General features: G+C 38.3%; 1 protein-coding gene, 1 long non-coding RNA gene and 1 other non-coding gene across 5 annotated transcripts; 1 reads left to right on the forward strand and 2 right to left on the reverse strand.

Annotated features, from left to right (window-relative positions):
• Nucleotides 1-12681: 12681 nt before the first annotated feature.
• On the reverse strand, nucleotides 12682-12788 carry LOC111752234 (U6 spliceosomal RNA). The gene has a single exon (XR_002787214.1). It is a non-coding gene; the product is annotated as a U6 spliceosomal RNA (small nuclear RNA).
• An 18340-nt stretch (nucleotides 12789-31128) lies between these two features.
• Nucleotides 31129-37552, reverse strand: LOC135228885 (uncharacterized). Its single transcript, XR_010319745.1, has 2 exons — nucleotides 37392-37552; nucleotides 31129-35765 (listed from the first exon to the last, which is right to left on the reverse strand). It is a non-coding gene; the product is annotated as an uncharacterized LOC135228885 (long non-coding RNA).
• ZFX (zinc finger protein X-linked) lies at nucleotides 37506-106405 on the forward strand. 3 transcript variants are annotated; one of them, XM_010595734.3, is made up of 8 exons: nucleotides 37506-37631; nucleotides 69746-69834; nucleotides 72731-73300; nucleotides 101082-101231; nucleotides 101439-101582; nucleotides 101964-102116; nucleotides 102653-102793; nucleotides 103616-106405. In XM_010595734.3, exons 2-8 carry the CDS (start codon nucleotides 69774-69776, stop codon nucleotides 104797-104799), a joined length of 2403 nt encoding a protein of 800 aa, XP_010594036.1. In that variant the 5' UTR covers nucleotides 37506-37631; nucleotides 69746-69773; the 3' UTR covers nucleotides 104800-106405. The 3 variants fall into 3 exon arrangements, with proteins under 3 accessions (XP_010594036.1, XP_023410913.1, XP_010594039.1); XM_010595737.3 differs by lacking the exon at nucleotides 37506-37631 and adding an exon at nucleotides 71068-71122 and having other exon boundaries at nucleotides 69776-69834; XM_023555145.2 differs by lacking the exon at nucleotides 102653-102793.
• Nucleotides 106406-121409: the final 15004 nt, after the last annotated feature.

The raw sequence follows: 121409 nt of genomic DNA on the forward strand, positions 1-121409 counted from the left end.
CTTTGTATGAACTTAAGTTTTCACTTCTCTAGAAAAAATGCCCAGGAGTGCAATTGTTGGGTCATATGGTGGTTGCATGTTTAGTTTTAAACTGCCAAACTCCTTTGCAGCTTCTCTGTACTATTTTACATTCCCACCAGCAATGTATCCAGTTTCTCCACATCCTCACCAGCATTTGGTGTTTTCACTATTTTTTAGCAATTCTGACAGGTGTGTAGTGATATTTCATTGTAGTTTTAGTTTACATTTCTCTAATGGCTAATGGATGTTGAACATCTCTTCAGGTATTTGCCATCTGTCTATCCTCTTGAGTGAAATATCGATTCATGTCTTTTCCTCATTTTCTCATTGAATTGTTTTTGTTTTTACTGTTGAGTTTTGAGATACTAGTCATTTATTGGTTATGTGGTTTGCAAATATTTTCTCCCAGTCTTTAGCTTGTCTTTTCGTCGTCTTAATATGGTCTTCACAGAGCAAAGATTTTTAATTTAGGTGAAGCTCAACTTATCGATTTTTCCTTATACGGTGCTTTTGGTGTCAAATCTAAGAACTCTTTGCCCAGCCCTAGGTCTCGAAGATTTTGCCCTTTTTTTTCTTCTAATAGTTTTATGTTTTACAGTTAAGTCCACAACCCATTTTGAGTTAATTTTTGTGTAAGGTCTGAGTTGTAAGTTGAGGTTCTTTTTTTTTTTTTTTTTTTTAAAGCCTATGTATGGCTAATTTCTCTGGCACCATTTGTGAAAAAGGCTATCTTTTCTCCATTGCATTACTTTTGCTCCTTTGTCAAAAATTACTTGGGCATATTTGTGTGAGTCTATTGTGGGGTTCTCTATTTTGTTCCATTGATATGTTTGTCTGTCCCTCTGCCAGTATCGCACAATCGGGATTACTGTAGCTATATAATAATAAATTGTGAAATTAGATAAATAATTCTTCCTACTTTATTCTTCTTTTACAAAACTATTTTATTGTTTCATTGTCTCTCCATATCAATTTTAGAATAAGTTTGTCTATATCAACAAAAAATCTTGCTAGCATTTCAATAGGAAATGCATTAAACCTTTATATCAACCTTGGGAGAATTGACATTTTTACAATGTTGAGTTTTCAATCCATGAACATGGGGTGTCTCTCCATTTGTTTAGATTTCCTTTTGTTTCTTTCATCAGCATTTATATTTTTAGCATGTAAGTCCTATATGTGTCTTTTTAGATTTACATCTAAGTATTTCACTTTTTTAGCAATTGTAAATTGTATTATGTGTTTTTAATTTTGGTGTCCGTGTGTTCATTGGTGATATATAGAAATACGATTGATTTTTATATGTTTATCTTGTATCCTGTGGCCCTGCTGAACTCATTAGTTATAAAAGATTTTTGTAGATTCTTTGGGATTTTCTACGTAGGCAGACAATCATGTCATCTTCAAGTAGTGACAGTTTTCTTTCTTTCCAATAAATGTGCCTTTTCTTGCCATGTTGCACTTGCTAGAACTTTTTTCTGATCTCGGGGGAAAGCATTTAGTTTTTCAACATTAAGTATAACATTAGCTGTAAGTTTTTTGTAGATTTTCTATCAAGTTCAAGAAGTTCCCCTCTTTCCTAGTTTTCTGAAAAATGTAATTGTGAATGTGTGTTGAATTTTGTCAAATGCTTTTTCTGCATCAGTTTATGTGATCATGTGGTTTTTCTTCTTTAGCCTGTTGATATGGTAGATTACATTGATGGATTTTATAACATTGAACTAGCTTCATATCCATGGAATAAACCTCAATTGGTCGTGATCTATTAGTCTTTAAAAAAAATTTTACTGTCCTAAACTATGCATAATGTAATTTACAATTTAAACATTTTAAAGTGCATAATTTATTGGCATTATATATATTCATGATGTTGTGCAACCATCACTACTATCTAGTTCCAGAACTTTTTCTGTACCCATTAAACCGTCACTCTCTATTCCTCTCCCCTCCCCCAGCCCCTGGTAACCACTCACCTGTTTTCTGTCTCTATGAATTTGCCTATTCTGGATATTCCATATGAATAAAATCATACAATATGTGACCATTTGTGTCTAGTTTATTTCACTTATCATAATTTTTCCCCAAAGTTCATCCATGTTATAGCATGTGTCATTATTTCATTTGTTTTATACAGCTTAATAAAATCCCATTGTATGGGTACCTCACATTTTGTTTATCCATTCATCAATTGATGGACATTTGGGTTCTTTCCACTTTTTGACTATTATGAGTAGTGTTGATAATGAATAGTTGTGCTTGAATGCTATGAATGTTCAAGTTTTTGTTCAAACACCTGTTTTCAATTCTTTTGTGTATATAACTAGGAATGGGATTGCTGGGTCAGATGGTAATTCTATGTTTAGCATATGAGCAACTGCCAAACTTTTCCACAGTGCTTGCACTATTTTACGTTTCTACCAACACTGTATGAAGGTTCCAGTCTCTCCACATCCTCACTAACACTTGTGTATGTGTATATGCTTATGGCCATCCTAGTGGATATGAATTGGCATCTCATGGTGTTGATTTACGTTTCCGTATTGACTCATGACGTTGAGCATCTTTGCATGTGCATGTTGGCCATTTATATATCTTCTTTGGAGAAATGTCTATTCAAGTTTTTTGTCCATTGTTTGATTGGGCTGTTTGTCTTTTGTTGTTGAGTTGTAGGAGTTCTTTATGTATTCAGGATACTGTTGATGTTGTTTTTGTTAGGTGCCATCAAGTCACTTCTGACTCAAAGCGACCCTATAGGACAGAGTAGAACTGCCCCCCATAGGGTTTCCAAGGAGTGGCTGGTGGATTTGAAATGTCAACCTTTTGGTTAGCAGCTGAGATCTTAACCTCTACACCACCAGGACTCCTTCAGGATACTAGACCCATATAATCCTTTTTCGTATAGCTAATTCTGTTTTTATATCTTTTTAAAAGAATTTTATGTTTAGTTTCTAGTTTTGGTCAGGGAAATACTAGCTTCAAAAAATGAATAGGTAGTGTTCCCTCTTTTATTTTCTGGGAGAGATTTATAGAATTGGTGTTAATCTTTCTTTAAATCTTTGGTAGAATTTTCCAGTGAAGCCATCTGGGTCTGGAGATATCTTTTTCTGAATTTTTAAAAGTCTGAATTCAATTTCTTTAATAATAATTATAGGGGTATTCAAACGATCCATTTCATATTGGTTACATTGTGGTAGTTTGTGTTTTCAAGGAATTGATTCATTCCATCTAAGTTGTCAAATTTTTGTGCATAGAGTTGATCCCTTATTACCCTTTTGATGTCTGCAGAGTCTGTAGTGCTATCCTGTGTTTCATTCCTGATATTGGTAGTTTCTGTCTTTTTTGTCTGTCTTGCTTGGTGTTTGTCAATTTTATTGATTTTGTTCAAAGAACCAGCTTTTTGTTTTATTGATTTTTCTCTATTGTTTTTCTGTTTTCAAATTCATTTATTTCTGCTCTTTATAATTTTTTTCCTTCTTTTTGCTTTGGGTTTATTGTGCTTCTCTTTGCCTAGGTGTTGGAAGTTTAGATTGTTGAGTTGATATTTTTCCTCTCAGCATTACTTTAGCTGTCTCTTGCAAATTTTCATACATTGTATTTTCATTTTTGTTCAGTTCAATGGATTTTTAAAATTTTCCTTGAAAACTTCCTTTTTGACTCATAGATTATTTAGAAGTGTGTGGTTTAGTTTCCATGTGTTCGGGGATTTTGATTTCTAGTTTGATTCATTGTGGTCAGAGAACACACTCTGTATGATTTTAATTCTTTTAAGTTTATTGGATCTTGTTTTATGGCCTAGCATATGGCCTGTCTTGGAGAATGTTCTGTGTGTGCTTGAAAAGAATGTGTATTCTGCAGATGTTGGATGAAATGTTCTAAAAATGTTGGTTTGGTTGGGTTAATTGATAGTTGTATTGGTTTCCTATTGCTGCTGCAACAAACTACCACAAATTTGCTCCACTGGTCTCACCCCATCGGGAGCAACGGAGAATGAAGAAAACCAAAGACACAAGGGAAAGATTAGTTCAAAGGACAAATGAACCACAACTACTATAGCCTCCACCAGACTGAGTCTAGTGCAACTAGGTGGCGCCCAGCTACCACCACTGACTGCTCTGACAGGGATCACAATAGAGGGTCCCGGACAGAGCTGGAGAAAAATGTCGAACAAAATTCAAACTCACAAAAAAGGACCTGACTTACTGACAGACTTCTCACAGACACTGGAGAAACCCCAAGAGTATGGCCCCCGGATGCCCTTTTAACTCAGTAGTGAAGTCACTCCTGAGGTTCACCCTTCAGCCAAAGGTTAGACAGGCCCATAAAACAAAATGAGACTAAAGGGGCACACCAGTCCAGAGGCAAAGATGAGAAGGCAGGAGGGGACAGGAAAGCTGGTAATAGGAAACACAAGGTTGAGAAGGGAGAGCATTGACATGTCATGAGGTTGGTAACCAATGTCACAAAACAATATGTGCACTAATTGTTTAATGAGAAGCTAGTTTGTTCTGTAAACCTTCATCTAACATACAATAATTTAAAAAATTACCACAAATTTAGTGGCTTAAAACAACACAGATTTATTATCTTACAGTTCTGGAGGCCAGAAGTCTAAAATGTGTCTCACTGGTCTAAAATCAAAGTGCTGGCAGGGCCATGTTCCTTTCTGGAGACTCTAGGAAACAATCCATTTTCTTGCCTTTTCCAACTTCTAGATTCTGCTCCTGCATTCCTTGGCTCTGGTTCCCTTCCATTTTCAGAGTCAGCAGTGGCTGGTTGCATCTTTCTCACATTCTTCACCCTGACACGCACTCTCCTGCCTTCTGCTTTCACTTATTAAAAACAAAAAACCCGTTGCCATTGAGTAAATTCTGACTCATAGTGACCCCATAGGACAGAGTAGAACTGCCCCACAGGGTTTCCAAGGAGCGCCTGGTGGATTCCAACTGCCGACCTTTTGGTTAGTAGCTGTAGCTCTTAACCGCTATGCCACCAGGGTTTCCTTCACTTATAAGGACCTTTGTAATTACATGGGCCCATCTGAATAATCCAAAATAATCTTCCTAGTTCAAGACCCTTAACTTAATCACATCTGCAAAGTCCTTTTTGTCAGGTAAAGTAACATAGTCACAGATTCTGGGGATTAAGATGTGGACACCTTTGAGGAGGCCAAAGATTATGCCTACCACAATAGCGTTCAGATTTTCTCTCTAGTTGTCCTATCAATTACTGATAGTGGGTTATTGAAATCTTTGACTATTACTGCTGAATTGTCTATTTCTCTTTTAATTCTTTGAGTTTTTGCCTCATGTATTTTGAGGCTCTCTTTTGATTTTGTTAGGTATGTATACATTTATAATTGTTATATCTTCCTGATGTATTGACCCTTTTGTTATGAAATGTACCTCTTTGTCTCTGGTGATATTTCTTGTCTAAATGTCTATTTTGTCTAATATTTATAGCCATTCCAGATCTCTCATGGCTTCTATTTAATGGTATTTCTTTTTCCATTCTTTGACTCTCAGCCTGTTTGAACATATCTTTGCATCTAAGGTGTGACTTTTACAGACAACACGTAATTGGATCTTGCTTTTTTTTTTTAACCCAGTTCTACAGTTGCTGCCTTTTGATTGGGCTGTTTAGACCATTCATATTTAATGTATTGACATGGTTGGATTTTCATTTGTAATTTTACTATGTTTTCCATAAATTTTCTGTCTTCTTTCTTCTGCTGCTCCCTGTTTACTGCCTTCCTTTGGATAAGTTGGATTTTTTTTTTTTTTTTTTTACTGTACCATTTTAAGGAGCCCTGGTATCACAACGGTTAATAGCTTGGCTGCTAACCAAAAGATCGGTAGTTTGATCCACCAGCCACTCCGTGGAAACACTATGGCACAGTTCTACTCTCTCCTATAGGGCCGCTATGAGTCAGAATCGACTTGATGGCAATGGGTTTGGGTTTTTTTTGGGGGGGGGTACCATTTTAATTCTTTAAAACTATATATATATGTTATTTTCTTAATGGTTGCTCTAACCATTACAGTATACATCTTAACACTATCTACTTCAGAATCAAATACTAACTTAATGACTTGTTTTTCTCTTTCCCTTTGACTTTGGCTTTCAAGTTTGACTATGTGATCTCTTTGTGTTTATCCTGGTCAGGGCTCATTGAGCTTCTTGGATGTGTGGATTAACATTTTTAACCACATTTTGGAAGTTTTCAGCCATTATTTCTTTTCTTTTTTTTTTAATTGGGGTAAGTAACAGAACATTTGCCGTTTCTACAGTCTTCACATGTATAGTTCAGTGACATTAATTGCGTTCACCATGTTATTCAACCATCGCCATTGACCGTTCCTGAATTTTTCCATCACCCTTAACAGAAGCTCAGTGTCCTCTAAGCATTGTGTCTCCCTTTCCCCCTCCATCCACCCACCCCTGGTAGCCACTAATAAACTTTGGTCTCTATACACTTGCCTATTCTAGATATTTCATATAATTGTCATCACACGATATTTAGCCTTTTGTGACTGACTTATTTAATCAGCATAATGTTTTCAAGGTTCACCCATGTTGTAGCATGTATCAGGACTTTATTTTTCTTTATGGCTGAGTAATATTCCATTGTACGGATATACCACGTTTTGTTTATTATTCATGTGTTGATGGACATTTAGGCTATTTCCACTTTTGTGGCTATTGTGGGTAATGCTACAGTGAACGCTGGTGTACTAGTGTCTGTTTGCATTCATGCTTTTAATTCTTTCGAGTATATACCTAGCAGTGGAATTGCTGGACCATATGGTAATACTGTGTTTAGCTTTTTGAGGAACTGCCAAACCATAATTTCTTTAAATATTTTTTCTGCCCCTTTTTATCTCTCTTCTCCTGGGACTCCCATTTCACATATGTTGGTATGCTTGATGTTGTCCCACAGGTCTCTGAGGCTTGTTCATTTTTCTTTAATCTTTTCAATCTCTGTTCTTCAAAACGGATACTTTCTGTTCAAGGTCCCTGATCTTTGTTCAACTTCACTGATTCTTTCTTCTGCCACCTTAAACCTGTTGTTGCTCTAGTGAATTTTTCATTCATTTAACTTTTTTGTACCCTAGAATTTCCATTTGATTCTTCTTTTCTAAATTCTGCCTTCTTATTTAGAGTCTCTATTTGTTGATCGATTTGTAGAACACTGAAATGGTTGATTTCGTCAATTTTGTCCAACTTTATAGTTACTCTTCTAGGAGAGGATTTGCCTTCTACTTTACTTGGCAGTCCCACCTCTACTGTAGTTGTTTTTTTAATAGGTTTCTTTTAACAAGTTAACGAAGTTTCCTTTTAATTTAAATTCTTTCAGAGGTTTTGTTTTGCTTTAAATAATGAATAAATATTGTCTTATGTATCTCTTGAGATGATTTTATATTTTTCTTTTAAATATTTACAATAATATATTAATAAATTTTCTAATGTTGAGCTGTTCTTGATAAATTACTTGGTCATACCACATTACTTTTTTTTATAACTGCTTAAATTTGGTTTGTTATTATTTTATTTAGAATTTTTACGTGCGTATTAATAAATGAGATTGTCCTATAATGTTATTTTTTTATACTGTCTTTTGCAAGTTTGATACCAAGTTCATATTAATGCCGTTAAATGAGCTTGGTAACTTTTCTACTTTTTCTGTTTTTGGAATACATAGTTTAATGGAGAAAGATTATCTTTCCTTTGAAGACTTGGTAAAACTTGTTAATAAACCTGCCTGCACTTGGTATTTCTTATCCTGAGAGATATTTGATTGCCAGTTCAGTTCCTATTTTGGTAATTTTTCCATTTCTTCTTAGTTTTCAAATATATTTCCATAAAGATGTTGATAGCATTCTCATATGTTATTAAAAATCTCTATTGTTCAAATCAGTATGTGTACTAACTGTTTAATGAGAAGCTAATTTGTTCCGTAAACCTTCACCTAAAGTACGATAAAAAAAGTCTCTACTGTTGTTGTTTGTTATATATCCTTTTCTGTTCCTAAGATTATTTTGATTTTCTCTCTCTCACTTTGATAATCAAATTTGCTGGAGTTTTTTTCTATTTTAGTAGTTTTGTCACAGAACAAGTTTTTTGTTTTATTAATCATCTTTTTGTGTTCTATATCTTTAATTTCTGCTCCTATATTTTTTATACCTGTCTTCCTACTTCTTTTAGGTTTACTTTTTTCACCCTAAGGTCCTGAACTTAACTCTTAACTCACTTATTTTCAGGCTATTCTATTTTTCAACTTTTTTTTTTTAACAAGTCTCCTCACCCAGGAGCCAGCAGCTTAAATTCTTGACCACAATGGGAGTGACCGCTGGGCCCTACGCTTTTCTGTGAGGCTTGGGGTATCATTTATTTTATTTTTTATTGAGATATAATTCACTACCATAAAACTCACTCTGTTAGAATGTACAGTTCAGCAGTTCTTAGTATAATTACAAATGGTTGTGCAGCCATCACCACTGTTTATTCCAAAACATTTCCATCATCCCCAAAAGAAACCCCACACCATTAGCAGTCATCCCTTACCCCCATCTCCAGCCCCTGGCAACCACTATTCTAGTTTTTCTCCCTATAGATTTGCCTAGTCTAGATATTTAACGGATATGGAATCATAGAATATATGGGTTTTTTTTTTATTAACTTTTATTGAACTTCAAGTGAACGTCTACAAATCAAGTCAGTCTGTCACATTTAAGTTTATATACATCTTACTCCATACTCCCACTTGCTCTCCCCCTAATGAGTCAGCCCTTCTGGTCTCTCCTTTCGTGACAATTTTGCCAGCTTCCAACTCTCTCTATCCTCCCGTCTCCCCTCCAGACAGGAGATGCCAACACAGTCTCAAGTGTCCGCCTGATATAATTAGCTCACTCTTCATCAGCATCTCTCTCCTACCCACTATCCAGTCCCTTTCATGTCTGATGAGTTGTCTTCGGGGATGGTTCCTGTCCTGGGCCAACAGAAGGTTTGGGGACCATGACCACCGGGATTCCTCTAGTCTCAGTCAGACCATTAAGTATGGTCTTTTTATGAGAATTTGGGGTCTGCATCCCACTGTTCTCCTGCTCCCTCAGGGATTCTCTGTTGTGCTCCCTGTCAGGGCAGTCATCGATTGTGGCCGGGCACCAACTAGTTCTTCTGATCTCAGGATGATGTAGGTCTCTGGTTCATGTGGCCCTTTCTGTCTCTTGGGCTCTTAGTTGTCGTGTGACCTTGGTGTTCTTCATTCTCCTTTGCTCCAGGTGGGTTGAGACCAATTGATGCATCTTAGATGGCTGCTTGTTAGCATTTAAGACCTCAGACGCCACATTTCAAAGTGGGATGCAGAATGTTTTCATAATAGAATTATTTTGCCAATTGACTTAGAAGTCCCCTTAAATCATGGTTCCCAAACCCCCCGCCCTTGCTCCGCTGACCTTTGAAGCCTTCAGTTTATCCCGGAAACTTCTTTGCTTTTCATCCAGTCCAATTGAGCTGACCTTCCATGTATTGCGTGTTGTCCTTCCCTTCACCTAAAGCAGTTCTTATCTACTAATTAATCAGTAAAAAACCCTCTCCCTCCCTCCCTCCCTCCCCCGCTCGTAACCACAAAATTATGTGTTCTTCTCAGTTTATACTATTTCTCAAGATCTTATAATAGTGGTCTTATACAATATTTGTCCTTTTGCCTCTGACTGATTTCGCTCAGCATAATGCCTTCCAGGTTCCTCCATGTTGTGAAATGTTTGACAGATTCGTCACTGTTCTTTATCGATGCGTAGTATTCCATTGTGTGAATATACCACAATTTATTTAACCATTCATCCGTTGATGGACACCTTGGTTGCTTCCCGCTTTTTGCTATTGTGAACAGAGCTGCAATAAACATGGGTGTGCATATATCTGTTTGTGTGAAGGCTCTTATTTCTCTAGGGTATATTCCGAGGAGTGGGATTTCTGGGTTGTATGGTAGTTCTATTTCTAACTGTTTAAGATAACGCCAGATAGATTTCCAAAGTGGTTGTACCATTTTACATTCCCACCAGCAGCGTATAAGAGTTCCAATCTCTCCGCAGCCTCTCCAACATTTATTATTTTGTGTCTTTTGGATTAATGCCAGCCTTGTTGGAGTGAGATGGAATCTCATCGTAGTTTTAATTTGCATTTCTCTAATGGCTAATGATCGAGAGCATTTTCTCATGTATCTGTTAGCTGCCTGAATATCTTCTTTAGTGAAGTGTGTGTTCATATCCTTTGCCCACTTCTTGATTGGGTTGTTTGTCTTTTTGTGTTTGAGTTTTGACAGAATCATATAGATTTTAGAGATCAAGCACTGGTCAGAGATGTCATAGCTGAAAATTCTTTCCCAGTCTGTAGGTGGTCTTTTTACTCTTTTGGTGAAGTCTTTAGATGAGCATAGGTGTTTGATTTTTAGGAGCTCCCAGTTATCTGGTTTCTCTTTGTCATTTTTGGTAATGTTTTGTATTCTGTTTATGCCTTGTATTAGGGCTCCTAAGGTTGTCCCTATTTTTTCTTCCATGATCTTTATCGTATTAGTTTTTATGTTTAGGTTTTTGATCCACTTGGAGTTAGTTTTTGTGCTTGGTGTGAGGTATGGGTCCTGTTTCATTTTTTTGCAAATGGATATCCAGTTATGCCAGCACCATTTGTTAAAAAGACTATCTTTTCCCCAATTAACTGACACTGGGCCTTTGTCAAATATCAGCTGCTCATACGTGGATGGATTTATCTCTGGGTTCTCAATTCTGTTCCATTGGTCTATGTGTCTGTTGTTGTACCAGTACCAGGCTGTTTTGACTACTGTGGCTGTATAATAGGATCTGAAATCAGGTAGAGTGAGGCCTCCTACTTTCTTCTTTTTCAGTAATGCTTTGCTTACCCGAGGCTTCTTTCCCTTCCATATGAAATTGGTGATTTGTTTCTCTATCCCCTTAAAATATGACATTGGAATTTGGATCGGAAGTGCATTGTATGTATAGATGGCTTTTGGTAGAATAGACATTTTTACTATGTTAAGTCTTCCTATCCATGAGCAAGGTATGTTTTTCCACTTAAGTATGTCCTTTTGAATTTCTTGTAGTAGAGCTTTGTAGTTTTCTTTGTATAGGTCTTTTACATCCTTGGTAAGATTTATTCCTAAGTATTTTATCTTCTTGGGGGCTACTGTGAATGGTATTGATTTGGTTATTTCCTCTTCGATGTTCTTTTTGTTGATGTAGAGGAATCCAAGTGATTTTTGTATGTTTATCTTATAACCTGAGACTCTGCCAAACTCTTCTATTAGTTTCAGTAGTTTTCTGGAGGATTCCTTGGGGTTTTCTGCGTATAAGATCATGTCCAAATTTATCTTACAGGGCTAAAATTAAGGTGTCAGCAGGACTGGTTCCTTTGGAGGCTGCAGAGGAGAATTCATTCGTTGCTTCTTCCAGCTTCTAGGAGCTACTGGTATTCCTTGGCTTGTGGCCACATCATTACAATCTCTGTTTCCATTGTCACATCACCTTCTCTGCCTTTTGACTCTCTTGCTTCCTTTGCTAAGGAATCTTGGCATTACACTGGCCCTACTCAGATAATCCAAAATAATTTTCCCCATCTCAAAATCCTTAATCATATTTGCAATGTCTGTTTTGCCACGTAAAATGTTCCAGGGCCATGGCATCTTTGGTGAGCCATCATTCTTTCTCCCATAGAATGTTATCCTTTATTTTTTTTGTGTGTGTCTGCATGTCCTAAATTTATTTAATGTGTATTTATTAGAGCCCTGGTGGCGCAGTGGTTAAGAGTTCAGCTGCTAACCAAAAAGTTGGCAGTTCAAATCCACCAAGCCACTCCTCGGAAACCCTACGGGGCAGTTCTTCTTTGTCCTGTAGGGTCTCTGTGAGTCAGAATTGACTCACTGGCAACGGGTTTGGGGTTTTTTTTTTTTTTTTTGGTGCATGTGATAATTAAAATGTATAAATTAAATGTAGAAAAACATTACAGCTTAATATCAAGTGACATTGAATGTGGTTGTTTGTAAACTTTTATCTGTCTCAATGACAGGTAGCTTGAACTTCACATCCAGTCAGTTATTTTCTTACTTTTTATTTATACTAAATCAGAAAATTAAAAGTTACAATTATAAGTTGTCATAAATGGCAGCAAGCATTTGGTAAGCAGGGCAGAGAGTTCCATATATCGGATTGAACAGAGAGGCATGAATTCAGACGTCGTTTCTTACACTCAGTGTTGTATCAGGCACAAGCAGATGATGTATTCTACTCAAAATCTGCAAGGCTGAATGTGGGTCTGCAAGATTGAGTGGGTCTCAATGTAGGCAGTACCACCCAAAGGGGTGTTTTGAAAAATTATGGGGCTATTTTGGTTGTTAGAGTGATTGGCAGGAACCTCCTGGCAGAGGTCTCCTGGCATTTAGTGGGCAGGAGCCAGGAATGTCATACGTCCTTCAAAGCATGTGACATTCCTGCACAAGGAAGAATTTTCCTACATCTTACGTAATTTTTAGATGTCCCCCTAGACATTCATGTATATGAAAAACCTATTTGTAATTATGTGAGCCTAAACCTAACTCCATTCTCCATGTAAACTCAAAGCATGTTTTTCTTTTTAAAAAATTGATTTTTTAAGATATGGAATACTTTCACAAATTTGCATGTCGTCCTGGCACAGGGGCCCCATGCTTATCTCCTCTGTGTAATTCCAATTTTGGTCTATTGCTGCTGAAGCAGGCATAACTCAAAAGACTTTTTTGCATAGTGTTAATACACACAGTATTTCCCAGGAATGCAACAACTTTGTAAATTGAGAGGAGTGTGTTTTGTTTCTTTGGAACTTTACCAAGAATCATTTCATGTTTTAGAAAATCACACCAATGACATCAATGCCATTTATAGGCTGGACTGGGTATCTTCCATTTGCCCTTCCAGATGCACTCTCCACTCTCCTCTGCCTGCTCTGTCCCCTGGGAGCGAACTGTATCAACAGGTTTCCTTGCTCTCCAGTCTCTGGGTGGGTTCATTCAATGGGAAGCATGGGCAGCAGATCTGGAAGGTGGAAGGAGAGTGAGGTATGCCCCTTGAAATGACCAGATAGTTGGGTGTTACCTGATCCGCAGAAACATGAATGTGGATGTGTACAGCAGCATTCCATTAGAAAATGATAATGCTATATATGAAATTGGGTCCAAGCTGGTCAGAAAAAAAAATTTTTTTTTTTTTGAGGCCCAGGTATGTAGAGGTGCTTTAGACGCCCAGGGTGCTGGCTCTTACTACTTTACTTTTCCCTTAACCCACCCTTGAAGGAGCCCTGGTGGTGCAGTAGTTAAGAGTTTAGCTGCTAACTGAAAGGTTGGTGGTTCGAACTCACCAGCTACTCTGTGACAGAAAGATGTGGCAATCTGCCCCCAGAAAAATTACAGCCTTGGAAAGCCTATAGGGCAGTTCTACTTTGCCATATAGGGTCACTATGAGTTGGAATCGATTCAGTGGCAATGTGTTTGGTGTTTTTTTTTTTTTTTTTGGTTAACCCACACTTAAGGCTTCCTGAAGCCTTCCCTCTGACCGGTTAACAGAGAATATGTGCAGGCCTGGTTTGTGCAGTTTGCTGACACTTGCTAAGAGTGGGGAAACCCTGGCGGCTTAGTGATAAGTGCTACGGCTGCTAACCTAACGGTTGGCAGTTCAAATCTGCCAGACGCTTCTTGGAAACTCTATGGGGCAGTTCTACTCTGTCCTATAGGGTCGCTATGAGTCGGAATCGACTTGACGGCAACAGATTTTGCTAAGAGTGGATGGTAGCTGCATTCTAGCCCCCCGAAAGACAGTGGTGAAGGGCAACAGTCCTGGGGGCAAAACTTTGAGCAGTACATCTTGTCCACTTCATGGGGAAGGAGAGATGGAGAGTATTTATTCTCTGGACATAACATTGTTGGAATATATAATTCACCAAAGGCCCTGAGAGTCCCGCATGTTTTTTCTGGTATGCCAAGAATGCAAGGCCCTGATTGCTGTTTACCTGAGCCCTTCTTTTTTTTTCCTTCTCGGGGCTATGTTTGCACCAGGGCCTCGAAGGTGCATTTCTACCCCAGATACACTGAATCACAACCTACGTTTTAACAAGATCCCTAGGTGATTCTTATATATAACTTCCTGGAAACTTGTTAGAAATACAAATTTTCAGCAGGGAACTTGTTAACTGAACCTGCACCCCATTGCCATCAAGTCGATTCCGACTCATAGTGACCCTATAGGACAGGGTAGAACTGCCCCATAGGGGCTTCCAAGGAGCAGCTGATGGATTTGAACTGCCAACCTTTTGGTTAGCTCTTAACCACCAAACCACCAGGGCTTGTTAGAAATGCAAATTCTCAGCAGAGGTTCAAACCAGAAGAAATCGGTTTGAGCAACCTTGAGGGATGAGGCAATCTCTCTGGGACAAAAAACAGCCTTGCTATAAATGATGTGAATGCCCCAAGGCCAGGGTTCCTCATCTGTGATGCATAGCAGCCACCTGGGTCCTTCACATGACCCCTGTGGAGCTTGGGGATCTGGGGGACTGACGCAAATATGCTGATACTTATTTATGCATGAAATGCATACAGGCTAACTTGTTAGCTTTGAAGTAGGGGAAAATTCCAGATCCTAGCAAATATTTGTTATACATTTTGCAGTTGGTTTTACAGGCCTCTTGGAAATTATGTGACTTCAGGGGTGCAACTCTGAATTATTCCTCTGTAGTTTTGGTCCCTTTCCTCCTTGTAGGGATAAAAGGGACACTTTTATACTTGAATAACTTATTTTTTTCTTCTCATAGGCAAAACTCCACTGGTGCATTAGAGGTGTCACTGCACATTTGTTGGAACAAACAGGTATTTTTTTTTTAATTGTACTTTAGGTGAAAGTTTACAGCTCAAGTTAATCTCTCATACAAAATTTTATACACATATTGTCATGTGACACTAGCTGCAATCCCTACAATATGACAGCACACTCCCCCTTTCCACCCTGAGGTTTCTCCGTGTCCATCCAACCACCTCCTGCCCCTTTCTGCCTTCTCATCTCACCTCTGGACCACCCATTTGGCCTCGTGTATCTGCTTGAACTAAGAAGCTCACTCTTTATGAGTATTATTTCATGTTTTATAGTCCAGTCTAATCTTGGTCTAAAGAGTGGTCTTTGGGAATGGTTTTAGTTCTGGGTTAACATAGTGTCCAGGGGCCATGGCTTCGGGGGTTCCTCCAGTCTCAATCAGACCATTAAATCTGGTCTTTTTATGTGAGTTTGAGTTCTAGGTAAATTTTTTTTTAATTTTAAATTATTATTTTTTAATTGCTAACAAGCGGCCATCTAAGATGCATCAATTGGTCTCAACCCACCTGGATCAAAGGAGAATGAAGAACACCAAGGTCACGCGATAACTATGAGCCCAAGAGACAGAAAGGGCCACATGAACCAGAGACTTACATCATCCTGAGACCAGAAGAACTAGATGGTGCCCGGCCATAACCGATGACTGCCCTGACAGGGAGCACAACAGAGAACCCCTGAGGGAGCAGGAGAGCAGTGGGATGAAGACCCCAAATTCTCATAAAAAGATCAGACTTAATGATCTGACTGAGACTAGAGGAATCCCGGCGGTCATGGTCCCCAAACCTTCTGTTGGCCCAGGACAGGAACCATTCCCAAAGACAACCCATCAGACATGGAAGGGACTGGACAAGGGGTAGGAGAGAGATGATGATGAAGAGTGAGCTACTTGTATCAGGTGGACACTTGAGACTGTGTTTGCATCTCCTGTCTGGAGGGGAGATGGGAGGGTAGAGAGGGTTAGAAACTGGCAAAATTGTCACGACAGGAGAGACTGGAAGGGCTGACTCATTAGGGGGAGAGTAAGTGGGAGTAAGGAGTAAGGTGTATATAAGCTTATATGTGACAGACTGACTTGATTCGTAAACGTTCACTTAAAGCTCAATAAAAATTATTATAAAAAATTATTTTTTAAATAATATTTTATTGAGTTTTCGGTGAAAGTTTAAACAGCAAGTTAGGTTCCTGTTTGATAGTTCTGCACAAGTTGTTCCTGGACATTAGTTACATTTATCACAATCTGTCAACATTCAACAGTTTCTGCATGTACAATTTGGTGACAATGATTATGTTCTTCTAGTTGTGCAACCATTCTTACCTTCCTTTTCTGAGTCGTTCCTCCTCCATAAATGTAAACTCACTGCCCCCTAAGATTCCTACCTAATCTTTTGAGTTGCTGTTGTCAGTTTTTTTGTTGTCAGTTTGGTCCCATATAAAAAAAAATTTTTTTTTTGAGTTGCTGTTGTCAGTTTGGTCCCATATAGACAGTTCTTAAAAGAGCATATGCTCAAGGCAGACATTCTTTACTGGTTAAGCCAAACTATTGTTTGGTTTTAAGAAGACTTCAGGGGGTACTTTTGTTTTAAGGTTTAAAGATTATCTCAGGGCAGTAGTTTCAGGAGTTGATCCAGCCTCCATGGCTCCAGGAAGTCTGGAGTCCATGAGAATTTGAAATTCTGCTCTGCATTTTTTCCCTTTTGATCAGGATTTTCCTATGGAAACTTTGATCAAAAAGTTCAGTATTGTATGAGACCGCCCTTATAAAAACTCAAGAAAAGGTTTACACACAGAAAAAAAACAATGTTTGATGGTTACAAGGGAGTGGAGGACTGGGGAGGGCCGGGGAAGGGAAAGCAATAACTAGATAGTAGACAACTGTTAACTTTGGTGAAGGGAAAGACAACATACGACATAGAAGTAGTCAGCACAACTTGACCAAGGCAAAGTCATAGAAGCTTCCTAGACACATCCGAATACTTTGAGGAACCGACTTACTGGGGCTGAGGGCGGGAGACCATGGTCTCGGGGGACATCTAGGTCAATTGGCATAACACAGTTCTTAAAGAAAGTGTTTTACTTCCTACTTTGGTGAATAGTGTCTGGTGTCTTAAAAGCTTACAAGCAGCCATCTAAGATACATCTATTGGTCTCATCCCATCCAGAGCGTAGAAGAATGAAGAAAACCAAAGACACAAGGAAAACATTAGTCCAAAGGACTAATGGACCACATGAACAACAGCCTCCACCAGCCTGAGCCCAGAAGAACTAGATGGTGCTCAGCTACAACCACTCTGACAGGGATCACAACAGAGGGTCTCGGACAGAGTGGGAGAAAAACGTAGAACAAAATTCAAATTCATCAAAAAAAAAAACAAAAAACCAAGAATTACTGGTCTGACAGAGACCGGAGGATCCCCTGAGACTATGGTCCCCAGACATCCTGCTAACTCAGAGCTGCAGCCACTCTTGAAGTCTACCTTTCAGCCAAAGATTAAAAAAAAAAAATAGATAGGCCTATAAAACAAAAAATGGCACACTTGAGAAACTTGCTTCTTGGTTCAATCAAGTATATGAGACCAGTTGGGCAACACTTGCCCAGAAGCAAAGATGAGAAGGCAGAAGGGACAGGAAAACTGGATGAATGGACATGGGGAACCTGAGATGGAAAGGGAAGAGTGCTGACACATTGTGGGTCTTGCAACCAATGTCACAAAAAATTTTGTGCATAAATTTTTGAATGAGAAATTAATTTACACTGTAAACTTTCACCAAAAACAATATAAAATTAGAAAAAAAAGTTCAGTAATGGTAGCTGGGCACCATCTAGTTCTTCTGGTCTCATGGCAAAGGATGCAGCTGTTCGTAGAGGCCATTAGCCACACATTGCATATACTCCTCCTATTCCTGACTGTCCTTCTTCTTCTGTTGCTCCAGGTGAATAGAGACCAATTGTTTTGCCTTAAATGGCTGCTTGCAGGCTTTTAAGACCCCAGGCACTACATAACGAACTACGGGGTATAACAGAAGCATTAAACACCTTATTAGGCCAGTTAACTGGGATGTCCCACGGAACTATGACCCTAAACCTCTAAACCAAGGAACCAGATCCCCTAAGGTGTTTGGTTGTACTTAAGCAGCCTCAACAGCTACTCTTTTTTTTTGTTGTAAATATATCTATCACACAACTTTTGCCAATGTAACTTTTTACAGGTGTACAACTTGACAGCAATTGGAATAACCAGCTGTACAACGCTACCCTTCATCAATGCAAATTTTCCACCACCGTTAACCCCCATTTTCCCCCTCCTTTCCACTGCTGTTAACCACTAATAAATTTTGGTCTCTATACATTTGCCTTTTCTTGTCTTTTTATATAAGTAATGTCATATAATATTTGTCCTTTTGTGATTGGCTTATTTTGCTCAGCATAACGTTTGCATGCTCCATCCATACTGTAGCATGTATTAAGACTTCATTTCTCCTATTGGCTGAGTAGTATTCCATTGTATGTATGCACCACATTTTGTTTATCCATTCATCTATTGATGGACATTTAGGTTGTTTTCACCTTGTGGCTATTGTGAATAGTGCTGCAACAAACATTCTTTGAATCTCTGCTTTCAAGTCTTTTGGGAATTGCTGGGTCATATGGTAGTTCTAAGAAGCCCTGGTAATGGCTTCATGAAACTATTTGACAAAGTTTCAGAGCAAACAGCACTAAGGACTGGGGGGTGAAATCCAAATATTCATCATCCTTTTATCTATTCATATTAATACTAAATGCATCATATTCCAATTGTTTATAATCATATTTTGCCTCTTTTCTTTCCATAGTAAGTTTTAAGCTTCTCAAATCTGTCTTTATTTCTCTCAGTTCTAAATAATGAAATTTCAGCATTTGGTCTTGAAACCTGCAGGCCCTCCTAACTGCTGGTGTAAGAAATCTCAGCAACAAAATAATAAGATTTTTCTGTTTTCTTAAAACATCATTGAAAATATTAGTGCTAACAACGGGGTCTTATTAGACATCTGGAACTCAGAAATTGTGGCTTGTTCTGTGAAAGTAACCTTGGTCTTAAAAAGCCTGTAATTTTTTCTGGTCGTATTACTCAATAATCTGTTTCCCTGGTAATGATACTTAAATTGGCATCTCCATTTCCTAAAAGCTATGAATACTTATAAATTTTCTTTAATAGCCCAGTGCATTGAATTTCTTTTAATTGTGTGTTTAAGTGAAAGTGTACAAATCAAGTCAGTCTCTCATACAGAAACTTATACACACCTTGCTATGTTATCCTTGCTGCTCTCCCTCTAATAAGACAGCACACTCCTCCTCTCTGCTTGTATTCCCCTTGTCGCCTACAGACAGGAGCTAGTGCTTTGAAATTTTATGTGCACACAAAAACCTGTATGCAAATGTTAGTCATTTTTGTTAGTTGCCTTGGAGTCCCTTCTGATCCATGGCGACCCCATGTGTGCAGAGTAGAACTGCTCTATAGGGTTTTCAAGGCTGTGACCTTTCAGGAGCAGATCACCAGGCCTTTCATTCGAGGTACCTCTGGGTGGGTTCGAACCACAAACCTTTTGGCTAGTAGTTGTATGCTTAGCCATTTGTCCTATCCGGGGACTCCACAGGAGTGGCAGGTCGAGAATACTGGGCCCCAGTCACTCCCGCCGCACCATACTCACAGGGCAGAGGTTCTACACCAGGAGGCACAAGACATAAAGACCAGGGGCTACTATCCCCACCCCAGTGCCCTTCTTTTAGAGGAGAGTATCACTTTGGCAGAAACGGGCCACTATCCCCACCCCCCAGCTCAGGTGCAGTAGTGCAGAGGTTCTGCCAAGAGGGAGAACCAAACCAAAAACCAAACCCATTGCCATTGAGTCAATTCTGACTCAGAGCAACCCTATAGCGCAGAGTAGAACTGCCCCACAGGGTTTCTAAGAAGCAGCTGGTGGATTTGAACTGCTGACCTTTCGGTTAGCAGCCGACCTCTTAACCACTGCACCACCAGAGTTCTGCCCAGAGGGAGAGGGCAGGCGACAAAAACAGAGGGCTCTGAATCTGTCCCTAAGGAAAAAAAAAAGAGACTATCTTAATTTGGAATAAATTTGGGGAAGTTCATGCTAAGTGCATTGTTGAAAATAATGAAGATCTTTGTGGTGAGCAATTAAGAGGAGGCCAGTAGTTCTTTTTTTTTTAGTAGTTCCATGATACTAGTAGCAACAAGTAAAACAGTAGACCAGCTAAAAGTTTAACAGAAAAAAACAGGGAGAGGCAGCTAAGAACAAGCCTCAAAAATTGGCACCACCCTGCCCCTGAAAAGGAGCCCGACTTTAATTGGATCAGACTGTGGAGCAATTTATGCCTCATAGCAATGTTGAAGATAATAGAGCAATCAGCTAGCTATTAGTGGAGATTTATAGCTGGTTGTGATACCAATAGAGGTGGACCAGCCAGAAGCTTAATGCCATCAGTTGGGAAATAGATATTCAAAGACAGCCTGACTAAAACCACAGTCATCCCTGTTCAGATGAGAGGATTGGAACTCCCTTCGCCCACCTAGTCTCCACTTTCGGGGAAGAAGTTTTACTACAGAAGTGGCAGGCTGAGAATTGCTCCTCCTGGTGTGGAACCAAGGAGTCTTGGTGGTGCAGTGGTTAAAGCACTTGGCTGCTAACTGAAAGGTCAGTGGTTCAAACCCACCAGCCACTCCAAGGGAAAAAGCTATGGCAGTCTGCTTCTGTAAAGATTTACAGCCTTGGAGCAGCCATCTAAGATACAACTATTGGTCTCTTCCTATCTGGAGCAAAGAAGAATGAATAAAACCAAAGACTCAAGGGAGCAATTAGTCCAAAGTACTAATGGACCACATGAACCGTAGCCTACACGACCCTGAGACCAAAAGAACTGGATGGTTCCTGGCTACCACTACTAATGCTCTGACTGGGATCACAACAGAGGGTTCTAGACAGAGAGAAAAATATAGAACAAAAAATCAAATTCACAAAAAAAGACCAGACTTACTGGTCTGACAGAGACTGGAAGAACCCCAGAGATTATGGCCCTAAGACACCCTTCTGGCCTGGAACTGAAGCCATTCCCAGAGACCACCTCCCAGCTAAACAACAGACAGGCCCACAAAATAAACAATAACACCTGACAGGAACGTACTCCTGAGAGCCATTAATTATATGAGATCAAAAGGGCAATATCTGCCCAAAAGCAAAGATGAGAAGATTGGAAAGGGTAGAAAATCAGGACTAAAGGAAACTGGAAACCCAGGGTGGAAATATAGAGAGCGCTGACACATTGTGGGGAATGAAACCAAGGTCACAAAACACTTTATATACAAACTATTGAATGGGAAGCAAATTTGCTCTGTAAACTTTCACCTAATGCACGATTAAAAAAAATAGCGACCCTATAAGACAGGGTTCAGTTTTTTCACCCATCAAATGAGGATAAGAGTTCCTATCTTAAAAGAGGTTGTTCTGAGGACATCAAAAAAACCAGTTGCCATCAAGTCGATTCCAACTCATATAGGACAGAGAAGAACTGCCCCATAGAGTTTCCAAGGAGCGCCTGGTGGACTCGAACTGCCAACCTTTTGGTTAGTAGCCGTGGCACTTAAACCACTATGCCACAAGGGTTTACAGCCTTGGCAACCCTATGGGGCAGTTCTATTCTGTCCTATAGAGTTGCTATGAGTTGGAATCAACTCGACAGCAGTGGGTTTGGTTTTTGGTTTGGTGTGGAACTCTTTAGATCCATAGGTCAGGAAGGCTGTGTGCATGCCAGAGCTGTGCCCTCTGAGGAACATCAGAAGCTGCATACTGCATGGGAAATAGACTTCACTGAACTAGTCCAGTCAAGTTACTAAACAAACAAGTAACAACAAGAAGCCCTGGAGATAGGAGGGATCAGCATCCAGAGTTGCTACATTTTCTAAAATGTCTAGTTTTGACAAAAAATTATGAGATATGCAAAGAAAAAAGTGTGACTCATACCTAGGAGAAAAAAAAAAAACAACAAGCAACAGAAACTGCCACTGATGATCCAAGGGGTTGGACTTTGCAGACAAAGACTTCAAAGCAGCTATCCTAAATATGTTCAAAGATCTAAAAGAAACCACGTTTAAAGAATCAAAGGATGGTATAATGACAGTGTTTCATCAAATAGAGAATATCAGTAAAGAGATAGAAATGTACCAGATGGAAATCCCGGAACTGAAAAGTACAATAACTGAAATGAAAAATTCACTAGAGAGGAACAACAATACATTTGGTCTGGCAGAAGAAAGAATCAGCAAACTTGAAGATAGGTCAACAGAGATTATGCAATCTGAGGAACAGAGAGAAAAAAGAATAAAGAAAATGAACAGAGCCTCAGAAATGGGGGACACTACTAAGTGCACCAACATACACATAATGGAAGTACCAGAAGGAGAGGAAAGAGAAAGGAGCAGAAAAAAATATTTGAAGAAATAATGACTGAAAACCACAAAACATTGTTAAAAAAAAAAAAATGAAAGAAGACCTAAATAAATGGAAAGACCTCCCATGTTCTCTGATCAAAGCAAAGCTATCCAACCTCCCTGGGCTTCAGTTTTTTCATCCATCGAATGAGGATAAGAGTTCCTATCTTATGGATTGTTTGAGGAGTAAATGAATCAATATACACAAGGCAGTTAAAACAGTGCTTAACACTGTGTGTGTTTAATATTCGTTGGCTATTATTATGGAGGAGCCCCAGTGGTGCAGTGGTTAAGAGCTGGGCTGCTAACTCAAAGGTCAGCAGTTTAAATCCACCACTTGCATTTTGGTAATCCAATGGGGCAGTTCTACTCTGTCCAATAGAGTCGTTATAAGTCGGAGTCAACTCGGCAGCAACGGTTTGGTTTTTTGTTTATTGTTGTGAAAGACAGTGTGGCAGAGTGTCTAACGTTGCAGAGAAGTGTGAAACCAAACTGACTTTGTTTCCTTATAGCATAGGGGTTAAGAGCTCTGCAGTTAGACTGCTTTGGTTTGAGTCCTAGCCCTTCACTTGCTAGACCTGTCACCTTGGGCAGGTTACTTGACCTCGCTAATCCTTAGTGTCATCATCTGTAAATGTGGGGCAGTTAATAGAACCTCCTGCTGAAAGCAGAATTGAGGCTCTTTCTTGCTTGCTTCTGGGGGTTGCTGAGCTGAGCTGAGCTGAGCTGGGCTGATGTGAGCCCAGAGGTGCCTGTGCCACGTTTGGAGGAAGCCTGTCTGCAGTAGGAGAGACTCAGGCTTCCACACAGAACGACACAGAGCTGAGGCAGCTGGAGAGCAGAATAATTTGAGTTCCTGAATGCAGTCATCTTGAAGGCCAGCACCACCACTTTACTGGAATGTTGTGAGGTTTAAATGAGAGAATTCATGTAAAGCAGCAAGTAGGTTTGGCACCCTACTAAAATGATGATTTGTTTTCTCCTGTCTCCATGATTGCAGGATTTTTTTTTCTTGTAGTTAAAAATTGTTGCCAAGTGCATCTATGTTAGTTAATTTTCCCTGAAATGCGCTAAGCTCTTTTAGTCTGCAAATATAGATCGTTCCTAAGCTTAGGAAGGGGAGAAAGATGTGGCAATCAGCTTCCATAAAGATTTACAATTACAGCCTTGGAAACTCTAATGGGCCATTCTACTTTGTCCCATAGGGTCGCTATTCGTCGGAATTGACTCAGTGGCAGTGGTTTATAAGGTTAGGAAAATCTTTTTCTATAATCTTTCTTTTTTTTTTATCTCTCTTATTTTATTCTCAGCTAGGAGCACCAAATATCTGTACGTAGGCGCTTCATCCTCTGTTCTCCGTATCTGTCATCTTTCTTTTTAATCTCTCTTCCACCTCTGGGTGTTGGATTCCTCAGAGCTTGGACTTATTATTACTCATAATAGCTGTTGACTCCTTGCTCTACCCTCAACCCTCCTGGTCATATAAGGCATCCGGGAGGAATCTAAGCCTCTGGCTGCCACAAGCCCAGATCCTGAAGGAATGAGTTTCTGCCATTCCCAGTCCCAGGGGTCTTTCTGGTAGCAGTGCTGGCAGTACATGCAATACATGACTTCTCATGACCCCAGCTTCACACAAAGGCGACAGCTCTGCAGGCTCCCAGAAACCCTGCTGCTCAGACCAGCAGGATTGACATCACCTCAGAGCTTGTTGGAGATGCAGAATCTGGGGCCCCATCCTGGACTGGCTGACTCACAGTGAGCATTTTCACAACATCCCTGAGGGATTTGTTTGCACTTTAAAGTCTGAGAAACTCTGCTCTGAAACACAGGCTCAGTTGAATTTATATTCATAATCCAGTTTTTTCTACTCATGAGGTCATCCTTTATAGCAAAAGCCTTCCCAAACTCCTCACCAGACTTTCTTTTGAATTTGAACCAGATCTTATCACTTAGTGTTCATGTGATTTTCCCCCTCAATATAATGTTGTTATCATAAAGTGAGGGCTACATTGCCAGGGCATTAAGAGTCCTGTATACACAATTTAGACTTTATTGAAACCTTAGGTCTACTCGGTCAGACCCCTGCTGTGTCCTTGGCTTGTCTTCCCTTTGGGAGAATTACAAAACTTTCCACAGTTCTGCCAGCTGCTTCTTCCTGTTTTGTTCTCAATTTGGGGTGTTTGTTTCTGTTTGCTTGATGTCTGTGTGCAAGATACAAGAAACGCTAGGTTTTATTTTAAACAGAAGGCACAATTCAAATTTGTTCCATATGATATTCTCTGGGTAGGAATTCCTATATCTTGTAATTGGTGAGTATATTTTTGCCTTAAGCTGTAAGGTAAAATTGCCACTTTTTTAGCATATTTATTTAATGTATTTTGGGATGAAAAGTCATTATTTTATATTAAAAAAAGGGTCATCATTCAAAATGTGTTATAATTTCAAGAGCTGCTTTGGCAAATGTTGTTAATAGAAAGGTCATTATGTAAGCTAGATAATGTATCATACGTACTATATATGAGTTGGAATTGACTGGACGGCAATGGGTTTATATATCATATAAACCAGTGCTACTCAAAGTATGGTTTGTAGAGAGGTGACAGACACCACTCATCTGTCAGTCTGTCATACTGTGGTAGCTTGCATGTTGCTGTGATGCAGGAAGCTATGCCATGGGTATTTCAAACACCAGCAGGGTCACCCATGGTAGACAGGTTTCAGCAGAGCTTCCAGGCTAAGACAGACCAGGAAGAAGGACCTGGTGATCTACTTCTAAAAAAAACCTGGCCTGTGAAAACCTTGCGTACAGCAGCAGAACACTGTCTGACGTAGTGCCAGAAGAGGCGCCCCTCAGGTTGGAAGACTCTCAAAATACGACTGGGGAAGAGCTGCCTCCTCAAAGTAGTTGCTTGTTATTGTGTGCCATCGAGTCAATTCCAACTCATAGCAACCCTATACGACAGAGTAGAACTGCCCCATAGGGTTTCCAAGGAGCGGCTGGTGGATTTGAACTGCCAACTTTTGGTTAGCAGCCTGAGATCTTAACCACTGTGACATCAAGGCCACCCTCAAAGTAGAGTTGACCTTAATGACATGGATTGAATAAAGCTTTTGGGACCCTCATTTACTGATGTGGTATGACTCAAAATGAGAAGTAACAGCTGCAGACATCCGTTTATAATTGGAATGTGGAATGTATGAAATTAAGAATCTAGGAAAATTGGAAATCATCAAAAATGAAGTGAAATGCTTGAAGATCGATGTCCTAGCCATTAGTGAGCTGAAATGGACTGGTATTGGCCATTTTGAATCAGACAATCATATAGTCCACTATGCCAGGACGAATTGAACAGGAATGACATCACATTCGTAGTCAAAAAGAACATTTCGAGATCTATCCTTAAGTACAATGCTGTCAGTGATAGGATAATATCCATATGCGCTCAAGGAAGACCAGTTAATATGACTATTATTCAAATTTACATACTAACCACTAATACCAAAGATGAAGAAACTGAAGACTTTTACCAACTTCTGCAGTCTGAAATCGATCAAACATGCAATCAAGATGCATTGATAATTACTGGTGATTGGAATGTGAAAGCTGGAAACAAAAAAGAAGGATCGGTAGTTGGAAAATATGGTCTTGATGATAGAAACGACACCAGAGATTGCATGATAGAATTTTCCAAGACCAATGACTTATTCGTTGCAAATACCTTTTTCAACAACATAAATGGTGACTATACATATGAACCTCACTGGATGGAATACACAGGAATCAGATCGACTACATCTGTGGAAAGAGATGATGAAGAAGCTCAATATCATCAGTCAGAACAAGGCCAGGGGCCAACTGCAGAAGAGACCATCAATTGCTCTTATGCAAGTTCAAGTTGAAGCTGAAGAAAATTAGAACATGTCCATGAGAGCCAATGTACAACTTGAGTGTATGCTACCTGAATTTAAAGGCCATCTCAAGAATCGATTTTATGCATTGAACACTAATGACTAAAGACCAGATGAATTGTGGGATGACATCAAGAACATCATATATGAAGAAAGCGTAAGATCATTAAAAAGACAGGAAAGAAAGAAAAGACCAAAATGGATGTCAGAAGAGACTCTGAAACTTACTCTTGAATGTAGAGTAGCAGCTAAAGGAAAAGGAAGAAATAAAGCAAAAGAGCTGAACAGAAGATTTCAAAGGGCAACTCAAAAGACAAAGTATTATAATGAAATGTGCAAAGATCTGGCATTAGAAAACCAAAAGGGAAGAATATGCTTGACATTTGTCAAGCTGAAAGAACTAAAGAAAATATTCAAGCCTTGAGTTGCAATATTGAAGGATTCTATGGGCAAAATACTGAATGACGCAGGAAGCATCAAACGAAGATGAAAGGAATACACAGTCACTGTACCAAAAACAAGTGGTAGACAACCATTTCAAAGGGTAGCATATGATCAAGAACCAATGGTACTGAAGGAAGAAGTTCAAGCTGCATTGTAGGCACTGGCAAAAAACAAGGCTCCAGGAGTTAATGGAATACCAACTGAGTTGTTTCAACAAATGGAGGCACCGCTGGAAGTGCTCACTTATCTATGCCAAGAAATTTGGAAGACAGCTACCGGGCTAACCGACTGGAAGAGATCCATATTTGTGCCCATTCCAAAGAAAGGTGATCCAACAGGATGTGGATATTATCAAATATTATCATTAATATCACATGCCAGTAAAATTATGCTGAAGGTAATTCAAAAACGGTTGCAGCAGTACATTGGCAGGGAACTGCCAGAAATTCAAGCCAGATTCAGAAGAGGATGAGGAATGAGGGATATCATTGCTGAGGTCAGATGGATTTTGGCTGAAAGCAGAGAATACCAGAAAGATGTTTACCTGTGTTTATTGACTATGCAAATGCATTCAACTGTGTGGATCATAACAAATTATGGATACTATTGAGAAGAATGAGAATTCCAGACACTTAATTGTGCTCATGAGGAAACTGTACACGGACTAAGAGGCAGTCTTTTGAACAGAGCAAGGGGATACCGTGTAGTTTAAAATCAGGAAAGTTGTTTATCAGGGTTGGATCCTTTCACCATACTTATTCAATCTGTATGGTCAGCAAATAATCCGAGGAGCTGGACTATAAGAAGAAGAATGCGGCATTAGGATTGGAGGAAGACTCATTAACAACCCTCGATATGCAGACGACACTGCCTTCTTTGCTGAAAGCTAAGAGGACTTGAAGCACTTATTGATGAAGATTAAAGACTATAGCCTTCAGTATGGATTACAACTCAACATAAAGAAAACAAAAATCCTTACAACTGGACCAATAAGCAGCATCACGATAAGTGGAGAAAAGATTGAAGTTGTCAAGGATTTCGTTTTTTACTTGGATCCACAATCAATGCCCATGGAAGCAGCAGTCAAGAAATCAAACAATGTATCACATTGGGAAAATCTGCTGCAAAAGACCTCTTTAAGGTGTTAAAAAGCAAAGATGTCATTTTGAGGACTAAGGTGCGCCTGACTCAAGCCATGGTATTTTCAATTGCCTCATATGCATGTGAAAGCTGGACTATGAATAAGGAAGATGGAAGAAGAATTGATGCCTTTGGATTATGGCATTAGGAAGAATATGGAATATACTATGAACTGCCAGAAGAAGGAACAAATCTGTCTTGGAAAAAGTACAGCCAGAATGCTCCTTAGAAGCAAGGATGGCGAGACTTTGTCTCAGGCACTTTGGACATGTTATCAGGAGGGACCAGTCCCTGGAGAAGGACATCATGCTTGGTAAAATAGAAAAAAAAAAAAAAAGAGGAAGACCCTCTACGAGATGAATTGACACAGTGGCTACAACAATGGGCTAAACCACTTCGCCACAAGGGTTTCCAAAACTTTAGAAGTATCCCATTAAAGTCAGAAACAAATCAAGGATGCCCACATCATCACTTTCATTCAACATTGTCCTGGCCAGCGCAATCAAACCTACCAACCAAAAAATCAACATACAAACAAAAACAAAAAAGATTTAAAAGAAAGAGTTGAACTTGTCATTATTTGCAGGGTATATGTCTTCATAAAAATGAAGGGAATGTACAAAGTTTTCAACTAATAAGAGAAATCAGTAAGGCTGCAGGATACAGCAGCAACTAATACACGCTTATGATGCCTTAATTATAATTCTAAAATAAAAAAAACTGAAAACCAAAGTTTTTTTTTTCTTTCCATGTTTGGTGTCAATACTTCTTTGGCATCAAAACCCTATCTGGGTCTATTTACTGTGTTAATATTGTAGAAATATTAATGTATTTGATTCCAGGGTGCTGCCTCAGACTTTGACAGTATTACATAATATATAATAAATACACTGTATTTCTCTCCAAAATTAAAAACATACTGAATTTGGAAACATCTTGCCCTAAGGGTTTTGGATAAGGGATTATAGACCTGTATTGTTCCTATACGTCAGTACTATTAGAAAATACTATAGAAATAAGACCCTCACTCATAATAAAAATTATAAGGCACCTAGTAAAAAAATCTAACAAAGCATGTTGGTGACTTTTCTGAAGAAAACCACAAAGCATAATTGAAAGATATATTAGGAAAAAAAAAGAATTAATGAAGAGGTATATCATATTCGGAGTTCCTGGGTTGTGCAAACGGTTAACGTGCTTGGCTGCTAACCAAAAGGACTAATGGACCACAACTACCACAGCCTCCACCAGACTGAGTCCAGGATTAGATGGTGCCGGCTACCACCACCAAGTGCTCTGACAGGCATCACAATAGAGGGTCCTGGACAGAGCTGGAGAAAAATGTTGAATAAAATTTAACTGATAAAAAAAAAGACCAGACTTACTGGTCTGACAGAGACTGGAGAAACACCAAGAGTATGGCCCCTGGACACCCTTTGAACTCAGTACTGAAGTCACTCCTGAGGTTCACCTTTTAGCCAAAGATTAGACAGGCCCATAAAATAAAATGAGACTAAATGGGCACACCAGGTCAGGGGTAAGGACGAGAAGGCAGGATGGGACAGGAAAGCTGGTAACGAGGAACCCAAAGTAGAGAAAGGGAGAGTGTTGACATGTCATGGGGTTGGCAACCAATGTCACAAAACCGTATGTGTATTGTTTAATGAGAAACTAGTTTGCTCTGTAAACCTTCACCTGAAGTACAATTAAAAAAAGACAAAGAAAAAAAAAAGGTTGGATTTTTGAGCCCACCCAGAAGCACCTTGGAAGAAAAGCCTGGCAATCTACTTCTGAAAAATCAGCCATTGAAAACCATATGGAGCACTGTTCTACTTTGACACACATGAGGTCATCATGGGTCAGAATCAACTCGACAGCAACTGTTACTGTTTCAGGTATATCATATTTATGGCAGAAAGACTCAATAAAGACACCAGTTCTATCCTAGTAAACTATAAATTCAATGTAGCTTAAAAAATACTATCAGGATGTTTTGTAAAATTTGATGAACTTTTTTTATTTACATGGAAATTTCCAAGAGGAGCCAAGACAATTCTAAAAAAGGAGAATGTAAGTTGGGGGTGGGGAGGAACTTGACCTAACAAAATAAAGACTTATAAAGAACCAAAAAAAACCAAACTCATTGCCATCAAGTCGATTCCAACTCATGCCAACCCCATGCGTTACAGAGTAGAACTGCTCCATAGTGTTTTCTTTGTTATAATCTTTATGGAAGCAGATTGCCAGGATTTTCTTCCTTGGTGTTGCTGGGTGGTTTCACACCACCAACCTTTAGCCTAGTAAAAAACCATTGCTGTCAGTTGACTCTGACTCATGGTGACCCCAAGTGTACTCAAGAACTTGCAGCAGATTTGTCTAATACGTCATTTGATTTCTTGACTGCTGCTTCCATGGATGTTGATTGTTGATCCAAGTAGAATGAAATTCTTGATAACTTCAATTTTTTCTCCATTTATCATGATGTTGTTTATTGGTCCAGTTTGAGAATTTTTGTTTGCTATTTGTTTATGTTCAGGTTAGGAGTCAACTCGACAGTGCTGGGTGGGTTTTTTTATGTTCAGGTGTAATCCATACTGAAGGCTGTGGTCTCTGACCTTCATCGTAAGCAAGATGATTCATCAAGTCATCTTCATTTTCAGCAATCAAGATTGTGTCATCTGCATATCGAGGGCTGTTATGAGTCTTCCTCCAACACTGATGCCGTGTTCTTTATATAGCGTGGCTTCTCAGATTATTTGTTCAGCATACAGATTGAATAAGTAAGGTGAAAAGATACAACCCTGCTGCACACCTTTTCTGATCCTGAACTATGCAGTATCCCTTTGCTCTATTCAAACAACTACCTCTTAATCTATGTACAGATTCTGCATGAGCACAATTACGTGTTCTGCAACTCCCATTCTTCATAATGTTATTCATAATTTATTATGATCTACACAGTCGAATGCCTTTGCGTAGTTGATAAAACACGGGTAAACATCTTTCTGGTATTCTCTGCTTTACTCAAGATCCATCATCTGACATCAGCAATGATATCCCTCATTCCATGTCCTCTTCTGAATCTGGCTTGAACTTTTGACAGTTCCCTGTTGATGTTGGCTACAGTAGTTTTTGAACTATCTTCAGCAAAATTTTGCTAGCAGGTGATATTAAATGATATTGTTCAATAATTTTCACATTCTGTTGGATTACCTTTCTTTGGAATGGGCACAAATATGGATCTCTTCCAGTTGGTTGGCCAGGTAGCTGTCTTCCAAGTTTCTTGACATAGATGGTGAGTGCTTTCAGTATTGCATCCATTTACTGAAGCATCTCAATTGGTATTCTGTCAATTCCTGGAGGCTTGTTTTTCACCAATGCCTTCAGTGCAGTTTGAACTTCTTCCTTTCGTACCAGCAGTTCTTGATCATATGTGACCTCCTGAAATGGCTGAATGTCTACCATTTCTTTTCGGTACAGCGGCTTTGTGTATTTCTTTCATCATCTTTGATAATTCCTGTAACGTTCAATTTTTTTGCCCATAGCATTCTTCAGTAATGCAATTCGAGGCTTGAATTTTTTCTTCAGTTCTTTCAGCTTGACGAATGTTAAGCATGTTCTTCCCTTTTGATTTTCTAATGCCAGGTCTTTGCACATTTCATTATAATATTTACTTTGTCTTTTGAGCTGCCCTTTGAAATCTTCTGTTCAGCTCTTTTACTTCATTTCTTCCTTTTGCTTTAGCTACTTCTTTACATTCAAGAGCAAGTTTCAGAGTCTCTTCTGACATCCATTTTGGTCTTTTCTTTCTTTCCCGTCTTTTTAATGACCTTTTGCTTTCTTCATGTATGATGTCCTTGATATCATTCCACAACTCGTCTGGTCTTCAGTCATTAGTGTTCATTGCATCAAATGTATTCTTGAGATGGCCTCTAAATTGAGGTGGGATACACTCAAGGTTGTACTTTGGCTCTCATGGACTCCTTCTAATTTTCTTCAGTTTCAACTTGAACTTGCATATGAGCAATTGATGGTCTCTCCCGTAGTTGGCCCCTGGGCTTGTTCTGACTGATGATATTGAGCTTTTCCATCGTCTCTTTTGATTTGATTCCTGTGTAATCCATTCAGCAAGGTTCACATGTATAGTCACCATTTATGTTGTTGAAAAAAGGTATTTGCAACCAATAAGTCAGTGGTCTTGCAAAGTTCTATTGTTCGATCTCTGGTGTGTTTTCTATTACCAAGGCCACATTTTCCAACTACTGATCCTTCTTTTTTATTTCCAACTTTTGCATTCTAATCACCAGTAATTATCAATGCATCTTGATTGCATGTTTGATCAATTTCAGACTGCAGAAGTTTGTAAAAATCTTCAATTTCTTCATCTTTGACGTTAGTGGTTGGTGTGTAAATTTGAATAATAGTTGTATTAACTGGTCTTCCTTGAGGGCATATGGATATTATCCTGTCACTGACAGCATTCTACTTGAGGATAGATCTTGAAATGTTCTTCTTGATGATGAATGTGACACTGTTCCTCTTCAATTCGTCATTCCTGGCATAGTAGACCATATGACTGTCGTATTCAAAATGGCCAATACCAGTCCATTTCAACTCACTAACCCCTAAAACCCCTAGGATACTGATATTCAAGCATTTCATTTTTGACAACTTCCAGTTTTCCTTGATTCATACTTTGTATGTTCCCTGTTCCAATTACTAAAGGATGTTTGCAGCTGTTACTTCTCACTCTGAGTTATGCCACATCACTAAATGAAGGTCCCTATGGTTTTACTCCATTTGCTTCATTAATGTCGACTCTACTTTGAGGGAGCAGTTCTTCCCCAGGACAGTGTTCTGTTGTTATCCTAAGGTTTTCATTGACTAATTTTCAAAAGTAGATCACTAGGCCTTTCTTTTTAGTCCATCTTACATCTCCATATATATGAAATAAACAACTTTATAAAATTTACTACTTGCAATGTACTCTATTTTCTATTCCGCTTTTAGACAATTCTAGTTGTAACACACCAAATTCATGGTTGTCAACTTTGATATACATTAATATCCCCAGAGGAGTTTTTTTTAAAAATATACCAATGCCGGAGTCCCACCCAAACAAATAAAATCAGAATCTCTGAAAGTGGGGCCTGCCCGTGCAGTGCCATGTTGTAAAAGTTCCCCAGGTGATTCTAATTAACTTCTTAACTTCATGACTTGCAATTTGAAAAACTGCCTTAGACTAAGTGAATTAAAAGACAAGCAGCGGACTACATATTTGTAACACATATAACAAGCAAAGGATTAATATTCAGAATGTATTAAATATTTCCACAAGTGAATAAGAAAAAAGACAACTCCGCAGAAAAACAGGAGTAATTTAATCCAAGATAATTCCCAGATGAGAAAAATTGTGTAGCTAATAATGTTTTTTTTTTTTTTTTTTTTAGATATTCAGGACTGTACTTGTTATCAAGGAAAAGTAAATGAATTTGAACCTATTTGGTGTGTTTCAGTCCATAGTAAATTATTATTCTTTCCACATTCAAATTTTTTCATTTTCAGCCAGCTGGAACCTCTTCAAACTGACTCCTGAGACCTTTTGCCACATTCCTAGTAAGCTTTGATATTTTCTGTTCTTTATGGTATGAAGAGATTTTTGTGGCTCATTTTTGACGTTCCAGATACAGCCCAGAAATCAGCCATCTCTCCAGTGAACCCTGGTTCCTTTCAGTGGAAAATTGTATATAGTGGACCCAATCTGGGCACCAGCGTGCTCATTGCTACTGGTCATCGTTTTGAGGCCTTATATATTGATTTTTCACTTGTTTAGTGGTGTGAGTTTATTTACAGGTATACAATCTATGAGCAACTGGTGATTTTCGGGAATTAAATAATGTCTTATTCAATTAATGACTCGTGTGAAAAACTGCTTGAAAATCACTTGTCAGTCATTATTTTCCTTGGGGAGGGTGTGTGACTTAAAGACTCAGATTAAAAACTCTTCTTTGACATTAATTATAACCAACTGAATTCCCGACAGATTACACAGCTTGTTCATGTTAAGATCATTTAAGTATCAAGTGTCAAGTATAAGATAAAAGGTTTATTTTTATAGAACATCCTTAGTTCATTAAAACTTCTAGGGCCTTTCTAGGGGAAGGTAAATATTTTCCAACCTTTCAGATATAAAATAATGAATTATCACAATTTTATCCAAGAAGGTCTATATTTTCTCATAAGCTAATAAGTTATTGCCTCCAATTTGGATTCCCATCAGTCTATGATAGGAAGTGAAAATCAACAGCTTCTTTTCTGAGTAATCTTTCTCTGGAAAAAAGATTGAAAGGCTTTGTATTGTTTCTGGCTCAAGGGCCTATAAACATGTCAGGGATTTTTAGTTATTAAAACACTGTCAAGACCTTGAGTCGATGCTTTTAACTCTCTGATATACATTAACAGCTCTGAAGGAACAAATAAATCTTAGCACATAATCAAAATTCCTTTGACTGCTTAGGAATCAGCTATTTTCTGTTCACAGCATATGCTTTTGAAATGTTCTGCTCTCAATCTCCCTAAATAAATTTTCCCTTTATTATGTGTTTATTTAAGTGAGAAAATGAAAGCACTTTAGAATGTTTTTACTCTGCCATACACAGCCTCCTCATTTGGAGTTCCCCAAGGGCAAGCACCACATCTTTGTTAGGCTCTGTGCCCAGAATTCTATAGGCCCCTAATACCAATACAATGGTCAAAAGTATCAAGACAAGATTGGGTGGAGGAAGCACTTTGTGTTCGAGATGTCAGGTGCATAATCATCCAGTGCTTGATTACCAAATGCTTTTAGTGATCTTAGGTGTACTCAAGGTCTTATTGTGGCTATTTTCATAAATTGTATCTTGTATTTTATTATATCAAACCATTTTTGGTCTGTGCTATTCGTATTTTGTGTCTTCACTTTATTATGGCTATTTTATAACAGTAAGTGTACCTCCAGTAAAATGATTATTATATACTGTTCTTTACAGCCTTTCATAAATGGATTTGAAGTACAAATTACTTTCTCTTTTTTGTAAACTCATAAAAATATTGTTGACTTCATCTGTATAATCATCTATAATTTTTCTTGGACATTAATAAAGAGTCATCTAATATAACTACTAGGCCATCTTTTCCTTGTTTCCTGCCAAAGTTAACACTCTTTTCATGCATAAAAAGTAATGACAAAGGGCTACTTCAAAGTGTCAATACCTAAACTACTTCTGACCTTTTAAATTGAAGAAACATCTTTTTCCTTTATGCTCCTTCAACACTCTTTTCTTAAGTGATCTCTACTGGTGGACTTACAAGTATTTGATGGTAATTATGGAATAACTAACAAGAATGCTGACATTAGGTTTTTGTGTTCTGAACATGCTGCTTAAGTTGGATGGGTGATGTTTCAGACCTCATTCTTGACATACCACAGCATTAAACGAAGGCCTTTGGAAAGTACTTTTAAACACAGGTTATCAATTTTTGAAAGTATATTAATGTGGGTACACAAGCTATTTCTTATATTTTTTACTTAAAAAAATATTGCTTAGTTTTATTTACCTTTCTGTGAATACAGTCTGTATCAGCCTGACAGAATTTTCTAGAAACCATAAAGACATGTTGTCATTTACCATTTTTGAAATGAAATATAATCACTTGAAAAACAATCAAAGCTGAAGCCTTGAGGGTGTGGTGAAGAAGATGGGGGGCTTCCTTTCCACCTATCCTCCAATTTATGGCTATGTTTTCTCCCCAGGAATGACAGACCACAAGCGTTTCTCATCCTTACCCCACCTGCAAGTCATCCATACTGCAGCTCTAGAAGAAACCACACCTAAAGAATTAAAGGAAGACACAATGAAAATATTTAATCAAATAGAAAATATCCAGGAAGACACAGAAATAATAATAATAATAATAAAAACTAAATGGGAATTCTGGAGTTTAAAAGCACAATAACCAAAATGTAAAATTCTAGAAGGTCCCAAATGTTCTAAAATTCATTGTGGTGATTGTTTTAAAGCTTTATAAATATGCTAAAAACCAGTGAATTATATACTGTAAATGGGTACGCTGTATGGTATGTGGGTCATATCTTAATAAGGTGTTTTAAAAAAACAAAACAAAAAAGCTATCGCCTTAAAGAAAATTACTATCTAGTACATTCTCAGAGATTTCTTAACTGAACCTTTACTTTTCCTTTTTGAAAGCCTTTCATGATTGCAAAATGCCTGAGAAAAGCGACAACTTGCATTCTGGGAGTTAAGAGTTATGAGAGGAAACTATAATACATGGCCTCTATATTTAAAGAGATTTTACACCGGTATGCTAGTTACTTTATAGTTTTCGTGTCCTTTACTGTTTAAAAGGTCTTTAACATTTAGTGCTGTATTGAAGTATAGCATCTCAAATTCTGGATTGATGTAGAGTTAAGACCACACTAATTAACTTTTTACCAGTAACTTTCAAACAGAGTTTGGGTCCCAAGTTCAGTATGGAAAGAGCATAAAAATTTAAACCAATGAAAATGCAAAATACACATTTTTTGAGTTGATAAATGCTGTTTGTTTAATCAAAAATTTCCCTTCTTTCCCAAGTCTTTTTCAACTTTAAAAGGCTTGTTTAAGCAGTTTGTAAAAAACATATACCCAATTCTGCTACCCTATATATGTATTAAAGAATGTGGAAAACTATTTACGAAACAATTACACAAGACTTACATTTCATACGTTCCCAAAGTCTGAAATGCATTGATGCATACACAGAAAATACACATTAAAAATTTCTGGTCATTGCAATGTGCGCAACCATTTTCAAAATGTAACACTTCCCTCATTTCATTCGCAAACTAATAAAATCAATTAGCTTCTCTGAATGCTTAATTTAAAAAATTAAACGGTTTGGCAGTTGCTCTCGGAAAAAACCCTTCTCCCCCTCTTGCCCACACACCCATTTGGACTGGCAAGCCCATTTTTATTTTATTTCAAAGATTTTTTTTTTTTTTTTTTTTTAAAGCAAAGGCAGGGGACAGAGGGGTTGCTAAATTTGTCTTTCTTCCCAGTCACCGGGATGAAGAAAAACATTTATTGCGGGTGGGGGTCTGAGGGCCTGCAAACAACTCGAGCTGGCGCCTCTGCCGGGACCGGCGCGGAGAGGCGGTAGGTCTCCCGGGAGGCCCCCGGGGGCGGCCGCGGCCCTCGGGAGATGGTGGGGGGCGGCCGGCCGGGTGCGGGCCGCTTGCCTCTCCGCGGGTCGGCCCCGCGTGGGGTTTACGGCCGAGGCGGCGGCGGCGGCGGCAGCGGCGCGTGTGTGGCGGCGGGCGGGAGCGCGGAGGAGGTGGAAAGAAGGGGGGCGCTGTCACGGAGACTCCGGCCGCCGGAGACCCCGCCGCAGCGAGACCACTGGACACCCCGGCCGCGGGGCGTGAGCGGCGCCGACCCGGGGCGCCAGGGGGACCCACCGGGCGGAGGAGGGGGCCCTTCTACCCTTCCGCATTTTCCTGGGTCTCTCTCCCGGGCAGTGACGTGACGTGCTGACGGCGGGCCCGTGCCGGGGAGCTGGGCCGCTTTTTGTCAGCTCCGAGCTCGGCCCCTCCTCCCTCCCTCCGCCCGCCCCACCAGCCGGAGCCCGGCCCAGTGCTCCAGAGAAAGGCCGGCCTGCAGCACCCGCCACCGTCGCCGACCGCCCGCACGCCCGTCCGGTGAGTCCCGGGCGCTGGCGGGGCCTAGCACGCGCGCAGCGGCCTGGTCCCGGCCTGGTCGGCGGCCCGCAAGGCGCCTTCCCGCGCTAGGCCGGGCGGCGTGGCGCGCGGCGCCGAGCAGGCCCCGAGGAGGCCGCAGTTAGGCCCGGGGAGGAGCCCGGCTGCCCCGATCGGTGGCGGAGGCGCGTTCCGTAAGCGGGCGGGGGTTGGGGGAGGGTCGCCCGGTAGCCCGTGAGGCGGCTGAGGGGCTCCGGGTCGACGCCACGGCCGGCCCTGGGCACTGCGCGGGGTCGAGGCCTGGTGAGGAGGCGAAGGCTGCAGGCGTGAGGTGAAGGCCGCAGGCCGGCCGGGCCGATTTTCGCTATGTAAATATCGGTGAGGGGGGGAGGGACGGGGGACAAGATGGCGGCGGCTCGGCGCCTGCTGCAGGGGACGGTTGAGGGGGTTGCCGGGAGGGGGAGCCGCCATCTTGAAGGCGGTGTCGGGAGAGAAAATTCCGCTACAGCCCGTGAGGGGGGGTCGGAGAGCGGGCGGTAGCGGCGCCGGTGAAGGGCCCGGGAAGCCCGGCGCGATGGCGTGTGCGCGCGGAGGGGCGTGCTCGTTCCCCACAGCGGCCATTGCCCTCGCCGCCATGATGAGAGTTTGGGCTCCAGGTCCTCGGCGGCAGCGCCACCTTCCTGTCCTGCCTGCCGCAACCCCGTGACTGACTGCTGTTTCCGCTGCATTTTAACTGAGCTGCCGCAGGCGGCCGTCGCTGCCGCTGCCCAGGCGCCGAGCCCGGGGGTGTTGGGCCACTGCGTTTGTAGCTCACTCCGTATCGGCATCTCGCCTCACCAAGGCAGATGGGACATCAAGAAATTTTAAAGTTATGAGTGCCTCTTAGGGTGCTCTCTGTGTGCTTGTTTTCCAACAATCATTGTCTTCTCCAGTATCTGAATAAAGAAATAAAAATGAAATTTGATGGCAAAGAAGTTCTAATCACTCTTTTGTCCAATAGAAGAAAAGTGCAGATTGCACAACACCAAAGCGGAGGAATAAAATTGTGGAGTCTTTTTATTGTCGTTTATTTGGAAACAGCTGTGTTGACGAGCTTCTTTTAAACTATTAATTAATCCCCTTATACTGTTTGCTCTTTAATGAGTTTCATACTATTTACTGTTTTTCAGGGTTAAGAAAAAGACAAAGGTTTTTTTATTTTTAATTGAAGGACAGCATAATCTAATGAAGTATTTATTGTTCCTGTACCTGTCATGGTATTTAAATTATTTGAAAAGTTTTAAGATTGAGTACCATCCCATAACGTACTGTTGATTGCGCAGTATACCACTTTCCTGGTACAGTCGGAGCCCACTGTTTGCGATGCACTCTGCTAGGTGTTAGAAAGATTAAAACGGTTGTGGTAATGCAGACGGTGGCTGCAAGAAGCTCGTTGTCCAGAAGTAGATGAGACCAGGTGAAATGCACTAAGTGCTGCGGAAAAGGTACACCCAGTTACTGGGGGTCCAGACGAAGGCGGGGTTTTTATTTGGAGCATCAGGACAGGGTTCCTGGTGTAGGGTAGGCGAGAAGGTTTCTGAAGGATGGGTAGGACTTTGTGAGGTAGAGGTGGGGTGGGGGAAGGGCATTTCAAGGGTGAGGCTTCTTCAGAAAACAGCAAGTGTTTACCGTTTGGCTGGAATCGATGGTATAGACATGCTAGAAATGGTAGTTGCCAAAGAGCTGGCCTGCTATGTGGGAGGGGCTTCTACTCTGCGTGGGAGAGAGCAGCGAAGGGCCTTCTACCAGCGGAGTGAAGATACACCTGAGCTGTGCTCTGTATTCGTTTAGCAGCTCTGGCTCCAACCATTGGACTAGGAAAAGTTGCAAAGGTGAGAAATAACGAGAGTGGGTAGTAAGTTGATCAGTGTTTTCACTACCAGAAAGATGATCAAGAATGTTCGGAAGTAAGATGTGCCATTTTTTGAATGACACATCTCTATTAGACAGCTGCTCCTTTTTTCTATCTTAACTTCTCACCCCAAATAACCTTTTGCTCAGGGGTGTTATAATTTTTATAGTGAACAAGTAGGGAGGGGTTTCTAATGTTTCGTTGAAAATTACAGGACTGGTGCTGTGGGTTACACAAAAATGAATGAATTCAATAAGTATTCTTATGATAATTTTTTAATAAGTCAGTTTTGGAAAGTAAGAAGAGCAATGGCCTTCAGATGGCCTTTTGCCATCGGTGGTGTGCTTTCCCCTGGTCAAAGTAACTGCCTATTTTTTTGAGAGGGTAATTAAGGCTTTCAGCTAAGCCAAGCCTCTCAGCTCATGTTTTTATAAATACTTGACAATCTTGGATACACAAATTCTGTGAAACATGTGGGGAACTTGTTCTCCAGAATTTATGATATACATTCATAAGGAGCATGGGCATTCACTAAAAACTGGCTTCAGGTTTTCTACTTTCCTAAACTGCAACAGGTTCGAACGATACTCCATGAGAGGACCGAGGGAACTGGAGATTCCCATGTTTATCATAAAGGGCCGTTGTTCAGAAAAGTTTGAGAAATAGTAGATTGCAGGAAACAGACTAGAAGCAGGTTGCTAAGGCGGGCTGTGGTTGTGGAGGTGTTAAAGGTAAACATAAGCTGTAGAAGAAGCAGTTGCTTATATCTTGACAGCTGGGAAATACATAGAAGAGCTATGAAGAAGATAGAATTATATTACTGTACAGTACTTTGGCAGTAAATGTCCCAGTACAGCAACCATGGATGTTTATGATGAAATTAGACTCAATTTGTATTATTAAGAAAACAGGTAAGTGTATAGTTTAGGAGGATTTCGACCAGAAATGGCTAAATGTGTTTTTTGCTTGAAGGGGTAGAACTTGATGAGCTGAAAACTGACCTCGTTACCCAGTCAGGCACCTTCGATAAATCAAGTGTTAGTGTATTTTTCCAGGAGCCCTGGTGGCACAATGGTTAAGTGCTTGGCTGCTAACCAAAAAGTCAGCAGTTCGGACCCGCCAGTGGCTCCATGGGAGAAAAGACCTGGCAATCTGCTCCCATAAAGATTAAGAAAGCCAAAACTCCTTGCCATTGAGTCGATGCCGACTCATAGCGACCCTATACGACAGAATAGAACTGCCTCTTAGCCTTTCCAAGGCTGTAAATCTTTGGGGAAATAGACTGCCGCAGCTTTCTCCAGTGGAGCAGTTGGTGGTTTTGAACCACCATCTTTTCTGCTGCTAAGCGAGTTCTTAACCATTGTACCACCAGGGCTCCATCCCATAAAGGTTATAGCCTAGAAAACCCTATGGGGCAGTTCTTCTCTGTCCTGTATCACTGAGTCGGAACTGACTCAAGGCTACCCAATGACAGTGTATTTTTCAGATAGATGCAAATTTCCTTTTTCAAAGAAACATTCACAATGCTTTTTTGTAAATGCTTACTCTCTAACCTTGTAGTGTTACTGATTAATCTTTTTTGTATTTTTTGTGTTTCTGCACACTGGCAATTCCAAGCCTGTTTTGCTCTCAAAACTCCTCAACTCATCCTGGAAATCCTCACTCCCAGCAAAGATTACCTAATCTTTTACTTAACTGAAAAGGAAAGGGGGCCATCTGATAGAAACAGTTGTTTTCCTCCCTTCTGCATCATGCTTTTCCTCTATTTCCACCTAGAATTTCTTCCTTTCCTTTTGGTGCAAGAAGAATTGTTCTCCTTCCAGTCCAGCTGCTCTGCCTGTCCTCTTCACCCTGACCTGCTTCCTTTGGGACGGAGCTGTCAGTGATGCCGTCTCTTGCATCATTACCCTCTGACTCTGCTGTCTCCTCTCCATCTCCTTACAAGTCTGCCTACATTTGCTCATCCTATAGCATCCTCACCTGTCTTCTCTTTCCTTTTACCAGTAGTTTATTTCTTTTCATCCCACTTAATTCCTTTACCCAGTAGTTCCCAAACTGGGCTGCAGTGTCCTTACCATGCCCACCTTCTCTTCTGGTTTCTCATTTAGCATTTCCTGTTGCCTGGTGACCATCTCCAACAGGTGGCTTATTGACACCCCACACTCACCATGGCTGCAGCCAAATTTATCCTGCACACAGTAGGTGACCACTAATATTATGAAAATCTTTTTTGACCCAAAGCCCCTGTTGCCTGCTTTCTTTCTGTTAATAGCACTGTGATTTTTCCAGGATTTTATTCTTTCTTCTCTGTCCCATAGAGCAATATAGATATCTTTAATTTAGCATTTAATCTTATAGATAATTTTTTAAAAATTGGAGTAAAATTCACATAAGATTAACGATTTTAAGGTGAACAATATAGTGACTTTTAGTGCATTCACAGTGTTGTGCAACCACCACCTACCTCTATCTGCTTTCAAAACATTTCCATCACCCCAGAAGGAAATCTCATACTCTTGAAGCAATTACTCTCCGTTCCCCACCTTAATCTATTATATTTTAGCTGTGTTTATCTTTTTATCTTCTTGCCTGCACTGTGAATGTAGAGACAGGTTCTCATTTTGCTTTGTCCTCAAGCAGTACACGGTCCATGGTTATTATCTGCAAAAACAATCTCAATTATTGGGTGCAGAGAATGTTATGTAATTGAATAGTTTTCCAGTTGAAATCAAGCAATCAGTATGTTCTTTGGCCAAAGCATATGAATATTAAGGGTACCAGATCAAGCCAGAGGAGTTCGGTAACCATCACCACCCCCCGCAACACACACACTTTAACTGATTGAAATATGGCCAGCCCATTCTTGTTCCTGCCAAACTATTTTTCCAAACAACATTTTATAAAATCCAGGTATCTTGTAACTGTATTCTACTCAAAGGGAGGTAAACTGTAAGGAAACTATGTGGTCTTGAAGGGTACAGCTAATTAGCTCTTAAAATATAGATGGAAAAAATTTTAAATTATCAAGTATTTAAAAATCACGAAAAGCATAAATCACCCCAAATTAACAAATTTTAATATTTTGTTACATATTTGCTTCATATCTTTTTCTATTTAAAGAAACAAAATCTCACAGGTTCAGTTAAAGGGTGCCTCCCAACCTATCCCATCTGGTTTTTTCTTCACCAGAAGTAACTGATGCCCTTGTATGTGTGTACCCAAAACAATATCAAGTATTGCTTTGTATGTTTTATCTTTACATAAATGGCGTCATACTGTGTGTCATTTAATTTTTTTTTTCCTCCCTCCAGTTAGTGTGAATCCAGTTCAGGAGTTCTCAAAGTGTGGTCCAGGGATTCCCGTGGATCCTTAAGATTCTTAAATGGGGTCTATTAGAGCAAAGCTATTTTTATAATCATATTATTTGCTTTTTTTTAATTCTCATTCTTCTGTACTCTGTATGAGTATAGTGTACAGTGGTGTTTTCAGGAGGCTACGTGACGTGGTGTCCTGATGGATTGGATGCGGAAGCGGTTAGGGGAATCCAGCTGTCCTCTATTAAGCCACATGTTAAGAGAGATTTGCAGAAATATAAAACAGTACCACTCTACTCACTAAGCTTTTTTTGTCTTGGGGGGGAAAAAATATTGTGTTTTTGGTAAAAGTTTACCCAGCAAATTAGGTTCTCATTTAACAATTTCTATACATATTGTTCTGTGACGCTGGCTACATTTTCACAGTATACCAGCATTCTCGTGATTTCCATTCTGGTTGCTCTGTTTCCCTTAATCTAGCTTTCCTGTCCCCCTTACCTTCTCATTTTTGGTCTAGAGAAAATGTTTACCATTCGGTTGCATCCAGATGATTATTTACAGGAGCACAGTTCTCTTGAGTGACATTATTTATTTTATGGGCCGACCCGTCACCTGGCTGAAAGGTGACCTCTGGGAGTGGTTTAAGTTCCAAGTTTAAAGAGTATTTCAGAGTAATAATCTCAGGGGTTTATCCAGTCTCTATTAGTCCTGTAAGTCTGGCCTTGAAAAATAGTTATTTTTAATAAATGTCATTTATGTTTACATATACTGGGTTTATTGTTTTTTATGAATTAATGTTTTTAAATGTCTCAGTTTTCATTTTTAATGTGGTGAATATCTTTAGATGTAACCCACATAAACAAAAGCTTTTTGGAGTCTTCAATTTTTAAGAGTCCTGACGCTAAGAAGTTTCAAAATCTAGTTCATTCATTTTGCTTGTATTTTGTATAAATATACTGTGGTTTGTTTATCCATTCTAAGGATATGGTTGTTTGGAGTATTCTGCCATTTCAAACAATGCTGCAACATCCTTGTCCATGGTTATTTTCTCTTGGGATTATAATAGAAGTAGAATTGCTATGTTGAAGGGCCTGCGCATTGTCAGCTTTTCTGGGAATTGCCAAATTGTCATTGTGTTTCAGTTTTTCTGTATCATTGTCAAAAAATTAGACTTTGCAGTTTTTTTCTGGCCTGTTGCATATACATGTTATCTCATTGCTCTTTTGATTTTGCATTCCTTAGATTACTAGTGAGGTTGACCTTTTTTTCCCTCTCATTTATTTACCAGCCATTTGAGTTTTCTGTGAATTGCTTGTGCCTATCCTTGGTCCGGAGCTCTGGTGGTACAGTGGTTAAAGAGCTTGACTGCTAACCAACCCACCAGCCACTCCTTGAAAACCCCATGTGGCAGTTCTGCTCTATCCTATAGGGTCGCTGTGAGTTGGAATCAACTCAGTGGCAACAGGTTTTTTTTTTTTTTAATCCTTGGCCCATTTTGCTGTTGGATTGTTCTTTCCTTACTGATTTGTAGATATTCTTTTTATATACCGGATACTAATGATTTGCTGGTTATGTGCAGTGGAAGTATCTTTCTTAATCTATGGCTTGTCTTTTAGCTTTGTTTATGGAATTTTTTTGTATGGGACTTCTTAATTTGAAGATATGTACTCTGTTTTCTCATTTATGACTTCTGTTTTATGGTGTCTCCAAGAAGTTCCTCCCTTATCCTATGGTAATGCAGATAGTCTTTTTGTATTTTTATATAGGTTTTGAAGTTTACTTTTTCGTACATAGGTCATTAATCCATCTGGAATTTTTTTCTCCTCTATTGTGTGATGTAGCGATATAGTCTTATGTTTTTCACATGGATTTATCAAATAGTTCAGCCTTTCTCCCCACTGATTTATAGTGCAACTCCTGCGGTATTTCATAGTCCCACGTATAGATACCTGTTTCTAGTTTCTCTCTTCTGATTTCATTGGTCTGTTTGCTTATCTCTATACCTATACTAACCAAAAACCAAATCAAACCCGTTGCCGCTGAGTTGATTCAGACTCATAGCGACCCTATGGGACAGAGTAGAACTGCTCCATAGCAGCTGGTGGGTTCGAACTGCCGACCTTTTGGTTAGCTGCCAAGCACTTAACCACTGCGCCACCAGGGCTCTGTACCTATACTACCCAGTTTTAGTAACGATAGCTTTATAATAAAGTCTTTTAAAAAAATTTATTCTGTTTTTGTTGAGAATATACACAGCAGAACATACACCGATACAACAATTCCTACGTGTACAATTCAGTGACATTGATTCTTCAAGTTTTGCAGCCATTCTCACCCTCCTTCTCTGAAATGTTCTTCCTTCATTAACATAAACCCGCTGCCTCCTAAGGTTCTTACCTAATCTTTCGAGTTTGGTGTTGTCATTTTGATCCCATATAGATAGATCTGAAAAGAGCGTAATGCTCAAGGCAGACATTTTTTACTAGTTAAGCTAGACTATTGTTTGGTTTTAAGATGACTTCAGAGGATATTTTTTGGTTTAAGATTTAAAGATTCTCTCAGGGCAGTAGTTTCAGGGGTTCATTCAGCCTTCATGGCTCCAGAAAGTGAAGTCCATGAAAATCTGAAATTCTGTTCTGCCTTTTCCCCCTTTTGATCAGGATTCTTCTGTGGACTCTTAGATCAAAATGTTCAGTAATGGTAGCCAGGCATCACCCATGGCAAAAGAGGCAGTTAGCCACACATTCTTTACTAAAACCTGTTGCCGTGAAGCTGTTTCTGACTCATAGTGACCCTATAGGTCAGAGTAGAACTGTCCCGTAGAGCTTCCAAGGAGCGCCTGGTGGATTTGAACTGCTGACCGTTTGGTTAGCAGCCGTAGCACTTAACCACTACGCCACCAGGGTTTACACATTCCGTATCCTCCTCGTATTCCTGACTCTCTTTCTTCCTCTGTCACTCCAGGCAGATAGAGACCAATTGTCAAGCCTTGTTTGGCTTCCTGCAAGGTTTTAAGACCTCAGCTGCTACTCAATGAACTAGGCTGAGGCAGAACCGAAGCACTAAACAGGTTATTAGGCCATTTAACTGGAATGTCCCATGAAATCATGACCCTAAACCTGCAAACGTAGGAACCGATTCCTTTAGGTTTTTGGCTGTACATAAGCAGTCTCAGCAGCTCCTGTGTGTGTGTGTGTGTGTGTGTGTGTGTGTGTTCCTGTTGTAAATATATCACACAACTTTTGCCAGTTCAGCTCTTTACAGGTATAGTACTTACTGACAGCAATTACAACTATCGGCTGTTCTACCCCAGTCTTAATCAGTGTGATATTTCCATCACCTGTAACCCCCTCCTTTCCTCCGTCTCACCTCTGGTAACCACTAATAAACTTGGGTCCCTATACATTTGCCATTTCTTGTCTTTTTATATGAGTGAGGTCATACAATATTTGTCCTTTTGTGATTGACTTATTTCACTCAGCATAATGTCTTCAAGCTCCATCCATCTTGTAGCATGTGTCAAGACTTCGTTTCTTCTACTGGCTGAGTAGTATTCCATTGTATGTATGTTCCACATTTTGTTTATCCAGTCATCTGCTGATGGGCATTTGTTTCCACCTTTTGGCTATTGTGAATAGCACTACAAAGAACATTGATGTACAAGTACCTGTTTGAATTTGCTTTCAAATCCTTCGAATTTATACCTAGAAGTGTAATTGCTGGGTCATATGGTAGGTCTATTTTTAGTTTTTCGAGGAACCACCACACTGTTTCCCACAATGGCTGTTGCATTTTGTAGTCCCATCAGCAGTGGATAAGCATTCCAGTTTCACCACATCTTTGCCAACATTTGTTATTTTCTGTTTTTTTAATCTTAGCCACCCTAAACCAAACCCAAGTCCATTGCTGTGGAGTTGACTCTGAATATAAAATAGTGACCCTATAAGACAGAGTAGAACTGCTCCATAGGGTTTCCAAGGAGCAGCTGGTGGATTCGAGCTGCCAGCCTTTTGGTTAGCAGCCAGGCTCTTAACCACTGCGCCACCAGGGCACCTTTGCCACTCTAGTGGAAGTAAAGTAGTATCTCATTGTGGTTTTGATTTGCATCTCTCTGATGGCTAATGACATTGAGCATCTTTTCGTATGTTTAGTGGCCATTTGGTAAAATGACTATTCAAGTCCTTTGCCCATTTTATGATTGGGTTGTTGTCTTTTAGTTGTTGTCAAAGTTTTATGTATATTTTGGTTATTAGATTCTTATTGAATATTTGGCTTCCAAAGAAATTCTCCCAGGTGTTTGGTTATGTCTAAGAAATTTCCATGACTGTGCCCCTGTGTGCTCTATTGTCTATAGTAATATACCTGCAGCACCTACAATTATGTATGTAGAAATATCCACAACCAAACCTGTATCTGCAAGTAGTGTGCTCCCTTACACCCTCCCACACCTCTTTAGCATACCTATCTACCTATGTATCGATTCATAGATTGTTAATACTGTTGTTGCAGGATTATGTATATTACAGTAATTACTGCAGTTGCCGCTTATTCTTGCATTCCTTTTAGTGACTTCCTTTGTCTTGGTCATGTTGTGCTGACTTCCACATATTGTATATTACTTTTCCCTTAACCAGTATTAATACGTGTCTTCTATCTAGTTAGTAATTTCCCCTCCCTCCCCCTCCCATCCCTGGTAACCATCAAATAATTTTTTTTTCCTGTGTGCAAACCTTTTCTTGTTTTTTTTAATAAGTGGTCTTATACAATATTTGTCCTTTTGTGATTGATTCATTTCACTCAGCATAATGTCCTCCAAATTTGTCCATGTTGTGAGACATTTCGTGGATTTGTCGTTATTGATTGTTGCATAGTATTCCATTGTGTTTATGTATCACAGTTTGTTTATCCATTCATCTGTTGATGAACACTTAGGTTGTTCCCCTCTTTTTGCTGTCATGCATAATACTGCAATGAACATGGGTGTGCATATGTTTCTTCATGTTACTGCTCTTCTTTAGGGTATATACCTAGGAGTGGGATTGGTGGATAATACGGTATTTCTAGCTTTTTGAGAACTCATGCTATGCCTTTTTCCATAGTGGTTGTACCATTTTACCTTCCCAGCAGCAGTTGTATGAATTCCAATTTCCCCACAACCCCGCCAGCGTTTGTTATTTTTTGTTTTTTTGATTCGTGCCGTTATTGTCAGGTATCTTATTGTAGTTTTGATTTGCATCTCTCTAATGGTTAATGATTAATGATTGCGAACATTTCTTCATGGGTTTGTTAGCCACCTAAATGTTGTCTTTGGTGAAATGTCTGTTCATATCTTTTGCCCATTTTTTAATTGGATTGTTTGTCTTTTGGTTGTTGAGGTGTTGAAGTTTTCTATGAATTTTAGAGATGAGACCCTTTTTTTTCCCAGGCTGTAGGTTCTCTTTTTTACTCTTCTGGAGAAGTCATTTGATGAGCATAAGTGTTTAATCTTTAGGAGGTCCCATTTATCTAGTTCATCTTTTGTTCTTTGTGTATTTTTATGTTTGGTATTCTATTTATGCCATATATCAGGGCCCCTAATGTTTTTTCTTCCATGATCTTTATAGTTTTAGATTTTATATTTAGATTTTTGATCCCTGGTGGCATGGTGGTGAAGTGTTCTGCTGCTAACCAAAAGGTTGGCAGTTCAAATCCAGCAGCTGCTCCTTGGAAACCCTACGGAGCAGTTCTGTTCTGTCCTGTAGGGTCGCTATGAGCCAGAATTGACTCCACAGCAATGAGTTTTTTTGGTTTTGATCTGGTTTGAGTTAGTTTTTGTATATGGTGTGATGTATGGGTCCTGTTTGATTTTTCTACAGATAGACAGTCAGCCAGTTTTGCCAGCACCACTTGTTAAAGAGACCGTCTCTTCCCCATTTAATGGACTTTGGCTCTTTGTTGAAGATCAACTGTCAGTAGGTGGATGGATTTACATCTGGGTTCTCAATTCTGCTCTATTGGTCTATTTGTCTGTCTGTCGTTGTACCAGTACCAGGCTGTTCTGACTACCATGGCTGTAAAGCAGGTTCTGAGATTAGGTAGTGTGAAGCCTCCTACTTTGTTCTTCTTCAGTAATGCTTTACTTATCCAGGGCCTCTTCCTTTCCATATAAATTTGGTGATTAGTTTGTCCATTTCGTTAAAGAGTGCTGTTGAAATTTGGATTGGGATTGGGTTATATCTGTAGATTTCTTTGGGTAGTATTGACGTTTTCACAGTATTAAGCCTGCCTGTCCATAATCGTGGTATGTTCTTCCATTTATGTAGGTCTCTTTTGGTTTTTATTAGATTTATTGCTAGATACTGTGTAATTTATGTTATCGTTGTAAGTAGGATTTTCTTTTAATTTCTATTTAATTATTGTTGATGAATAGGGAACATTTTTGACTTATGTATTGTTATTATTTTGACTTATTATGTATTATTTACTATGTCCAATAGGGTCGCTATGAGTCGGAACTGACTCGACAGCAGTGGGTGGGTTATGTATTGATCACATAACCTTGCTGAACTCTCATATCACCATATTTCATGGATTCTGAGATGCACTCTCCCCCGCTACGTTTTAACATCTCTTAAACAAAAATGTGTTCTTAATTGATGATGTCTTCTAACCACTGTTGTCCAGGCAGCTGTCATGATGTAGTTGTCATAGCCTACACATGTACAAATTTGGTCAAGGCTATTCATTTTGTCATTACTTTAAATGACTTATGTGTATTGATGGTATGACATGTGTTGTTATTACATGCCAAACAATAGAACTGAAGGCAGAAGAAATTGCCAAATGGGTGTCTGTGACTTCAAGGAAAATCCATAGATAATAATGGAGTGTTTTAAGACATGCTGCATCACCAACACTCTTGTTGGCAGAGGGCAGTCTTGTTAGGAGAGAGGTGAACACTGAACAGCTTTGAGTAGAAAAGTGATCAAGAGTAGGACACTGTATGTAAAGTTTTAGGAATACCCTACTAATTTCTTTCACTTTTGTTTTTCTTTCTGCGATGCATATGATAAATATCTGTCTAAATTAAAAATAATTGCTTGAATAAGTGTAAAATGAAAATTTCTGAGTAATAAAGTATGATATCAGTTTAATTGGCAGTAGTTTCCAGGGCTTCGAACTGGTTCAGTCATGGCTGACAAAGTTTTTCAGTTTGGATGATTCACCATGGTACCTGGAATGGAAAAAATTACTGGTTGAAGCCCTGGAGTGGGAGACTTGGAAGAGGTGTAGTGAGCCCTTTCAAGAGTCTGATGCATGGCAGAAATGTAGAGAGGAATACACATTCAAAGCTGTGCAGTTGGCCACCATTTTTGAGTGGGGCTCTGCCATCTTTGAGTGGGACAGCGCTGTTTCTGAATGTACTCAGAATCCCAGGTCGAGAAATTTGGTGGCTGTGTAACGCATATGCTGCCCTTGTTTTCTAAGAGGGAGATTAAGTTTCTAGCTCGGCTTTGACCCATAATTTTTCCCGTTCTGGGTACCGTGGCGAATCGCCCAAGTTTTATGAAGTTGAATGTGTTCCAGTGATGCTTCCTTGGCCATGATTGAACTGGGCGAACTGGTTCGACCCAAGGTTCGAAGCCCTGGTTTTTTCTTAAAAACCCACTGCTCTCGAGTCAATTCTGACTCATAGCGACCCTATAGGTTTTTTCTTAGTGGTATGTAAAATAATGGAGCATCTTAAACATGGTGACATCTTTAGATTGGATGAAATGTGGAAGTAATATTAGCTTTTAATTCTCTTGTATTCTTTAGGTAGTTATCTTGTCTGTGAATAATGAAGTTTTATTTCTTATTTTTTCATTCCCTTTTGCCTCCTCTTTCTTTTTCTGGTCTTACTGCACTAACTGGGAAGCTCTGGTGGTACAATGGTTAAGCGCTTGGCAGCTAACCAAAAGGTTGGTAGTTGGAATCCGCCAGCTGCTCCTTGGAAACACTATAGGGCAGCTCTGCTCTGTCGTACAGGGTTACCATGAGTTGGAATTGATTCTGCAGCAACGGTTTTTGGGTTTTTTTTTGCACTGACTAGCGCCTCCAGCGCGGTGCTAAATAGAAGATAATAGGCATTCTTGTTTAGGTACTTCAGTGGAGTGTTTCTAATGTTTTATCATTAAGTATGATATTGTAGTGGGTTTTTTGGGGGTGGATATTACTTATTAGTTTAAGTTCTATTTATAATTTTAGAGATTTTATCATGAAACTCAAACCAAAACAAAGCTGTTACCATTGAGTTGATTCCCGTAGGGTTTCCAAGGTGCAGCTGGTGGATTCGAACTGCCGACCTTTTGGTTAGCAGCTGAACGTTTAACCGCTGTGCCTCCAGAGCTCCTTATCATGAATAGGAGTTGAATTTTTCTAATGCTTTTACTGCATTTGTTGATATGATGAATTACATTAATAGATTTTCTAATTTAAGCTGTCTTTGGATTCTCTGAATATTTGCATCTTTTCGTTATTGCCATGTAATTTTCCTGTTTTCATGTAGTTCTTGTTTAGATAACAAGGTTGTGTTAACTTCATAAGATGAGTTGGGGAATTTTCCCTCTTTTTTGAAGGAGGTTGTGTTAAATAGAGATGACTTGTTTCTTAAAAGTTAGCTAGAATTCATCAGTGAAACTATACCTGGTGTCTTTTTTTGTGAGTAGATTTTTAATTTTTTCTTTCATGGCGATAAGTCTTTCTGACTTTTCTTGAGGTTTTTTTTTTTGTTTGTTTTTTAAAAAATGAACAATTTTCTGGAAAAATAATTTTCAAATGTATTGGTATAAAATATAGGCTTCTCTTATGACTTTTAAAAACTCTGATTTCATTAATTTGTTCCTTTTTTCTGATCAGTATTGCCAGTTTGCCTAATTTATTAGTCTTTTTCAAATAGTTCTTTTTATTGATCCTTTCTGTGCACATGGTTAATATTTCTTTTCGTCTTTATTTGCATTTATTCCATCATTTAAGAAAGTTCTGAACTTGGAGGCCTCACTCATTAGTAACTTAATCTATTTTTACAATATGTGCGTTTAAAACTGTAAATTTTCCTGTAAACTATAGCTGGGTGCTATCATTTCACATGAATTGATTTTTGTTAACTTTTTTAGTTTTAAATGTATCGTGACTTTCGTAGTTACTTTTGCTGTTGTCCATTGAATTATTTAGAACTTTGTTTTCAAATTTATGGGATTTTTTTTTTTGTTTGTTATTCTGTGACATTTATTTCTAATTTTATTATAGTTGAACATCATACAATGTTAATTCTTTGGTATTTGTTTTTGTAATCATAAGTGGTCGTTTTCTATAAATGTTTCATGTGTTGTATGCTGCATTCAAGTCCATTAGATTATTATTGTTAATTTTTGGTTTGATTCTTTTATATTATTACTAATTTTTTTGTCAACTTTGTCTATGTCACTGTGTTGTAATTTTATCAGTGTTTTCCTTTATATACCCTCACACAGATGCACATGTATAAATCATGTTGTTAGGTGTGTAATAGGTTCAGGACTATTACTGGCGATTTTTCCCTTTTATCGTTAAGAAATGATACAGTTTATCCCTAATAGTGCTTGTCGTAAAATCTATTTTATCTGATATTGATGTAGCTACGCAGCTTTCTTTTGGTTCACCTTTGCCTGGTTCATCATCTTTTTCCATCCTTTTCTTTTTAACTTCTCTGTGTTAAGTTGTAGGTCTATCTCTTGTAAAGAACATACCATCCTTTTAAAAATACTGCATCAAGAGATTATCACTTAACAACTCAATATAATCTCTTATCAGTTATAGAAAACCTATTTGGATTTATTGCCACTATGAGTCCGAACCAACTCGACGGCACCTAAACAACAAACGACATTATATTTTGTGTTTTCTGTTTGCCATAAATTTTGTTTGCTTCCCTTTTCCTGCTTTCTGTTGTACTGAGTTGCCATTATCTCCCTACCTTTAAAAAAAAAAATGGTTTCTCATTCTGCGTCCCACTTTGAAGTGTGGCGTCTGGGGTCTTAAATGCTAGCAAGCGGCCATCTAAGATGCATCAATTCGTCTCAACCCACCTGGATCAAAGGAGAATGAAGAACACCAAGGTCACACGATAACTATGAGCCCAAGAGACAGAAAGGGCCACATGAACCAGAGACCTACATCATCCTGAGACCAGAAGAACTAGATGGTGCCCGGCCACAATCGATGACTGCCCTGACAGGGAGCACAACAGAGAACCCCTGAGGGAGCAGAACAGTGGGATGCAGACCCCAAATTCTCATAAAAAGACCAGACTTATTGGTCTGACTGAGACTAGAAGAATGCCGGCGGTGATGGTCCCCAAACCTGTTGACCCAGGACAGGAACCATTCCAGAAGATAATTCATCAGACATGGAAGGGACTGGACAATGGGTTGGAGAGAGATGCTGATGAAGAGTGAGCTACTTTTATCAGGTGGACACTTGAGACTGCGTTTGCATCTCCTGTCTGGAGGGGAGATGGCAGGGTGGAGGGGGTTAGAAACTGGCAAAACGGTCACGAAAGGAGAGACTAGAGGGAGGGAGTGGGCCGACTCATTAGGGGGAGAGTAAACGGGAGTATGTAGTAAGGTGTATATAGGCTTATATGTGACAGACTGACTTGATTTGTAAACTTTCACTTAAAACGCAAAAATTATTTAAAAAAATGGTTTCTAAGTTAATTGTTCTGTTTCTTTTAGTGATTATACTTAAATTTAAACATGCTTTCTTGATTTGATATAGTGAAAGGTAATCAGTATTTCTTCTTTATTTTTAAGCTCTTATTGTGGCCAGGAAAAAAAAAATTGACATTCTCAATACCAGATAATAAACAGATGGGCAGGAAGGGGACAATGAGAAAAACATGGTGGCTAAAGTGTTACTTAGGATGAAGAGAATGAAAATAAAATGTTGATAAATAGAAGTTAAAAATATAACATTGAGATGAGAGGACAGTGTAGAACACAGGAGATTTCTGTTTTCTGAGGAAATTGAATATGAAAAAAGGCTATTTAAAGGTAAAGTACTAAAAATTGGGATGAGAATTTCATAGTATATTGACCTATACCTTGAATAAAGGATACAGAAAAATCGAAAGTAAAAGGATGGAAGAAAAGATAATGCCATGCAAACATTAACCGAAAAAATGACCTGGTGTAACTATACTGGTATCAGGCAGAGTGGACTTTGTAGTAATTCATAATGAACATTTCATAATGAAAAAGGAGTCAATTCAAGGATACATAGAAATTCTAAATTTGTGTGCATCTGGTGACATAGCCTCAAAATATATATAGAAAAAGGAAAAAAAATCCATACATAAAGAAAAACCGACAGACCTAACAGGAGAAATATATAAATCCAAAATGATAGTTGGAGATTTTAAGACACCTTTCCCAGTAACTGATACAGTAAGCAGACAAAAAATTAGTAAGGATAGTGAAGATTTTAATAAGTTTAGGTAACGACCTAATTGACATTATAGAACATTACATTGAACAGCTATGTAACTTTTTTCAAGTGAACTTGGAACCTTTATAAAAATAGACCATAAAGCAAGTCTTAACAAATTTCAAAGGGTAGCATATTCAAGGAATAGCTGCTGAATTTAGCTGTAAGGAACCAAAAAAACAGTTGTTGTTAGGTGTTGATGAGTTGGTTCCAACTCATAGCAACCCTGTGCACAACAGAAAGAGACAATGTTCGGCCCTGTGCCATTCTCACAATTGTTGCTATGTTTGAGCCCATTGTTGCAGCCACTGTCAGCCCATCTCATTGAGGGTCTTCCTTTTTTCTTCACTTTCAGCAAGCAAGGTTTTGTTATCTGCATATTGCAGGTCGTTAATGAGTCTTCTTCCAATCCAGATACCACATTCTTCTTCATACAGTCCAGCTTCTCAGATTATTTGCTCAGCATACAGATTGAACAAGTATGGTGAAGGGATACAACCCTGATGCACACCTTCCCTGGTTTTGAACCATGCAGTATCCGCTTGTTCTATTTGAATGACTGACTCTTGGCCTATGTACCGCTTCGTCATGAGAACAATTAAGTGTTCTGGAACTTCCATTGTTCACGATGTTATCCATAATTCGTTATGATCCACACAGTTGAATGCCTTTGCATAGTCAATAAAACACAGGCAAACATCTTTCTGGTATTCTCTACTTTCAGCTATGACCCATCTGACATCAGCAATGATATGTCTAAGTCCATGTCCTATTCTGACTCCAGCTTGAATTTCTGGTAGTTCCCTGTCAATGTAGTGCTGCAACCATTTTAGAATTATCTTCAGCACGATTCTATTTGCGTGTGATATTAGTGATATTGTTCTATAATTTCCGCATTCTGTTGAATCACCTTTCTTTGGAATGGGCACAAATATGGATCTCTTCCAGTCGATTGGCCAGGTAGCTGTTTTTCAAATTTCTTGGCCTGGATGGGTGAGTGCTTCCAGCATTGCATCCGTTTCTTCCAAAAGAACTAGAAACTCCCAAATTTCTAGATATTAAAATATATCCTTCTAAATAACCTATGGGTCAATGATGAAATTAGAAATAGGAATTAGAAAATTTTTCCCAAAGTGGTAATGATAATATGATGTATTAAAATGTCTGGGATGTAACTGAAGCAATGCTTAGGAAAGAAATTTATAGCTTTTAGTACACAAATTAGGAAAGACTGAATGAAAATCAGTAATTTAAGGATCCATCTTAATATATTAGAAAAAGGATTCAAAACTAAACCCAAAGAAAGTAGAAGGAAGGCCATAAAAAGGTACAGAAATCAATAAAATATAAAACAAACATTCAATACGTAAAATCAGTGAGGCCCAAAGTTGATTTCTTTGAAAAGACTTTAATACAAAAATAGCAAGACTGATGAAGAAAAAAGAGATGGTACAAATTACCAATTTCAGGAGGTAATTCTTTCAGACATTGAAAGCATAATAAGATATTATGAACAATGTTATGCCAATATGCTTGACAATTTAGATGAAATGGAGAAGTTCTTAAATGACAGCTTACCAAAACAGAACAAGAAGAAATAAAAAAAATTGATTAGTTCCATATGTTTTAAGAACTTGAATCCATAATTACAAACTTTCCCAGAAAGAAGATTCCGGGCCCAAATTCAGAGTTGAATTCTTTCGAGCATTTAAGGAAGAATTAACAGCAATCTTACACTGACTGTACCAGAGAATGGGAGAAGAAGGATCATTTCCAAACTTGTTTTATAAAGCTGGCATAAGTAATACCCAAAATCTAAGAACTTTACAAGAAAGGACTTTTGTGACTATAGTTGGAAGAATTCTGAACAAAATGTACTAAATCAAATTACGTATGAAAAAGTAATACAACCAAGTTAAGTTTATTCCAGGCATAAACTCAGATTGGCTTAACATTTGAAAAGCAACATAATTCACCATGTTAGCAGAATAAAGATAAAAACTGTATGATCATTCAGTAAATGCAGAAAAATCATTTGATAAAATTTAATACCCATTCTTGATTTAAAAAGAAACCTCTCAGGAGCCTAGGAATAAAATGAAATTTCTTTAACCTGATAAGGAGAACTGATAACAAATCATACTTAATGGCGATATCCGAAGAGCTTTTCTTCTGCTGTCAGACATAAGACATAGCTCTGTACTGTCATCACTTGTATTCAGCATTATAGAGGTCCTAGCCAGTGCGATAGGTAAAAAGTTGTTGTTGCGTGCCATTGAGTCGACTCCAACTCATAGCGACCGTAGAGGATAGGGTGTAACTGCCTCATAGGGTTTCCTAGGCTGCAGACTTTGCAGTAGCAGATTGCCAGGCCTTTTCTCCCACAGGGGAGCTGGTGGGTTCTAACTGCCAACCTTTTGGTTGGCAGCCGAGTGCTTTAATCATTGCGCCACCAGGGCTCCTTAGGTAAGAAGAAAGGAATGAGACGGTAAGGATTGAAAAACCAAAAAAAAAAAACCTATTATCTAGTCGATTCTAACTTCTAAAAGGAAGATAAAGCATGCAGACGTGATTATATATGTAGAAAATCCAAAACAAGCTCTAGGATATTCTGTCAGAGTTAATAAATGAATTTAGCATGGCTGCTAGATAATAAGGTCAATATGCAAAATCAATTTTATTTTTCTATACTAGCAACAGGGTCGCTACGAGGTGGAATCGACTGTACGGCAACAGGCTTGATGGGGCTCTGTTAGCAACGAACAGTTTGAAAATCAGATTTAAAAGCTAGTACAAGTTATAGTACCTTGAAATATATCCAAAAAAGCATGCGTAAGACCTTAAGTAAAACATCATTAAGAGAAATGAAGGAAGACTTAAATTAATGCAGAGATAAACAGTCATCATGGATTGGAAGTGTCAGTATTGTAAAGATGTCACTTCTCCCTAAATTGATATATGTATTCAATTCTATCCCAATCAAAGCCTCCACCAGGGCTTTTTTTTTTTTTTTTAATGTGGAAATGCAAAGGGCCAGGAATAGGAAAGACAATCTTGAAAAAAGTTGGAAGATTACACTGCCATATATCAAAGCTTATTATAAAGCTATGCTGATTAAAACAGATACAAAGCTGTATTGACCAATGGAACAGAATAGAGTCGTAGGATTGATTTACAGCAAAGGTATATTGGAATTTTGATTGAATGTAGAGGTTAAGGGAGAATTGACACTACGGAGCCGCCATATTCAAGATCAAGATTGTTTTCTGCACTTATTTGTAATTTTTTTTTTCTTTGAACCTGCTCAGTAGAGTTTTCAATTACTCTTATCAATGGGACTTTCCATTTTTATGTGTGACATAAAGTTTTTATTTTCATGCATATTAATTTTGCACTGGCAGGCTTTATAAACTCGTACTGATAATTAGTTTTTCAGTTGATTTTCTTCGGTTTCCTAGATATATGTAAATGAAAAGTTTAATTTCTTTCAAATAATAGTTGGGTCTTGTATTATCTTACCTAATTATGTTGGTTAGCAGTTCCCATACAATGTTTTTTTTTCTTTTTTAAATTATTTTTGTTGTTGTTGAGAATATACACAGCAGAACATATACCAGTTCAACAGTTTTCACATGTACCGTTCAGTTACATTGATTACATTTTTTAAATTGTAGCCGCCCTCCTCCTCCTTTTCCAAGTTGTTCCTACCCCACTGACATAAACTCACTGCCCTCTAAATGTCCTATCTACTCTTTTGAGTTGCTGTTGTCAGTTTGATCCTATCTAGATACATCTTAAAAGAACATAATGCTCTAAGGCAGATATTCTGTACTAGTTAAGCTAAACTGTTGTTTGGTTTTAAGAAGACTTCAGGGGATATTATTGGTTTAAGGTTTAAAGACTATCTCAGGGCAGTAGTTTTGGGTGTTTATCCAGTCTCTGTGGCTCCAGAAAGTCTGGATTCTATGAGAATTTGAAATTCAGTTCTGCATTTTCCCCACTGGCTTTTTCTTTTTAATGAAAACATACCCAGCAAAACCCGCTCCCATTCCAGTTTTGGGACATAATGATCAGTGACGTTGGTTACATTTTTCATATTTTGTCAACATTGTTGTTATTTCTGTTCTGGTTGTTTCACTTCCATTTACTTAACCTTCTTTCTCTCTAAGCCCCTAACCTTCTCATCTATGCTTCAAAATAGCTGTTGACCTTTTGGTCATAGATAATTTTTTAAAATGGATACTCAAGCGTGACAATCTTTGCTCTTTGAGCTAAACGGTTACTTAGTTTAAAGGTGACTTCAGGGGGTAGCTTCAGTTCTTGCAAGGCTTGAAGAGCAACTCAGGGCAATCATCTCAGGGACTCTTCCAGACTCAACAGAACCAGTAAGTCCAGATTCTTTAAGAATTTGAAGTTCTGTTCCATGTTTTTTCTCCCTTCTTATCAGGATTCATATAGTGTGTCTCTGGTCAGAATGTTCAGTAAGGGTAGCCGGCTACCATCTAGTTCTTCTGGTCCCGAGGTGGAGGACGCAGTGGCTCCAGTACACAGTCAGTCCTGTACTCCAGTTCCTGCTCTGTTTCTTGGGTTTCCTTCTTTCTCTCTTATTCCAGACGAATTTCCATACAATGTTAAATAATAACAACGTTGATGGGAATCCTTTTCTTAATTCTGACTTCAGAGAGAATACTTCCGGTGTTTTACATTAGATTTAATACATGCCTTTTTTCTATAAAAACGAAAAAAAAAAAAACACCAAAGCTAATGCTGTCGAGTCGATTCCGACTCATAGTAACACTATAGGACAGAGTAGAACTGCCCCATAGGGTTTCCAAGGAGTGGCTGGTGGATTCAAACTGCTGACCTTTTGGTTAGTAGCCAGACTACCACTGCACCACCAGATACTGAAATCATCCCCCTGTCCAAATCACTTGTTGTACCAGCATGGACTGTTCTGAGATTTGCATATATTTATGTATTTTTTTAATAACAGCTTTACTGAGAAAAGGCTGTTAAAAATTTGCTCTTTAAAAATGTAGAATTCAGTGGTTTTTAGTAGATTCATAGTTGTGCAACTTTTACCACTATCTAATTTTAGAACATTTTCATCATCCCCAAAAGAAACTCTACCCATTAGAAGTCATTTCCCATTCTCTCTTCCCCTCAGCCCTTGGTTTCCACTAATCTACTTTCTGTTTCTGTGGATTTGCCTATTCTGGATGTTTTGTATAAATGGAATCATACAGTATTTGGCCTGTGTCTGATTTCTGTCATTTAGCCATCAGGTTTTCAGGGTTCTTACATGTTGTAGCATGTGTCAGTATTTCATTCCTTTTTATTGTTTTGTTTTTTTTTTTTAACTGTTAAGAAAGTGTCTAATTTGAATATTTTGCTTTAAATAGAGAACAGATGTGGAATTTCAACTTTCCAGTATCTGTTGAGACTATCATAGGGTTTTCCTTTTTTGACCTATTAATTTGGGCCATTATTTTGCTCCATCCTTGAATTCTAGAATAACCCTACCTTGTCATGCTCAGTGAGTGTGTATTTTTTTTTTTTTTTTTAGCATGATGGGTCACATTTACCAATACTTGAGTTGGGATTCATAATTAAATGAGTTTGTAGTTTGGTTAAATTATTTTTGTTAGATTTTGTTTTAAATGGTAAATTAGTTTAAAAGGAATTGAGAAAGCTTTTCTCTTCTGCTCTGGCATAGTTCAGATAGCTTTCGGAAAAGCTTAGAGCTTTTTGAAAGGATAACATTAGATAACTTTCTCCATTTTTTCCCCCTGTGGTGGTTGTTTGGGCTTTCTGTTTCTTCTTGGCTTATACTGGTAGTTTACATTTTCTCTCAGTGTGCTAGCATAGAATTAGAGACTATTTTCTTACAAGTGTTTTTCATCTTTTCAGTATCTGTATTTTTTTATTGTTCTTTTCAAATTATATAGGTTTGTGCTTCCCTCAGTTTTCCCCCTTCTTTTAGACTATTATTTAGTGATATTTTATTGTCCTCCACAACCCCCTGAAAAAAGAGCCTGGTTTGGATTTTTTTTTTTTTTTTTAATTAAATAAACTAGCTCCCTAGCTTGGTCCAGAGAATGATCATGAAATAAATGTTTGCTGATACTCAACCTAGAGTGCGCCCACTGTTGGTCTTGTGAGAAGTAGGTGCATTGCAAACCAGTCCCCACATTACCCAACTTGTGCATTCTTTCTTTCTTTCTTTTTAACGATTCAAGAATTTATTAAGTTATACACGTAAAAATGTAGTGCTAAATGTATTAGCAAAGGATTAATATAAAAACATGCCACAATTCTGTAACTGTCAGTTTAAAAAATTTTGTTCCAGTTGTTGAAAGGTCCAACATTATATTCTTGCCAGTGTTTAAGATATACAGAGAACATTGTTAACTCTAGCACTGAGTTTTATAGAACCTCACAGACCCACAGTAAGGTATTTAGGAAAAGTAGATGTTCACGTAGGTAAAGTAAAAAGTAGGGTCAGTATTAGTCAGGTTACAGGGTTGGTAATTTTGGCAAGATCTTAAGAAGGTTCGTAGAATATCTAAACTATTTTTTAAGACTGTAAAGCTGCCACACACAATTTTTACAACTAATTACTAGGAAACTCAGGGAAGCACCTATTATTTGAATAAAAACATGAAAACGGCAATGCGCTTTTCCTGATCAGCATACCGGAATTCTTATGTATTATGTGGAAAATTTTCTAATACAAGGAGACATTGCTCCTTAAGAAGTACTCTATAAGAAAAACATTATTAGCGACTATGGGAATGACCAATTCAGAGGTGAATTAAATGCCCAATTATGGGAAAGATAGTAGGTATAAGAAAAAGGAAAAGCTTAAGAAAACAGTTTCTGATAATACTGACTGCTCATCTAATGTAGTTGATAGAAATTAACCATTTAAAACTTTTACCTATGACAGTTTTATTAAGTTTAACTATTCCATTGTACAGTATAGTCCAAATTAATATCAAAATATTGTCTTCATCTTTTGACCATTTCAGGTATTTTATACACTGCACCCTGGTACATCTGCAACTAAGGGTAGAAAACTTCGTTAGGGGAAACGTGAATAGGATTTCTGTTCAAAATCTCAGCCAAAGCCAATACTTTTTTTTTAAATTTCACTGTGAAATTAAAAAGATTTATTCGTTGTTATACTAATTCCATTATGATATACAGTAGAATGTTATGTAATGTACGTGGACTGATAAATTATTGAATATGTTAAATGGCACTATTTCATTAAGGAGGTTGTATTGCTTTATATAGCTGAAAAGAAGTTAGAAAGTCTATGCATTTCCTAACATCAAGCTACAGCCTTAAAGACAAAAACATTTAGAACAATTTAGTGCTTAGTGTTGGTAGCACAGCAGTGCACTGTAGTTCAGAGTGTGTTTTGGCAGCTCTTAATCTGAGCATGAATGGGGCTTTTGAAAAATAAGGCTTTAAGAAAGACTTGTCATTTTCGGGCTAACTTGTAATAGATTATAAAAGTTTGAACTCTTAGATGTTAAACAAAACCTTGAAATGTACTGACTGGTTCAAAATGGTTTTATGGGAAAACTAACCTGTAACAAAAACTTGGCATTGAAATTTTGAGCAAAGTGTACAAAAGTTTCAAATTGTACAAGGCAAGGAAGGACAGGGCTTGGACATTTACAACAGCGGGCATTCTTCTTCCTCCTTTGACACAGGGCATGGGCAAGGTTATTTGAAAACGGAACATTCTGTTCTTACGGAATGACATTTGAATTAAAGCTGTTAGATTAATGTTAATATTATTCACATTTTCTCTTTTGTTATTTTTTGACTATATGATCTGTCATGTTGATAGAGTTGTAACCTTCCACTATGTTAATTTTTTTTTCAATCTGTCATTTCATAGTTTTTTTTTTTTTGCTTTGTTTTTATGTATTTCTATGCTTTTTTATTTGGCACATAAAAATTCACAATAACTTTAAGTTCAGCATAGTGTATAGAACACACACATTTGCTTCCTTTCAAAATTACATTGAGCAAGAAATACAAAAATAAATCCAGAGAAGCAAGAAAACTTGGGTGGTGTGCCCCTTGCAAATCAGAATGTGATGAATTTCTGCTTGAAGAAAGCATATGGAGATCAGTTAATGGCAAAACCCAAGAGAGTTTATTGAACTTGTGGCCCCATTCAGAAAGCTGGAAAGGCCATCTAAAAATTGTCATTCTGCAGTATCCCCAGTGAGAGAAGCAGGGAAGTCCTGGGAGAACAAGCAAAAGGCGTGGGCACAGCCAGATTATTACAGCTATGAAAAGCTAAGCCGTTTACCTAGGAGTATAGGGTTGCTATGAGTCAGAATTGCCTTGATGGCAACAGGTTTGGATTTTTTTTTTTAATAGGTGTTTCTGATGGCGCAGTGGTTAAGTGATTATTACAGCTATGAAAAGCTAAGCCGTTTACCTAGGAGTATAGGGTTGCTATGAGTCAGATTTGCCTTGATGGCAACGGGTTGGGTTTTTTTTTTTAAATAGGTGTCTCTGGTGGCTCAGTGGTTAAGTGTTTGATTGATAACCAAAAAGTAAATAGTTCAAACCTACCAGCTGCTCCTTGGAAGCCCTATATAGTAGTTCTACTCTGTCCTATAGGGCCACTAGGAATCCAGTCAACCGGACAGCAGTGACTTTGGTTTTTTCCTGGTTAGGGAGCCCTTGTGGTGCAGTGATTAAAGTGCTCGGCTGCTAACCCAAATGTGAGCAGTTTGAGCCCACCAGCTGCTCAGTGGGAGAAAGATGTGGTAATCTGCTTCTGTAAAGATTACAGTCTTGGAAACCCTGTAGGACAGTTCTACTCTGTCCTCTAGGGTCACTATGAGCCAGAATCGACTCCATGGCAGTGGGTTTGGTTTTTTGAGTATAGGTGTGTCTAGGAGTCCCTGGGTAGTGCAGATGGTTAAGTGTTCGGCTACTAATCGAAAGGTTGGTGGTTTGAATCCACCCAGAGGTGCCTCACAACAAAGGCCTGGTGATCTACTTCTGAAAGATCATAGCCAGTGAAAATTCCTGTAGAGTGTATTCCTACTCTGAAATGCACGGGGTCTCCATGAGTTGGAATCGACTCGATGGCAACTGGTTTATAGGTGTCTCTAAAATGGTTTTTGTGCTGGGATGCCAAATATTCAGCTCTGTGAATTGCAAATTTGGACATAGGAAACTGCAAAGCAAGGGTAGCTTGCAGCTATCCTGAAGGATATTGAAGCTCCGTACCTGGAAGGCAGGGTACTAGTCCACCAAACCCAAACCCAGTGCCGTTGAGTCCACCATTAAAGGAAAAACCTGTTTGATTACGTGATCACTTTCTCTGTCGCCCACGAGCTCATTCTAGACAGGGCTCCTGTGGTCAGAACTCATTTTCATTGCTAGCCAAACAAATTCTTACTTAGGCTGAGGAAATACACCCCAGCTATCGGACTGTAACTCTAGTCCAGACCCTCATCTACAGATATGAACAGACACCCAAGAAGACTCATGCTTTTGAGGAAAACCAGCAGTTTTTGAAGATAAGGTACAGAATAAACTTTAAATCCTCAGAGATAGTTGAGAAGATGCAGCCCCCTCTCCCTGCCCCCAAAAAAGATTGTTGTGAAAGAGAAACCAATTTCATTTTGAAATTAAATATGATTTTTTAAATGTAAATTCAGTAGATGGGGTGAAGATCAAATCAGTGCGCTTTTATAAGAAAGAGTTCAGGGATTCTCTGAGGCCATAGTAGAAAGGCAAAGATGGAAAATATGGGCAAAAAATTAAAGTGATATGAAGGCTAGGTCTAGGAGTCCTTGTTGTCATCGTTAGGTGCTGCCAAGCCAGTTCCGACTCATAGCAACCATGTGTACAACAGAACGAAACACTGCCAAGTTCTGCGCCATCCTCACAATCGTTGTTATGCTTGAGCTCATCGTTGCAGCCACTGTGTCAGTCCATCTCATTGAGGGTCATCCTCTTTTTCGCTGACCCTCTGCTTTACCAAGCATGATGTCCTTCTCCAGGGACTGATGCCTCCTGATAACATGTTCAAAGTACGTGAGATGAAGCCTCTCCATCCTTGCTTCTAGGGAGTGTTCTGGCTATACTTCTTCCAAGACAGATTTGTTCTTTTGGCAATCCATGGTACAGTCAATATTCTTTGCCAACACCACAATTCAAAGGTGTCAGTTCTTCGGTTTTCCTTTTTCATCATCCAGCTTTCGCATGCATATGAGGCGATTGAAAGCACCATGGCTTGGGTCAAGTGCACCTTACTCTTCAAGGTGACACCTTTGCTTTTTAACAATTTAAAGAGGTCTTTTGCAGTAGATTTGTCCAGTGCTTCCATGGGTGTTGATTGTGGGTCCCAGTCAAATGAGATCCTGGACAACTTCAGTATTTTCTTTGTTTTTCATGATGTTGCTTATTGGTCCAGTTGTGAGGATTTGTGTTTTCTTTATGTTGAAGTGTAATCCATACCAAAGGCTGTGGTCTTTGATCTTCATCAGTAAGTGCTTCAAGTCCTCTTCGCTTTCGCAAGCAAGGTTGTGTCATCTGCATAACGCAAGTTGTTAATGAGTCTTCCTCCAATCCTGATGCCCCGTTCTTCTTCATATAGTCCAGTTTCTTGGATTATTTGCTCAACATACAGATTGAATAGGTATGGTGAAAGAATACAACCCTGACGCACACCTTTCCTGACTTTAAACCAATCAGTATCCCCTTGTTCTGTCCGAACAACTGCCTCTTGATCTATATAAAGGTTCCTCATGAGCACAATTAAGTGTTCTGGAACTTCCCATTATATCCTATAATAAACCCATTGCTGTCAAGTCCATTCACCAGTTACAATGTCTCCGTAGAAAAAATTCTGTTATAGACAGATTTACTTCTGTTTGCTTTTCCTGCTGCTTGAACAATGAGAAAATGGGGGAAAATAACAAGTAAACAGAATTATTTGTTGAACACTTACTGCTCGCCTAAGTCAAAATAAGGTGAGTGGGCAGCTTAGTCCATGTAGTCCAGAATATCTGTTAGGAAAAAGTGTATGATGTAAAATGGTAGAAGTTACAGAAAAGGAGTCTGTCCATATGGTAGAGCATCCTGAATGAGGACCCGTTGAAGTTTCTGAGCAGGGGAGAGCTGTGCTAAAAGCTATGCGTTAGGAGAATTAATCTGCCTGTGACTGCAGCAAGACCTGAGCACTTGGCACCGGTGTTTACTTTCGATAGGGTTCCTAGCAGTTTGTTGTGAGAGTGGTAGTTGAAACCCTGGGAATAGAAGAGGGCTTAGTATACAAGCTTGGGCAAGACTATAGTAAGGGGCCAGGGAGGCAGAGTAGCCAGCAGCTAGGAAGGTGGGAAGAGAACTGGGGTGTCACTTAAAGAAACCAGTGAAGGAGAGAATTTCAAAATTGAGAGGAATTGATTATTTGTCAGACTGTTAATAGAAAACCTGAAGAGGATGAATGCCAAGGAAAGGAAGGTTATTCTGCAGGTTAAACCTTTATTAGAGCTGCTGGAATTGGGTTTATGTAGGGAAATTGGAGGGGCCCATAAATACCTTAATGAAACACATTTATTGCCTTCTCAATTGACTTAATTTCATGTAATAGTATTTCATTATGTTTAGAAGATTAATTTACATTTGTCATTTTATAATTACATTTTTAAAGGGAGAAAAAGAATTCTATAGCTAGAGGTGATTGTGGTGGGGAGAGGACAGTGGCAACTTCTTCCGAGCATGGGCACTTTCCATTTTTCAAGGTTGACAAAATTTTGTTGTTTATTAGTCTGCCTATCATACTCTTTAATTTGAAGCAGTGTAAATACATGGCATGAAACATACATTATTTTTTGAAAGTGAATAGAACGTGTCTCAGAGTTGACATATGTTGAAAATCCATTCATTTAGTATATAAATGTTAATTGAGTTTTTCATGACTTTCTTCAAGGGCCATATATATATAGTTTAGTATCTGAAAAGAAGACATACGTAAATATATGGCAAACAAACAGTAAGAGAAGGATAAAGTGCTGTGGAAATTCAGAGGAAGGAGAGGTTATTTCCAGCATTTTCATTTTGTGGGGGAAAATTTGGGGGATAGATCAAAGCAGAGATTATAGGGGAAAAGTATTCCAGGTTGAAGGAACCCTGAGCCAAAAGTAGAGTTGGGGTCTTATGGGTATTTGGGTATTTTTGTTTGGTTGAAGTGTGTGTGTTCATGTTTGTGTGGTAATGGAGTAGGTGCTTAAAGGAAAGTTATGAAAAATAATGACGGCAAGGTAGTTTGCAGCCAGATATTAGAAGATTGCAAACCACTTGGAGGCAGCAGGGAGCCATTAAACATTTTTGAACAGAGGAATGAATGGCATTGCTTAAATTATGCTTTAGAAAAATGACTTATTTCTGTTACTTGAAATTTTAGTAAGAAGCATGCAATACTTATATCATCTGCAAAAAATGATAAAGATGAAAGATTCATCTAATAGCACTGTTGATAGTAGATTAGAAAGTGAGAAAGTAGTGATAGGGAAACCAATTAGGAGGTTTATGCAATACTTGCAACACAGTAAACCACAATCCCTGATGTCTGCTCTTTTGAATCGGTAATTAGTATACCTATTATTTTATTAAAGTTGTTTTAGTTTTAAGTTTTCTGCTTAAGTAGAAGAGAGAAGATTAAGGTCATTGGGATGTTTTACAAAAACCCAAAGCAAGCATGTAGGTGGGCCTCAAAGCAAGAATGTAGCTGGACCTCAGAAAGGTCTAGAACCAGGAGCTAACAGGCTATTGATAAGCCTGTCCTTCCTGCTCCCTCTGTTTCTCGGGGGATTCTGGATTCTTTTTATTTGTAAACTTTCTTCCAGCAGTCTAAGTGAAAGTTGGAAAATGGCCTTCCTTGGCTCCCATGTTCAGATATTATTGTTTCGGCCACCAGGGGAGGAGAGGTGCAGATAGAGAGAGAGAGAGATTGACCCTTTTTTTAAAAAAAAATATTGTGATTTTGGAGAAAATTTACATAGCAAATTAGGTTCTCATTTTAACAATTTCTATACATACTGTTCTGTGATATTGGTTACAGTTTTCATAACGCGTTAGCATTCTCATTATTTCCATTCTGGTTGTTCTGTTTCCATTAATCTAGCTTCCTTGTCTCTCCCCCTCCCCCCACCGTCTCATCTTTGGTCTATGGTAAATGTTGATTGTTAGATCTCGTTTAGATGATTGTTTAGAGAAGCACGGTACTCACAAGTGATGTTATTTATTTTATGAGCCATTCTGTCTTTTGGCTGAAAGGTGACCACTGGGAGTGTTTCAAGTTCCAAGTTTAAAGGGTACTCCAGGGTATTAGTCTCAGAGGTTCCTCTAGTCTCTACTAGTCTAGTAAATCTGGCCTTTTTTAGGAATTGAGTTTGTTCTGCATTTTTCTCTCTCTATCCAAGACCATCTATTGTGTCCCTGGTCAGAACAGTCGGTAGTGGTAGCCAGGCACCATGTAGTTCTTTTGGTCTCAAGGTAAATGAGGCTGTGGCTTGTATAGACTATTAGTCCTGTAACCTAGTTTCTTCTTTAAGTCTTTGGTTTCCTTCTTTCCTTTTTGCTCCAGACGTGTAGAGACCAATAGTTGTATCTTAGATGGCTGCTCACAAGCTTTTAAGACCCCAGATGCTACTCACCAAACTAGAATGTAGAACAGTGTCTTTATGAGCTATGTTATGCCAGTTGACCGAGTTGCCCTCCGAGAGACTGATTGACTCTTGCTCACGGTTTCAGATTCTCAGGGATGGGACTTTGATTTTATTGTGCTCACAGTTGAACTTTTACTATTTTATAGCCAGGGCCAATCACCTATGGCCAGGACAGTATAAATACACTGCGGGAGCTTATTCCTCTAGATGAGATAGTCTGCTAAGAGAGATCATTATAAATTAGGCAGAAATCCTAAGAGTGTTTACTACAATTATACACTTTGAATTTGTGTCATTGTTTACTTTATTGGCTAGAACATAGCAGACTACATTAAATTTAGAGAAGTAATATAAAAATCTTGCAGAAATTTTCCCTGATAAGCTACAGAGTGTGTTTAAGTTGAAACTTAACAAACCTGGTTACCCTTCCGGGATATGCAGAGTATGGACTGAGAGGGGACTGGAGTACTCCGGTACTGGAAGTGTTCTATATCTTGGTCTGAGTAGTGATTACACAGGTTGATGCATATGTGAAAATTCATCAAGATGTGTGCACTTTATGTAGCAATACCTCAATTAAAAAAAAAAGCCTAGGCAAAGTTGACTTGTTTGATTTATCTTCCTTGCCTTGTTATATGTTGTTGTTGTTAGCTGCCATAGAACCAGCCCCTGACTCGCGGTAAACCCATGCACAATGGAACGGCACCATCTTCATGATGGTTTGCAGATGAGTCCATAGTGATCCATAGGGTTTCCATCAACTGATTCTCAGAAGTAGATTGCCAGACCTTTCCTCCTAACCTGTCTTAGTCTGGGTGATTCACTGAAACCTGTTCAGCATCATAGCAATATGCAAGCCTCCACTGTCAGATGGGTGGTGGCTACTATTGGCCAGGAATCAAACCCGGATCTCATGTGTGTTGGTGCTGTTGAGTCGATTCTGACTCGTAGCAACCATATAAGACAATCTTTACGGGCTGAGGAGCTCTGGTGGCGCAATGGTTAAGTGTTCAGCTGCAAATTGAAAGGTTGGGGATCGTAACCCAAGAGCCGCTCTGCGGGAGAAAGATATGGCAGTCTGCTTCCGTAAAGATTTACAGCCTTGGAAACCCTATGGGGCAGTTCTACTCTGTCCTTTAGGGTCGCTATGAGTCGGAATTTGACTCGACGGCAATAGGTTTGGCTTTTTTTGGTTAATCTTTATGGGGGTGGATTGCCAGATCTTTCCTCCCATGGAGCTTCTGGTGGGTTCAAACTGCTGACTTTCTGGTTAGCAGCTGAGTGCTTAACCACTGTGTCACCAGGGCTTCTGCATGAAAGGTGCAAATTCCGCCAGTGAACTACCAGTGCCCCTCCTTGTTAATAACCCAAATCCAAACCCCTTTGCTATTCAGTCGATTCCAACTCATAGTGACCCTATAGGACAGAGTAGAACTAGCCCATAGAGTTTCCAAGGAGCACCTGGTAGATTCAAACTGCCGACCTTTACGTTAGCAATCGTAGCTCTTAACCAGTATGCCATCAGGGTTTCAAACCCTTGTTGTATAGATGCCCATATTTCATTGGAAATCCATTAATTTCCCTTTTATTTTAGATAAGTTTAAATGTACATCTGTCTCATAATTTGAGTATTTCAGAAATAAAAAATCATGACGTTTTTAATGCATGATATAAAAAATTAACGTTTCGTTTATTTGTTCTCTGACTTAGGAGCTGTGACTGATGAGAATTAAAGGCCATGGATGAAGATGGACTTGAATTACAACCACAAGGGCCAAACTCATTTTTTGATGCAACAGGTATAACTACTTGGGTTGTTCTACTTCCCAGCTACCTGATTTGGGGTTGGTTATCAAGAGGATGAATTGCTAGACTCTCACATTTATATTCACACTTAGGTACCTTGTTACCCTGTCAAAGTCTCTACAAATGTTAAAGTACATATTATAATTCCCCTCCTCAATAATTTGGCTCCCTCACAAGCAGCTCTCATGTTCTGTCAGTAAAAGCAACGATATCAAAACCTTACTGTTAGCTTCAGTTGTTCTCTTCTTCTGCAGATATACTACTAAGTCCTATTAGTTCTGTCTTTGAAAATGTTCCTTGTTTACATCCACGCCTCTTCATTCTACTTCCTGCCACGTAGACAGGCTTTATCATCTCATTCTTAGTCTGTGATAACCTTTAAACTATTTACCTTGCCCTTAGTCTCTTTATCCAGCCTACCAGTCAGAGTGCTCATCATAAAATAACATGAATCAGGTCATTTTTCTGTTCTCCGTTGCCTAGTAGATAAAGTGTAAACCCTAGGTCCTCCACATTCTGATCCTGTCCTGCTTTTACAACCCTGTCTCTCACAAGTTCCCAAAAGGAGCCTTCTGCTTCAAGCAGATGCAGTGTTACCTTACTTCCCACATAACACAAAGAAAATCATGTTCTTAAAGTTCTAATAATAGGAAAAATCGTATTCACAATTTCAAATTACCCATGCCTCTAATTACGTTACATTGTAAGGTGATTGCACTAGGTTTTGAAGTGTAAAGTGGTTTTTTATATTATACTGTCTAGCTACCCTAGATAAATAAAATGTTAATGATTTTTCCATTGAACTTTAAATGATCATATTGCAGTATATTACAGAAATAGCAATCAACCTTATCAATAAATTAAAAATGCAATTTTTAATTTTTAAATTTTCTTTAATCTCTAAATCCAGAGGGGGTGTGTGTGTTTTTCTCAACAACTTGGGATAGTCTTTTGACTCATGTTTGATGATAGGAAATGCACAGTTATAATTCTTTCTTATCAGAACATGAAGTGTAATCATGCTCGAAAGAGAGACTTTAAGGTCTTTGGAGAAAAACACACAGTATTTACGAACTTAATCTTGGACTAAGGTAGATTGAAGGGCTGTTGCATTGTAGCCCTGATTGTTAACACTTATGGTGTTTGTTTATCTTTGAGCAAGTCACTTAATCTGCCAGTGCCTCCGTTTTCATATGTCATAATAATAATGAAACCTCTCATTACAGTTTTTCAGAATACTTGCCATACATTCCCATTTGATCATCACAACAGTCCTGTGAGGTATGCGTGGCAGATACTACTGTCCTCATTTTACTGATGAGGAAACCGAAACTCAGAGGTTAAATGACTTGCCCAAGGTCACAAAACTAATAAGTGTCCAAACCCTGTTCTCTGATTTGGACCTTTTAACCAATGCTCTTGCCACTAAATGCTTTCATATTCATGTCTGCAAAGTGGAGTTTATATTGGTCTATGATGTGATGTTAGCATTTTGCAAATATTGAAAACAAATGAGTAATAAAGCATTTTGTAGAAGTTTTACGGAAATGAAAGTAAACATTGTTTTATTATTATTTCTAGATGTAATTAAAGTAGGTTATTAACTGACATTAAAAGCTTCTTCCAATTTTTAATATTCTTTGGCTTTTATTGACCATTTTTGTTTGTTGTTTCTCTGAGGGCCTGGCCAGTGACACATAGTCACTGAGTTAGGCACCTGCTTGGACTCAGCCTGGGCTGAGTCGCAACCAGAAGCACTAATCCACTGACTACCTTTTTAGATAAGACTTTCATAATACTTTGCTTTTCTCTGGACCAGGAGTTATACTGGATTTATTTTATTTTATATTTTTGTTAAGGGTATATGATTTATATTTCCATTTGTGGCATTCATTCAGAATAATATTTACTGAGCACTATATGCTGTGCAAACTGTGTGATCTTGGTTAAGTCGTTTAATCTCACTGGGCTTCAATTGGTTCAACCTCTATCTTGATTCCTTAATTGCAGACTGGACTAGATTAGAGTTTCCTAAATTCTAAAGCAGTGGCTTGGGGGTTAGGGGTTGGGGGTGCGAGGAGGAGACTGGAGGAAGCTAGAGGGAGGGAAAGTACCCTGGTGAAGTTGTGGGCAGGCCCCTCTCCAACTTATCTCACCTTCCATTGCACCAGAGCAGCTGCACTTTTATTCATTTCGTCTGTCCACAGAGGCTTCTCAGCCAATTGTCTTTCCTCCTTAACTGTGGTCTTCTGTCCCTCTTTTCATTTATGCCCTGATCCTTTTAAGTCCTGGACTCAGAGGATAGTTTCTAAATTTCCATAGTCATGGATGGAGGATATTGGTGGGATATCGCATCTGAACAAAAGGGGAAAGAATATGAAGGGAGAAAGAAAAAAAAAAAAATGGAAGGAAAGTAAAAAATCCTTCCATGGGAGAGATGGAAAGAAGAAAAAAATACGACTTGACAAGGGAGGTGGGGACAAGAAGGAAAAGAAATAAACAGCAGATATAGTGAAGAAAAATGGTATATTTACCCCCTGAAGTTGCATTACTTATTTAATCATCCCTTAAGTACCTGTGCATATGGGTTTAGGTTTAGTGTGCCTAGAATTTTTCTTTCATGAATATTTTTCTTTGACTGCCCCAATTGTTTTGTTTTCCTAGTATTTCTTTATTAATTGGGATGAGCACAAAAAGTCCTTGTGTTAAAAGTTTCTATTTTTAGAAATATTCAAAAGCAGATTTTCCCTTTATTTCTTTAATCTGTTTTAATGTTTGAGAAAACTGAGGTGATAGGCTGTTTTCCTGGTAGAAATTGAATATAATTTATATTATTTGAGATTGTCATGCACACCTACCTGAAATTTGTCATTTTAATTTTTCTTTAAGGAGCTGATGCTACACATATGGATGGTGATCAAATTGTTGTGGAAGTACAAGAAACTGTTTTTGTTTCAGATGTTGTGGATTCCGACATAACTGTGCATAACTTTGTTCCTGATGACCCCGACTCGGTTGTCATCCAAGATGTTATTGAGGACGTTGTTATAGAAGATGTCCAGTGCCCAGACATCATGGAAGAGGCAGATGTATCTGAAACTGTCATCATTCCGGAGCAAGTGCTAGACTCAGATGTAACCGAAGAAGTCTCTTTAGCACACTGCACAGTCCCAGATGATGTTTTAGCTTCTGACATAACTTCAGCCTCAATGTCTGTGCCAGAACACGTCTTGACAAGTGAATCTATACATGTGCCTGACGTTGGACATGTTGAACACGTGGTTCATGATAATGTAGTAGAAGCAGAAATCGTCACTGATCCTCTGACAACCGACGTAGTTTCAGAAGAAGTATTGGTAGCAGACTGTGCCTCTGAAGCAGTCATAGATGCCAATGGGATCCCTGTGGACCAGCAAGATGATGACAAAAGCAACTGTGAGGACTACCTTATGATCTCCTGTAAGTTTTGGGGTAAAGTGATTGTCAGAGGTGTTTTTGAAGGCTGACTTTACTAGTTTACATCAGGGGTAAAATTTTCTTGACTTAAAGTCTTACAAAATTAAATCGTAAACCTACCTGCATTGTTGTTTCAGTTTGGATTCTGTAACATAACTCAAAATTAAGAAAAATGAAATGATGCAGAGTCAAGAGTTGTTTCTGTGTAAGGATGGAATAGAAAGATTTCTTCAGTCTAGAAAGATAATGGCTGACAGGAATAGAACTGAACTCTGTGCAGTCATGAAGGTTGTGGTTAGCCCATTACCAGCCTTTATTAGAATTAGGAAACCTCTTGGAACTTAGAAGAGATTCAACTTGGGGAAAAAAAAAAAAGTATGAACAAACTACTTAAATCCTTGTATATGGATGCACAGTACTACTTAGATTATACTTATGTACTTAAAATACTTACATATTATGCAAAATACTACTTCTCTAACAGCATGGAAAAGGGCTCTAGAATAGTATTGAAACGAAATGATTTCAAACATGACAGATTCATATTAGGTTATCGAAGAAATGTTTTGGAACACACTGCTAAATGTTGAACTTAACATCTGGGAGGACAGCTGTGCCTTCTTACAACTTATTTCTTGGGTACTACCTTGAGAGATAAAATTCTAAGTTGGATAGACCACAGTTCTGACCCAGTATGGAAATTCTTATGCCTTTTAGGAATTATAGTTCAAATGAAGACTCACAGATGATTTGCTTATATAAATTCACAAGACTGTTTGCTTTGTGTGAATACCTGTTTTAAGAGTTCAGCATTTTAGGAAATACCTTTTAAAAGTGCCTGAGATTTTGGAAGTTAGATTAATCTGTGCATAAAGAGGAAGAAAACACCTTCATTCAGCACATACTTGTTGAGTCCCTACTATGTGTCAGACATTGTTGTAGGTAGTGCAGATATAGATAGGCGCTAAACAGATACATGAAACCACTGCCCCTGAAGAGTTTCCAGGCTACCATGGGAGAGAACGATAGGTTGCAGTGTGATACAGAGGTGCGAATAAACTTTGGAGATAGGAGAATGGAGTGGTTGACCTTTGAACTCAAGAATGAGTTCTGGTTCTACAGGATGAAGAAAGGCGTGGATATGAGAGAAACATTCTAGGCAAATTGTACAGTATGTAAAAAAGGGGCCTAGACTTTGCTGGGAACGATGGGAACTTCAGGATGCACTTGTATATCTTTTTTCACTTTTTAATTCCTTAGAATAAATTTCTAGAAATAGCTGGATATCAAAGGGATACACATTTACAATTGTGATGTTTATTGCCTCGATATTTTGCCTGGTATATAACTCCCCTCACCAAGTGAAGAATGTCCATTTCTCTATACTCTAACCAAAAAGAGTATTATTTTTTCTTTTTAATTCTTGCCAGTCTGATAGGGGAAAATATGGGATCCTGTTTTAATTTAGAATTTATTTTAGGAAGATAGTCCTGTTAGCAACATGGGATAAGAATAGGTGAGGGAGAGATTAGCGGCAGAGAGATAGTTGAAATGAGGTAAAGAAGATACTAGGTACATAATAGTAATGGGGACAAAGAGAGGAAGCTGGACTCAAGAGAAATTAGTAGAATGGACAAGATTTGGTGCCAAACAGAATAGGAAGGGTGATATGAGGGAGACATGTAATTCAAGGATGACCTTAAGGTTTCTGCATTGGGAGATTGGGGAACTGGTCATGCCATTAACTAAGAAGAGGAGAGAAGTAGATCCGGTGGGAAAGAAACTGACTTAAGACTTGTCAAAAGTTTGAGTTACTTGCTGGGGATGATCTTGTGGATGTTTTTCTAGGCAGTTGGAAATATGAATTCGGTGCTTTTGAGAAAGTCTGTGGCTGGAGGAAGAAATTTGGGACAACAGACTATAGATAGTATCCTAAATGGAAATGGATGGTGGTCTCCAGAGGGTGCTTGTAGAATAAGAGTGTCCAGTATGGATCCCTTGGGTATTTAAGAAGTAGGCAGAGGAGAAAAGCCATGAAAATCAGAAGCTTTGGGAAAGAGAAAGAGGAGAAAAACCTTTAGAGAGTGTTGTTGACACTGTCAAGGATAAAGCTAATTTCTAGAAGTGTCAGTCACTGGGAAGAGAGTAGGCTTTTTCATTGGGCAGTTAGGTCATTGGTATCTTAATTAGAAGAGTTCAGTAAAGTGTGGGTGAGTAGAGCAGAGATAGATGAGCTGTAATGGATTGAGAAGTTAATGGAAGTGGAGTAGGTGAAGTGGTTTGTGTAAATTACCCTTGTTGTCATTTGTCAATGAAGGGGTGGAAGACACAAGAGAATAGCATTTGATGGTTGACTAGATGGTAAAAGTGTGTTGAGCATAGCAGGGTTAGCAGGGTTAGAGAAGGGAAAGGGACTGGGGTCTAGGGCAGACATGGAGGGCTGTTAGGTGAGTCCTAGAGAGGAAGAGCACATCTCCTTCTGAGATAGGAAGGCAGTTACGGGTGAGGCCCCTTATTGGTAGAATTGGAGATCCAGGGAAGAAGAGGTAAAAGGAGTTTTTGAATGTTCGGAGCTATTTAGTTGAAAATGGTATTTTTAAATACCACTGCCAGATGTTTTGTTGCAAGCCCAGGTACCCAGGGGAGGGCCGGAGAAAGTCGAGAGTTAGATTCATCGTGATTTACGAGGGGAAGAGGGTCTGGTAGAATACTTTGGAGGATAAGGTACTCCTGGTTCTTCTTGACCATTCTGTGTATTCTCTACCCCTTCTGTTTTCCTTAATTTGTTTGCTAAGGAGTAAAATGCATGGCATTGGCCTGGTATTTAGCTGCACACTGTCTCTTGCCTTTATTACTCTTTTAGGAAGTTCAACCCTCCAGGGGAATTGCTAAAAAAAAAAAAAAAAAACAGAGAAGTTGGTTTAGTAACAGTTGATGTAGTGTACAAGATTGTTGTATTACACAGCCCACACTTGCGCACAGTCTTTATTAAAAATCTTACTTATAGTCATTTTTCTTTTAAGCTGTGAGTTTCTGCTAATATGTAAATTTTAATGTTTCTAAAAAAGTAGATATAGATGGACATAAACTGCTATCATAGAGTATTTTTAACTGTGATGATAGTTTATTCATCTTCTTTTAAAAGAAAGTGTCATATCCTAGCTAAAAGAATGTAAAGATACATCTAAAACACACATTACTGTAATAAAATGGTTGGATTGTTTTTAAATTCTAAGGATGGTAACTTTTGGTCATATCGTTTGTCTTCTCTATTATGTAGTCACTTCTGCACTCTTTTTTTTCTCTCTTCCACACCATTGTCTCTCTTTCCCTTCAAAGAAATATTCATGTTAAAAAACTTGGCTTTGTAATCAAACCAATTGAATGCCTTGGAATAAATGAGCATTTCTGTTGTTTCTGCCTCCCAGTAAGGGTACTTCTTTTATGCTGTCTTGTAACTTTAACCCTGTATTGATTTCAAGATTAAGGTTGACAAAGGTTTTGTGGTAAGCGTATAGAGGAACTATGGTCTGATTTTACCCTTGATGGAGAATGCTGAGATACTATTATTAGCAGTCAACTTTAATGCTTTTTATCATATGATGAGAAATGGTAGTATTTCTTAATGCCTGTGCTATTTATTCAGCACTTCATAGGTCAGGGAGGAACAGGAACAGATGTCTAAGTAGTCTCTTCTCTTTAAAAATGTCAAAGTCATTGGCTCTAAGAGCCTAATAAATGGCTTTTATAAAGTGTTTAGTGTCCATCTTGGTGGAATTCTTTCCTCCGAAGGTTTCATTTTAAATGATGGTGAAGAAGCAGTCCTCATTCTTTATGCAGTGAAACCCGTGAGAGCCAAAACTTGATGGGACTGCCTTGTTTTTCTGCGTTTCACAAGTTTTCCACCTTTGACAGGGTGCAGTCTTACCACTTTTCTGTCGCTCTGTATAAAGAATCCTGCCTCATAAACACCCAGTTTTCCTTCTCTTACGGGTTTCTGCCTTACGCGGGGTCCAGCTTTCGCAGATTTTACTGTAGCACCGTAGTATATCTGGACACTGATGCTCATTGTCAGGGTAGTATAGCTGCTTTTGAGGTCAGGATGACCTCTTTTTCTAGTCTTTGCCATCTAGATGTTATGATCACTCCTAAATTGATTGTTCCTGCAGAACAAGATCTGCTGTGTCTTATCCACTTGTGTATCTTCCGCATTGGGAGTCCCTGGGTGGCGCAAATGGTTAAGTGCTTGGCTGCTAGCCAAAAGGTGGGTGGTTCAAACCCACCCAGAGGCGCCTTGGAAGACAGGCCTGGCGATCTGCTTCTGAAAGGTCACAGCCTTGAAAACCCTATGGAGCAGTTCTACTCTGCATATGTGGGGTCACCATGAGTTGGAATCAATTCAGCGGCAACTAACAACAACAACAACATTGTTATCAAACCCTGTGGATATTAGGTGTGAGATAAATATTTGTTGAATAAATGGATATATGAATGCGATAGCTGTGAAATTCTGTGGACATCATGCCTCATCCAAGGTATTAACAGTGCATGTCTTCTTGCCAGTTGTTATTGGCTCTTAACTTGGTTCCAGTCAGGCTAGATTTGATGGTACTGCTTGATGGCACTTAGGATTTTTCTGGCTCTCTGAGAACTGGAATGTTTGAGTCACCCGCTTATTACTCAAGTTGGTTTTTAAGCTCTTCTTAATCTGAGACAGCTGCCAGACTTTCCATAATCTCTTGCAACAGTCTTTAGCCTCCTGGAGTTTCCCTTTGCAACTGGATAGTCAAGATGCCATTTTGTGAAACAGCAGTTTGTACTTCAGGGAAAGTTGGAGAAGATCTAGTGATGATGAGTCAGGCACTGACTTACAACAACTGCAGAAAAGAAAATATTCTTTCCCTTAGATATTAACGTGATCAATGGGATGTCACTTTTTAGATCTTGTTGATATATTCATGTCTTTTAATTAGTACAGTTAGGTACAAGATGAGCAGGAGTTAGGTGTTTCTTTCTAATCCTAGATTCAACTTAAGCGTCGAAATAAACTTTTTTTTTTTTGGGCTAACAGCTTTAATGATATATAATTCACATACCATACAGTCCACCCATTTAAAATGTGCAGTTCAGTGGTTGTATAACCATCACCACAATCAATTTTCAAACATTTTCATCACCCCAGAAAGAAGTCTTGAACCCTTTAGCTGTTACTCCCCCCAATCCCCACCCCACCCCCACCATCCCTAAAAAAAAAAAAAACCCTAGGCAACCACTAATCTACTTCATATCTCTATAGATGTGCCTATTCTGGACATTTCACATAAATGGAACCTAATAATAAGCAATCTTTTGTGACTGGCTTCTTTCCCTTAGCATGATGTTTTCAAGGTTCATCCATATTTTAGCATGTATCAGTACTTGATTCCTTTTTATTACTGAATCATAATCCGTTGTATGCATGTACCACATTTTGTTTATCCACTCATCAGTTGATAGACATTTGGGTTTCTCTACTTTTTGGCTATTATGAATAATGCTGCTATGAACATTTATATGCAGGTTTTTATATGGACGTTTGTTTTAATTTCTCTTGGGTATATGGCTGGGAGTGGGATTGCTGAGCCATATAGTAACTCTGGAACAGCTAGACTGTTTTCCAAAGCAGCCGTACCATTTTATATTCCAACAAGCAGTGCATGAGAGTTCCAACTTCTCCACATCCTTGTCAGCACTTGTTGTTTTCTGTCTTTTTTATTCTAGCCATCCTAGTGGCTGTGAAGTGGTATCTCATTGTGATTTTGATTTGAATTTCCCTGATGGATTATGATATTGAGCTTCTTTTTATGTACTTATTGGCCTTTTGTGTATCTTTGGAGAAATGTCTGTTCATATTCTTTGTCCTTTTTTTAAATTTGGTTACTCATTTTTTATTTTTTGAGTTGAAGGAGTTCTTTATTCTGGGTACTAGCCCTTTATAAGATATATGATTTGCAAATATTTTGTCCAATTCTGTGGGTTGTCTTTTTACTTTATAGCGCCCTGTGCATAAAAGTTTTTAATTTTGATGAAGTCTTCTTTATCTATATTTTCTTTTCTTGCTTGTGTTTTTGGAGTCATATTTAAGAATCAGGGCCTAATTCAAGGTCACAAAAACTTACACTTGTTTCTTTCTAAGAGTTTATAGTTTTAGCTCTTAAACATTTAGGACTTTGATCCATTTTTTTGTGTGTTTGTTTTTTTAAATAATTTTGATTGAGCTTTAAGTGAACGTTTACAAATCAAGTCAGTCTGTCACATATAAGCTTATATACACCTTACTCCATACTCCCACTCACTCTCCCCCTAATGAGTCAGCCCTTCCAGTCTATCCTTTCGTGACAATTTTGCCAGCTTCCAACCCTCTCTACCCTCCCATCTCCCCTCCAGACAGGAGATGCCAACACAGTCTCAAGTGTCCACCTGATACAAGTAGCTCACTCTTCATCAGCATCTCTCTCCAACCCATTGTCCAGTCCCTTCCATGTCTGATGAGTTGTCTTCGGGAATGGTTCCTGTCCTGGGCCAACAGAAGGTTTGGGGACCATGACCGCTGGGATTCCTCTAGTATCAGTCAGACCATTAAGTCTGGTCTTTTTATGAGAATTTGGGGTCTGCATTCCACTGATCTCCTGCTCCCTTAGGGTCTTTGATCCATTTTGAAAGTGAAAGTGTGTGACCATTTTTAATGTGTTGATTATAAAATTGGGAGTCTTACTTTGTGAAGACCATAATTTTAATAAAACCTTTTGATGACAGTGAAGGTGGAGTAATAATATAGCTGTGTTCTCTCCATTTATTTGTTTTTATATTCTAAGACCAAAGACTATTTTGCTAAGCTAAAGTTGTATTCAAAATACAAAATGGCTTGTATGAAAGCCAAATGTAAATAAATCATTAGATTGGTTAGTTTTTAACTAATGCTTATTAAACTCTTCTTGTCTGGTAGCATATATACAATTTAATTCCATTTGAATTAATGTGTCAAGGAACAGCTCAGGCGCTGATGTGTGTAAAATGCTTTAAAACTCGTCAGACCCATCTTCTATTGACCAAATCCCTTGAGTCAATTGGCAGTTCCATCAGAAAATGTAATTAAGTTTGCTTAGTGAGGTTTCTTGTTAATAAAACTCTCGTCTTGAAAAAAAAATTTAGGATTGTATTTGTGGTTTGATTGTTACCAAGTTAAATCAGTATGAACATTTTATTTTTAATTTATTAAAATTTCTGCTTTTTTATCCCAAGAAAGATTATTTAATTGGATATTTGTAACATGTTGATGACAACAAAAATAGGTAGTAATAGCAGTAAAAAAAAAAAAAAATTTTTTTTTTTTTTTAGTAAGCCTTCAATAAATGGTATCTGTGTGTTAGAATTTAATATATATTGTTTTTCTTACGACAATTTTATAATGTTGGTGTTGTCAACAAATTCAGAATGGGTAACTGGGGTTCAATTTCAGTAACTTGCCCAAGGTTACCCACCTAGCTAGCATTAGTCCGTTGCTGTCAAGTCAATTCCAACTCATAGTTACCCTATAGAACAGAGTAGAACTGTCCCCTAGGGTTTCTAAGGAGTGGCTGGTGTATTTGAACTGCTGACCTTTTGGTTAGCAGATGAGCCCCCTTACCACTATGCCACCAGGGCACCAGCCAGCATTAGGGTGAGGATTTGAAATCAAATGTGTTTTATTCTAAAGTATACTCTGATATTACCTCTTTGTACACACACATCCCTATGTGTGTGCATACTGTGTGTATGCATGTGTGTATATATAACCTGATGGCACACAACAATAACAACATATAAAGTAAATATTACAAAGCAGTAGAGTTTGGGATAAATAGTGTTTATTGTCAGATAAGGGAGACACATAGAATTCTGATGACTACTAAAATTTGTAATATTATTGAATACCCAATTTCAACAATGTTAGGAAGTGATTGTGGAGGGGAATTAAAGATTTTCTCCATTCACTCATTGTAGCAAAAGCCCCCTAGACAGCCTCAGAATCCCACTCTGTTTTTCTGTCTAAAAAGTTTTTTTTTTTCCCAATTTGTGTTTACGTGAGAAAAAAGAATCATGTGTAAAACTATAATTTTTCTCTTGCTCATGTTTGCTTTTCTTGTGCCCTCATTCACTGAAAACGATTAACCATGATGAGCTATCAACCTTGCTAGGTGTTAGAGAACAACAAGGAAAAGTCTCTGGCTTTTTAGAGTTCACAGTCTTGGAGGGAAGATAAACAGATATTATAGTTGGGTGTGAAACGGTATATAAATGGATATGCAAGTGTCTTGGAAGCACAGAGTGAAGAAATGGTGGAAAAATTTTGGTACATTCGAGTGAGGTAAATGTTACAAAAGCGTTATAAGCCAGCGTACTGTGGAAGCTCAGTTGAAGACATGACTACCTACTGCCGTCGAGTCGATTCCGAATCATAGCGACCCTGTAGGACGTATGTATTTAATACCTCCCCCTATCCATTTCCTTCCCTTCTGTATTGAAGCAGATTCCACATATCATTTTCATTCATAAGCATTTCAGTATATATAATTTCTAAAATACAAGGATTAAAAAAAAAAGACTATAATATAATACCATTATTACATCTTAAAAAAAAATAGTTTGGCGTGCACTCCATTTGAAGGATGAATGAAATCGGTAGGCGTCTGAGGAGACAGGCACAGCATTCGTGGCAGGGAAGAGAGCGTATTTAAAGGCTGTTCAGAGACCTGTTCTTTGGAATGGTCGGGGTACGCACACAGTGTCTTTGGTGGGGGAGATGGAGGAAATGGTGAGAAATGAGATTGGCAAAATAGGCAGGGCCCTAATCATAAAAGCCCTTGAGCACACTAAGAAGCCTACCTTACCTTTTTAATGTGGGGGACTGGTAAAGTAGATTAATAATAACGTGCTTAGATTTACAGTTTAGAAAGATAACCTTTTTTTCTTTTATTGTGGTAAAAATATACATAATAAAACATTTGCCAATTCAACAATTTTTACATGTATAATTCAGTGATGTTGATTACATTATTTTTTTTTGTATAACCATTACCACTATCCTTTTCTGAATCATTCTACCACCGTTAACATAAACTCAGTGTCCCCTAAGCAATAACTTCCCCTTTTCCCCTCCCTACCACAGGTAATCACTAATAACCTTGGTTTTTATATATTTGCTTATTTTGTATATGTGAGATCATACAGTATGTATCCTTTTTGTGATTGACTTCATTCAGCACAGTGTTTTCAAGGGTCATCCATGTTGTGGCATGTATTAAGACTTCATTTCTCTGTGTTGCTGAGTAATATTCCATTGTATGTACGTACTACCTTTTGTTTATCCATTCATCTGTTGATGGGCGGCTATTGTGAATAGTACGTAAGTGAACATTGATGTACAGGTTTCTGTTCGTGTTCCCACTTTCAGTTCTTTTGGGTATATACCTGGGATTGGGACCGCTGGGTTCTGTGTTCAGCTTTTTGAGGAACTGCCAAACTGTTTCCACAGTGACTGTCCAGTTTTTTATTCCCACTAGCAGTAGAGCAGGGTTCTAGTTTCTCCACATCTTTGCCAACACCTATTTTTTTTTTTTTTTTACAATTATTGTTTATTTTGCTATTTAGTAGGGGTGAGGTAGCATCTTACCACAGTTTTGATTTGCATCTTCCTAATGACTAATGAGAAAATAATATTGAGGATGGCCAAGGTAAGAATCTAATTAGAAACAAAAAGTACACTTTGGGAGGTTATTGTAGTAGTCCAGGTGAGAGAGTGTTTGAAATAAAGTTCTATCAGTAGAGTTGGCATAAACTGATTCATGACATATTTAGGAAGTAAAATTTGGATTGAATTTAGAGTTGAAGGAGTGATTTGAAGCTCATGCTCGATTTCTGGCTTGTGCAGCTGGATAGATGGCAAAACCATTACCAGAGGAGGAACAAATTTGGGCATGTCAAGGATAATCTTTTTACAAGGTTGCTGCATTGTGCATTTGTCTGCTGTGCAACTAAATACAAACGGTGCCCCTGCAAATGTGGATTTGGTGGCCCTGGCCATCTAGGTGTTTTGACCAGCTGGTCTGGTGTTAGTTCCTAATTAATCATGGTTTTGGTCATAGTGGAAACCCTGGTGGTATAGTGGTTAAGTGCTATGGCTGCTAACCAAGGCGTCGGCAGTTCGGATCCACCAAGGGCTCCTTGGAAACTCTATGGGGCAGTTCTACTCTGTCCTATAGGGCCGCTATGAGTCGGAATCGACTCGACGGCAGTGGGTTTTGGGTTTGGTTTGGTCATAGTAGACATGCACTAAAAAGTGGTTTAGGAAATGATGAGTAAATGAAGTCCGAACCCTATGCTTAATGCATAAATTCTGAGAATCAATCAATCTAATGATTTATTTATCGATTCTAGGGGCTGTTAGCACAGAAGAGATGGTAAAACATTAGTTTATTCCTTTGTCCTGTAGGCTAATTATTGGATGTGTATTACTGTATTTTTACTCAAATAACACACACCTTCTACATTTGTTTGTCAACCACTCCCTTCCCCCCGTGAGGTATTTTCATAAGCACCGCTATACCAATATATTTTTTTTTACATGTTGCTTAAAAAAAAATGAGTATAGCATGTTTACAAAAATACCTTGTGGGGGGAGGGAGCATTTGGCAAACAAACGAGGAAGGTGTGCGTTATTTTCGTAAAAATACGGTATGATATCTTACCATTATTTTATGTTTTTTAAACCATTTGGTAAAATACAGAATAAAATTTTGGAATTTAAAAAATATCCATATGGGCATATCTCTGAGATATGAGGAAAGTGTTATTTACGAGACTACGGATATTTTAGAGAAGATGTGTTGAACGTCTTTTAGAGCTTGCTCTTATAAAATTAAAAAAGGTTTCTGTTACTCAGTCTAAAAGTATCATACCCTTACCGTAGGCACTGTGATATTTATTTTGAAATCAACACTGAAATTAGTGAATTAAGGGTTTTCAGTATAAAATTCCATTGGGGTATTTGTTAGGTGTATACCAAGAATAAAGCACTCAAATAAAGCAAAGATGTTTTAGGTACCACCACCAAAAAAAAAAAAAGAAAAGCTTGAATAAAAGGTCTATATCTTGAAAGCATTGTAAACAACCGAAGCTTCAGATAGTCCTTGTGACTAATATTTACTTTTTGCTTTAGACAAAATTGTTAGCCTGCACGTCGAACAGATAAATGATTACTTTGTGAGGTAATGGGGAGGAGGCAAGAGAGAGAGAGAAAGGGGGTAAGAGAGGGAGAGAACGTTCCTTTCAGGATCTTAAGGAAGCAGTGTGGTATATGGAAACAACGCCTGCAGCTTGGAGTCAGACAGCTTTCTCTTTGGATGCCAGGCCTGCTGTTTACTAGCTGTACGGCAAGTTAACTATCATCTTTGCAGCCTTAGTTTCCTTATTTGTAAAACGGCGGTAACACTACTTGACCTCCAGAGTGGTTGTGAGAATAAGAGATCATAGGCATGCGACATCCAGCACAGGGCCTGCCATGAAGCCAGTCAGTGGCTAGGAGCCATTGTTATCATCCAGACAGTCTTTTTTAGTCGATAACATCCTTTGGGTTATCAGGACTAAATCTGGACTCACTTCGCTTACGATCTCTATGTTGTCCCACCAGGGGATTCTTCTTGGGTAAAGCAGGTACACGATGGAGTTGTAATAGTCATCCATCCACCCCCCACCGCCCCTTTTCCCCTGAATTTATAGTATTAAGAAAACAGTTCTTGGTTAACTAGGTTTAGCTAACTACTTAGTTAACTATTCAGTTAACCAGTTCAATGTAATTGGGGGAATTTTTTCATGGTTCACATCACTGTAACTGAAGACAGGCACTTGAACATCTCTGATCCTTTAATTCCTCCTCTAGAATGAGGCTCATTCAACCTTTGAACCTTTCCAGGAAAGTTTCAAGAATTAAATGAGATCAGATTGTAACTATTTCTTTGAAGTCCTTTATAGGGTATATAATAAAAATAAAGTGAAATTTTAACCCCAGAAAGAGGGTTCCTGCAGAGGAAGATAAGAGATGGAGAGTTCTTTTAGTTATCTAGTGCTGCTATAACAGAAATACCATAAGTGGGTGGCTTTAACAAACAGAAATTTATTTTCTTACAGTTCAGGAGGCTAGACATCTGAATTCAGAATGTCGGCTCTAGGGGAAGGCTTTCTTTCTCTGTTGGCTCAGAGGGAGGCCCTTGTCTCTTCGAGCTTCTGCTCCTGGACGATCTTCATGTGGCTTGGCATCTCTCTTCCCGTCTCTCCTTCTCTCGCTAGCTTGTTTAATCTCTTTTATATCTTAAAAGAGATTGACTCAACATGCGCCCTAATTAACATAATAACCCAATCCCTCATTGACATAACCTAATCTAGCCTCATTAACATAACAAACAACCCATTCACAAATGAGATTATTACCACAGGCGTAGAGATTAGGATTTACGAAACATATTTTTGGGGGATACAGTTCAATCTATAACATTCTACCCTTTGGCCCTCCAAAATTCATGTTCTTGCCACATGTAAAACACATTCACCCCATCACATCATCCCAAAAGTCTTAAATCATCTCTAAGTCCAAAATCTCATCTTCTGAATCATCTAAATCAAATATGGGTGAGACTTTAGGCGTATTCCATCCTGGGGCAAAATTCCTCTTCATCTGTGAACCTGTGAAATCTAGGCTACAAGTTGTTTCCAAAGTACAATGGTGGAACAGGCACAAGGTAGATGTTTCCATTACAAATGGGAGAAACTGGAAGGAAAGAAGGGATAACAGGCACTAAGCAAGTCCAAAACCCATTAGAACAAATTACATTAGCTCTCAAGGCTTGAAAGTCAACCTTCTGTTCTCTGAGACGATTTGGGCAGTGGCCTGCCCTCTGGATTCTGGGTGGAGGCCTCGTGGCCCTGGGCTTTAGTTTTGCCTTCCAGGCCCACTGGAATGACAACTCTGCTCCCTCAGTTTTGGGTGGCCCCGTTTTCCTAGTTCATCTCAGTGGTGACTCCACCCCTCTGGCCATGGCAGGCCTGTTCTTCTGTCCCTTGGGCATGGCAGCCTTGCCCCCTCAGCTTTGGGCAGCAGCCCCATCCCCTGGCACACCTTAACTGCAGGCTCACAATCCATAACAGAATTCTAAAAGTGAAATTATAAATGGACTTACCTACTAGAACATTTGCCTTCTGGGCAGAAAGCTTCCTGCAAATTATTTAGTCTTTCAGGTGCTGTCGTTTCACATCTGTAGAGTGGAGATACAACACCTAAGTCACAGGGTTGTTGTCATTGATTTCATGATAAAATATAGGGAAACCACTTACCACAGAGCCTGGGACATAACAGTTCTTGAATATCCTTTTAGGAAGAGATGCTCCTCCATTGTATCTTCCTTATTAAATAACCACCTGAAGCATTGCCATCCGCCTACCTAGGAACCCTTAGGATGTTTCATAGTATCAAGTTTATAGCTTTCTTTGACTGGATTTTGGATTTAGAGGTAAGGAAAAACAAAACATTGAGATGATTGATTAGTAAGACTATTGGATTTGTCAGAGTAAGTTAGAACAAGCTCCGGATTCAAAGAGCCATTTTCTCTCTTAGATGGCAGCACTGAGGCATGGTCTTGTAACATGGCTTTGTTTCCCTCCTTGACATCAGTCCTAAGATTCACAACCAGAATCGTGTTAAACCTTTAGAAGAGATTTGCATATTCAACCTGTCTGTTGCAGTAACTTATTTAGGAAGTAAAATCATCTTTATCCTCCTCAAATTAGTCTGTTTCAGGATTTATCAGGTAGAGAGGCTGGGATTTAGTGAACGAATCCACGTCCTGTCTTGCTGGTACTAGTCATAGGTTTATAGACTCAAAGCTTAATGAGATTTTTTCTTTTAGTCTGATTCTGTCCTCACGGCACAGGTTATACCCCTTCTTTGTGCCTCCTTGATAATTTTAGTTGTTCTAGAAACTGGCACAAGATCTTTTAAATCTTTATTTAAATCTGGCAATCAGAGTTGCCTCGTTAAGATTTTACTTGAATTTATTTTAATGATCTGTCTAATGATTGCTAGCACTTAAACCATTTTTAGCTGTGAGAAACACATTGGGCTGATATTCTAAGGGAAAAATGTGCAATGTTTTTGAGACTTCTTTTCTGAGTTGTAATTAAGAGATCACTTCTCATCTTTCTGGTTTTTATGTTTTGTTTTGTTTTGTTACGTTTCTAATGGCTTGGTATGTCCATATTATTCACTGTTAGTGTCATTAGCAGACAGTACTAGTACATCATTTTTAAAAGGTAAAACCAAATGGGCCATTGAAAACATATGTTCACACAAAAGCTTGTACATACGTGTTCATAGCAGCATTATTCATTGTTTTCAAAAAATGGAAACAATGCAAATGTCCATCAACTGATGAATGGATAACCAAAATCTGGTATAGCCATACAATGGTATACCATTCAGCCATGAAAGTAATGAAGTACTGTTAATACTACAAAATGGTAAACCTTGAAAACGGTATGCTAAATGTAAGAAGATCATATGTTGTATAATTCCATGAATATGAAATGTCCAGAATAGGCAAATCCATAGAGACAGAAAGTAGATTAGTGGTTGCCAGGGGATTAGGGGACTGACTTCTAATTGGTATAGCATTTCTTTTTGAAGAATTAGTTAGTGGTGATGGTTGCACAGCATAGTGAGTATACTAAAAACCACTTAACTGTGTACTTTAAAGTGATAAATTTTATGTTACGTGAATTATATCTCAATAGTAATAATAAACCCAAATGGATCAAGCAACAATCCCCTAGAGCCCTTATTATTAACTTCATATTTAGAAAAAAAATTTTTTTTTTTTTAATATAAAATGTTCCCCCAATGGAGGTGATGGTTGTGGAATTGTGTCAAAAGCTTTTTTTTTTTTTTTTTCGTTAAAGTTACACATGCACGTGGCTAAAACAGTAATCCTTTGTCTTATCACGTTTTTCCCCAGTCTCATAGGCAACCACTTCGCTTTTACCCATTTCTCATAGTAGTTATTTCTACAATTCTAAATAATGTACTTTCTTGATTTTTGTTTCTATTTTATATGTTCTTTCTTTACTTCCTGCTGTGATAGATGATGATTTAGCTTACCTTTAAGCTGTAACCTCCCTTCCCCATACCTTCTTAGGATAGTTGTTACAATTTTGGCTCTTTTTTACCTTTTAGATTTTAAGTAACACTTTAACACCTTTATGTCTTTTTAAAATTTTTATTTTTTGTTGTGATAAAAATATATATAACAAAACATTTGCCAATTCAGCAGTTTTTTTTCATGTACAATTCAGTGACATTGATTATGTTCATCACGTTGTGCAACTATCGCCACTATCCTTTTCCAATTTATTCTACCACCGTTAACAGAAACTGAGTGCCCCCTAAGCAACTCTCCCTTTTCCCTCTCCCTTCCACTCCTGGTACCACTACTGAACTTTGATCTCTGTAAATTTGCCTATTTCATATAAGTGGGATCATACCATATTTGTCCTTTTGTGACTGATTGACTTCAATCAGCATAATGTCTTCAAGGTTCATCCATGTTGTGGCATGCATCAGGACTTCATTTCTCTTTATGGCTGAGTAATATTCCATTGCATGTATATACCACATTTTGTTTATCCATTCATCTGTTGATGAACAGCACTCTTAGTTTTTGTTCCATCAAATATGCACAGTATCTTTTCACTCCCGCTTTTTAAGATGAGGATATTAGCACCATTCCCTTTCCCTTAATCTGTTCTGCCTACCTACCTACCTTCCAATCTACGTTAGTTTTGTATTGATGAGACTGATGATATCTACATTTTGTTTTTTAAGTCTTCCAGTAAAGTTGAAAATCAGTACTCTGCTTACATTATTTTGACTGTGAAGATACTGTTTGCAGCATAACTGCTGATCACTATGATTACATTTCCTTATACAGCTTTTTCCACCTAGAAGTTCTACTTGCCCTTTTCCGCCTTGTACTCTTTCTAAAAAATATATCCTCAAGTTTGACTTCTCTATGCAACCAGTTAGGTCTTCCTTTGAGTCCCCTTTTCCCAGAAACTTCCCTCTTGAAGTTTTCTTTTTGCTCCATTTTAGAGTAGTTGCCTTTTAGGCTTGCCATTGTTATTGCCGTCAGATCAATTCCAACTCATCGTGACCCCCTCTGTACAGAGTAGAACTTCTCCATAGGGTTTTCAAAGTTGTGACCTTTCAGAAGCAGTTTGCCAGGCCTGTCTTCTGAGGTACCTCTGGGTGGATTTGAACCACCAACCTTTCGGCTGGTAGTTGAGTACTGAACAGTTTGCACCATCTGAGACCTTAGGCTTGCTATAATTCAAATATTTTAATGAAGTTTTCCTTTTCTCATTTCCTGAGATGAATCTATTGTTTGCTGGATTCCCATGCCACCTTCCCTCTTGGTTTATTGCCTTATTTTGTAGGATCACATATTGAATTAACTTCCAAAAAGAGTCTAAATTTGTATATTAAAAATATTTTTATTCTACCCCGAAACATAATTGATAATTTGGTTAGGTGTAGAGTTCAAGGGTGAAATAAATTTTCCCTGAGAATTTGTGATAGCATGTCTCATAGTTTTCTAGAATCCAGTGTTGCAGTTGAAGAACTTGATGCCATTTTGATTCTCATTCCTTCGTAGTTGTCTCTTTTCTGCTGGAAGCTTTTAGAATCTTCTCTTTAGGGATAAAAAGAAGATTATAATAGGGCTGGGCTTAGTTATAGATGGTCTTTTTTCATGCCTTGTGCTTTCATACATGGTGTACTCTTTGAAACTGGAGATTCGTGTTCTTCAGCTCTGTGAAATATTCTTTTATTTAATACATTACAAGAATACTTTCTGAAAGAAATGGAGCAAGAATTTATTCCATTGATTGCCTAAACTTACATTATCCAGTATGGTAGCCACTAGCCACATGTGGCTAACTAAATTTAATTGAAATTAAAGATACAGTTTCTAGGTCACAAAAACCACATTTCACATAAATGCTTGATAGCCACATGTGGCTAGTACGATACAGATGTAGATCATTTCTATCATTAAAGAAATTTTATTGGTTAACATTAGTCTATAGGCCCAGTGCAGCCCTGGTGGTGCAGTGGTTAAGAGCTCGGCTGCTAACAAAGGTCAGCAGTTTGAATCTACCAACCACTCCTTGGAAACCCTATGGGGAAGTTCTACGCTGTCCTATAGGGTTGCTCTGAGTCAAAATCGACTCGACAGCAACGGGTTTGGTTTTTGATTTATAGGCTCAATGGAAATGCAAAAACAAAACTCAAAGAAGAGATACAGAGGTTCAAAATATATTACAAGACAGTAGAGGCAGGTAGAAAGTAAACTGACAATTCCAAAAGAAGCTGAAGAGAAAAATAAAAATGTGATCAGGGTAAAAGCTACCATAGAAGTGACCATAAGAATGAATGTGCTTCAGTATATAATGAGACATAGGGACTTAGTTTTAGGAAATCACAAAAATGAAATCATAAAAAAGTTAAAAAAATTACCTTGGATAAGATGGATAGCTATGGGAGACAGGTAAAGGAGACACACAACCAATGAAATGGAAAAATATTCACAATTATAATGGGAGAAGTTATTCCTGAAATAAAGACTAGAATATTCTAAGGCCACTCTTTGTTTGAAGAAATTGACAGAATGATAAAACTACCAAGTCATAATCATAGTGATATTAGTAAACTTTAGGGATAAAGAATTACATAGCATTCACACAGAAATGCTCAATGCAAGAAGATGGTAGAACAGTATCTACAAAACCTAGGAGTTTTATATCCAGACAATTTGTTTTTCAACAAAGACCATGGACTGACATCCTCAAATATTCAGGAACTCAGGAACTGCAGTAACCATTAGCTCTTCTTGACCGGGTGGAGGAACTATTTGGTAATGAATTTAGCAAACCAAAGAATGAGTCAGTATAACTCTAGAATGGAGAAGCTGTAATAAGAGGATTAGTAGTCAATATTGAATTCACTTAATATAAAACTAAATATTTGGGAAGGGGAGATACGTGAATGTCAAAATTTCTGCACCTTTAATAGCAGGGTGACGATAGATACTGGCTTTAAAATTGATTCCTATAGTATAAGCAAAATAGGATTCCAACCTCTTAATGTTTTTATACTTTCTTATCTTTAGAGGGTTAAGAACCAATATCTTAATCTATAAACATTTACTTGAAGATCAGCTTTCATATGTTTAACAAATTAATGTTGCATGTTTACTACATGCCAGGCAATGTTGTAGATACTTGGGATATATCAGTGAACAAAACAGATGAAAGCCTCCTCTCATGGAGATTACAGTCTAGCAGAGGTATTCAGCCATAAAATTAATAAATGATATAATATTATTATAAAGTGATACATGCTTGGGAATTTAAAAAGAACAGTATAAGGAGGATTTTGAGTTGCAAATGTAGTCAGGGTTTTCTGAGAAGATAACATTTGAGCACAGACTTAAGTTCAAGATGTCTGATAGACACCAAGAGGCGATACATGTACAAATCTGAGGTTGAGAGAGATGTCTGGAACGGAGATGTCAATTTGGGAGCTGTTGGCATACAGATAAAATTTAAGCCATAAGACAGAATGAGATCACCAAAGGAGTGATTGTAGACACAGGAGAGAAGACCAAGGACTAAGCCCTGGGCTGTAGAACAGTAAGAGGTAAGAGAAGTCACCAGCAAAGGATTGAGGAGGAGTGACCAGTGAGGTAGGAAGAAACCAAGAGCAGTGTTGGGTCTTGGAAGCCACGCAAGGAAAGTGAATCGGAGGAGGGAGGGAGCATCTGTATGAAAGGCTGCTGCCAGGTCAAGTCAAAGGAAGGCTGGGAATTCTGGTGAAGACATCTGCAAAAACCTGACTGAAACAAATTTAGAGGATGTGGAATGAGAGGAATTGGAGAAATGGAAAAGTACCTGGCCAGAGAAATGGGATCCAGAGTTTTTTTTTTTTAAAGTGGGGAGAAAGAACAGTTGTTTGTGTGCTGATGAGAATGGTCCAGAAGAGGGACATAAATTGATGCAGGGGGAAAAGGGGGAGAGGGGTTAGAGCAATAAAGATGGGGTAGAATCTCATGCTCAAGTGGAGGGGTTGGCTCTAGGTAGCACAATGGTTTGTCTATGGTAGTAGGCAGGGACGCAAAATTTGTGTGTTTAGTTGGTAGTAGGAGGGCAGTAGATTTTCCCTTTTAATGGTCTTAATTCTCAGTGAAGTAGGAGGTAAGGTCACCAACTGAGAGCCAGGATAGGGAGGTGGGATTGGAGATTTGAGGAGAGAGGAGAATGTGGAATATAGAATAGGAAAGTAGCAGAAAGGTCTACTCCAGGTTCATGAATTTAAAGTGGAACCATCACTCTGTATGTGTGTGTGTGTGTGTGTGTGTTTTCAACCAGTTTTAGCTGCATAGGTGCTCCTGCAGAGGCAAAAATTGTGTTTAACCAAGTTTGTGGTTCTGCCAAGCTACTGTGAGGAAAGAAAAGAGGGATTGGGTAAGGGAATGAAGCATATGCAAGGGAAAGAGATTGACTTGAAAATTAAAGTTGTTGTTAAGTTTAAGTAAATTTCAGTGTAATAATTTTTGTTTAAAGATAGAATATTATAATATCTAATTTTCATTAAAAGGTTCTATTCATTCTTCTTTGCATTCTTTTATTTGTATTCACATATAGAGAAATATCTGAATAATGTTCGGTAAAATTCTGTTGATAGTTCTGAGTGATGGATTTTGAGCACGTTGTAATAATACATTTTTAAACACTTAATAATACCAAAAACCAAAACCAAACCCAGTGCTGTCGAGTTGATTCCGACTCATAGCGACCCTATAGGACAGAGTAGAACTGTCCCATAGAGTTTCCAAGGAGCACCTGGCAGATTCGAACTGCCAACCCTTTGGTTAGCAGCCATAGCACTTAACCACTACGCCCCCAGGGTTTCTGTTTCATGTCTACAAGAAGCAGTCCTTTTTTAAAGCAAAGCTGAAGGAGCATAAAGGAATGGAAATAAAATGTATTGTTTCAGCCTAGGGCACACGGAGTAGTGTGGGAGTCCTGAGGGAGACAAGACTGTGAAGGCAGTTTAGACGGAGGTCGATTGCTGGACTGTGTCATTTGTATTTTACGTGGTAGGAAATGGGGGCACATTCTGTGCTAGAGAGTAAGGTGACTGGATCTTTGTTTTAGGAAGGCTGACTGGTGACAGTGTCTGAGGATGTTTGGTGTGGAAAACCAGGGGAGACAGAGATCAAATAGGAGGCAATTATTATGTTCCTGGAGGAGGTTTATCTTGGCAAAATTATAATGAGGTTTGTTAGAAGTTAGGGAGGTGAGAATAAAAAGGCAATAATATTATCTGTTTCATAAGGTTGTTGTGAGGAGTAAATGGTACCTCTTATGGGTTTATAATTGTGCTTGGCATGTGGTCCATAAATGTCAGTTGTCATCATTGCCATCCATCGCCACCATCATTGGTCAATGTTATATTTGTTCCCCATGGAATGATCTTCCATATGTATAAAATCAGAACCAGCTCCGTTTTGCTATTTTTTTTTATTAGATTAGCATTCCTTTAACAAACAATTCACTTGAAGTGGTGTCTCTCTCTTCTCAACCCCCTAGTAAGTTTTATTTTCAGAAACTACTGAGTTTTCTGAAATCTTAATGAACCATATTTTTAGACACCACAATGTCTATTAGCAATGCAAATAACCATCCCCTAATTTTTAGTCTTCGGGGGTTATGCTGAAACTTCCTTGAAGCAGTGTAGTGTACGCCTATATTTTGCAGTTCTCAAGTTTTTCTGTGACTAATGAGATTGTTGTTAAATCAGATTTTCACTTCAGTCTTGAAGTTTAAAAATGCTGGATGAGATGGAAAGATTATTGTTGTATAAGGCTTGGGGAAACTACATTACAATGCGATGCCAATTTTACTTTTTTAAAAAGAATAGGAAAAAATGGGAAGGTCATTTACTAACATTGGAGGTTATCTCTAGGTGGTGAGATTATTGGTAGTTTCTTTTTTATAGCCTAAATTTTATACAATGGACATCCATTTCTTTAAAATCAACCGGTGAGAATAAGGGTCTGGATTCCAAAGACAGGTATCCCCTCCTTGCCTTCTCCACCTCTCGCTGACTTTGAGTAAAGTCACATACCATCTCAGAGCCTTTATTTCTTTATCTTGAATAGATGAGAATCAAATGAGATAAAAATACATAGAAATGCAAAGGAAATTGCAAAATGCCATGCAAATGGTAGTTATTATTAGAAGTAGTCTTAATTTCCAGAAATTATGCTCTTCTATTTTGGAGAGGCCTTATTCTAAAGCACTAGTTCTTCATTACTACATTAGAAGAAGGCACTTAGGCAGAAATCATACGTATGATGACTCAATGTTATCCAAGCCTTCTTTGTCTGTTTTTAAAATTCATTTTTACTGGTAGTTTTTAAAATTGCAGATTTAGAGTACTTAACAGGACTATCAAAGTTGTTTTTTTTTTTTTTTAAAGTAAATCACTTTTGTAATATTTCATATTCAGAATAATTGGTGTAGGTTGAGTTAGTGGGGTGAATTCTCAAGGTGAAATTCTGAAGGTGAATTCTACTTCCGTCTAAAAATAGAGTAGCTTTGCTCATCTCAGGTGGGCCTGCATATTTGAAATGTGTTTTCCCACACATGTATGAAAACAGACAAAAAAGTCTTTTACTCCAAGTTACAGGTAAATCCATGACATTTTGCAAACTCCAAAATGATTAGATTTCCCAGTCATCAAAGGTTTTATTTTATAAAAAAAATTATTTTATAGGTACCCACAAACCAACATATGCAAAAACAGCTAGCCTGACCTTGTTATCTGTAAACACAAGGACGTTTGATTTTCCAGTACCTGTTAGAATTAATTTTGACAAAGCTTGCCAGAAGAGACTTGTTTCATCAACAATATTAAACTATTCAGAGATGAGTTCTCTGAAGACATTACAGATTTATTCTTGGACTCTCCCGCCTGATTTGCTGAGACCTCCATCCTAATGCTACCTCAGTTTCAAATTCCAAAACCACTTTTAAGAAAATAACCTTGGCTCAGTCAGCTGGGTGTGTCATAAAAATATTTAGCTTTGAAAAAGGGTAAGTACACATTAGGACAGAAATAAGGACATAATTACCCCCCCAAAAAAATTTTTTTTTATAAAGCTTATTCAAGATACTTTAATTTAGGTAGTTATGTTCAGAGTTCATGAAGACAACTTTGTTTAAATAAATAATAGCTAAATAGTGTTGATTGATTTAATTTTTTTTTTTGTTTCTCGGAGCCCTGTGGCATATTGGTTAAGCGCTCAGCTGCTAACTGAAAGGTCAGCAGTTCGAACCCACTAGCCTCTCCAGGGAAGAAAGATATGGCAGTCTGCTTCCATAGATTACAGCTTTGGAAACCCTATGGGGCAATTCTACTCTATCCTATAGGGTCGCTGTGAGTCGGAATCAACTAGACGGCAGTGGGTTTTTGTTTATCAATCTGACTCCATACACTCTGCAAAGGGTTTAAGCAAATGGTCTTTTTGAACACTGATATCATTAAGCTTGTCCTGGATCAGCTCATTTCTCAAGCTTTTCAAGCTCTTAACCTAATCTGCTCTCCTAACTGTTAACTCAAGTCCTTGCCTTCTACTTCAAATATATGGCTAAGCCACCAGCCATGAACTCCTCCAACTTTTTACATTCCAACCTTCCCCCCTTCCCTAGACACATTCCTACCCATATTTACTGCCTCAAGTCTCAGAGGGTAGCATGTTTCTCCTCCTAGAAAGGAAAATTCCTTCATCTTTGCTCCTAGTTTCATCCTCTCCCTTCTCTTCTGAAATCTTCATCTGGTAATTTCACCATGTCTTCTGGTCCCAGCCTCTCACTTTGTATTATATTTTCTCCCACAGACTGAGCATACTTGAGTATTTGTTATCAACTAGACAAAAGAGATCCCTTCATTTCTCTTCCTGTATTTCTAACCCCAGCCACTCAGTCACCTAAATCAGAAACTCTAAGGTTATCCTCGACTTCTTCGTCATGTTCAGTTTGCAGTCGGCCACCAAGTAAGTCCTGCTCAGTTTTAGTCCCAAACTATGACTCAAGTCCAGCCTTCTTCCCCATCTGTACTACCTTTCTCCTGGTTCAAGGCCTCATCGTCTGTTACCTGGATTTTTGCAACTGGTATCAAAAGTAGTATCCTGCTTTGTGGCCTGATCCCTTCCAGTCCACCTTTCTCAAGGTCAGCAGGATGGTATAACTAAAATGCCAACCTGACCATGCCACTGCTCTGCTTATAAGCCTCCTAGCACCTACAGCAGAGGTTCTCAAACCTCTTATCAGAACCCTGGGGGCAGGGTGCCTCTAAATCAACCTGTGTATGCACCTATGTACCTGCCTACCTACCTATCTCCCTACCATGCTCCTCCCCTCCAGATTCTAATTCTATGGAACTGCTGGGCTGGGGCCTATGTTTTTTAAATTTCCTAAGAGATTCTGATGGCTGACTACTGAGTAGTATTCCACTGTATGTACCACATTTTGTTCATTCATTCATCTGTTGATGGGCATTTTAGTTGTTTCCACCTTTTGGTTACTGTGAATAGTGCTGCAATGAATTTTGGTATACAAGTCTCTGTTTGAGTCTCTATTTTCAAGTCTTTTGGGTATACACCTAGGAGTGGAATTGCTGGTCATTTGGTAGTTCTATTTTTAGTTTTTTTTTAGGAAGTACCACACTGTTTTTCCACAAATGGCTGTACCATTTTGCATTCCCACCAACAATGGATAAGGATTCCAATTTCCCATATACTTGCCAACATTTGTTATTTTCTTTTAATCTTAGCCATCATGTTGTTGTTGTTAGGTGCCGTGGAGTTGCTTCCGACTCATAGTGACCCTGTGTACAACAGAACGAAACACTGCCCCTGCTCCATCCTCACAGTCATTGCTGTTTGAGCCCATTGTTGTAGCCACTGTGTCAGTCCGTTTTGCAGAGTGTCTTCCTCTCTTTCGCTGACCCTCTCCTTTACCAATCATGATGTGTCTTTCCAGGGATTGGTCCCTCCTGATAACATATCCACAGTACGTAAGATGAAGTCTTGCCATCCTTGCTTCCAAAGAGCTTTCTGGCTGTACTTCTTCCAAGATAGACTTGTTCGTTTTTCTGGCAGTCCATGGTATATTCAATATTCTTCGCCAGCACCATAAGTCAGATGCATCAGTTCTTCTTTGGCCTTCCTTATTCATTGTCCAGCTTTCACATGCATATGAGGCAATTGAAAATACCATGGCTTGGGTCAGGCATCTTTAGTCCTCAAAGTGACATCTTTGCGTCTTTAACACTTTAGAGGCCTTTTGCAGCGGATTTGACCAATGCAATACATTGTTTGATTTCTTGACTGCTGCTTCCATGGGCGTTGATTGTGGATCCAAGTAAAATGAAATCCTGGACAACTTATTTTCTCCGTTTATCATGATGTTGCTTATTGGTCCAGTTGTGAGGATTTTTGTTTTCTTTACGTTTTGAGGTGTAATCCATGGCTGAAGGCTGTAAGCTTTGATATTCATCAGTAAGTGCCTCAAGTCTGCTTTGCTTTCAGCAAGCAAGATTGTGTCATCTGCATATTGCAGGGTGTTAATGAGTCTTCCTCCAGTCCTGATGCCACGTTCTTCTTCATATAGTCCAGGTTTTTGGATTATTTGCTTGGCGTGCAGTATGAGTACATCATATGAATAGATAGAACCCTGATGGACACCTTTCCTGGTTTAAAACCATGCAGTATCCTCTAGTTCTGTTTGAACAACTGTCTCTTGGTCTGTGTACAAATTCCGCGTGAGCACAATTAAGTGCTCTGGAATTATCATTCTTCACAATGTTATCCTTAATTTCTTATGATCCACACAGTTGAATGCCTTTACATAGTCAATAAAACACAGGTAAACATCTTTCTGGTATTCTCTGCTTTCAGCCAAGATCCATCTGACATCAACAGTGATATCCCTTGTTCCACGTCCCCTTCTGAATCTGGCTTGAATTTCTGGCAGTTCCCTGTTGATGTAGTGCTGCAGCTGTTTTTGAATTATCTTCATTTATCCATCCTGGTGGGAGTGAAATAGTATCTCATTGTGGTTTTGATTTGTATCTCTCTGATGGCTAATGACTCTGAGCATCTTTTCATGTGTTTGATGGCCATTTGAATGTCCTCTTTGAGGAAATGTCTATTCAAGTCCTTTGCTCATTTTATGATTGGGTTTTTTGTCTTTTTGTTTTTAAGCTGTTGAAGTTATGTATATATATATTGGTTATTAGATTCTTCTCAGATAAATGGTTTCTGAAGATATTTCCCCAGTCTGTAGCTTGTCTTTTCACTTTTTTGGTAAAGTCTTTTGATGAACAAGAGTTTTTAATTTTTATGAGGTCCCATTTATTTGTCTTTTGCTGTTTGTGCTTTTGTTATTGTGTTAGATAATCCATCGTTAAAAGCTAGGCCTGACAGCGTAGCTCCTGTATTTTCTTCTAAGAATTTTATGGTTTTAGTTTGCACATTTAAGTCCTTAGTTCATTTTGTATTGATTTTAGTGTATGGTATGAGGCACAGATCGTGTTTCATTTTTCTGCATGTGGAAATCCAGTTTTCCTGGCACCATTTATTGAAGAGACTCTTCTTTCCCCATTGAACGGACTTAGCACTTTGTAAAAAATCAGTTGACCATAGATGTGTGGGTTTATTTCTGGATTCTCAGTTTTATTCTGTTGGTCTATGTGTCTATTGTTATACCAGTACCAGGCTGTTTTGGTTACTGTTTATTCTTTTTTTTTTTTTTTTTCAAAAATCACCATTGCTTCTAACAACTTAAACCTCATGGAATACATTCTCCAAAACCCCAGAGGTTGACGAACTCTAAATGGAAGTCACATGGATTGGGATTTGAATTCTCTGTGGCTCCAGATAAGTTACTCAACCTCTCTAAACTTTCAGTTTGCTCTATTGTAAAATGTAGGTAATACTGTACCACTTAATATGTTATTACTATATTTTAAAATAATCATTTGTTTACTTGTTTGCTTTTCCTGTAGACTGTGAACTTCTTGAGTTCATGACTTTTTCATATTTATCCAATATATAGTTAAGATTCATTGTTTGTTGAATTGAATAGGACATAAAATGTCCAACCAAAAGGAAAAGAAAATATATCTAGCAAGGGGGATATCAGAAAGGCAACTCAAAGGGAAAAGGGGTAACGAAAAAGCTTGATGAGGGCATTGAAGACAAGCTAAATGAAACTTCTTTTCTGGGGCTCATCCCTCTCCCCTCTGCTTGGCCTTCAGCTATGCTAGACAGGCCAGCTGGGCCGAGCAGCAGAGAGAACATTCCATCAGTGTTTCTTGAGGGGGTTCAACACTGGTAAATAACAACTTTTGCAATAAATTATACTGTAAAATTTAGCTAGATTGCTAAGTTTGCATTAGTCTTTGCCACACTTTCTGTTGTGCTATAGATAGCAGTGGATTACCACAAGCACCGTGTAATATCAGGTTATATTATATGGGCATTATATTTTTGGTATTTATTTAAGTGCAGTCTCTTTAAAGACGGTGTTTTTCTTGTTTATTACTGTCTTTTATCTCCTAGGCATAATACCACACTTACTTCCTTGACTGTTTTATAAATCTTAAAATTTGTAATGTTTGTTGTATATCCCCTGAGTTTCTGCCACTGGAAATCATGTGTACCTCTGTTGTTAAGAGTGATTTTTTTTTTTTAACATAATATACCAAACCCAAAACCAAACCCAGTGCCATCAAGTCGATTCTGACTCATAGCGACCCTATAGGACAGAGTAGAACTGCCCCATAGAGTTTCTAAGGAGCGCCTGGCAGACTTGAACTGCCGACCCTTTGGTTAGCAGCCGTAGCACTTAACCACTACACCACCAGGGTTTCCTAACGTAATATAGGCTACCTTTTTGTAGGAGAGCAGTGGGACATAGGTTTGAATTTATAAATCCTGCATTTGCCAGCAAGGACATAAACTTACTATTGTCATACGGGTGTGTAGTTTTAAATTTAAACAGATTGAATTCGAATTTACATTGGCCATCTTATTGAAGTGTACCTTTCTTGCTATTTTATTTTGATTATTTTCAAATGTACTGTTCTGGAAATAAATTCAATCAAATAATATTCCAGAGTGGTAACCATGAAGTAGTGCTTATAAAATATTTATATTAAGACCTTGGTTTCCACATTTTACTACTAGGGCATTCTTTCCAACATCTTCACTTTTAACTATTAGAAGAATATTTTTAATATTTTTATTACCTTGTGGATTAGTAAAAACTATATTCTTGCATTGCTTTCACTAGCTTTCTGGACTAACATGGGTTTTTTTTTCTGTGTGGAGTGTCTTTTGCCTTAATGTCAACTTCATTTTTGGAAATCTTTAGAAATATATTTATTGAATCTTACTTTTACTTGTCTAGGTAATATTTCCCAATTTTATGTGAGTCAGATTAGAGATTATAAAAAGGACTTTTGAAAATGGTAACATTTTATGTGACCATATGCAGTTGTTATTTGTGATTTATTTATTTCCTGCCTTTTTAGTGGATGATGCTGGCAAAATAGAACACGATGGTTCCTCTGGAATGACCATGGATGCAGAGTCAGAAATTGATCCTTGTAAAGTGGATGGCACTTGTCCTGAAGTCATCAAGGTCTACATTTTTAAAGCTGACCCTGGGGAGGATGACTTAGGTAAGAGGAACCCTTCAGCCTATTATATATCCTGATCCAGATTCTTTAACCTGATTACTTTTTTGAGTTACTTCGATTGAGACATTTGAAATGTTTTCTGAAGATAACTTTTAAAAAGGAATTCCGATGTAGTAACCCAAAAGTATGTAGAAAGTAATAAGTGAAATAGATGGAAATGAAGTTTTCACATGACTTCTTCCCTGATAGGTGGAACAGTAGACATTGTGGAGAGTGAGCCTGAGAATGATCACGGAGTTGAACTACTTGATCAGAACAGCAGTATTCGTGTCCCAAGGGAAAAGATGGTTTATATGACTGTAAATGACTCTCAACAAGAAGATGAAGATTTAAGTAAGTAGGTGGCCTTTTTGTGGGAGAAAATTTTATGTTTTTGTAAGCGCTCTCTCTCTCTTTTTTTCTTGTAAATGCAACTAATATTTGAAGGAACCAGATAGCATTACTGTAGAGATTATTATGCTGCCCTATACAAAGGGAAAGCATCAGTGACTCTTTATGTGTGTTTAGACCATTGCTTTAAAAATAAATTATGGTAAGTCAAGAAATGAATGGTTCATTCAACAAATATTTGAGTTTTTACCCTATGAAAGCAATGTTCTAGGTATGTGACATTTGAAGGTTCTTTCTATTTGTCTCTTAATGGAATTCAAATCAAAATATCTTTCTTGTGATCTGTAAACCTTGTCACAAAAGCTTTTATAATTTTCCACATAGATGTTGCCGAAATCGCTGACGAAGTTTATATGGAAGTGATCGTAGGAGAGGAGGATGCTGCCGCCGCCGCCGCAGCAGCTGCTGCACACGAACAGCAAATGGACGACAGTGAGATCAAAACCTTCATGCCAATAGCGTGGGCAGCCGCGTATGGTAAGTCACGTAGCAATTCTTAGGCTTGCATTGCTTGGCTCTTAAATGTGAATTCATGATTTGAAAACTGTTTCTGTGGTCTTAGGTTTCAGAAATCTGAACTACCAGTAGCCTGTTAAGGGTTATTTGATTTAAACAAGAGTAGAGGAAGATTATAAAGTCTACTTTTTATCTTTATTTTGAACAGGCATTTCCTTCATGTGTATATTACATAGAAGGAAGTACTGCAAGAAGTACACAGGCTTTCAAGCTGAAACTTTTCATCTTGATTATATCTGGCCCATGACTTTACAATTTTGGGAGACACCAAGGGAGTCCATGGAGCAGAATACTGACGTATATTTTTTAGATTTGGAGCTAGGCATTTCCTACGATCGTGCTTTAAACGTGCTCATAAGACCCATTACCTAGAATGGGACATTTCTGTCATTCATGAGTATCATGGCTTATTTTTCATTGTTGTAGTTAATAAAGAATCCCTAATTCTTTATCATTTATAATACTGTATAATTTTGTTTTCTAATGCGCATTGTTAGGTAATAATTCTGATGGAATTGAAAACCGGAATGGCACTGCAAGTGCCCTCTTGCACATAGATGAGTCTGCTGGGCTCGGCAGACTGGCTAAACAAAAACCAAAGAAAAGGAGAAGACCTGATTCCAGGCAGTACCAAACAGGTGAGGGCTCACGAGTTCCACAGCACAGCGTTCTCTGCCAGCTCCCAGATTGAACTCTAGTATGTATCCACAGAGGTGTTGTGATGGCGTTTTAGCTGCTAGACCTCAGGTAGTTTTGTATATTGAATTTGAACATAAAATTTTAAGAATTCAGTGATATTCATGAATGATTTCCTTGGGTAAAAAGAAACAGAAGATGGATCAAACGTGAATGAAAAAAATTTTTTTAACTTAGGTGATTATAAGTGGAAATGAAAAGAAATCCCTCAATATGTTTACAAGTATTAACTTAAAAAAAAAAAAACTAAATGTATTTGAAGAATCTAATTATATTAGCATAAAGCAGGCATAATTTATGCAACAGCAGGACAAGTACTTCAGGTCATATGACATAGTCCTCTCTATTCTTGTATATCAATTTGCATATTAGAATTATATAGGTATATTTTAGACCTTAGTGTAAATAAACATAACTTAAGATTTTTGCAATAGCCAAAGCAAAAACTTGATAACCAAACTTTATTTTTATGAATAATTTTCCATAGATTGATATAGCTTCAGTCACTAGTTGATAGAAGTTGCGTATTTATTCACTTCTTTTTTTAAACTAGAGGGAGTGAGATCGGTACAGTAGTGCTGAATGAAGTTTCCAGACCAGGTTCTCTTTATGACTAGGTGACTATATCTCTTATGTTGAAAAATGGTAAAAGGAAAGTTAAGTAGCAAATGGCATAATTTAGGTTCAGGACACACAATTTAAATTCTTTAAGAAGAAAAACCAGAACTTTGATCCCTCATGCGCCTTTCTTTTCCTTTTGTTAGCAATAATTATTGGCCCTGATGGACATCCCTTGACTGTCTATCCTTGCATGATTTGTGGGAAGAAGTTTAAGTCGAGAGGCTTCTTGAAAAGGCACATGAAAAACCACCCTGAACATCTTACCAAGAAGAAATACCGCTGTACTGACTGTGATTACACTACCAACAAGAAGATAAGTTTACACAACCACCTAGAGAGCCACAAGCTGACCAGCAAGGCTGAGAAGGCCATTGAATGCGATGAGTGTGGGAAGCATTTCTCTCACACTGGGGCTTTGTTTACTCACAAAATGGTGCATAAGGAAAAGGGAGCCAACAAAATGCACAAGTGTAAATTCTGTGAATACGAGACAGCTGAGCAGGGGCTATTGAATCGCCACCTTTTGGCAGTCCATAGCAAGAACTTTCCTCATATTTGTGTGGAGTGCGGTAAAGGTTTTCGTCACCCTTCAGAGCTGAAAAAGCACATGCGAATCCACACCGGGGAGAAACCCTACCAATGCCAGTACTGCGAATATAGGTCTGCAGACTCTTCTAACTTGAAAACTCATGTAAAAACTAAGCATAGTAAAGAGATGCCATTCAAGTGTGACATTTGTCTTCTGACTTTCTCGGATACCAAAGAGGTGCAGCAACATGCTATTATCCACCAAGAAAGCAAAACACACCAGTGTTTGCATTGCGACCACAAGAGTTCGAACTCAAGCGATTTGAAACGACACATAATTTCAGTTCACACGAAGGACTACCCCCACAAGTGTGACATGTGTGATAAGGGCTTTCACAGGCCTTCAGAACTCAAGAAACATGTGGCTGCCCACAAGGGTAAAAAAATGCACCAGTGTAGACATTGTGACTTTAAGATTGCAGACCCATTTGTTCTAAGTCGCCACATTCTTTCAGTCCACACAAAGGATCTTCCATTTAGGTGTAAGAGATGTAGAAAGGGATTTAGGCAACAGAATGAGCTTAAGAAGCATATGAAGACCCACAGTGGCAGGAAAGTGTATCAGTGTGAGTACTGTGAGTATAGCACTACGGATGCCTCAGGCTTTAAACGGCACGTTATTTCCATTCATACGAAAGACTATCCTCACCGTTGTGAGTACTGCAAGAAAGGGTTCCGGAGACCTTCAGAAAAGAACCAGCACATAATGAGACATCATAAAGAAGTTGGCCTGCCCTAACCATGCTTCTACAGACTTTTGTAAAGATACTGGCCTTGAAGCTGAAATTCATTTTAAAGCCAATCGGTCTCGTTCACATACAATACTGTATATTGATTTATGCTGTGTATAAATAGAATTATTGCTTCTAGTTGACCTTTTTTTTTTTTTACAGTTTGTTCAATAGTGTGTTCTGAATTCTATTCAGTTTGTTTAATAAATGGGGAAAAACAGCAACAAGCAAGTTGCTTTTAATAAAGTAATCCCTGATTCTATACTGAATTTTTCTATCTTAGAAGTTTTATATTTATTTAAATATTTACCTTGCTTACCTTGATGGTACTCTTCTAAGACCATTTAACTTAAGGTAACTTTAGATTGGTAACTCTGCAAGTATTTCATGTTGACTCATTTTTTCCACAAATTTCTCACAATAAAATCGTCAGAGACATCTACTAATACAAACGGGAGATTTTACGGTCGGGTCTAATGATCATAACATGGAAGTCATTTACTTGTCTTGCGTAATATTTTCAGATCACATGACAATGAAAGTTTCCATTCAAGCTTTTGTGTCCCTAGCATTACTGAGTGAAGAACTGGCTGGGTTCGTGTTTAATTTTCATTTTGTTTAGCAGACAAAATATACTTCCTTTGGCTTTCTTTGGAGTATTCGCATCTTTTGTCAGGATAGCAAACGTTTAGAAAACCTTATTGATAAATTTTGCTCGATCCTGTTGTATTTTTATTATTCTATCTGTGCTGCTTTGTCTTGGAATGGTTGTGTGCTACCAATGAGACTTACTGAGGACTGAATTTTGGAATCTCCTAGAGGTAATTCGTGGCTCATAGGATCTTTTGCAACTTTATATATGTAAATGTACCCTGAATTATATATAAATACACATATATATAACATGTATCTGTGTGTATTGCTTATTTTACATATTTATACACACAACCCCAAGTAGTAGTTGTTTAAAATCTATAATGAAAAGTATTAAATTTACAATAACGTGAAAGATCCAGGGATGCATGAGAGAGCATTGTGTACATTATGCTCTTCAGAGAGACTACTCAGGTGAAGACTTAGAAGGAAAGTAAGGACACTAGTATTTTTAAAGAGTAAAGGTATTTTCCTTTAATTATCTTTGGTAATTGAAAAATAGAAATTGATTCTAGATAGAATGTTTTCATACAATTTCAGCTTCATGCCTTTATATTTTTCTGAAAAGCTAGTGAGTATCCAGACACAACTCCCTTGGTGTTTCCGAGAAGCCCGGGAGAGAACTTTGTGTCTCACCAAGTGAGGGGACTGAGAGGAAGCAACAGCTCCAGGTAACAGAGAATGGGTGCTAATGAAGATTTACTTGGCGCGTTCAGCCTGCATTGTTATTTCTTAGACAGTTAGCAAACTTTAAAAAACTTAACCCTCGAGTTGGCTTTGATTAGAAGATAAAGGTGTGTTTTAAGTGTATAACAAAAATCTGAGGCCTTATTTGGAATATCACCAAGTCTTTCACAATTTTTGTTTTTCACTGAGAGTTGACTTTTTTAAAACAGATTGTCTGAATCAGAGTCATAAATTTTTTTAACAGATTGAATTGGGGTTATGGATTTTTTTTTTTAACAAATTGAGTCAGAGTCATAAATTCTTAAGGTGAATTCAGTTAATTAGGTTTCGTAATATGCTTAGGCAGTTTGATTATGTTGTGATGAATCTTGGAGAACAGAAAACACTGTTTGGGGTTCCTTATTTTGGCTATTGGCACGTATGTATCCGGCACATCGGGAGATTAGAAATTTTTCTTCCCACTTGATAGCTACCTTGCCACTTCATTATGGTGCTCCACCCCCTCCTGGCTGTTGAGGTTTTACCTTTCTCTTTGCCATTGATATTTGTATTTAAGAATTATATCTATAGGGTTAGAAATCTAAATATGTGGTGTTTGGCAAGCCTCTGAAGTGCTAGAGATTGATTTAGTTCTAAATCAAGTGCCTTGGGCTGGTGCGAACTCCAACCTAAATGCCAGTCAAGGCTGAGGGGTGAATTGTGGAATACCTGTGCCCTCTTGGAGGAGTCCCTGGGTGGCGTACATGGTTAACGTGAGGCTAATGCACTTGACTGCTAACCGAAAGGTTGGAGGTTTGAGTCCGCCCAGAGGCGCTTTGGAAGAAAGGCCTGGCCATCTACTTCCGAAAATCAGCCATTCAAAACCCTATGGAGCACAGTTCTAGTCTGATGCACATGGGGTCGCCATGAGTCGGAATCGACTTGACAGTAACTGGTTGGCTATGCCCTTTTGGCCCCCATAACATGCTGTTTTTTTTTTTTTTTTAAGTAACAATTATGTAATTCATTGCCCTGAAGCACTATTCTTGAAAACTCTTGTTTTTTTTCTGTGAGAACCTTTAAAATCTCCCTTAATTGTAATTTTTCCCTGAAATAAAAGAAAACACTTAAGGGAAAGTGAAAATTTTAAAACATCTTATAAAATTAATACAGAACATATAAATAATTGGTCATTTGTATTTTTTTAAATAAACTGAAAGATAAAGAACACAACACTTTACACACTATATATTTCTCTTACATAGTCTGGAATCATACACAGTTTTTTCTTTTTAAAGCACAATATTGAAACCTTTAAAAGGTATTTAAGGGTTTGGTCAAGTGAATATGATAAAACGTATTTGTCTGTATAAAGAGAAAATGAAATTGTAGTCACTGTTATGTACTGACATTAGTTACAACCTAGTTTTAATCCTTAAAACAATTTTGATTAGCAAAGCTAAAAATGGATGTTTCAGTTAAATGTTTTAAAGAGGTACAGATTTTTACAAGGACATAATATAAGTTATTGTTCTGTAGAAATATCCTATTAAATATTGTATGTCCCTCCCTCTGTACACTTTGTAAAAAAAAGGAAAATACCTAAAAAGAAAATCATATAGGGATGTGTGACATTATTGTAATTGTGTACTTGAGAATAACGTGCAAAAATAAAAATCAGAATATTTTCCTGTTAATGAATGTTTAGTCTATTTGATACCAGTACTAAGTTAATGCTTTTTCTTAAGAAAAAAAAAAAAAAATGTACAGTTTTTGTAAACCTAATAAACATCAAAAGCAGTGGATTATTTTCATTTCCCCATTTCTTAATTCATTTTATACAGCAGTGGAATGCAAAATGCTTGATTGCTTTGAATTTTGTGACTCATATGCAAGTACTGATAACATTTCAGTCCTGTGAATATGCAAGTAATATTTTAGAGACGTTAAAGAGGCAATTGTGAGTCCTTTGATGAGCATGTCCTTGAAATTGATTTTTTTCTTTTTATCCTCTTAAAGGGTTTGTTTATTAGCATCTCCAATTCTCCTGAGATAAATTTCCCATGCATAAAGTGGTTTTTGAGAGCACTAAAGTTCATTTCAGTATAAATCCCCAGCACATTTAATCAGCAGGGACTGTCACCACCTCCACAGCAGAAGACCCTGCGCTAGAGTTACTCTTTTGTGCCCACTTTGGAGGGCTGTAGTAGATGCTGACTTGCTAGAGAATGGGTCATTGTCATAGTGAAAATCGAAAGTTAGATCAAAGTTAGCAGGAGTCAAAAGAGAACAAGAATACAGATTTGAGCCATCCTGGGTTTTAAAGATGAAATTCTGCAGTTCTTCAGCTGTGTAGGAACAAGCGTTCGCCTAATACGTGAAATAGTAAATTAAAATTAGAGTTAAATGATCAGGAGAACATGGTGAACATCACTGTCCTCACCTGCTGGAAAACTTTTTTTTTTTGACAAATTGCACCTAAGCAAGCCTGCGATCTGTCTCAGCCAGTCAGGTAACGTGCTGTCCTGTTCTCTGGGATTAACACTTTATTTCCCACAAATTCTAGGATTCACTAAGAACAAACATTATGACCAGGCAAAATCTTAACCCACTGCAAAATCTTAGAGGTATGATATTTCAGAGCAGCGCCTTTCAAAGTATGGCCTGGGGACTGGCAGCATCAGCATCACCTGGGAACCTGATAGAAATGCAGATGCTCCCTTCTCAGTCCAGACCTGACTCAGAGACGGGGTTGGGGCCTGGCAATCTGTGTTTTAACTTGTTCTTCAAGTGACTCTGATGCACTCTCACGTTTAGGAAACACTGTCCTACAGCATTTGAGGAACTGAAAAGAATACTGGTGCCACATTTTGTGTGGTAGATGACAAAATCTCAAAAACAAAACAAAAAACCTGAAATAAGCACTGAAGGTAAAATACGGCCTGGACAATTTACACCTTTGGTTTGTCCTTTTGGACGGGTGGGCCTTTAAATCTTGTATGGCCTTGCATAAATTGCATATCTCAAAGGTAAATCAGAGGAAAATTGAGCAAGTAAAAGAGAAGGGTTGAAAGGTTGTGTGTGTGTGTGTGTGTGTGTGTGTGTTGTCTTTTTAATTCATTGCCCCAGGGTTACTTAAGTAATTCATATTTGAAAAAACCATTTTGCCACCTTCTGCAGCTGTTTAGGTAAGGTTAAAATTAAGTTTGCCCTTATGGCTTTTGTTTTATCTTTTGTTTCATTGTGTATATATTCTTTGCCTTTTTCATAACATAATCCTTGGATTTGTTATATATTGTTCCTGTTTCTGACATCTTTACCGTTGTTGTAAATAAATTCCTGTTTTGTTTTAAGTTACCCTAGTGGAGTGTTGGTTATAGGCAAGACGCGCGCGCACACACACACGCACGCACGTACGGAAATTAGGAAGCTTAAATTGCACAACTAATAAAGCCTCAACACATTAGAAGCTGAAAATGATGCCACCTCTTGAGTAGTTCAGCACTTCTAGCACCAATGAAAGTATCACTGTGGCATATAGGTATAACATCTGTGCCCACTCAGATTTTAAAATCATTTTCATGACCTCTGAGGTGGAAATACTCAGTCCATTATTGAAGTAAGGGCAGAATCAAGAATTGCTTTCTTTACTTGGTTTTTCCTATCCGCTTGGTCTCCTGTGTTACTTGTATTGCTGGTGATGGTGGACACAAAGGATTTGGCATCATAGTGACCTGCTGATAATTGAAAGGCCAGAAACCCTGCTTAGAAATTCTAGATGGCATATAGCTATGTGCATTACCACAGAAATTTCTAAACATGTTGACTAGAATAGAGTAGTTAATTAGGCCTATATTATTTTGCTTTCCAAGAGAGACAAGTTTCTGCTTTTCCTTCATGTTTGTGTTTGGCTTTAAATGCAGAATCCGTTTCCTTTTGCCTGAGATGATTTGAAGTAAGTAGGGGTATTGCATCTGTTGGGGTTTGGGAGGTGGCTAATCACACCCATTCACCACTGTGGGTTCTAACCACATTGAAAATAGATACAAGAGACCACCAACTGAGGTGGAAGCCAAAATGATTCTACCTGCTATTTTCCCCCAGTCTAGGCCTTGGTTAATGCAGCCAGTGACTCGAAGGCATAGGGCCTACCTTACCCTCCTCCGAGTGAGCTGTAAAGAGACTGGTTAGCCTCCTGCTAGAGAAGTGGAGTGGGTAGTAGAGAATGCCTGCAGTGTCCTCCCCAGACAAGCAGAGTGCCACTATGCCACCTTAATAAAATTAGGGTTAGTCCAATTCTGGGTTGCCCTCTGGCATTAGCATGCTAGCAAAATGTGAGGGGTTTCCCTTGACTCTTGCTTGTTGCTTCAGTTTTTCCTCTAATGACTTTTACTCCTTCCGCTTTAGGTGGTGGTTGGACAGACTTCAAAGGTGTAGTCCCTGTTTCTCCCAAAGCAGGATGCTTCAGTTTTTCTTTGGAAAAATAAAGGGTAAAATCATTACTACACAAAGATGGAAACCTTGCAAGTTATTTTTATTGCATGCTTTCATGACAACAATGGGAAAAGATCACCCACAATGCCACCTGCTTTATTAAAGGGATTGTCTTTGTTCTCTTCTCATCTTAGGCCATATACATAAATATTTTTCCTATTTTGTAACCACAGTATCGATTCTGTTCAGTGATTTTCTTTTCAAACATCAAGTGTATTTCCTTAGCTACTTGTTGCCTTTAAAAAAAAAAAGGATTTTTTTTCCCCACATACTTTTTGGAGGGAATTTGGAAAATTCAGAATGGTACAAAGAAGGAAGTACCCTCCTCCTCAATTCCATTACCCAGAACATCATTATCTTTTTAAAAATGTCTTTACTGAGTTTTTATTTTTATTAGATTTTTCAACAGCAAAATACATCTTATTGTAATATGTACAAGACAAAACAAAAAGACAAACTTAACAATCTCATCTCCACATTTCCCCCAAGCCAGCTTCCTTGAGGTAATCATAGTTAACAGACTGTGTGTGTGTGTGTGTGTGTGCGCGTGCACCTCTACACCTTTCCTCTGTTCTCATACAAACCTGTACAAGATAGGTATGTGACGAGAGTGAGAGAAGGCTTGCGGGGATTTCAAAATTTTTGACCAAAATGAGATTATACATATGGCAAGTCACTTAATATATCATGTCCATCCCTCAGGGACAGTAGACCAAGCTCTATCTCATTCTGCTTAATAGCTGAATAACATTGGACTTACCATAATTTATTCAACCATTCCCTATTGATGGACATTTAGTTTGTTTCCAGTTTTCTGCCACTACAACAGTGCTGTAGTACCTGTCCTTGTGCATATAATCCTTACATTACTTGTGCTTTGATTTCTGTAAAATGAATTTTCCCTAAGAGATGATTGCCAAGTGAAAAGAAATATGCTATTTTAAAATTTTTAGTAGATATTACCAATTTTTTTCTGCTAGAATATAAATTCCAGGAGTGCAGGGATTTGTCTCTGTTTTGTTCATTGGTCACCTAGTGCCGGGTGCATAGTAGGTGCTGAATAAATATTTGTTGGGTATTGAAGATTGCAGGATTGTAGCCATTCACACTTCCACAGCAATATATGTGTGTTATAGCCAATCTTATGGGTGTGTTAAAAAAAAAAAAAAACACATCATTGTTTCAGTTTGCTTTGACCTGACTCCTAGTGAGGTAAAGCAATACCTTTACATGTCTAATGGCCCTTTGAGTTTTCTCTCTGATGACTTGTCTGTTCAAATTCTGTGCCCCCTTTTCTATTTGGAGTCTCTTGTACATTAAGGCTATTAATGTTCTAATAACATTTGTTGCACATTTTCCTAGTCTTTGATTTATCTTGTTTGTTACCTTTTAATTATACAAAAACTTTAATATTCGTATAATCAGGTATGTTTGTTTTTTCCTTTGTGACTCCTGGGATTTCCTATCCTGCTTAAAAAGGGTCTTTTCTATCCCAAGGTTCTACAAATATATTCCCAGATTTTCTTCTGATATTTTTATTGTTTTCATTTTGTTTGAATTCTTGCACAATTAAACTAATTTTGGTATATGTTTGGTAGGGGGTTGCCTTGGTCATCTAGTGTTGCTATAACAGAAATACCACAAGTGGATGGCTTTAACAAAGAGAAATTTATTCTCTCACTATCTAGTAGGCTAGAAGTCCAAATTCAGGGCATCAGCTCCAAGAGAAGGCTTTCTCTTTCTGTCGGCTCTGGAGGAATGACCTTGTCGTCTGTCTTCTCCTGCTCTAGGAGCTTCTCTGCACAGGAACCCCGGGTCCGATGGACGCACTGTGCTCTCAGTGCTGCTTTCTTGGTGGTATGAGGTTCCCACGTCTCTCTGCTTGCTTCTCTCTTTTAGATCTCAAAAGAGATTGGCTTAAGACACTATCTAATCTTGTAGATCTCATCAGTATAACTGACACTAATCCATCTCATTACATCATAGTGATAGAATTTACAACACATAGAGAAATAATATCAGGTGTCAAAATGGTAGATAATCATGCAATACTGGGAATCATGACCTAACCAAGTCGACAGATATTTTGGGGGGACACAATTCAATCTATGACAGGAGTCTAGTCTTTTTTTTTCTTCTTGGATAAAGGGCCAGCTATTCCAGTACTATTTATTCAGTAAATCATCCTTTACCCCCATGAACTGAAGTAACACTTGGTTATGTGTTAAGTTCATATATATCCTTGGGTTTATCTCTAGAGTTTATTTTGCTTTATGGATCTACTTGTTGTTCCTGTGCCCATAACATAGCTTTACTATCTAGAAGGCAAGTCCTTCTTCAGTTTTATTCTTTTTCATAATTTTCTTGACATTTATTCTTCCATGTTGTCATTATTAGATGCCATTGAGTTGGTTCCGGCTCATAGCAGCCCTATGTACAACAGAATGATACACTGCTTGGTCCTGTGCCATCCTCACAATCGTTGCTATGCTTGAGCCCATTGTTGCAGCCACTGTGTCAATCCATTTTGCTGAGAGTCTTCCAGTCTTTCTCAGACCCTCTGCTTTACCAAGCATGATGTCCTTCTGCAGGGACTGATCCCTCCTGATAACACGTCCAAAGTAGGTGAGACAAAGTGTCACCATCCTTGCTTCTAAGGAGCATTCTGGTTGTACTTCTTCCAAGACAGATTTGTTCCTTCTTCTGGCAGTCCATGGTATATTCAATGTGCAATTTATTTTTCTATACCAAAAAACCCACTGCCGTCGAGGCAATTCCGACTCACAGTGACACTATAGGACAGAGTAGAACTGCCCGATAGAGTTTCCAAGGAGTACCTGGCGGATTCGAACTGCTGACCTCTTGGTTAGCAACCGTAGCACTTAACCACTACGCCACCAGGGTTTCCTGTTCTTCCATAGGAACATTAAAACCCTTTTACCCAGTTTCCCATAAAAGACCCATTGGAATTTTTAATTCAAATTGCATAAATGTTTTATGTTAAATAGAGTTTGACAGTTTTATCATACTGTCTTCACATCCATGTTCCTCTGTTTATTCCAGCCTTGCTTTACATTTTTTAATAAAATTTATTGTGTTCCTCATATAAGTCCTATACTTTTCGTTTCTGTAGCTACCTAAATACTGCTAGAGTAAAAAGAGAAGCTATTGATTTTTATATATTTTTCATGTACCCAGCTAATTTACCACATTATCTTCCCAATTCTAACTGCTTGAGTAGTCTTGAATTTCTCTGTGTACAGTCATATCACAAAAAGATGTTGTCTTAGGGTTTCCCAGAGAAACAGAACTAATGAGATAAATACATATAGAGAGAAAGGATAACTTCAAGGAATTGGCTCACACAATTTTGGGGGCTGACAAGTCCAAAATCTGTAGGTCAGGTGACAGGCTGGAGACTCCTGCAGGCTTGTTTCCCAAAGTCCGTAGGTCAGGCAACGAGAAGAGTGGAATAGTAAGAATGTTCTGGCATAAACTCTCACCTAAAGCACAATTAAAAAAAAAAAAGACTGTTCTGGCAAAATGTCTCTTTGTAGTCTGGAGGCAAACTACCTTTTTGCTCTTAAGGCCTTCAACTGATTGAGGCGCGCACACATTATGGAAGGTAATCTACCCTGAGGCCAACTGATTTAATCATATATAACTTCTTTATAGCAGCAACTAACAGAGACAGATTACCCCATAAGCAAGGTACGTATGGGCTTATATACTTGTGCTTACTTGCTGATCCGTGGTGAAAAACAGATGAAATTGCACACTACAGATTAGTAAGTAAGCACAAGTAAGCCCATGCATACCTTGCTTACTGGTTGATCTGCCTCTCGCAGCTAACTAGTGTTTTACCAGACAACTGGGCACTATAGCCTAGCCAAGTTGACACAATTAACCATCACAGATGTCAATTATTTTCTTTTTTGTGTCCTACCTAGAAACAATGCTGAATAATACATGTAGTAGTGATAGCAGGCATTCCTGTATTGCTCCTGATTTTAATGGCAGTACTTTGGTATTTAACCATTTTATATAATGTTGGTTTTGGAAAACATCAAGGTTAGCTTCTTCCCTGACTATTAATGTTATCAAATGCTCTTTAGTCACCTATCGATATAATTTCTTGGTTTTCTCTTTTAATTTGTGGATGTAATGAAGTACACTGAATTATATTGATAGATTTTCTAAAGTTAAACCATTCTGGCATTTCCAAAATAAAAGGACCCTACTTAGGCATTTTTTTTTATTGTTCTTTTATACTGTTGCTTAAATTGGCTAATATTTTGTTTTGAATTTTTCTATGTTCATACTTCTGGAATTTTCTTGTTTTGTGTGATTGTTATCAGGTTTGAATATTAATATAATGCTAACTCCATAAGATAAATTTGGAAACTTTTCTATAATTTGGAATGGTTTAAAAACCATAGGCATTATCTGGTTTTTAAAGATTAGGTAGAATTCAATTGTAAAAGCATTTGAGTCTGATGCCTCTTTATAAATGACAGGTCTTTACTTTTCTGGTCTGTTCTTCTACAGTAATTGTTCCATCTGTTTTTCTTCTTAAAGAAATTTTTGTATCTACGTTTCACTTGGAAATCATCCATTTTCTCTAGCTCAGTGCTTGGCATGTATGAATGTGTATATGAATCACCTGAAGTATGCTGTGAAAAAGCTCATTCTGATCGACTAGGTCTGGCGTGGGGCCCAAGATTCTGTATGTCTGCATCGGTATTTTTTTCAAGCTCAGGTGATTACAATGTACAGCCATGGTTGAGAACCACTCTTCTAGAATTTTAATTTATTGCCATAGAGATGGAGCCCTGGTGGCGTTGTGGTTAAGAGCTTGGCTGCTAACCAAAAGGTTGGCAGTTGGAATCCACCAGCCACTCCTTGGAAACCCTGTGGGGCAGTTTTACTCTGTTTGCTCAGTGGGTTTGGTTTTTTGGTTTATATCCTCGATATTTTGAGACTACTTGATTTTTTAAATTTAAAAAAAATATTAAAATCTCCCACCATAAGGGTTTTTTTTTTTTTTTTTTGCAGTTTCCCTGTGTTTCAAAATTTGCTTTATGTATATGGCTTGTATGGTTTTTGTTACATAAACATTTGACATGTCTTCTTCATGATTGTACTTTTTACAGAACATCTGTTTGTGTCCTCTTTAAAGAATTTGGCCTTGAATTCTGCTTTGTCTGATACATCTCTTCTATCTCATCAGTCCTTTCTTATCTCTTATATGACAAATTCTCAGTCGTGTTATTGTCTATTTAGATGTTAAGTGTACATTGTGGGATATATTGTTACCACTGTTTCTTGTCCATTTCAGCTTTCCCCATTTGACATCTCTGTGGTGTGGAAATTGTCATCTGATTGATGTACACCTCCTGTTTGTTCCCTCGTATCTGGTATGTGGGTATATATTCTTTCTGAGGCTTTGAGTACCCCAAAACATCTACGTTTGCCTTGACAGATGATATCTTAGTTGGGGGGTTGGGGTATAAACTTTTGGTCATAGTCCCTCTCTTTCACAACTTACAGATATTGTTTTACTATTTTCCAGCTTTAGTGTTATGAGGAGTTTGATGCTAGTCTGATTCTCTTGAGTATGTTACCTTTTTCTTTGATTCCTGATATTTGTATGATTTTCTCTCTATCTTTGGAATTCAGAAAGTTCACTAGGATATATTTAGGGGTGTGTGTATGTGTGCTCTTTATTTTGGTTCTGTATTTGACCAGTTGGAAACCCTGGTGGTGTAGTGGTCAAGTGCTATGGCTGCTAACCAAGAGGTCGGCAGTTTGAATCCACCAGGCGCTCCTTGGAAACTCTATGGGGCAGTTCTACCCTGTTCTATAGGGTCGCTATGAGTCGGAATTGACTCGACGGCAGTGGGTGGGTTATTTGATCGGTTGATGTCTTAGTTACCTAGTGCTGCCACAACAAAAACTACTACAAGTGGGTGGCTTTAACAAACAAATGTATCGTGTCACAATTTTTGGAGGCTAGAAGCCCAATCAGGGCGTCGGCTCTCGGGAAGAGTTCTTCCTTGTGGGTAACCCCAGGAGTTCTTGGAATTCCTTGATGTTCCTTGGTGTCTGTCTTCCCCCTGTGTATCTCTGTGTCTATTCTGCTCTTTTTATAAGACACCACTCAGATGTTATTAGATTTAGGACCCACTGTACTCTGGTAGGAAACCCTGGTGGTGTAGTGGTTAAGCGCTACGGCTGCTAACCAAAAGGTGGGCAGTTTGAATCCACCAGGCGCTCCTTGGAAACTCTATGGGGCAGTTCTACTCTGTCCTACAGGGTTGCTAGGAGTCGGAATGGACTCCATGGCGACAAGTTTAACGGGCTACTCTGGTATGGCCTCATTAGCATAACAAAAGAAAACCAGTGTTTCCAAACGGTAAAATTTACAGTGCCATGTAGGATTTTATCTTAAAAATTAATAGATACTCAGGTTTGTCATTCATAAAATTGTATAGTTTATCGCGAGGTAGTCATGGCAAGGCATGCAAGTAAAACCTCACTATATTCATTTAGAATGGAGAATCAGAAGTAACAATTACAATGTTAGTTCAATGGTTAGAGTCCAAATCTTTAGACTTCAGGCTTTTACCTTTTATGAATAGTCTTGGGAGGAAGGTTTGACCACTGCTTGAACTTGGTGGAGGTCCCTTGTAGCTAGGGTCCAAGGCCAGCAGCAGCGGACAGAATCTTACTTTAGAGTCTCAGCCTTTGGAGATAGTCAGACGCTAGAAGGAGGTTCCGTATCTGCCTTCTGTCAGTGGGCGAGCAGAAATTCAGGGTTTGTACGTGAATTCCTCACCTTGGCCTCACATGATAAGGGCCAGTGTGGTGGAAAGACTAGTACATTATGTCTTCTCTCCAGGATTAGAGATTAGCTGAATGTCATATCTTTTCTTCAAGGCTAAAGATTAAGGAGGTTGTTTAGAGTCTGATGTTCTGCCAAAACTATCCTTATGTCTCAAGAATAGTTTACAAAGGTTAACTATGTTATGTTTTCTTTTATCACAGCATGCTGGGTCAAAGTCAACTTCAAGGTTGTTTACATTCTTCACATACTTCACATGCTTCTATGTCTAAATTCAGGAATTTTCTAAATAACTTTCTAATGGCTTCCAAATTTCTAATAATTTATAGTTAATGTTAGAGAGCCTCACAAAGGTAGACATATTTGTTTCTAAATTCATATTATGAGCGCTTATGCGTATGTATTTGGAAAACATAATAGTGACTTAATACCTTATGTGATTTGGAAGCATCATAGAAACAGAACATACAGTACAGGGGTTAGGATTTCAACACATATTTTTAGGGGGCACAATGCAATCCGTAACAGTTGAATTTTATTAACAAAAATCTTTCTCTGGGAGCCTGCTTCCCCTGTTCCAATTTGACTTGATCTCTGTCCATGTCTGTTGGGGCAGCTACTATCCTGGAATAATTTATCATTTTCCTGGAATATATTTACTGTTTCTTTAACATTAACTTTTTCTTTCTAGGCTTATATTCTCACAAGCTGGAACACATACTCTAAGTTCCTGAAAAAAGGCTTGGGGAGATAAACTTTGAGTCCTTGCATATCTGTTCTGCTCTCACTCTTAATAGTTGAAGCTTGATAGTTGACAATTCCATTGTCTTATAGCATTTAGTGGTACTGATGAGAATTCTGATGACAGTCTTATTTTACTTCTTTTGAAGGCAGTCGATTTTTTCTCTTTGAAAATTTTTCTTTATCCTTGATGTTCTGAAATTTCACCACAATAGATCCAAATGTATATGTTTAATTTATCCAACTTAGCATTTGATTGGCTCTTTTAATACGAAAACTGGTGTCTTTTTTTTCACCTTCATGAAATTTTCATCTATTATTTCTTTTATTGTTTTCTTCCTCTATTTATTATTATTGTATTTTGTTGTGGTGAAAATATACACAACAAAACATACACAAATTCAACAATTTCTACATGTATAATTCAGTAACATTAATTACATTCAAGTTGTGCAACCATTCTCGCTATCCTTTTCCAAATTATTTCATCACCATAGCATAAACTCAATGCACCCTAATCAAAAACTCCCTCTTTACCCCTCCCTCCCATCCCTGGTAACCACTTATACTTTTTGATTTCTATGTATTTGCTTAGGAGCTCTGGTGGTTAAGGCGCTTAGCTGCTAACCAAAAGGTCAACGGTTCCAACCCCCCAGCCGCTCTGTGGGAGAAAGATGTGGCAGTCTGCTTCCGTGAAGATTTACAGCCTTGGAAACCCTCTGGGGCAGCTCTACTCTGTGCTATAGGGCCGCTATGAGTTGGAATCAACTTGATGGCAGTGGGTTCTGTTTTTGGTTTTTGGATGTATTTGCTTATTGCATATAAATGAAATCATAAGTATTTGACCTTTTGTGACTGACTGATTTCACAAAGCATAATGTTTTCCAAAGGTTCGTCCATGTAGTGGCATGCATCAGGACTTCATTCTTCTTTTTGGCTGAGTAATATTCCATTGTATATATGTACCACATTTTGTTTATCCGTGCATCATTGATGGACATTTCAGTTGTTTTCATCTTTTGACTATTGTGAATAGTGATGCAAGGAACATTGGTGTACATGTGTCTGTGTGTGTCACTACTTTTAGGTTTCTTGGGTATACTAAGAGTGGAATTGTTTTTTGTTTTTTTGTTAGTATGGTAGTTCTGTGTTCAGCTTTTTGAGGAACTGCCAAACTGTTTTCTACAAAGTCTGTACCATATTACATTCCCACCAGCAATGGATGAGGGTTTCTGTTTCTGCATAACTTAACCAACACCTATTGTTTCCATTTCTTTCATCATTGCCATTCTAATGGGGGTGAGATGGTATCTCGTTGTGGTTTTGATTTGCGTCTCCCTTTTTTTTTTTAATGGCTAAAGACTTTGAACAGCTTTTCGGTGCTTGTTGTCCATTTGAATATCCTCCTTGGTGAAATGCCTGTTCAAGTCCTTTGGCCATTTTTTGATTGGGTTGATTGTCTTTTTGTTAAGTTGTAGAAGTATTTATATACTTTGGATATTAGGCTTTCATTGGATATATGGTTCTCCAAAATTTTCTCCCAGCCTGTAAAGTGCTTTGATGCACAAATTTAATTTTTATGAGGTCTCATTTATCTACTTTGTCTTTTGCTGCTTGTGTTTTTGTTCTTATATCTGATCACCCATCACTAAAAACTAGGTCCCGCAGCTTTGCTCCTATATTTTCTTATAAGAATTTTATGGTTTTAGTTTTCACGTTTAGGTCCTTGATCCATTTTGAATTGGTTTTTGTGTATGGTGTGTGTCTTGGATCCTGATTCATTTTTATGCATGTGGAAGTCCAGTTTTCCCAGGAACATTTATTGAAGAGACTGTTCCTTCACCATTGGATGTACTTAGCACCCTTTTGAAAATCAGTTGACCATAAAAACCAAACCCGTTGCCATCAAGTTGATTCTGACTCATAGCAGCCCTATAGGACAGAGTAGAACTGCCCCATAGAGTTTCCAAGGAGCGCCTGGTGGATTTGAACTGCTGACCTTTAGGCTAGTCGCTGTAGCACTTAACCACTATGCCACGAGGGTTTCCCAGTTGACCATAGATGTATAGATTTATTTCTGGACTCTCAATTCTATTCCATTGGTCTATACTGTATGCCTACTATTACACCAGCACTAGGCTGTTTTAATTACTGTGTCTTTATAGTATATTTTGCAATCAGGAAGTGTGAGTCCCCCTATTTCACTCTTCTTCAAGATTGCTTTAGCTATCCGGGACCCCTTGCCCTTCCATATAAATTTGAGGATTGGCTTTTCCATTTCGGCAAAGAAAGCTGTTTAAATTTTGATGAGGTACCATATATATATATATATATTTAGCTCTTTTCAAGCTTTCATTAGATCAATGCTGATACTTCTTGATCTGTCCTTGTTCTCTCTTAGCTTTTGTTTCACATTTTTAAATCTCTCTTTTTTCCTTTTTACTGTGTTCTAAGAAAATCAGGCAGAAAAACTTGTTCTTTGACTAGGTAGTTTTTTTGGGGGGAGGTTATTTGTCTTTTTTAATAATTTATTTTTGTTGTTGAGAATATACACAACAGAGTATACACCAATTCTACAGTTTCTACATGTACAATTCAGTGACATTGATTACATTCTTTGAGTTGTGCAACCATTCTCACCCTCCTTTTCCGAGTTGTTGGCTAGGAAGTTTTTTGACATTCAAAGTTTGATTTTCCAAATCTTTAATTGGTTTGTTTCTTAACAGTCAATTCTTTTTTTATGAGTGTGATAGCCTCTCTCATCTTTCTTCAGATATTAATTGTATTTATTTTTAAGTAATCTTCTGTTTGCTATATCTACTCTTAATAATCACAATATAAGTCAGGGCCTCATGTGATCCATTTATTGCAAGGCATTCATCCAAAGAAATATAGATCAGCAGCCAAAATTCATGACAAGTAATTTACAGCTTTTATTCTTTTGAGAAAATCCGAAGAGGAAATGCATCTTTAATGCCCATCTAACATCTTAAATATTATTTCTCCCCAGTACACTTTACACTACTGGCATTAAGTCTCTGAAAATCTCTCCCACTATTAACTTTCCAGCCCTTCAAAATCTTCTCCTCAATATCAAGTTCATAGAGCTTCTTTTTTCTTTTTGCCTGTCTTCTTCCCAACTTGGTATCTCTAGGTGTCTTTTTTTTTTTTTTTAATCTCTTCTTTGTACAGTAACTGTAGGTTCCCTACAACAAAAGA

This window comes from Loxodonta africana, chromosome X, assembly GCF_030014295.1.
Source record: "Loxodonta africana isolate mLoxAfr1 chromosome X, mLoxAfr1.hap2, whole genome shotgun sequence".
Classification (NCBI taxonomy): Eukaryota; Metazoa; Chordata; class Mammalia; order Proboscidea; family Elephantidae; genus Loxodonta; species Loxodonta africana.

What these genes read in the sequence shown, in the direction of transcription:
- ZFX (XM_010595734.3), top strand. Translation starts at nt 69,774, where the DNA reads ATGGATGAAGATGGACTTGAATTACAACCACAAGGGCCAAACTCATTT. An exon ending in CCCTGGGGAGGATGACTTAG is followed by an intron (nt 101,232 to 101,438) that starts GTAAGAGGAACC and finishes CTTCCCTGATAG; the next exon opens with GTGGAACAGTAGACATTGTG. An exon ending in AGCGTGGGCAGCCGCGTATG is followed by an intron (nt 102,117 to 102,652) that starts GTAAGTCACGTA and finishes GCGCATTGTTAG; the next exon opens with GTAATAATTCTGATGGAATT.